This window comes from Cryptomeria japonica, chromosome 3 (genome assembly GCF_030272615.1).
Source record: "Cryptomeria japonica chromosome 3, Sugi_1.0, whole genome shotgun sequence".
NCBI lineage: Eukaryota > Viridiplantae > Streptophyta > Pinopsida > Cupressales > Cupressaceae > Cryptomeria > Cryptomeria japonica.
In genome coordinates, this window is record NC_081407.1 from 490,095,928 (window position 1) to 490,240,106 (window position 144,179).

The following is a 144,179-nucleotide window of genomic DNA, read 5'->3' on the forward strand; positions in this document are numbered from 1 at the left end:
GGTCTATACATTCAACAAAGTTCACATCAAAGGTGAAACCGATAAGACTCCTCATGAACTATGGTTTGGCATTACTCCTACTCTTAAATATTTTAGAATATTTGGAAGTAAATTCTATATTAGAAGGGATGAGTATATTGGAAAATTTGATCCTAGAAGTGATGAAGGAATATTTCTTGGTTATTCATCTAAAAGCAAGGCATATAGATTTTATAACAAAAGATTGCAGAAAATTGTTTTTAGTACAAATGTGAAGATTGATGAATAATTTAGAGGAACTTCAAGGTATATAGACTCTAAACCGGCAACAAAAATTCTAACAAATGAACCTACACTAAATCCACCGGTACAAAATGAAGATCTAGTTACACCGGTATCATCTGAAAATTCCACAATAACTAAGGAACTACAACAAAAAAAGACACCCCGGTATGTAAGACTGAATCATTCTGAAGATCAGATAATTGGAAATAAGTATAAAGGAGTTATGACAAGAGGAATATTGGCAAATGAAGAGGTATGTCTTATTTCTCAAATTGAACCATCATCTGTTAATGAGGCATGTGAAGATAAACATTGGACTAAAGCTATGGAAGAAGAATTAGAACAAATTGAGAAGAATAACACTTGGACATTAGTTCCCCGGCCTAAAGATAAAAATGTAATTAGAACCAAATGGGTATTCAGAAATAAACTTAATGAAGATGGTAAGGTAATCAGAAATAAAGAAAGACTAGTGTGTAAGGGATATTCTCAGAAAGAAGGAATTTATTATAATGAGACCTTTGCACTAGTAGCCAGAATTGAGGCAGTTAGACTATTTTTGGCTTTTGTAGCACATAAGAACTACAAAGTATATCAAATGGATATTAAATATGCATTTCTTAATGGAGATCTTGAAGAAGAAGTTTACATTGAACAACCCGATGGATTTTCTTTGACAGATAACAAAGATATGGTTTGCAAGTTAAGGAAAGCTTTGTATGGATTGCAACAAGCTCCAAGGGCTTGGTATGCAAGATTGGATAAGTATCTTTTGAAGATTGGTTTTTCTAAAGGTAATGCTAATAGCAACTTATATTATAAAGTGATTAATGATGAAATCTTGGTTATAGAAGTTTTTGTTGATGATATAATCTTTGAAGGACAAGATGGATTATGTAAAGAATTTTCTATTGAAATGCAACAAGAATTTGAAATGTCTATGATTGGAGAAATAAAATTCTTTTTAGGATTGCAGATTTTATAGACTGACAAAGGTATATTCTTGAGTCAATCCAAGTACTTAAAGGAGTTACTAAAGAAATTTGGGATGGAGAACTCTAAATTGGTAAGCACACCTATGACTACAAGTGACATACTATCACTAAGGGATGAATCTACACCTGTTAATCCAACTAGGTACAAATCTATGATAGGAGGTTTACTGTATTTGACACAAACCAAACCTAATATCATGAATGTAGTATGTATTGTTTCAAGATTTTAGAGTAATCCTAGAGAAAATCATGAATTGGCAGTAAAAAGGATTTTTTGGTACTTACAAGGCACTACAAATCTTGGATTATGGTATCCTAGAGATGAAAACTTTGAATTATGTGCATGCACAGATGCAAATTGGGCAGGAGATGTGAATGATATAAAAAGCACCACCGGAGGAGCATTTTTTCTTGGAAATAGACTAGTTTCTTGGTTGAGTAAGAAACAAAGTTGTACATCCTTATCAATAGTAGAATCAGAATATGTTGCAGCAACAACTAATTGTACACAGGTACTATGGCTTAAACAAATGTTGAAAGACATAAAGGTAAAATGCAAGGAACCTATTACTATCTATTGTGACAACACTGCAACAATAGATATATCTAAGAATCCGGTACTACATTCTAAAACCAAACATGTTTCTATCAAACTGAATTTTCTAAGGGAGAATGTTGAAGCAAAAGAAATAAAACTGGTTTATGTGAATACTAAAGAGTAGATTGCAGATATTTTCACTAAACCTCTGCCTAAGGAGACTTTTGAATATCTTAGAGATCAGCTTGGGGTCATACCCCCACTGGTAGATACATGGAGAGTTGATGTTTGTCATCAACTGACACAATTAATAGAGAAATCTTTTACTTCGGCTTTGATGAGGAAGCTACTTCTTAGGGGGAGTAGTTGGTATACTGAATTGGTTGGTATTTTGTATCTGAAAAATGTCTTTACTTTGGCATTTGAAGTCAAGGGGGGAGAGATTGGTATGGAAAAACAAAAGGAAACATATGTCACTCTCAGAGGGAGAGATTGTTACTTTGGGAGAGATTACTTATATTTTGGTAATTGTTGATATTTTGGTATTTGGCATTTCTATTTTGGTACTTTTATGGTTTTTCCATCTTGTGTTGCCATCAATGCCAAAGGGGGAGATAGTTGGTATTTTGGTATGGTTTTGTCATTGATGTCAACACTTACTAACACTTATCAACTCTGGCACTTTGGAGAATCAGCAACACTCGTCGGCAAGCAAATGACTCATGCACAGTCACCGGTATGTGGTACACCGACAGGATATAATGATCACTGACACTTGGAATGGCATGGAAAACACTTGGTTATGTTGAAGACATCATTTGGACACTTTGTCTTGGAGATTTGATTATTGGCATATTCGTATTTGCATATTTGCTATTATCGGCAAATAGGTCCAGGTTATACACCGGTAGGTTTATCTTTTCTAGATCAGCATGGCATGCTATGGAGATGATTTATTATTGTTGTAAATGCATTAAGTTGACATGTTGAATCGGTTATTGCATCGGGAATTAATTTATTTGTAAATTGATTTTATTGTAATATCCTTTAGAGCCAACCTACTAAAATTGGTCCTAGGTTATGATATAAACGTAAGATCTTATTTGTAAGATCGGGTGTGGAATGTGAAGAAGAATTGCGAGAAGGTATATGCGAGAATAAGCAGAGCTATACACGCAGACATCATTTGAAGGTAAAGCAAGGTTTATGTGAAAGTATATCATAACTACACCGGTACTGGATCCAGCATATGAAGATGCTATTTTGAGCAGTACATTCTTATTGGATTTAACCATCCAATTGTAGTCACTGTGACTCCTATTTTGTGTTTGTGCAGTGAGCTCTAGGCGCTTGGCCTTTTTGCATGTGCAGACCCCATTTATATACACTTAGTATCTGTAGTAGTATAATCTGATTGTGGGTAAGGTTTCCCACCGTGGTTTTTCCCCTTACAGGGTTTCCACATACAAATATTGGTGTCAAGTGTTGTGGATGACTTTGTTTTTGGTTTCATGCATTAATATTTACCAGTATTGCAATTAACTAATAAAACTATCTACCGGTATAAAAGATTGGTTTACCGGTATTAAGAAATAAGTTGGTTAAGTTGTTTTGGTTTGAATTTATTTGACAAATTATTCATCCCCCCCTCTCAGTTGCTTCCAGGACCTAACAATCTTCACGTGGGCTAGACCCCCCGCTGGACCCCTCCCCCGAAAACCCATAACCCACTTTCTTCTCTGGCAGGGTACCACCAGTCTGTGGAATGTCAACAGTCTTCGAAATGTCTGGAGGCTTGTTCTTATCTCCCATTGGACCAACTCCTTTGTTCTGGTTGCTCCCACCATTGGAACCAGAGTTCCCATCTTTCAGAGAATTTGAATTTTGAATTCTCCCATTGTCGCTTCCTACTCCTTGCAGCTGCGACCTAATTTTAGGTAGAATGTTAAAAAATTATTGGAAAAAGCATTGCTCACTACTAATGTCCCAAAAGATTTATATATTGATCAGTTTCAATCTATGGTGGGTCACCTAACTTCGCCTCATTATCTTACTTTCTCTAAAGAAGATGACAACTCGCTAAATCACCCACATAACCAGCCATTGCACATTGAGGCTATGATCCATAAACACCGAGTTAAACATGTTTTGATAGATGGACATGCTCGGTTGAATATTTGTACCTATAATCTGCTTAAACATCTAGGCTTTTCTAAAAATGTCATTGATCTAGCTAAGAAAATAACAATCAAAGCTTATGATGAAGAAGAAAGAACCTCTAAAGGCTTGGTACTATTACCAATTAGGGTAGGACCTATAGAAAGAGATGTTATTTTCCAGGTGCTTGATCTTCCTTTGTCATACAACATCTTACTAGGCAGGCCATGGATTCATGAAATGAAGGCAATTCCATCTACATATCATCAGTGCTTAAAATTTCCTTATAACGGAGTTGAAGTTAATATTCCTGCTGATACAAACTCCCTCTGTAATGCATTGAGAAAGAGTGCTGATTGTGCCTCATAATAGAGAAACCTCTATAGCTAAAAGTTTAGAAACCTTGATGAAGGACTTAGAAAAGAAATTGAAAATCACAAATACTGACATGGATGGATACAAGATAGAACCAGTCCTTTCACTAATCTCTCTTCCTCCATCACCAAGATAGTCAGGAAAACCATCAGAGGTTATGAAGCCATAGAATTCCACTCCAAATGTCATATATGATGGTCTCTTTGTATAATCCTCTACTTCCCTTGCAGATGAAATAGAAGAGGATGTTGTTCTCAAATGGCTTTTCAAAGAAGATAGTGAAAACAAAGTAAGACATTGTGAGATTTCTCCGACGCAATATGGTCTAGGATATAAAATGATTCAATGCATGGGATATTCAGGTACTGGTCCTCTGGGAAAAATTAAAGAAGGTACTATTGAACCTATTCATCTACAAACTAAGTCTACAAATGAAAAAGATGGACTGGGATACAATCCAGGAAAGACATTAGACCAGAAACATACTTCCCATCATCAATCTAAGTGGAGGAAAAAGATATTGCCTTCAACATCACAGGAAATAAACACTCAATAGACTCAAGAAGAGTATGAAAAAGAACAAGTAGAACTAGCAATTAAGAGAGAGGAAACAACTGATAATCAAGTTCCAATGGTATTATCTACAACATTACAAGGAGTAGAAATTCCAGAGGATATGAGATAAGAGCTAGAAAGAATCAAAGAATTGTTTGCACCACTGAAAATTCCAGTCACATACACTGGTAGACAATAAGTAGATGATTCAGAAACTGACTCGAATGAGTATGAATAGGGTTCAGATCATCTCTCAGATACATCTACTATAGAAACTCTAGAAGAGTCCAATGAGATCATAGATGACACACAAGAGCTGATACACTTAAAACTACAAACAAAGATAGAAGAAATCAGACTAAAAAGACAAGCAGACTATGAACAAAAACTGAAAAGAGAAAGGACACAAGAAAATTCTTCACCTACTATGTCTCCCTCTAATAGGACAAAACAAATCAGGTATGGAACTACATAAGAAGAATTGGAAGCTACAAAAATAGAACCAGTCATTAGTCCAGAGGAAGATGAATGGAGTAGAAGACAAAAATTCACAGAACCACCAAGGTTATGTCAACAGGTATTCAGATACAAGTGATAAATGAACCAAATCATGAAGGAACTTGCAGCATCAAAAATGTAGGTATTGACACTATACATACATTCACTCAATCACTTGAAGATGAGTCACACACTTCATCCTCTGACTCTAATGACTCCGACAATAGTCTTATTGATGATAATACATATTCAGCATCAACCTCTAACTCCTTTGTCATAGATGTTGTGAATCTGTCTACTAATCTTGTCACTATAAAACCACGATATGTAATCCAGTCTGGCATAGAAAATGGTGCTACGAGTAGGTCTATTAGATTTGGTCAACTTAATATTAATGTGCACTTCAATGATCATGTTGTGACTATTCCTGGTCTTGAGATATTTACGCAAGGTGGTCTTCTAGAAATTGACTTGTCGGCCCGAATTTATGATGCTAATACTGTGAACTCCCTCGAACTTGTTCAAACTTTATCCTTGGTACACCCTGAACTAATTGACTGTAGTCTCCAAAACTAACCTATGAATGTACCTATCTTTGCCAATGACTACACATTAGCCTACTACCTTAATACAATTGAACCAATGGACTCTTCTACTAGTGAACACAGTGAAAACATGACTGAAATAGATATCAAGTATCTCAGTCGCAAAATTAAAAAAAAAAGAAAAATAAAAGATCTGATGGCAAAAACCACATTGTCGTGGTGTCAGAATCAAAAATAGAAAAAATAAAGGACGTACCTAAGGGTGAAAACCTCTCTAAAGCACCTTAAGGTGAGATACTTGATATACAGCCAAGTCACTTCCAGGAAAGGTCTTCTATATTGATTGAATCAAATCAGCCAGTAAATATTGGGAGTCAAGAGACACCACATATCATCCACTTAGCTCAATCACTGTCAGCAGAAGAGTTAAAAGATTTTAGCAATCTCTTTTTAGAAAAGAAGATCAACTATTTGCATAGACATACTCTAATATGCTAGGCCTAGATCCTGATCTTATCATGCACCATCTTTCTATTACACCAGGAGTTAAACCAATCAAGCAAAAAATCCGCAAGATGCACCCTCATGTGGCACTGCTAGTCAAGGTTGGGCTAGAAAAATTTCTAAAAGCTTGATTTATCTGAGCAATAGACTATGCAAAATGGATTTCAAACATAGCACCTGTATGAAAGGTAGATAAATCGATTAGGGTTTGCATAGACTTCAGAGATCTCAACAAAGCATGTCCGAAAGATGATTTTCCAATGCCTAACATTGATATGATAGTGGATATGATTGTTGGATATGAGATGTACTCACTAATGGATGGATTCTCTAGTTATAATCAGATCAAAATAGCTCTTGGGGATCAAGAAAAGACAACTTTCACCTATGCATGGGAAACCTTTTGTTGGAACGACATGCCATTTGGGCTAAAGAATACAGGAGCAACTTACCAAAGAGCAGTAACTACTATCTTTCATGATATGATGCATAAAAACATGGAAGATTATTTTGACGACACTTTAGTAAAGACTATGAAGAGATCCACACATATTCAAGAGATAGGTCTCATACTAGATAGAATGGAAAAATTCAAGCTTCGGCTAAATCCTAAAAAGTGTGCATTTGCAGTGACATCTGGGAAATTACTTGGTTATATCATTTCAAAGAAAGGAATTGAGGTTGATTCTAAGAAGGTCCAAGCTATAATGGAAATGCCACCTCCAAAGAATATTAGTCAAATGAGAAGTTTGAAAGGAAGTCTCCAGTCAATCAGACGCTTTATTTCTCAGCTAGCAGATAAAGCTCAACCCTTCACAAAAGTATTAAAGAAAGGAGTAACATACAACTAGGATCAAGAATGTGAACACCACCTTTAGCAAATCAAAGAATATATGTCTAATCCACCAATACTGATGCCGCCTATTCAAGGTAAACCATTGATTCTATACATATTAGCTACTGATTCATCACTGGGGGCACTTCTGGCACAACAAAATGAAAATAAAAAAGAGAGAGCTATATATTATATCAGCAGAACATTGGTGTCTTATGAAATGAAATATACTATAATAGAAAAAGCATGTTTGGCATTAGTCTTTGCATCACAAAAATTGAGACAGTACATGTTAGCACATTCCATCAAGCTAGTAGCTAAGATTGATCCTCTCAAATATCTTCTCAGAAAAGAAACACTTACCAGAAGATTGGCTAAATGGGTCATGGTTCTTACAGAGTTTGATATTGAATATGTAGAACGTAAAGCTATCAAAGGACAGGTAATTGTAGATCAACTTGCTGATGCTACACTTGAAGACACTCAACCTCTGCATATAGAATTTCTAGATGAATCAATCATGCACCTTACTCAACAATCATGGAGGATGTTCTTTGATGGGTCTTTCACTCAACATGGTTTTGGTGCTGGAATACTTTTTATTACTCCTCAAAAATATTCAATCCTGAAGGCTTACAATATTTTTGTCCCTTGCACAAACAACATTGCAGAGTATGAAGCTTTGGTAAATGGGATCAAACTGGATATCAAATGGAAGGTTCTGGAATTACACATATATGGATATTCTTAGCTAATCATCAATCAAATCAATGATACATATCAGACTCAAGATGAGAAATTGATTCCTTATAAGAGAATAGTGGATGATCTCAAGAAATATTTTACTTTTTTATCATTCCAGTAGATTCCTAGATCTGCAAATAGAGTAGTAGATGCTACGGCCACCTTGGCATCCATACCAGAGTTACAAGAGTCTAATTTTCACTTGGAATTCCTGGTGGAAGAGTTAAATTACCCTACCTATAATACTCCTAAGGACCAGATGGTCTATTCTACTATTGGACATGACTCATCTCGCTACAACCACATTTACTCTTATTTATGAAACCAAATTGTCCCAAAAAATCTTACCCATAATTAGAAAAGGAACCTAATCTGAAATGCTTCATGGTACGCCATCGTCACTAATGATCTATTTAGATAAGGTTTGGATAGTACTTTTCTGAGGTGTCTAGAAACTGAAGAGTCCCAACGTACATTATCGAAAGTCCATGAAGGTATTTGTGGATCTCATTCAAATGGTCTAACTTTAGCTTGGAAACTACTAAGGGTTGGCTACTACTGGCCAAACATGGAGAAAGACTCTATAAAGTTTTCTAGAACTTGTGAGAAGTGTCAACTACATGGGAATCTCATACATTCTCCAGCAAGGGATCTCATACCCTTCATTACACATTGGCCTTTTCAGCAATGGTCCTTTGATCTCATTGTTCAAATATATCCTGCATCATCTAACGGGCACAAGTTTATCATAATTGCCATTGAGTACTTCACTAAGTGGGTAGAAGAGGTTCTGCTCATCAAAGAAACCAATTAACAAGTAGCTCTGTTCATGTTTAACTATATCATCTACAGGTATGGGATACCTTCATCCATTGTGACTGACAATGGAGGAAAATTCAAGAATAAAGATCTAGATGAACTCTGTGAAAAATTCAAAATCAAATAGCATTGGTCATTAGTATATTACCCTCAAGGAAATGGACAAGTTGAAGCATCTAACAAAAATCTGTTGACTATCTTACATAGAACATTAAACAAATCTGGGAGGGATTGGCATCTGTAGCTCAATCTTGCACTATGGGTTTATAGAACAAGTATTAGAACACCTACTGGGGCTACACATTTTTCTTTTGTGTTTGGATCTAGAGCGGTCTTACCTATTGAGGTGGAAATACTATCTTTGAGAGTTTCTTTGCATGGTCTTGTTACTGATGAAGACTACAAAATATCTAGATTGCAAGAACTCGAGTTGCTAGATGAACATCGACAAGTGGCATTTGATCATCTGAGAGTGTATCAAAAGAGAATGTCTAAAGGATATAACAAGAAGGTTCGACAATGAGAATTTCAGGTTGGTGACCTTGTTCTGAGAAATCCTAAAAATCAACATTTTTGAGACAACAAAGGGAATTTTCATCCCAGCTGGCTGGGTCCCTACATCATTACTGCAGTCTTTGGCTCTGGTGCCTATTAGCTCTCAAACAAAAGAAGGAGAACAACTACATGAACCGATCCACTTGAAGAAGTTATTCACTTAGTATTCTCTGCTCCAGCAACCTACATATAAAAAAGTCTTGAAAAAAAAAAAGAATCTTTGCCAAGTAGGTGAAAACCTGGCAAACAGGTGCCTCTTGTACTCAAGCACTCTATCTATCAATGCAATGTTGGCATTTACCGCTTTCCCGCATCTTTGATTTCACTTGTACATATATTTTAGTTACTTTTGTGACTTTAGAACCCTCATGGCTTGAAATTGATTAATGTCCTAGTCTTAGGGTAATCGACTGAGCAATTTACATGTCCTAAGAAGTATCAACTAAGTCATCATTCTGTCAGTAATACCCGATCATCCAATTTGAGTTAGTCATTTGTCTCCTAACTATTGAAGAGTTTTATCACTGAGTACACAAGCAAAATAATATTACTGAAAACAATCACTAAACAGTTTGAGATATGCATGAAATGTTTTTTGTGTGCTGTCTTTTATATTGGTTTTCAATTATTATTCCCTATGAGTAACTCAACGAAGTCTATCTTGACTAAGAGGAGCAAGGATTGGGGGCATGATATTTTCTTTGTTTTCTACTTGTAGGAATGATTCCGATGATCTGGAAACATCTAATCAGCTAGGTGTCTATGATAAGTTCCTTCACATCAAGGTGAAATCACCACACATACCTTGACTCCACTTATTTGTATGCTGTAGGGAGGTTGGCATCATTTCTTTTTCTATTTTGAGGAAATTTCTTTAAATGTGCAATCCGGATGCATGTGTACTCTATCCAAAGATATGAACAAAAAAAGGGTTATTGCGGACAAGATAATTAATATTGCACATGAAAAGGAAGGAACTTTCTTCTGCCTACTTTGTATGTAAATGCTCAGTGATGAAAATTAAGCATTTCAAATCTAGTGACTAGTTTTTAGTTTGCATTCATTCTGCATTTTGTGCATTTCGAGTGATTTCTGCATGATAACAATGATCTCTTTATCTTCTGAATGAGAGTTTGAAGTATCATCATTTCTAAGCTAAGTGGTCTCTCTTTTTCATTATTTCTCTGATTGAGTACTTGTGTATTGAGATGTTAGTTCCATCCATAAGCATCTTATATAGATCCATACATTTCATTATACACACTTATTTGCATTCATATTATTGCATAGAAAATAAAAAAAAATTCATTACTAGTTACTCATTTTCATCATTTATTTGCATATGAAAAGAAACAAAAACAAACATCCATATTCATCTGCATTACATACATCCATACTGAACAAATATGCATACATATAGGATAAAGAATATAGAAAAACATCTCATAATAAATCAACACAAGTATGATGAAATTAAACCAAGATCTCGTATATATCATCATAAATATCTTAAGAGTACAAATAAAAGTCTCAGGGTACAAATGATATCAACTGTCATCTACAATCTCCCATTGGAGTAAGAATCATATGGACTACAAAAATCTAGCTCTCTGCCTCTCCCTCATTGCTAGGTGGTGGAGGAGGTGGAACCTGCTAACCAACATCCTGCCTAGGTAATCGAGCTCCCTTAGATCAATCCATATACAAAGAATATGGGACAACCTACTACTCTATAGGAACTACTATGCTATATGCAGCAACATAATAAGATGCTCGACTTGTCTAGTGCAAAACCTCTCGCTGAAGAGCATCTTGCTCTGCCCTGATCTCCACTAGCTGTCAGTCCCACTCTGTGAGCTGTGTCTAAGCCACTATCAACTATGACTGTAGACCTGCTAATATCAATCTCATAGATTATGCTGCATCAACTGCCCCTTGCTCCCTCACAGGCTCTCCATCTCCACCTCCATCTCTACCACCATCTCCACCTTGCTCATCCCTCCACTATCGCACCTGTCTAGGAGCTTCTCGCTCCTCCTCTCCTCTACCCACTATCGTCCTAGCACCACTAACCCCCACACCAACAGCTCCAAGGGATCCACCCTCTCCTATCTACCTTTGTCTCCCACCAACTAGTACCCTATTGTTGCTTGCACTAGGATCACCACCTGCCTGCCTAAGAGCCTCTACTCTCCGTCCCTATCCCTGTGCCTGTACTTGTGCTTGTGCAAGGTCCTCATCCTCAGCCTCCTCTATGAGAGGTGCATGCTCAACTGGATATGTAAATCTAGGAAAGGGATGACTCTGAAACTAATACTCCCACATCTGCAATGTCATCCAGGTAGTCCCACTGAAGTCATTGTAACCCTACCAATGCCTGCATGCTCAATGCATATGACAACCTAGGGGCCCATCCTCATCTCTCCTCGTTTGCATAATGAGCATAGGTGATGAAATCCTATGAAATCCCCTGAGGCCTAACATATCGCCTCATGAACTGAGATACAACAAATCGCTCAATAATTGTCACCAATCTGCTGATAAGAGGACGAGTCATGAACATGTCACACCGCACAACTCTCTAGTTATCCCAAAGCTCAAGATCCTTGTATGGTCTCCATACAATAATGATTAGATCATCAAGCTGCCATCACCAATACTCTGTCTTGCCCAGATGGGGATGAGTAACGTATCCAGAATATCTACAAACTATCAGCTGTTGTGGATCTTTGGCATCATCCACAATAGGTTTGCAAACTGGGATATGCTCCCAGGCCCATATCTGTAAAACCAAGACACCTTCTGCCATGCTCTTCCCCTACTAAAATGATTTCAAAATTTGTAAAAGTAGCAATTCATAAGGGGTCTTACCGGTTTCACCTTTGATGTGAACTCTATTGAATGTGTAGATAGTTGTACTCACTACTTCTCTCCAGTAGATGTGAGGCAATTTGGCTTCCATCATCATAGATCTTGTTGCATCCAAGATGGTTCTATTCTTTCTTTCCACTACTCCATTCTGCTGAGGAGTCCAAGGTGAAGATAAATGTCTCCTAATTACATTTGTCTCACAATAATTGTTAAATTCATGAGAAGTGAACTCACCACCTTGATCTAATCTTAGAGATTTGATTTTCAATCTATTTTCTATTTCCACCTTTTCTTAAAAGATCTTGAATTTCTCAAAGGCTTTAGACTTATCCCTAAGAAAAGTCACCCACACCATTCTAGAATAGTCATCAATAATCAACATGAAATACCTATCACCTTGAAAGCTTCTAGTCCTTGCTGGACCACATAAGTCAGTGTGAATCAAATCAAGTACATCATTAGATTTATCATGTATGCTCTTAAAAGACATTTTAACTTGCTTTCCCAATTGACATTCCTTACATATCGGATTATGAGGCTTCATAATCTTAGGTATATCTCTAACTGCCTTAGTTGAACTGATCTTAACATTACAATCAAAATTAACATGACACAATCTCTTATGCCATAACCAACTCTCATCAATATGAGCAATCAAACATGTCTTATTACCAGTGTTCAATTGAAAGATGTTACCTCTAGTCTGAATACCGGTTGCAATCTCCAAATCAGTCTTGTTAATGATTTTCCATTTTCTATCTTTAAACTGAAGTTGGAACCCTTGTCCACCAATTGACCAACACTTAAAAGATTATTCTTTAAACCTTCTACATAATAGACATTTTCAGTATTATGCTTGTCATCTAGAGAAATAGTACCTCTACCTTTGATCATACATGCTTTGTCATCTCCAAATATAACTTGACCGCCATTGTATTCTTGCAGGGATAGAAATTTCCCTTTATCTCTAGTCATATGATGTGAGCATCCACTATCAATTAACCATTCATCCTTATCTTCAACTTTTGCTACCGAGGCTTTTTATTCATTCATGATAGCTGGTTCCAGTTCATCTTCCTTTAAAGCATAGAACACCCATTCCTTTCCATTGTCAAATCCACTAGCAGAGTCTTCTATCAGTTCTTCCCCAGAGTCATCACTTACTCCTTCCTCATCCGCTATGTAGCATTGTTTACTTTTCTTGAATCTATATCTATTCTGGTTAGGCTTAAATGATTTCTTAACTCTTTCCTCAAACCTTGTATTCCTTTCAGGACATCTAGATGCAAAATGACCAATCTTATTACATTCAAAACATTTAAAAGGTTCTTTTCCTTCATACTTACTTGTCAGTCATTTAGGTACTCTTCTAGCAAATAAGGCTTCAAGTTGCTCAAATTCTTCATCTTCTTTCCTCATATCTTCCAATTATTTTGCATATAGGACTTTCCAATCACTTTTGCTGGTAGATGATGATGATGATGCATGAAAAGCAGGGTCAAACTTTATAGCTCCAGAAGATCCAAATTCTTCAAGCTTAAAAGCGGATAATTTCTCAATCAAAATGTCTTTGTTAATTCAAGAGTTAGCCATTGTTCTCAACTCATTAATTGCAGTTGCCTTCATCTTGTAAGCCAGTGGAAGGGCTTTCAAGACTTTGGAAACTATTTCATCTTCACTCACAAATCCTCCACAACATTGAATTCCCATAACAATCTCATTTACTCTTTCCATAAACACAACAATTCTTTCATTATCTTCCATATTTAAGTTTTCATATCTTACCTGATAACCATCAAGTTTAGAAATTTTGACAATAGGGTCACCTTCATTTAGAGTTTACAATTTATCCCACATAACCTTAGCCAATAATTTAGCAGTCAATCCCATGATCTATTGATCAGTAAGTGCACACAAGAGGGCTTCTCTAGCTCTGCAATCATTTTCAATATTCTTGTCCAATTCTACAGGAGCAGGATTTCCGGATGTTGGACCATAAGGTGTGTATCCTTTCTTAGTGATCTCCCAAATATCCTTGGCAGTACATCTAAGATGAGTCTCCATTCGAATTTTCCATATCCTATAATTTGTTCCATCAAGCTTAGGGATTTCTCTTCTAAAAATAGTTGTCGATGGATTTGAAGTGTTAGCTGCCATAGGATCTACCTCAATTGGTTAATCTTTTGCAAACGAGGACCAAAGATCTGATACCAATTGTTAGGATTACCGGTGAACAACTAAGAGGGGGTTTTGAATCAATTGTTAACAGATTATATCAATTAATCCACTTAATAACCTTTAACCAGATTAAGTACCGGTAAACAATACAACTTAACAATTAAATAGATAATCAATGCAAAGCAACCATAGCACATAACACCATGATTTGTACGTGGAAAACCCGGAAAGGGAAAAACCACGGTGGGAAGCCTATGCACAGTCAGATGATACTTCTGTAGAAAGAATGTGATACAATAATGGGCCTGCACATGCAGGAAGGCACACTACCTAGAGCGCATTGCTCATTACAAAAGAGTCTCACTGACTATAGAGAGGTTATAACCACCTCAAGATAAATGAACAAGAATCCGGAGTAATGAACTGCTAGAGATAGCATCTACCATGCCTAATTACAGTCTCGGTTAAGCTCAATACCAGAGGCCTTTAACCTCTTCCTTAATCCCAATTTGATCACCTATGATCAACCAAATCTCCTTCGCATATGATATTGCATTTCAAGACCATGACACTTATTCCACATTCCCATACCATGATCTACAATGAGATCTTACATCATTTTATAACAACCCTAAGGCCTAAACCAATTAGGTCGGCCACCTAAAAGATATTACAATAAGACCATTACATAAATCCATATTACAATGATATCCCATGTCAGCTTAAGACCAAAAAAACAATAACCAATCCATAGAACATCCTGAAACATCCCGATAATGTGTAGAGTACACATTAACATGATACCGGTCCATAACCTAGATAGGTGATAGGGAGTTTGCTAGAAACTGCTCAACAAGGATGTTTAAGTCTAATGGATCAATTTGTTTTGAAAAGACTTGTTTGTGGCTGTTGTATATGTTTGCAAAATCATTCTTGAGGTCTTCATGCTAAGCAACTCATGCATCACTTCCCTAACAAACTCCCCTTTTTAGTGAGCTCATTCCCTTACTCATCCTCTTTTGGTTATGTCAAATGATTACATTTTTTCCAACACACTCCTCTGCCCTTTTGGGCATGTTTCTAACTGATCTCTATCACGACAAGCACCTCCAATTGGTTTAGGGAACTATATGAAGGTTTTGTTCAAAAAAGCTTGTTTGATTTTATTGTTTTGGCTCCCTAGATTCACTTGCTCAAACCAACTCCTTAGGTCTCAAACCCAAAAATGCTTCACAAGGATGTCATGGAGGTTTCTCAAGGTTCATTCACTATCTTGGATTGACTTTCAAAGATCTCTCCAAACTGAACGAGCTCAAGGTGATCGGGTTCCTTGTTTGGTGTGTATAAGGCCTAAAAGGCTAGTAGCCTATGGAGGGCTAATTGGCACCTTTTTACTCACCCCGTCCAACGATGGGAAAATCCTCCCACAAAATTGTCTTGGATGATGTTTTAGAGGTATAAGCTAATATATTTTCATGGTTTAAGCCACTGTCCATGCAAAATGAGGACTGTCCACTTTTTATGGCCCTTTTGGAGGGTTTCAAGAGGGTTTTCAAGTTTTCTTTGCTAGATACACATCTCCTTCACAAACCAAGGCCTAAACTGATTGAGGGAGTCTTCCACACCTTGGAAATCATAGTTCAACAATTACCACTTGTAATTTTGACAAACACTTATCATGCTAGCTGTAGGAAATGATAAAAACAGTCATTTTCACTGTTTTCACTGTCTTTCACAGTCTTTTCACTATCTTTGCTACAAAATGGAGGATTAAGACTACCAAATGCCTACACCATAACATGGATAGACCTTCAAAAAATCAAGTTAACACTGCATCGAACAAACAAGGTAAATTTTCCATGCATGAGAAGCTTCAAAGACATACTTGATACCAAAAACCATTTTATTTCCCCAAAACAGGTAATCCGCTGCCCCTCACAAATAGTGACACATAATGATGCAAAATGAGTACAATTTAGAGCTCTAGTTCCTTCAAAATGCCTTTAGGATAGACCTCTTTCCATGTTTTGTATCAACTTTTGATGCTTAGAATCCAAATTATGAGCCTTGAGGAAGAATACTAGCCAAGTTAGACAACTTGCCTAATAAGTGCTCAAATTCACCTTTCCAAGTATAACTATGGCATAAAATGAACATATATACACTATATACATGCATTCCAACTTGACCAAATCCATTTGGTGGGAGCCCAGGCCTAGATTGGTCAAGCTGCTACATTTTTAAACCCCAAACCCTTGATAGGGCAGTGAGCACACAAAATGAAAGAATTTTTATCTAATCTACTTGCAAATGGAAAACCAATGCAATGATCACTTGGAGAGAATTGGAAAATTAATAGGAACACTTCCAAGAAGGTACATTATGGACCAATATGCTACAGTATGGACTGTTACTCCAAGGAAGGAAAAAACAGTGAAAAAAACCAGAATTTCATGCTTTTCTATTAGGATTCTTTTGCTAATACAATCACCAACCATTTCCAAGGAAAAGGGAGGCATTTTATAGTTTTTCCTAGTTGGTTATCAATCCCTAGTATGGACATGTGGATTCCACAACTTCATTGTCCTAGAAAAGTCCAAAAATGACAACTTTGACAACTTTTACAAGCCCAAATGACAACATTTCTTGCTCCAAAAGACATTTTTGACAACCTAACCTCATCAAATTATCTAAAAACCTTAGACATTATTAAAAAAACTTAGCAAACATGTTGCAATTCTTTGGAAAGCATTTCTAGACCTTTCAGGCAATTTTTGACATTTTTGCTCTTTTTGGCCTAGAAACGCAAAATTGTCCACTCACATCCTGAAAAACAAAACTTGACCTCTTGAGCACAAAATGAGATCAAAAACATTTTAAAAGACACACAAAAACCTATAACAACATCATAAACCTAACACAAGACATTACAAACATGAAAGCATGGAAAACTCAGAAAGGAGAGTTTTTACTCAACTAGGTGCTCCTACACCAATAGGCATCGGACCTATTCTTGGTCCACCACGCCAAAGAAATGTCTTCAAGTTGTTTGAAGCATGATCAAAGAACATCTTCAACATCCTCAAATCCATGTAGAATCCACACCAACACCACTTATGCATCATGTCAAGATTCCTCAGTAAAAGATCTGTCGGTTAAACCTTAAACCAATGTCGCAAAGGGTTTACAAGAGTGTATGATAGCATTCGATCACCAAGTCAATACCAACTGACCAAAAAATGCTCCAAGAACATGTAACACATAAAATCAAGCATACTCCATTGATCCAATCATGTCGAAAGTACCCAACAGATAGTCTCTTATGTCGGTAACACTAGATCTTCTACCAGTAACCAAAACCTATCTGTCAGTAACCAACCATAACAACTAGTGTTGACATCAATGACAAAACATCAATGCAACACATAATAAATTCATCCATAATGCCAACAGTTATGATTTTTTAAATCCATTATTTTAATATTAGAATTATTACTTTGATCTGGTGTCAAAACTATACAAAAAAGATGTTGAGGTCCACGATAACGAAACATAAAATACTCCTTATTTAAATAAATAAACAAATTGGAAAGAGGAATAGAATATTTCTGGAGTTCAAAAACTCTATTAAAGAAGTAATTTTTTTTTCCATTGATATTGACTAATGTTAAATAGTAACAATATCTCTATTGGAAAGCTTATATTTCTCAAGCTATTAAATAAGTCCTCCCTATGATTTAGGGATGAATAGTTCTAACAAGAATGAAGTCTACTTGACATAGGTGTCGAACGTAAAGTATTTGACATGTTTCTTCTTGATTTAAATAAAGCATACTTTTCATGATTTGATTAGTCGGTTTTTTTTCGAGTGGTCTAGCTAAGAAAATATATCTCCCAAAAAATAATGAGTGATATAATTTAATTCGACCTAGTTTTCTTCCTCCTCTTCGGGCCCTTGATATGGCACTTTCGACACATTTTTTACACCCATATTACTTGTTATTTTTTTTTATCATTTTTAGGCACATGGATTATAGCCATATTAATTTCTTTTTCATTATCATGCTACAATTCACATTGTCTAACTTATAGCTCCCTTCTTCATGGACGAAGTCGATTTACGAATTATCCATCATCTATATAATATATTTCTTATAGAAAGATGTTTATCATTATCCTTTCATTTTGTTTACTAAATACTTACTTCCATCTCATGCAAGTTATTTATAGAATGAGCTATATATTATTTAGATATTATTCAGATATTGAATAATATTTTCATATTATATCCTTTTGATCCACCTTCGCTGAACTATATAACGATATGCAATTATAATATTTTATTGTGAAATATTTGATCCATGAAATAGAATTAGCTTCTTGGATGCCTTGATGGTGAAATGGTAGACACGCGACATTAAAAACGTCATGCTAAACAACATGGAGGTTCGAGTCCTCTTCAAGGAAGACATATTAGAATGTCTATTGAATGAGAAATTCAATTGCAATTATAATATCAACAAATCGAATTTATATTTTGATACGGGCTAAAATACTCAAAATTATTGTTTTCAAAGTCTTACAAAATCCAGACTGATCGAATTTGAACAAATAATAGGAATCTATAGAATCAAATGAAATATTATTTCTTTGGAATAAAAAAGAAAGAGTAAACATAGTAGAGAATATTTCATCAAGTTCAAGCGAACTGACTTGGTTCATATTTATTACTATGCTTACTCTTACATTATCGTAATATCAATTTATATTGAAATGAAAGATCTAGGATTTTTTATTCTTATTCAATCCTTTCATTAATAAGTAATCAATGGCATTCAAAGAAATCCATTTTGTTTTTAACAATGTATCAAGCATTTGTTTAAATAACATTCTATTAGAGAAGAATAAATTTGATAAATATTCGTAACTTTTGGATAGAGTTTTATAAATAGAGATTCATTAGATAATTAATCTCTATTTTCCCTTTCTCCCTTGAGAAAACGTTGTTTAAACTTATCATCCTATTTTTTTTCACATAACCAACGTTCACTTATCACCGATTGGGAATATGGTAATACGTGTCTCAATCGGATACAATTTCTTGAAAGCATTTGAAATTTTCAAAATTTTCTTTTTCTTCCATTTTAATGTTATGAGGTAAATCGTCATCATTAGTCTGAATTTTCATTCCTAAGGCTATTTTTCTCACCTTTTTATGCTTTAGAATAGCCTTTAATGCTTTTTAAATACTGAATTTTAGGTCCCTTGTTGAAGAATAAGTAAGATAAATACTCTTCACGAGTTCTTTAGGAACAAAAAGTTCTCTTCGTTCAAAAGCAGAGTACTTATTTAGAAAGCAAATACTCATGAGATCCCAAAGAAATCGACAAGCTAGATAGATTATTGGTGTAACTAAAGGTTTATACTCTATTGCACACTCTTCTATGTCAAATTGATATATTCCCATCCTTTGAAACTTATTGTATAAGAGTTTTGCTTCCTAGAAAGTAGTTGTCTTTCTTTCTAGAATATCGTCCTTCACAGCATAAAGAGGCTAGAAGTCGGGACCAGACATCAAAAAATTTCTTCCAATACAAACTAGAAAGATGGGTCGGTCTTTCTTGAAACCTTCCAAATAGATGAAGATAATCCAATAAAGGATTGTCTATTGTTATATCTTTGATATGCTCGAATCGATTGTTGTGAATAAAAATAAAACGCTAGGTCCTAGAATCACAAACTATAGGAGTTTCCTCTTCTTCATAGGAATTTCTTAATTCTTTAGATAAAATGATTTTATCTAGTATAGAAGATAATAATTTTTGCATTTTATCTCTTTTTAACTGAGGAGCAATTGTGATGTAATCAGAATTACACCGATATATTGCCAACAATGGAAACTCTTCCATAAGACCTTGTAAAAGACTCGAAGCTAGAATGAAATCATTCTCAATGAAAGGATCAAAAGGACTCCAATTCTTGTTATTTGATTCTAATAGAAACCAACAATCTTGAGCTACTGATCCAAACAAAGAAACCCAAAATATGATAGAATATGGTAAACTCTTTCGCAGCTATTCTGACAATTGAAGGTTCTAAATACCATTGATGAAAATAGTTTTCCCTTCGACCCTAGAAATCTAGAGTAAGCCTTAGGGAATTTTTTAAATACGTTAATTTATTTTGTATAATAGCTTTCCCTATCTTATAGGGAAGTCCTTTAAACAATTCACTAAATTTCAGATTATAATTGCAAGGACCCCAATTTGATCTATACAAAGCTACCCCAATTATATCATTGTATATAGATGAAGTATTTTGGCTCCTGCTAATTAGAAATATTTCATTAGCAAGTTTTGCTAGATCTTGCATAGTAAAGCCTTTGGTAGTTAATCCAAATTCATCATAGCAGTTCCACACTTTTTTCAAGTAGAGCCCTTTGTTACGTAAAAGAAAAGGAAATTATTTTTCTCGATGTGGGACATGCAACTTTTTAGTGTTAATAAATGTATCAAATCTTCATTTACTACGAGGAGGAGGAATTAGAACTGGATCAATTTATTTGGAGTATGAGTTGAAGCAATAAAAACAATATTTTGTTTGATGGTGGTTTCTTTTTCACCATCAATCGCATTATATGGATCCTTGAGGAGTTCTATCAATAATGCAATAAGGAAGAAGTAACCATTCAATTCATGAATGCTTGGAATCCATATGACACAAGGAGACATCAATTTTGCCAATTTGAGTGCAAACACGAATTGGATTACTCTTCTCACAAAATACTCAGGAGGGTTAGGATCCTCTACTCGGTCATACAAAAACTTATGAGGTTTTCTATCATAATGTGCTTTCTCATATACGTCTTTTGGCCTGCCTAACTAGCTGAGAGACCTAAGGATATTTTCATGCTCAAGGTATGATTTTTTAGCTGAAGATGTATACTTGGGTTCATAGTGAGACAAAAGTTTCTACTGCCTCAAAAAATTTTTAGGAGATATTCTTATTAAAGGTAAATAAAAATCTATTGCTAAACTTTTAGCCAATTACTATCGTCCAGTTTCCTTATGCCCTATCAACAAAATTTGATTCGAAATGGATGGTACTGGGTAGAGTGGGTAAAATATCACTTGGTCAGATAAAGATGAGTGAATTGGCATCGAAGTAATCTTCAGATAAAAAGTAGCGAAGATCAGCATTTCTCTTTAAAAAAATGAATTTAATTCGGAGTTCATTAGGCCTATTCTATGAGTTAGGCCTAACTGAATAAATTCAGCTAAATATTGAAAGTAAGAAGTCTCAGTTGTTCTCTTTTTTCAAAATATTCATGAAAGAAACGAATAGGGGGGAGTTAACTTAGATTCAAATTGAGAGATTTGTTCTTGTACTAAAAACAATCTATTTTGTCTCTGTTGGTGTAAATAAATATTCATCATGGATATTATTACACTTTACTTAAGTTAACTTAGGATAATGCATCTCTTCATAGTTTGGATATTAGACACTTAGGGAGGTGTACACATAGGGATATAGCTTGTAGGAGAAATTCCACCTTTTGTGGTCTTATTTTGCTGTTACACTCCACATTCGGTGGGTCATCCACCTCTTGTGGAATATTATATTATTTCTCCTACCTACCCCTAGTATTTCTTACCTACCCTTGTTTCTCATTGAGCCACATGTCATGATTGTGTGCTCATACATCCATATGGCCTTGCCTATATAAGCACACTCATATTCATTGTATTGGTTAATCTAGTTGATCATTTGTATATTGATGAGAATATAGTTTGTTCTTGTCATTTTGTTGTCCCTCTTTATGTTTTTCATTGTGCCCTTGATCTTGGAAAAATATCACATGGTATCAGAGCTATTGGGGCTTCATTGATTGGTTTTGGGAGACATCTTGGAAGACTTCTATTTTTGGATCTGAGGTATTGCGCGTTTTGGAGGCAGCCTAGAGCGTTTTTGACCTCACCATTGCGTCCGGGAGGTTGTTTCCATAAAAACCGATTATAAACTCGACCTATTTTGGTGAAAGTTGAATCTTGGGTGTTGGAGAATTTCTTTACCCAATTTTGGCAGTATGGTACAAAATTTTTGGATTTTTTCAAAAAAAATTCTGAAAAATAATTTTCCAGTTGAAAATCTTTTTTTTGAAAAAAAAAAAAAAAAAAATTGAAATCTTTTTTTGGGGGTCCATACCTTCTGCCCAGTCAATAGCACACAGTCAATGCCCAGTTAGCATTTTTTGAAAAAAAATTAGACCCCTTTCCATTGAGCAGTTTGGAATTTTGGGTCAATTTTGGAGGCTCATAACTTGCACAATTTTGCTCCTTTTTGGGTGCAATTTTTTTTTATTTGGGCTAATTTTCATTCTCTTCATAGTGGTGTGGTTATTTTTTGATTTTGGTGCACAAGTTTTTCAGAATTTTTGGATTCTCTCAATTGTACCTGTCCAATCCTCAATTTTGCAACTTCAAAGGCTTCATTTGAACTCATACGACCTCCTTTTCAGGTGCCATTTTTTTTGAAAGTGCATATTTTTTCATCTACTTTCATAATATATGATCAGTTTTTTAGCGATTTTGAGTGGATATTGTACTTTCAGATATTGGTCTTTTTTGGCCTACTTGGTACTTGTAATTTTCTTGGATCTTAATTTAGATCTCTTGCATTATTAGTTTGAGTCTCCGTTGGCCTTATTGAGGCAATTGTAAATTTGAAATCAGAAGTCCACATTGCCATTTTTTGCAAGTGGCCTATTGTACATGCACTAAGTATAAAGTGCCAAATCATCATTTTTTTAGGGGGGGGTTCTTTGATTGAGTGAATTTGGGGGGGTGTCTTGTGTGATTGTGCCTCTCTTTCCTTGTGCTCTTTAATTTTTGTTGCAATGATTCCTCATAAATTTCCACCTTTAACTCCACATTATTATGCATCTTGGAAAATTAAAGTATGAAGCAAATTAATGGAAAAAGGTCTCATGGATTACATAGATGGAACAATAGCAACACCACCTGATCATAAGGCTGATCCTAATTCTCAGTTAGAATGGCTTGCTAATAATTGCATGGATCTTGGAACTTTGTGTATGTATCAAATGACCTCATTTTACAAATTGAGAAGTGTACTACAATCAAAGAGGCTTGGGATATGTTTCAGAAATTGTATGGTCAAGTTGATGAAATCAAAGGTTACAAGACTAACAATGAGCTCACCAACTTGGATCCCAATAATTTTGATACAATCCAAGATTATGTCACCAAAGAAAATGAGCTAAGAGCAAAGCTTAAGGATTGTGGAATTGAAAAAAAGGATGCTCAGTTGATATTCAACTTGTTGGACAAGATTGCACTAGAATATGCAGCATTTGTTTAAAGCTTCCAAAATCATCGTTTGACAGTGGGGAGTTCCTACATTATGCCTTCATTTGATGCTTTCATAGAAATGTTAATATTGGAACAATCTAAGTTGTTGAACATGGGGCTTCTCAAGTCTTCAAAATTCAAGGCTTTGGTGGCTAATCAAGGAAGTCAAGGAAGTCAAGGCAAAGATTCCAACAACAACAACAAGCAATCTAATTCAAAGCCACAATAGGAAAAAGGGCAATCATCCTCTCCATCAAAAGGTGATTTTTCATCCTCTTCCAAGAAGGGGACTCCACCTAAGAAGGATAAACCAACCTGTGCTTATTGCAAGAAGTATGGTCACAATGAGCATCGATGCCACACTAAGCAAGTTGATGAGTTGACAAATCTTCTTAAGAAAAACAACATCAACTTGCCATCTACCTACACAAAGAAGGATTCATCTCCTTCCTCTTCCTCATAGTCTAAGGGAAAAGGGAAAGCATTTGTGGCAATAACAAATTCTTCACAATAGTGGATACTTGACTCGGGTGCTTGTTATCACATGGGTTCTAGAAAGGAGTAGTTTTCTTCATTGGAGCCATCAAAGGTACCTCACATTTACATAGGTGATGATACACAAGTTGAGGTTGAAGGGAAAGGTTCAGTTGACATGGATGATGGAACATTTGAGAATGTTCTCTATGTTCCTAACTTGTCTACCAACCTTCTCTCTGTCTACCAAATCACTCACTATGGGAATGGGAAAAAGGTTGAGTTTACACTTGATTCAGTTGTGGTAAAGGAACTTGATGATGATGCCTTGGTAGCAGTGGGACAAGTCAATGACAACTCAATGCTTTATTCATTCTCCCACTTTGTGCCAAGTTCTCCTTCTACGACCTTGCTTACTCATTCAAATTTAGAAACTAAGCTATGGCATGAGCAGTTTGTTCACCTCAACTACCGCTATCTTCAATAGCTCAACACTAAAGACATGGCCATAGGTCTACCTTGAATCAGTTTTTTAGAGGGTGCATGTTTAGGTTGTTCCATAAGCAAGCATCCCGAGGAGAAGTTTGATAAGGGGAAAGCTTGGAGAGCTTTGGAAGTTTCTCAACTTGTTCACAACGATGTAGCAGGTCCATTTCCAATACCTTCATCTAATAAGGCCTGCTATGTCCTCACCTTCATTGATGACTACTCCTGCTTCACTTGGGTCTACTTTCTTATTCATAAGAGTGAAATATTTGATAGATTTTAGGACTTCAAGACTCGTGTGGAGAAGAAATCCGAGAAAGTGGTCAAGATTCTTCATATAGATAATGGAAGGGAATATGTGAACAAAAGACTTGAGGATTTTTGTACATTTGAGGGGATTGATCTTCAACATTCTATTGCATACACTCCACAATAGGATGGAGTTGCAGAGCAAAAGAATAGAACTCTCAAAGAAATGGCTAGTTGTATGATACATGCATGTTCTCTTGATCCCGTCTTTTGGGAAGAGGCTATCAATTGTGCCACACACATCCAGAATTGGGTTCCTCACAAAACTTTACAAGGTATTACTCCTTTTGAGGCTTGGGCTGGTAGGAAACTGATTGTGAGACATTTCAGAGTCTTTGGGTGTCCAGCATGGGCTCGCATACCTCTGCAGAAATGCAAGGCATTGGAACCTTCAGAGTCGGCCTTGCATATTTGTTGGATATCCTGAGGGTGTTAAGGCATATAGATTGATGGATTCTGAGACACATGAGGTGTTTATTGAGAGGAGTGTTCACTTTTGAGGAAAGCTCTCCTAGCTTAGCCACTATACCTCCTCCACCTTCCTCCATTGTGGATAGTGATGCTAGTGATTCAGATGATGGGACTCCTTCAACTCCGACTTGTAGGGTTACACCTCCGCAGGGCCCACTTGCAGTTGAGGAGCCTCATTCTCCACCTCCACCTAGACCTCATTGGGCTCGATAGACACTTGAGTTAGTGGGTTCTCTTGTTGGGGATCCTTCAAATACACAAAGGACTCGATCATAGCATCAAGACCTTCCACATGCATTCATTTCTATCACTTCTGATCCACAAACATTTCAGGAAGCATCAAGGGTTCTTGAGTGGGACCAAGCTATGGAGGAAGAGTATAGTTCCTTGATGAGGAACAACACATGGGATTTAGTCCCTCTCCCTAAGGGGAGAAAGATGGTTCGATGTAAGTGGATCTATCAGACCAAGTTTGCAATAGATGGTAGTGTGGATAAGTATAAGGCTTGGCTTGTTGCGAAAGGTTTCTCTCAGGTTCCAGGTGTTGACTATACTAAGACCTTTGCGCCCATAGCCAAGATGAACTCCATTCGCTTGACACTTGCTATTCCCATAGCTCATGGTTGGGTTGTATATTAGATGGATGTGAAGAGTGCTTTTCTTCATGGGGATCTTGATGAGGAGATTTATATGGAGCAGCCACAGGGTTTCATCCAGGATTCTTCCTTGGTTTGCAGACTAAGAAAATCTCTTTATGGCCTTAAGCAGGCCCCCAGGGCTTGGTACACCAAGATGGATTCCTTTCTTCTCTCAGTAGGGTTCACCAAGTGTCATTCTGATCCAAATGTCTACATTTTGTGACAGGATGACTCTCACTTGATACTTGTGCTCTATTTGATGATTTGATCATTATAGGGAGCACCACATCCATCATTAGCAAGGTCAAATCTGCTTTGCATGACAGATTTGCTATGATTGACTTGGGTCTTTTGCACTACTTTCTCGGGATAGAGATTTCATAGTCACCTTCCGAGATTACACTATCACAGCCCAAGTATGCTCTTGATCTTCTTGCATGCTTTCATATGGCTGATTGTAAGCCTGCCCCGACTCCCTTTCTTTCAGGAGTCAAGCTTGAAGCTCAATGCTCTTCTCCACTAGTTGATGCCACATTGTATCATCAGCTTGTGGGTAGTCTCATTTACTTGACTCACACATGCCCTGATATTTCATTTGTGGTTGGCATAGTTTTCCACTTCATGTAGGAACCACATGAGATTCATTGGAAATCTTCCAAATGCATCCTTCATTACATCTAGGGTACACATCACTATGGGATTCACTATGCAACAGGCACGAGACATTTCTTGGTTGGTTACACAAACTTCGATTGGGCTGGCGATCTTGATAATTGTAAGTCTACTTCAGGTTATAGTTTTCACCTTGGTTTAGGCCCCATTTGTTGGCAAAGAAAGAAGCAACATGCTATTTCTCTCTCTTCGACTAAGGCTGAGTATCGAGGAGTTGTTAACGCAACAACTGAGACCATTTGGATTTAGCAGATTCTCACAGAGTTTGGGTTCACCATTCCACGACTGATAGTTCTACATTGCAACAATCAGAGTGTTATTGCAATCTTGAAGAACCCAGTCCAACATCAGTGGACCAAACACATCGAGATCCATATGCACCATATCTGAGAGCTGATTTAGGAGCAGGTCATTGATTTGGAGTATTGTCCTACAATGGAGAAGGTTGCAGACATATTCACCAAAACTTTTACTGAGAGTAAGTTCCAATAGTTGTGAGCTCTCTTTTGGGTGCAAGATGTCTCATTATGGGGGGTCAGCTGAATTCTCCTTCCTCTCTTATGGGGGGACTTTTTCCCCATTGAGTTTTTGTCCTTCTTCTTGAGAGTCTTTTGTACATTCATCTCTCTTTTGGGGGAGAGTTTTTTCCCACTGGGTTTTCTCCCTTTCTCCGTTTGTGAGAGATTGCATTGCATAGTTTTCCTTGCATTTGCATATTGTACTTGGGTACCTATCATGGCCTAGTAGTCAGGACCCATCTTGCATTGTTGACTTGAGTCTTCATTCCTCTAAGTTTCACTTAAGGAGGGGTGTTGGTGTAAATAAATATTCATTATGGATATTATTACACTTTACTTAAGTTAACTTAGGATAATGCATCTCTTCATAGTTTGGATATGAGACATTTATGGAAGTTTGCACATAGGGATATAGCTTGTAGGAGAAATTTTGACTTTTGTGGTCTTATTTTTCTGTTACACTCCACATTTGGTGGGTCATCCACCTCTTGTGGAATGTTATATTATTTTTCCTACCTACCCCTAGTATTTCTTACCTACCCTTGTTTCTCATTGAGCCACATGTCATGATTATGTGCTCGTACATCCAAATGGCCTTGCCTATATAAGCACGCTCATATTCATTGTATTGGTTAATCGAGTTGATCATTTGTATATTGATGAGAATACAGTTTGTTCTTGTCATTCTATTGTCTCTCTTTATGCTTTTCATTGTGCCCTTGATCTTGGCAAAATCTCACATTCTCAAAAGGAAATCATTCACTTCAAATTTGTACAAAATTGTTTTTACAATTGAGTGAAATTGACTAGAGTCTTTTAAATGCCATTTAATATTTTTAACATACCAAATATTCAATAGTAGCAATAATCCTATATCACCAAGATCTGATTCCATCTCGATATAGTCCAGAAATGTAAGCCAAGAACCATACCAATTTAAATTAGAAAAAATTCTAAGCATTCTAAAAGATCTAATCATTTCTCCTACTCTATTAAAGTGGGAGTAATTATACTGCAAAAAATTGATGAGATAGAAGCTCCTATAAAACTGAACCAACAATAAGGGAATTATGCAATAAATATAAAAGAAAAATCCAGTAAAGATACAAAGAAAAATATCATATTCCCGAATATTGAGTATATATTTCCATGTATCAAATGATATTGAGGTATCCTTTCCCTCAACTACTATTTTATTTATTGATTTCAATAAATTAGATACATCCAAATGGGATATCAAAATATTCAATTTCAAGAGAATTTTCTCTTTAAATTCCCACTTTAAAAGTCTCCAAAATTGATGATAAAGTGCCCACAAAATATTCAAATTGTGATCTGAATTTTGCATAATATTGTGCAAGATTGATACCAACTGATCACTACTATTTATTGGTATTTCCGAAAAAGTAGCTAAAAACATATTTTTAGTATATTTCCAACCCGTGGAAATAAAAAGCCATAACCATGCCCTATATGTTTGAAACAAACCCCATTTCTCAAAAAGAATATTTATTTGAAGGGTCTTAAAAGAAACTAAAAACTTTAGTTCTAAAAAGAAAAACTTTAGTTTTTCTTTACTGAAAAAGTTACCTATGGTTTTGTCTTCCATTATGTGGTTCAAACTTTTTGTTGAACTATATTTTTCTTTTTCTGCAAATTGATTCATTCGCAAAGATATTTTAGACAGTGGATCATCTTGGTAAGAAGTTTGAATAAGATCTATGTTGGAACTAAAACTATTTTTAAAATACTCGTTACAAGTGTTTTCTTTTGAATCTGAAGTATTTAAAAAGGGATAGCAAGAGTTTTTGTCAAAATTGACAATTTGTGGGCTTATTAGAGGAGTTTTATAAATATCTTCAATCGAGAAAAAATATATATTACTATGAATAATAGAGTTCAATTTATTAAGTAAATTAGTCGATTTATGCAAATCATGGATTAGCGCTTGGTCACGTAAATATTGATCCAATAATCTATTTACTTCTAACTTTATGAGTGAGATAGTTTCTTTCTCTGAGTACACGGCTCACATCTCACCAATACACAAATAAAACAGATTGTTATGAATCAGAACTAAATTGGGAACTAAATTTAATAATTGTCCATATGTTACATTCTTATGAATCCTCTCCATGTAAGAAGCTAATCTTTTTTTATAATTTAAATGAGGACGGTGTTCATTGATCAAGGATTCAAGATTAGGAATTGATCTAGATTTTTTTTCATTTTCAATCGGATTGATATTAATCTCATTCGAGATAATCTTATAAATTTTATTATCAAAATTTTTATTGGGATATCCAAACCAACCCCAATGTTGAGTAGTCCATAATTCAATTGGATCGAACACTCTATTTTTTAAATTGTTTTGTTTTGAAATGGACAAAAGCATTCAAATTCCAATTTTTGTTTTCAACAGTTTGAAAAATAGAGCGATTGAACCATTATTTTTGACATTTTGTCCAACTTGATGAATGTTGGGTAATTGTATCTTGCGTTACATTATTCAATTTTATCCAATTTGTTTGAATTGGATCTTTTAAATTGCGACTTAATGTTTTGATTAAATAGATTCTATTTAATATTTTTTCATAATTCAAAATTGAATTCCAAATAGTATTTATTCCATACTTTTTATAATTTCAAATAGTATTTGTTCCATACTTTTTGTAATTTCAAATAGTATATATTCCATACTTTTGTCAATTGTAAAGAATATCTATTGAATATTTTTACAAATTCAATATAGAATATTTTCAATACTTTTTTCCATTCCAAATAATACTTCTGGAACGATTTTGAAAAAGCATACTCATCCAGTATAGTTTCAGATTCTAAATCGTCCAATACAGAATTTGATTTTAAAGAATACTTAGAGTATTCATTAAATACTTTTGATAAAAAGACGTTCTTCAACAAATGGAATCTCTTAAATATTTTTTCAAAATGCTCGTCATTTTGAATCTTGAATTTATTCAATATTAGTTGAATGAAAATTTTGATGTTATCATCCTTTTCTATTTGATTTGTATATTTATTATCTTTATCAAGAATATTGAGTAGCATAAAGAAAGAATGATGCTTTAATTTATCGCTATAATTGAAGATCTTGTTCAATAATATATTCTTGTTAAGTTCATATAATTCTTTCACACGATAATCCACATCCAGGACAATTTCATTATAGTAACCCTAATTAGGCTTAGTTATTGATAGAGTAAATTGATCTGTTATTTTAAGAACAATTTTTTTCAATTGAAAAACATCATTTAATGTTAATTCTTCTTTATTTTGATCACAGGATGAAGAAGATCTTGAAGATAAATTCTGATTCAGAAATCGAATACAATTTAATTGGTTTATCAATTTTCTAAGATTCCATCCAGGATCTGATAAAATATCATAATTTACAGAAGGATTTTTAAGAAATGTTTTTACCTTCCATAAATCAACTATTCTATTCTTTTCTAATCCCCTAAAATATTGAAAAGTGTCTTGTCGCCCTTTCAACAATTTGAATTTTTCACTGGGTTTCTTAGTATAATTAATACTTATACATGATTCGTCTATTGACAAATCATCAAAGAACCCTTTTAAAAATTCTGATTCTAAAAAGGAATAAGATTCTCTTATTCGATCTTATTCTTCTTGTTCCATTTTTTCTTGGAACATTTCTTCCAATATTTTCTTACATTTATCCCTTATTTCCTTGATTTTTTGCAGCTGCTCTTTGTAGTTTTCGATTTCTTCAACTCTTTCTTCCCTTTCTGAAATTATGGAATCTTTTGATCTTGAAGAGAAATCAAATTTTTCTGTTTGAACTAATTTCTTTTCTAGTTGCTCAATTTCATTTTTTAGTCCCTCAATAATTTTGTTTTTATGAATTATTGATTCCCTCCATTCATAAAGGTTTTCAGGTTCCCAATATTCATTTGGAATTAAATTAAAAGATGAATCAATCTCCCATTCGATGCCATTTGATTCCTTCTCCAAAGCACTTTCCCAACTTATTGTTTCTTGCTTCTTAGATATTATATCATCTATCTAATTCAGATTTCTGTTAGGACTTGATAAAATCCAAACATGTTATTTTGAATTGAGCAAGAAACGTTGATATCGCCTTTTGCCTTTTGGCAAAGACATAAAAAATGCGAAATAAGCAAAAAAAAATTCTTTCTAGCTCCAAAATGTTGTACAGATGGAAATATCTTCATCAAATTATATGATGATTTGTCTCTTTCAATTAAAGCTCGAGTAATTAAAAAATAGAAAAGTAATGGTAATGCTATTATCATTATAACTTTTATTGCTTGCCCTTTCAAAATAAATATACGTATATCCCGTATAAGTAATGTACTAAGAATCTGAAAGTCAAAAAACTTAACAACACTTTCTCAACCAGAAAATATTTGACCTAGCAATCTCACCAAATTGGATTCGTTCCATGGAATGAATATTTCCATCATGTTATCTTTAAATTTTGACTGAATGCTAAAGAACCAAACTATTTCTCGGTTCTTTTCAATAGGGTCCGTAGACCACGGGTTCTCATGTTTTTTCATAGAGTTTTTTTGTATTGTAAATAGTAGAATGTAATTTTGTAAACGATAGAATGTGATTATTACTAATCAAATTGAATTATAATAAGAAATACGCAGTTAATGCAATGTATTCAACTAACTTTGTACAATTAATTTGTACAAAAAAAGTTCTTGTTATTTATAGAATAGATAGAGGCAAAGACAATTTGTCTCCCCTGTTTACACAGAGAGAGAGAGTTTAATTAGTAAACAATGCAATATTTAGACATTATTAATAATACCTACATAAGAGAGGAAGATTTTTTGTGGATACTTTTTTTAAAAGGGCAAAAAATAGATAGGTATTTATTATACGAAACCAAACATACCAAAAATAAAATAGGATTTTTAGACCCTATTTAGAACGATACTTCTTTTATTCAATTTTCATTAATTTAAGAATCTCTATTTGTACCCCCCAATTAGATCTTATCTATTTATATTGTTCCATTAATTAGCATTTTATCCTATAGAAATTGCTAACAATCCCAAATCTATTTCTTATTGAAAATTAGAAATAAAAATTAGAATTCAATAGATTACCATACTTATTATAATAAAATCAGCTTTTTTTATTTCTTCTTTACGATGGCATCCATGGTTGAATGGTTAAAGCACCCAACTCATAATTGGGAAGTCGCGGGTTCAATTCCTACTGGATGTACTACAATAAAAATTTATTGTACTTTTCTCACAATAACTTTTAGATAAAAGAGCAAGGTTATCTCTATTCAATTAAGTGTCGAGATTAGATTATCTACGTCCATGTTTTTCTAATTTTGTTCTATTTATAATAGAACAGAAATACAAAAATTTTATTTACGCACGTTTGAACGACTTTTTCTCATAATGAAAATGTATATTTATGGTACAAAATGAAATTCTAATTTAATTATCAAGTTGATTTTGTAATTAGAATTTCATCTGATAATTTAAGCCTATTCCCTACAATTTTAAGAATATAAGGGCAATTCTTAATTTTTTCAGTAAGTAGAAGATTTATATATAAATAAATTTCTAAAATAATGTATCCTAGGCAATTGCAACAATTGGATTCATTACTATTCCCAGTAAAGTAGATGCCATTACATATACAATCATACTAAATTCGATAGAATTTTTTGAGATTAAAGAAGATAATCTATAATTTTGCACGTAGGGAGTTATTTCTTTGTTTCTTTCAATCATTAATAACTTAATTATTTTTAGATAATAATATATTGAAATAGCACTCATAAAGAGCCCTATCAAAACTAATAAATAGGAACCTGCTTGCCATCCACACCAATATAGATAATTTTTTCCAAAAAAAACCTGCTAATGGAGGAATACCTCCTAGAGATAGCAGACATAAAGATAAAGACAAAGCTAAAAAAGGGTCTTTCATATATAATCTTGCATAATCCTGAATGTTATATGTTCCTGTACATAGACTAAATAATACAATACAAGCAAAAGTTCCTAAATTCATAAAAATATAGAGCAACATATAAGTTATCATACTTGCATATCCATTATTTGAGTCTCTATCAATTATTCCAATAAGGATATTTCCAATTTGACCTATCAATGAATATGCAAGCATACGTTTTATGTTTGTTTGAGTAATAGCAATTAAATTTCCTAATATCGTGCTAAGAATAGCTAATATTTCCAAAAGAAGATGTCATTCGTTCAATGAGAAATAAAAAATAATATCAAAAATTCTAGTGGCTAAAGCTGAAGCAGCTACTTTTGAAATAACAGAAATAAAAGAAACGACTAGAGTGGGGGAGTTAGATTCGAAAAGAGGAATTCCCCCTCCTTTCTCTCATTTAGAACCATGCATGAGACTTTCTTCTCGCACAACTTCTAAGTGATAAAAAGGATTAGTGGATTCTCTCTTGTTTATTACCTTATGTATGTATAAGATTGAATCTATTCAATTGATAGAAAGTATCTCTAATCCTTAACTTTTCGAGGAATCCTTACTCAATGGTTATTACGGTTTATTCTTTTTTTTTAAGTTCAACAGTTATGAAATAATTAAAAAGAAAAAAGAAAACCATCTGATTTAAATTGCTCTGAATAGTCATGCGATGCTCATCTTAGGGTAATCTTTTTGTTGATGGATGCCTTCTTTTTTACACTCATAGTTTTTGAAGAATGAAAACTTACTATGTAGCATCTATGTAAAGAATAAAAATATTGTACACGTCATTTATCTAATCCTTTGTAAAAACTACCCGTAATAACTAACTTGTAAAAGCTATTTGTTGATTCAATCAAACAATTTAGTTTGCTTCTTACTTTCCTTTACCTTAATTGAATTAAAATGAATTTTTGGTAAAAGTGATGTCTTAGCCCAGCTGGGAATAACAGTCTTTTTTCCACATGCCTATAGAGTTTTTATAAATAGAAACATCTCTAAAAAAGAGATTTAGAAATGTCATAATTTTTAAAATGAATTCCACTCCCTCATATACATCGGGGGTCCATTGATGAAAAGGAACTAGAGAAATCTTGAATGCAATTCGTACCATTATAGATAGAAGCGCAATCCAAATTCCCAAATAGTTATATATTTGTGTATTTATAAGACCATTGGCTATTTCTTGAAGTTCAATCTCTCCTCCAGATAGACCATATAGCCAAGAAAGACCATAATCAAGAATGGAAGAACTTGTTCCACCCATAAGTAAATATTTCATAATAGCCTCATTAGACCATACATCTGTTTTGGTATATCTAGATAATAGATAAGAACATAGACTTAAACACTCTAAAGATACAAAGATAGTTGTTAAATCATTAGTACCACATAAAACGTTCCTCCTAGAGTAGGTGTTAATATGAATAACAAAAACTCGATTACAACCATTTCTATACATTGAATGTATTGCACAGATAGAGGAATACATAAAGTGGAACATAATAAAATGAGAAACTAAAATATTTTATTAAAATTGTTTGTTTGGAAATTACCAAAAAAAATGATTGTAGGTTCTTCTCTCCATTGAAATAACAAAAAGGTTGTGCTTAGCACTAAACTTGTTAAAGAGATGAAATAAAACCAAGTTGTCTTTTTTTTATCAAAAATGAAGTCGATCACTAGAAGAAGGAATAAGCTGAAAATCAGGATACATTATGGAAAAATGTAACTTCCATAGAAGAGAAGCAAATGAAATTCTTTCATAAAAATGATTTAAAAGTATTAATTAAAATATAATTTTTCATTTTGTCTGGATCATAATATAGTAACTTCAATGAATCTTTGAGCAACATTTTCTTTCATTTACATTTCTATAAACCTGATGAATAAGATTGAATATTCATTCATAATCTCCTTATTATCATTTATCTACGATTTATTTTTCATTCTTCTTTTCCTTTCGTTTTCATTCCAATAAAAGAAAATTTGGATAAATTTTGACAAAGTAAGTTTTCTTTAACTGGCTAGAATGCAACAAATCTGTGGATCTATTTCAAAATATGTTTATATACATTTGAATAGAGAGATTCATATTTTTATTTGACTGATACAATGAAGTATTATTTTGATAGTCAATAAGTTAAGGACAAAATTTCCATGTTAAAAAAGAAAAGACAAAAAAATAACATGGAAAAAGAAGAATATATATATATATATATATATATATATGTTCTTTTTTATTTTGAAATGCTTATATGTATATGGCAAGTTTATTAATATAGCCAATTTATGAGAATGACTTCGGGGTGGGAGTCAAAATTTGTTCAATCCCTCAAATTAAATAGGACATAATTTGTTACGAATCGCCAATCCAAATGGCTCTGGATACAACCCATAATAGAGACTCGAAAAATAAACAATTTTTTTTTGCTTGTCCCCTCTTTTTGGGTTCACTAGGATTTTTTGTGGTCGGAATTTCAAGTTACCTTGGTAGGAACCTTAATAATAATTCCTACAGAAGAGAGGAATATTTTTTTGTGGATACTTTTTTTAAAAGGGCAAAAACTAGATAGGTATCTATTATACAAAACCAAACATACCAAAAATAAAATAGGATTTTTAGACCCTATTTAGAATGATACTTCTTTCATTCAATTTTCATTAATTTAAGAATCTCTATTTGTACCCCCCAATTAGATCTCACAAATAAGGTGTAAATATTTGTCAAAGAATAAAAGACAAACAATATAGGAATGCAATTTAGGACTGCACTGAAATGTTTGATTCCTTCTTTGTCAATTGGGTAGAAAGATCTAAGAATATGACAACAGATTTTCTTGCCAATATAGCATTAAGACAAGATGACCTTACTATAGCTAACATATCATAAATTGAAATCAAAACTAGGCCATCTATCTCGGATAATATTTATAGTTGGCAGGTGTTTGAAGATGACGATGATCTAGTAAAATTCTTATAATGCATTGATAAATATGAACCCCAAGAGATAGACTTAAATGCTTTTGTTGAGAACATTGATGGAAAGGATATGATCTTTGGGAAAGAAGTGGTGCAGCTGAATATAAATAAAATCCCAAGAGGACTGGTTTCCTTGGAAGGATTTTTTCTATGGAAATGATGCCCCAGTAAAAACTACGACAATTGAGAGTGTAAACTTGGAAGAAATAAATTTGGGAACAAAACATTCCCCAAAGAAGGTGTACATAATGGGAAAAAGATAACTCCCAAGGTTAGAGATATGTTGATAGATTTGTTAAGGAAATATAGGCATGTGTTAGTATGGTCCTATGAAGATTTGAAGGCCTATAGGGAGGACCTTTTCCAACATGAGATCCCACTAAATCTTGATGCCAAACCTTTTAGATAGAAGCAAAGGCCCATAAACCCAACTTTGGCACCCAAGATGCAGGAGGAACTCATGAAGTTAAGAGATAGGGGTGTAGACACTTAAAAATAATTATTTTAATTATTTTTAATTTCTCACATAATTAATTAATTAATTATGTTAATTAAAATTCTTCTCAATATTAATTAAATATAATTAATAGTGTCACTATAGCATATGATTGATTTATTTAATAAATCAATCCCTTTCTTTATTCTTCTAAAAAATCAAATCCTCACAAATCTTCCTCTTAGCTAATTAATTTCAATTAATTAGTTAACCTACATGATTCCTACAAATCATCTTCTTAATTCATCATTAACCTAATAAATTCTTCTAGAAACTCCCTAAACTCACTTAACATTATTCTTCTAATTTTTTATTCCCTCCACTCATTCTCTCTCCTAGTCAAATTCTCCTACAAATATAAATCCCACCTAACATTTCCTCTAATCCCCCTCCTAATAAGTCGTTAATGGCTAATCATCATGATTAGCCACAAAGTCAACTCTTTGTCCTTTCATCTAGCCACTAGCTTTAAATGCTCTTTTTCTAGATGAATGTAAGATTTTCGAAATCTCACATTCCTCTAGGCATTTCCCTCTCCCAAGGAATTTTTAATTCCTTTTTATTCTTCTAATCCCCATAGTATCCATTTTTGGAGAATTTTTAATTCCTCCAATGCATCTTGCAGAGTGTGGAGATACGAAATGCCTTTAAGGCATATTTCTTGGTCTCCACACCCTCTCTTGGACCTTGTGTGAGCTCACAGGTATATCTTAGCCCTTCATCTCAAATTCATCCTAGCCATCCGTTTTCCTCTCCTCTTCCTATAAAATAGGGCTCCATCCCTTCATTCAAAACATCTTGAAATCCAGTAAGCTTATGCTGCCCTTTTGAGCCCAGGAAATCATCTTGGCAACTTGATCATCTCATCCTTATCATTCGTGCACAATATTGGAGATTCGTCCACATCTAGCAATCAAAGGAGCACATCAAGTGGAGCATTATCAAGGGGCACCTTCACTTCATTAAGCTCAATCCGAAGGAGAAGGTAAAATAGCAAGGTGAAATGGACTTTTAATGATATTTTAGCATTCTACATGTTTATTTCGTTATGTTTTTATCAGTTTACCTTTCAAATCTATTTTCCCCTCTTCATTTTGGCACGCCCAGTGGGACTCACATCCCTAAGAACTAATGTTTTTTTTAGGTTTTTGTGAGTTGTGAGACGCAGGTTCCAGAAAAGCGCGACTGCAAAAAAAAAAAATTCGCAGGTTCCAGAAAAGCGGCTCTGCATTTCTGCACGACAGCTTCTCCTTATTCTTTTACTTTTCTATTTTCTATTTATTTGTTGTTTTTGTTTCAGCATGACAACTCTATTATCTATTCTATTTATTTATAATCTATTTATAATCTGTGTGAAAGTAGAAGAGTATGCGCTTGTCTATATAGACAATTAGAAATCTGGACCTTTGGCACTTTTCTATTCTGTTTAGCGCGACTGTATGCTCTGACCGCAAGAAAGTGTGAAAATAGGAGAGTATGATCTTGTCTATCTAGACAATCAGAAATCCAGATTTTTGGCATTTTTCTATCTGTTTAGTGTGACTGTCTGCTCTGTTAATATGTATGAAATTTGTTAGGTGCTAACAATAGTCTATATTTTCTTTTCATTTCGTGTCATCTACTCTGTTTAATCATAATCTGTTTGACCACAGGAAAGTGTGAAAGTAGGAGAGTATGCTCTTGTCTATCTAGACAATCAGAAATCTAGACCTTTGGCATTTTTTTTAATTCTATTTAGTGAGGCTGTCTGTTCTGTTAATTCTAGGGTTTATGTTTGCTTAATTAAATCCAGGGTTTCTGTCTGTTCTGTTAAATCTAGGGTTTTTGTTTGCTCTGTTAAATCCAGGGTGTCTGCTCTATTAAAAATTTTCTATTTTTTTGCCATATCTTCTTTATCTCGACTCCATTTTCCTCCAACCTTCACTAGATTCTCTGCATTGCCATTTTCCACATTTCCTTCCTTGGAGGCCTTATCCCAAAAATCCACTTTTTGAAGCCCAAAATCCCATATTTCTCTATTTTTAGGGTTTGTCATAACTCCTTCCCCTTTTATCCAATCACCTCCAAATTTTTCTCATATTATCCATCTCCAACTTTTTTTTCTTTGTCCCTCTTGGACAAATTTTCCCATTCCTTCATCTCTCCTCCAAAATCCCCATTTTTCGCTTGCCTATCCCTTGGAAAATGGCAAAAACCTAGTCAAATCCCATTTACCCATCAAAGCTTTCTTCAAATCCACATTTGTCATTAGTAAAAAAGTTTTTATTAATGTTTTTCTATTCATTACCAAAAAATTAAAAAAAATATATATTTTTATCATTTTATTGTTTTTTGCAGGACGCTTGTTGAAGACTTTGTTTTTCCAAACTACTAATCAAGTTGTTTTGTGGGACGCTTTTTGAAGACTCCATTTTTCAAACTACTAATCAAGTGGTTTTGCAGGTTGCCTAGCTAATTCAACCAAATATTGTGCATTTATTTAAATTAGGCACCTAGATATTAATTAAAATGGAATGAACCATTGTCTTATGTGTCTTTAAGAAAAGCGTAAAGGTAGGAAAGTATGCTCTCATCTTATTAGACGATCAGAAATCTAGACCCTTCAACCTTTTCTTGGTTGATTGTGTGTTTACCTCTAGCGGGCCTGCCCTCCCAACTTTCTCTTTGAGAAGGTAAGAGGGGAACGACCCAAGTGAGTACACCCAGACCTGGGGTTCCCAACTCACTATAATAAATAGGCCATTGACTATGAAAGGGTTAATGGTTGGGGCTATATGAGAGTTCACTCTCACATTGGGTGCTTAGTAGGATCCTAGAGATCTCAATCATGCTTGCGTGACTACTAAGTTCTTGGTGCTTCATTGGGCTATAGGCCTCAATTGCGCTTGCACAACTTCAAAGGGTAGCTCCTAATGGGAAGACTTACTAAACACCTTGTTCATAGTGGCCAAAAACTTTCTAGTCATTGGTGCAGGAGGTCGGACCTCTGAAGTGGCCCATATTCTTATGGCCCTTAGTAGATACACAAAGTTTGCCATGAGGAGTTTTCATGGGAATTGATGCTTGGCTACCCCGAGAAGTGAGTTCCATGGAGGGGAGCCAATGGGGTCAAGCATCTAAGTGTCCGTTCTAGGTAAGCGTAGATGGAAAACCAATTGGGATTCAATGACTATTGTCCTTGCCAGCCTTAAGAATGTTGTATATGAGCATGAGTGTCTTTGAGATAATATGCATTTAATCATTGTGTTTGCTTTGTTTGATACATACTTGCCAAGAGTAGACTAAAAACACATCACTATCCCCAAACACTTTGCAAAAATATTTGCAAGACACAAACAAATTGTCCAAGTCATTACCCACACCAAGTCCAAAATTGCGTCAAAACTTTGTCCGTCCTAGCATTTTTCATAAGCCTAAGAGAGAAGCTAAGAGTTTATCCTCTACATCAACATTCAAGTTTGTTCTTTGAAACACCTACTATCATCCAAATCAAGGTGGTCATATCCCTTCATACAACTTGCCATTTAAATAGATCCTTCATGTTCATGCCAAAGACAACCTAGTCATCAAGTTTTCTTCTAAACCATCACTACCATACCTTCTTCATCAATCATCCTTAAATTTCTTAAGTCCTTTCATCTTCAAATTTCTTAAATCCTTTCATCACAAATTTCTTAAGTACTTTCATCCTCAAATTTCTTAAATCCTTTCATCACAAATTTCTTAAATCCTTTCTTTCATCACAAATTTCTTAAATCCTTTCATCCTCAAATTTCTTAAGTCCTTTCATCACAAATTTTTTAAGTCCTTTCATCCTCAAATTTCTTAAGTTCTTTCATCACAAATTTCTTAAGTCCTTTCATCCTCAAATTTTTCTATTTTTTTGCCATATCTTCTTTATCTCGACTCCATTTTCCTCCAACCTTCACTAGATTCTCTGCATTGCCATTTTCCACATTTCCTTCCTTGGAGGCCTTATCCCAAAAATCCACTTTTTGAAGCCCAAAATCCCATATTTCTCTATTTTTAGGGTTTGTCATAACTCCTTCCCCTTTTATCCAATCACCTCCAAATTTTTCTCATATTATCCATCTCCAACTTTTTTTTCTTTGTCCCTCTTGGACAAATTTTCCCATTCCTTCATCTCTCCTCCAAAATCCCCATTTTTCGCTTGCCTATCCCTTGGAAAATGGCAAAAACCTAGTCAAATCCCATTTACCCATCAAAGCTTTCTTCAAATCCACATTTGTCATTAGTAAAAAAGTTTTTATTAATGTTTTTCTATTCATTACCAAAAAATTAAAAAAAATATATATTTTTATCATTTTGTTGTTTTTTGCAGGACGCTTGTTGAAGACTTTGTTTTTCCAAACTACTAATCAAGTTGTTTTGTGGGACGCTTTTTGAAGACTCCATTTTTCAAACTACTAATCAAGTGGTTTTGCAGGTTGCCTAGCTAATTCAACCAAATATTGTGCATTTATTTAAATTAGGCACCTAGATATTAATTAAAATGGAATGAACCATTGTCTTATGTGTCTTTAAGAAAAGCGTAAAGGTAGGAAAGTATGCTCTCATCTTATTAGACGATCAGAAATCTAGACCCTTCAACCTTTTCTTGGTTGATTGTGTGTTTACCTCTAGCGGGCCTGCCCTCCCAACTTGCTCTTTGAGAAGGTAAGAGGGGAACGACCCAAGTGAGTACACCCAGACCTGGGGTTCCCAACTCACTATAATAAATAGGCCATTGACTATGAAAGGGTTAATGGTTGGGGCTATATGAGAGTTCACTCTCACATTGGGTGCTTAGTAGGATCCTAGAGATCTCAATCATGCTTGCGTGACTACTAAGTTCTTGGTGCTTCATTGGGCTATAGGCCTCAATTGCGCTTGCACAACTTCAAAGGGTAGCTCCTAATGGGAAGACTTACTAAACACCTTGTTCATAGTGGCCAAAAACTTTCTAGTCATTGGTGCAGGAGGTCGGACCTCTGAAGTGGCCCATATTCTTATGGCCCTTAGTAGATACACAAAGTTTGCCATGAGGAGTTTTCATGGGAATTGATGCTTGGCTACCCCGAGAAGTGAGTTCCATGGAGGGGAGCCAATGGGGTCAAGCATCTAAGTGTCCGTTCTAGGTAAGCGTAGATGGAAAACCAATTGGGATTCAATGACTATTGTCCTTGCCAGCCTTAAGAATGTTGTATATGAGCATGAGTGTCTTTGAGATAATATGCATTTAATCATTGTGTTTGCTTTGTTTGATACATACTTGCCAAGAGTAGACTAAAAACACATCACTATCCCCAAACACTTTGCAAAAATATTTGTCAAGACACAAACAAATTGTCCAAGTCATTACCCACACCAAGTCCAAAATTGCGTCAAAACTTTGTCCGTCCTAGCATTTTTCATAAGCCTAAGAGAGAAGCTAAGAGTTTATCCTCTACATCAACATTCAAGTTTGTTCTTTGAAACACCTACTATCATCCAAATCAAGGTGGTCATATCCCTTCATACAACTTGCCATTTAAATAGATCCTTCATGTTCATGCCAAAGACAACCTAGTCATCAAGTTTTCTTCTAAACCATCACTACCATACCTTCTTCATCAATCATCCTTAAATTTCTTAAGTCCTTTCATCTTCAAATTTCTTAAGTCCTTTCATCACAAATTTCTTAAGTCCTTTCATCCTCAAATTTCTTAAATCCTTTCATCACAAATTTCTTAAATCCTTTCATCCTCCCTCAAATTTCTTAAGTCCTTTCATCACAAATTTTTTAAGTCCTTTCATCCTCAAATTTCTTAAGTTCTTTCATCACAAATTTCTTAAGTCCTTTCATCCTCAAATTTTTCTATTTTTTTGCCATATCTTCTTTATCTCGACTCCATTTTCCTCCAACCTTCACTAGATTCTCTGCATTGCCATTTTCCACATTTCCTTCCTTGGAGGCCTTATCCCAAAAATCCACTTTTTGAAGCCCAAAATCCCATATTTCTCTATTTTTAGGGTTTGTCATAACTCCTTCCCCTTTTATCCAATCACCTCCAAATTTTTCTCATATTATCCATCTCCAACTTTTTTTTCTTTGTCCCTCTTGGACAAATTTTCCCATTCCTTCATCTCTCCTCCAAAATCCCCATTTTTCGCTTGCCTATCCCTTGGAAAATGGCAAAAACCTAGTCAAATCCCATTTACCCATCAAAGCTTTCTTCAAATCCACATTTGTCATTAGTAAAAAAGTTTTTATTAATGTTTTTCTATTCATTACCAAAAAATTAAAAAAAATATATATTTTTATCATTTTGTTGTTTTTTGCAGGACGCTTGTTGAAGACTTTGTTTTTCCAAACTACTAATCAAGTTGTTTTGTGGGACGCTTTTTGAAGACTCCATTTTTCAAACTACTAATCAAGTGGTTTTGCAGGTTGCCTAGCTAATTCAACCAAATATTGTGCATTTATTTAAATTAGGCACCTAGATATTAATTAAAATGGAATGAACCATTGTCTTATGTGTCTTTAAGAAAAGCGTAAAGGTAGGAAAGTATGCTCTCATCTTATTAGACGATCAGAAATCTAGACCCTTCAACCTTTTCTTGGTTGATTGTGTGTTTACCTCTAGCGGGCCTGCCCTCCCAACTTGCTCTTTGAGAAGGTAAGAGGGGAACGACCCAAGTGAGTACACCCAGACCTGGGGTTCCCAACTCACTATAATAAATAGGCCATTGACTATGAAAGGGTTAATGGTTGGGGCTATATGAGAGTTCACTCTCACATTGGGTGCTTAGTAGGATCCTAGAGATCTCAATCATGCTTGCGTGACTACTAAGTTCTTGGTGCTTCATTGGGCTATAGGCCTCAATTGCGCTTGCACAACTTCAAAGGGTAGCTCCTAATGGGAAGACTTACTAAACACCTTGTTCATAGTGGCCAAAAACTTTCTAGTCATTGGTGCAGGAGGTCGGACCTCTGAAGTGGCCCATATTCTTATGGCCCTTAGTAGATACACAAAGTTTGCCATGAGGAGTTTTCATGGGAATTGATGCTTGGCTACCCCGAGAAGTGAGTTCCATGGAGGGGAGCCAATGGGGTCAAGCATCTAAGTGTCCGTTCTAGGTAAGCGTAGATGGAAAACCAATTGGGATTCAATGACTATTGTCCTTGCCAGCCTTAAGAATGTTGTATATGAGCATGAGTGTCTTTGAGATAATATGCATTTAATCATTGTGTTTGCTTTGTTTGATACATACTTGCCAAGAGTAGACTAAAAACACATCACTATCCCCAAACACTTTGCAAAAATATTTGTCAAGACACAAACAAATTGTCCAAGTCATTACCCACACCAAGTCCAAAATTGCGTCAAAACTTTGTCCGTCCTAGCATTTTTCATAAGCCTAAGAGAGAAGCTAAGAGTTTATCCTCTACATCAACATTCAAGTTTGTTCTTTGAAACACCTACTATCATCCAAATCAAGGTGGTCATATCCCTTCATACAACTTGCCATTTAAATAGATCCTTCATGTTCATGCCAAAGACAACCTAGTCATCAAGTTTTCTTCTAAACCATCACTACCATACCTTCTTCATCAATCATCCTTAAATTTCTTAAGTCCTTTCATCTTCAAATTTCTTAAGTCCTTTCATCACAAATTTCTTAAGTCCTTTCATCCTCAAATTTCTTAAATCCTTTCATCACAAATTTCTTAAATCCTTTCATCCTCCCTCAAATTTCTTAAGTCCTTTCATCACAAATTTTTTAAGTCCTTTCATCCTCAAATTTCTTAAGTTCTTTCATCACAAATTTCTTAAGTCCTTTCATCCTCAAATTTTTCTATTTTTTTGCCATATCTTCTTTATCTCGACTCCATTTTCCTCCAACCTTCACTAGATTCTCTGCATTGCCATTTTCCACATTTCCTTCCTTGGAGGCCTTATCCCAAAAATCCACTTTTTGAAGCCCAAAATCCCATATTTCTCTATTTTTAGGGTTTGTCATAACTCCTTCCCCTTTTATCCAATCACCTCCAAATTTTTCTCATATTATCCATCTCCAACTTTTTTTTCTTTGTCCCTCTTGGACAAATTTTCCCATTCCTTCATCTCTCCTCCAAAATCCCCATTTTTCGCTTGCCTATCCCTTGGAAAATGGCAAAAACCTAGTCAAATCCCATTTACCCATCAAAGCTTTCTTCAAATCCACATTTGTCATTAGTAAAAAAGTTTTTATTAATGTTTTTCTATTCATTACCAAAAAATTAAAAAAAATATATATTTTTATCATTTTGTTGTTTTTTGCAGGACGCTTGTTGAAGACTTTGTTTTTCCAAACTACTAATCAAGTTGTTTTGTGGGACGCTTTTTGAAGACTCCATTTTTCAAACTACTAATCAAGTGGTTTTGCAGGTTGCCTAGCTAATTCAACCAAATATTGTGCATTTATTTAAATTAGGCACCTAGATATTAATTAAAATGGAATGAACCATTGTCTTATGTGTCTTTAAGAAAAGCGTAAAGGTAGGAAAGTATGCTCTCATCTTATTAGACGATCAGAAATCTAGACCCTTCAACCTTTTCTTGGTTGATTGTGTGTTTACCTCTAGCGGGCCTGCCCTCCCAACTTGCTCTTTGAGAAGGTAAGAGGGGAACGACCCAAGTGAGTACACCCAGACCTGGGGTTCCCAACTCACTATAATAAATAGGCCATTGACTATGAAAGGGTTAATGGTTGGGGCTATATGAGAGTTCACTCTCACATTGGGTGCTTAGTAGGATCCTAGAGATCTCAATCATGCTTGCGTGACTACTAAGTTCTTGGTGCTTCATTGGGCTATAGGCCTCAATTGCGCTTGCACAACTTCAAAGGGTAGCTCCTAATGGGAAGACTTACTAAACACCTTGTTCATAGTGGCCAAAAACTTTCTAGTCATTGGTGCAGGAGGTCGGACCTCTGAAGTGGCCCATATTCTTATGGCCCTTAGTAGATACACAAAGTTTGCCATGAGGAGTTTTCATGGGAATTGATGCTTGGCTACCCCAAGAAGTGAGTTCCATGGAGGGGAGCCAATGGGGTCAAGCATCTAAGTGTCCGTTCTAGGTAAGCGTAGATGGAAAACCAATTGGGATTCAATGACTATTGTCCTTGCCAGCCTTAAGAATGTTGTATATGAGCATGAGTGTCTTTGAGATAATATGCATTTAATCATTGTGTTTGCTTTGTTTGATACATACTTGCCAAGAGTAGACTAAAAACACATCACTATCCCCAAACACTTTGCAAAAATATTTGTCAAGACACAAACAAATTGTCCAAGTCATTACCCACACCAAGTCCAAAATTGCGTCAAAACTTTGTCCGTCCTAGCATTTTTCATAAGCCTAAGAGAGAAGCTAAGAGTTTATCCTCTACATCAACATTCAAGTTTGTTCTTTGAAACACCTACTATCATCCAAATCAAGGTGGTCATATCCCTTCATACAACTTGCCATTTAGATAGATCCTTCATGTTCATGCCAAAGACAACCTAGTCATCAAGTTTTCTTCTAAACCATCACTACCATACCTTCTTCATCAATCATCCTTAAATTTCTTAAGTCCTTTCATCTTCAAATTTCTTAAGTCCTTTCATCACAAATTTCTTAAGTCCTTTCATCCTCAAATTTCTTAAATCCTTTCATCACAAATTTCTTAAATCCTTTCTTTCATCACAAATTTCTTAAATCCTTTCATCCTCAAATTTCTTAAGTCCTTTCATCACAAATTTTTTAAGTCCTTTCATCCTCAAATTTCTTAAGTTCTTTCATCACAAATTTCTTAAGTCCTTTCATCCTCAAATTTTTCTATTTTTTTGCCATATCTTCTTTATCTCGACTCCATTTTCCTCCAACCTTCACTAGATTCTCTGCATTGCCATTTTCCACATTTCCTTCCTTGGAGGCCTTATCCCAAAAATCCACTTTTTGAAGCCCAAAATCCCATATTTCTCTATTTTTAGGGTTTGTCATAACTCCTTCCCCTTTTATCCAATCACCTCCAAATTTTTCTCATATTATCCATCTCCAACTTTTTTTTCTTTGTCCCTCTTGGACAAATTTTCCCATTCCTTCATCTCTCCTCCAAAATCCCCATTTTTCGCTTGCCTATCCCTTGGAAAATGGCAAAAACCTAGTCAAATCCCATTTACCCATCAAAGCTTTCTTCAAATCCACATTTGTCATTAGTAAAAAAGTTTTTATTAATGTTTTTCTATTCATTACCAAAAAATTAAAAAAAATATATATTTTTATCATTTTGTTGTTTTTTGCAGGACGCTTGTTGAAGACTTTGTTTTTCCAAACTACTAATCAAGTTGTTTTGTGGGACGCTTTTTGAAGACTCCATTTTTCAAACTACTAATCAAGTGGTTTTGCAGGTTGCCTAGCTAATTCAACCAAATATTGTGCATTTATTTAAATTAGGCACCTAGATATTAATTAAAATGGAATGAACCATTGTCTTATGTGTCTTTAAGAAAAGCGTAAAGGTAGGAAAGTATGCTCTCATCTTATTAGACGATCAGAAATCTAGACCCTTCAACCTTTTCTTGGTTGATTGTGTGTTTACCTCTAGCGGGCCTGCCCTCCCAACTTGCTCTTTGAGAAGGTAAGAGGGGAACGACCCAAGTGAGTACACCCAGACCTGGGGTTCCCAACTCACTATAATAAATAGGCCATTGACTATGAAAGGGTTAATGGTTGGGGCTATATGAGAGTTCACTCTCACATTGGGTGCTTAGTAGGATCCTAGAGATCTCAATCATGCTTGCGTGACTACTAAGTTCTTGGTGCTTCATTGGGCTATAGGCCTCAATTGCGCTTGCACAACTTCAAAGGGTAGCTCCTAATGGGAAGACTTACTAAACACCTTGTTCATAGTGGCCAAAAACTTTCTAGTCATTGGTGCAGGAGGTCGGACCTCTGAAGTGGCCCATATTCTTATGGCCCTTAGTAGATACACAAAGTTTGCCATGAGGAGTTTTCATGGGAATTGATGCTTGGCTACCCCGAGAAGTGAGTTCCATGGAGGGGAGCCAATGGGGTCAAGCATCTAAGTGTCCGTTCTAGGTAAGCGTAGATGGAAAACCAATTGGGATTCAATGACTATTGTCCTTGCCAGCCTTAAGAATGTTGTATATGAGCATGAGTGTCTTTGAGATAATATGCATTTAATCATTGTGTTTGCTTTGTTTGATACATACTTGCCAAGAGTAGACTAAAAACACATCACTATCCCCAAACACTTTGCAAAAATATTTGTCAAGACACAAACAAATTGTCCAAGTCATTACCCACACCAAGTCCAAAATTGCGTCAAAACTTTGTCCGTCCTAGCATTTTTCATAAGCCTAAGAGAGAAGCTAAGAGTTTATCCTCTACATCAACATTCAAGTTTGTTCTTTGAAACACCTACTATCATCCAAATCAAGGTGGTCATATCCCTTCATACAACTTGCCATTTAGATAGATCCTTCATGTTCATGCCAAAGACAACCTAGTCATCAAGTTTTCTTCTAAACCATCACTACCATACCTTCTTCATCAATCATCCTTAAATTTCTTAAGTCCTTTCATCTTCAAATTTCTTAAGTCCTTTCATCACAAATTTCTTAAGTCCTTTCATCCTCAAATTTCTTAAATCCTTTCATCACAAATTTCTTAAATCCTTTCTTTCATCACAAATTTCTTAAATCCTTTCATCCTCAAATTTCTTAAGTCCTTTCATCACAAATTTTTTAAGTCCTTTCATCCTCAAATTTCTTAAGTTCTTTCATCACAAATTTCTTAAGTCCTTTCATCCTCAAATTTTTCTATTTTTTTGCCATATCTTCTTTATCTCGACTCCATTTTCCTCCAACCTTCACTAGATTCTCTGCATTGCCATTTTCCACATTTCCTTCCTTGGAGGCCTTATCCCAAAAATCCACTTTTTGAAGCCCAAAATCCCATATTTCTCTATTTTTAGGGTTTGTCATAACTCCTTCCCCTTTTATCCAATCACCTCCAAATTTTTCTCATATTATCCATCTCCAACTTTTTTTTCTTTGTCCCTCTTGGACAAATTTTCCCATTCCTTCATCTCTCCTCCAAAATCCCCATTTTTCGCTTGCCTATCCCTTGGAAAATGGCAAAAACCTAGTCAAATCCCATTTACCCATCAAAGCTTTCTTCAAATCCACATTTGTCATTAGTAAAAAAGTTTTTATTAATTTTTTTCTATTCATTACCAAAAAATTAAAAAAAATATATATTTTTATCATTTTGTTGTTTTTTGCAGGACGCTTGTTGAAGACTTTGTTTTTCCAAACTACTAATCAAGTTGTTTTGTGGGACGCTTTTTGAAGACTCCATTTTTCAAACTACTAATCAAGTGGTTTTGCAGGTTGCCTAGCTAATTCAACCAAATATTGTGCATTTATTTAAATTAGGCACCTAGATATTAATTAAAATGGAATGAACCATTGTCTTATGTGTCTTTAAGAAAAGCGTAAAGGTAGGAAAGTATGCTCTCATCTTATTAGACGATCAGAAATCTAGACCCTTCAACCTTTTCTTGGTTGATTGTGTGTTTACCTCTAGCGGGCCTGCCCTCCCAACTTGCTCTTTGAGAAGGTAAGAGGGGAACGACCCAAGTGAGTACACCCAGACCTGGGGTTCCCAACTCACTATAATAAATAGGCCATTGACTATGAAAGGGTTAATGGTTGGGGCTATATGAGAGTTCACTCTCACATTGGGTGCTTAGTAGGATCCTAGAGATCTCAATCATGCTTGCGTGACTACTAAGTTCTTGGTGCTTCATTGGGCTATAGGCCTCAATTGCGCTTGCACAACTTCAAAGGGTAGCTCCTAATGGGAAGACTTACTAAACACCTTGTTCATAGTGGCCAAAAACTTTCTAGTCATTGGTGCAGGAGGTCGGACCTCTGAAGTGGCCCATATTCTTATGGCCCTTAGTAGATACACAAAGTTTGCCATGAGGAGTTTTCATGGGAATTGATGCTTGGCTACCCCGAGAAGTGAGTTCCATGGAGGGGAGCCAATGGGGTCAAGCATCTAAGTGTCCGTTCTAGGTAAGCGTAGATGGAAAACCAATTGGGATTCAATGACTATTGTCCTTGCCAGCCTTAAGAATGTTGTATATGAGCATGAGTGTCTTTGAGATAATATCCATTTAATCATTGTGTTTGCTTTGTTTGATACATACTTGCCAAGAGTAGACTAAAAACACATCACTATCCCCAAACACTTTGCAAAAATATTTGTCAAGACACAAACAAATTGTCCAAGTCATTACCCACACCAAGTCCAAAATTGCGTCAAAACTTTGTCCGTCCTAGCATTTTTCATAAGCCTAAGAGAGAAGCTAAGAGTTTATCCTCTACATCAACATTCAAGTTTGTTCTTTGAAACACCTACTATCATCCAAATCAAGGTGGTCATATCCCTTCATACAACTTGCCATTTAGATAGATCCTTCATGTTCATGCCAAAGACAACCTAGTCATCAAGTTTTCTTCTAAACCATCACTACCATACCTTCTTCATCAATCATCCTTAAATTTCTTAAGTCCTTTCATCTTCAAATTTCTTAAGTCCTTTCATCACAAATTTCTTAAGTCCTTTCATCCTCAAATTTCTTAAATCCTTTCAGCACAAATTTCTTAAATCCTTTCTTTCATCACAAATTTCTTAAATCCTTTCATCCTCAAATTTCTTAAGTCCTTTCATCACAAATTTTTTAAGTCCTTTCATCCTCAAATTTCTTAAGTTCTTTCATCACAAATTTCTTAAGTCCTTTCATCCTCAAATTTTTCTATTTTTTTGCCATATCTTCTTTATCTCGACTCCATTTTCCTCCAACCTTCACTAGATTCTCTGCATTGCCATTTTCCACATTTCCTTCCTTGGAGGCCTTTCCCAAAAATCCACTTTTTGAAGCCCAAAATCCCATATTTCTCTATTTTTAGGGTTTGTCATAACTCCTTCCCCTTTTATCCAATCACCTCCAAATTTTTCTCATATTATCCATCTCCAACTTTTTTTTCTTTGTCCCTCTTGGACAAATTTTCCCATTCCTTCATCTCTCCTCCAAAATCCCCATTTTTCGCTTGCCTATCCCTTGGAAAATGGCAAAAACCTAGTCAAATCCCATTTACCCATCAAAGCTTTCTTCAAATCCACATTTGTCATCAGTAAAAAAGTTTTTATTAATGTTTTTCTATTCATTACCAAAAAATTAAAAAAAATATATATTTTTATCATTTTGTTGTTTTTTGCAGGACGCTTGTTGAAGACTTTGTTTTTCCAAACTACTAATCAAGTTGTTTTGTGGGACGCTTTTTGAAGACTCCATTTTTCAAACTACTAATCAAGTGGTTTTGCAGGTTGCCTAGCTAATTCAACCAAATATTGTGCATTTATTTAAATTAGGCGCCTAGATATTAATTAAAATGGAATGAACCATTGTCTTATGTGTCTTTAAGAAAAGCGTAAAGGTAGGAAAGTATGCTCTCATCTTATTAGACGATCAGAAATCTAGACCCTTCAACCTTTTCTTGGTTGATTGTGTGTTTACCTCTAGCGGGCCTGCCCTCCCAACTTGCTCTTTGAGAAGGTAAGAGGGGAACGACCCAAGTGAGTACACCCAGACCTGGGGTTCCCAACTCACTATAATAAATAGGCCATTGACTATGAAAGGGTTAATGGTTGGGGCTATATGAGAGTTCACTCTCACATTGGGTGCTTAGTAGGATCCTAGAGATCTCAATCATGCTTGCGTGACTACTAAGTTCTTGGTGCTTCATTGGGCTATAGGCCTCAATTGCGCTTGCACAACTTCAAAGGGTAGCTCCTAATGGGAAGACTTACTAAACACCTTGTTCATAGTGGCCAAAAACTTTCTAGTCATTGGTGCAGGAGGTCGGACCTCTGAAGTGGCCCATATTCTTATGGCCCTTAGTAGATACACAAAGTTTGCCATGAGGAGTTTTCATGGGAATTGATGCTTGGCTACCCCGAGAAGTGAGTTCCATGGAGGGGAGCCAATGGGGTCAAGCATCTAAGTGTCCGTTCTAGGTAAGCGTAGATGGAAAACCAATTGGGATTCAATGACTATTGTCCTTGCCAGCCTTAAGAATGTTGTATATGAGCATGAGTGTCTTTGAGATAATATGCATTTAATCATTGTGTTTGCTTTGTTTGATACATACTTGCCAAGAGTAGACTAAAAACACATCACTATCCCCAAACACTTTGCAAAAATATTTGTCAAGACACAAACAAATTGTCCAAGTCATTACCCACACCAAGTCCAAAATTGTGTCAAAACTTTGTCCGTCCTAGCATTTTTCATAAGCCTAAGAGAGAAGCTAAGAGTTTATCCTCTACATCAACATTCAAGTTTGTTCTTTGAAACACCTACTATCATCCAAATCAAGGTGGTCATATCCCTTCATACAACTTGCCATTTAAATAGATCCTTCATGTTCATGCCAAAGACAACCTAGTCATCAAGTTTTCTTCTAAACCATCACTACCATACCTTCTTCATCAATCATCCTTAAATTTCATAAGTCCTTTCATCTTCAAATTTCTTAAGTCCTTTCATCACAAATTTCTTAAGTCCTTTCATCCTCAAATTTCTTAAATCCTTTCATCACAAATTTCTTAAATCCTTTCTTTCATCACAAATTTCTTAAATCCTTTCATCCTCAAATTTCTTAAGTCCTTTCATCACAAATTTTTTAAGTCCTTTCATCCTCAAATTTCTTAAGTTCTTTCATCACAAATTTCTTAAGTCCTTTCATCCTCAAATTTTTCTATTTTTTTGCCATATCTTCTTTATCTCGACTCCATTTTCCTCCAACCTTCACTAGATTCTCTGCATTGCCATTTTCCACATTTCCTTCCTTGGAGGCCTTATCCCAAAAATCCACTTTTTGAAGCCCAAAATCCCATATTTCTCTATTTTTAGGGTTTGTCATAACTCCTTCCCCTTTTATCCAATCACCTCCAAATTTTTCTCATATTATCCATCTCCAACTTTTTCTTCTTTGTCCCTCTTGGACAAATTTTCCCATTCCTTCATCTCTCCTCCAAAATCCCCATTTTTCGCTTGCCTATCCCTTGGAAAATGGCAAAAACCTAGTCAAATCCCATTTACCCATCAAAGCTTTCTTCAAATCCACATTTGTCGTTAGTAAAAAAGTTTTTATTAATGTTTTTCTATTCATTACCAAAAAATTTAAAAAAATATATATTTTTATCATTTTGTTGTTTTTTGCAGGACGCTTGTTGAAGACTTTGTTTTTCCAAACTACTAATCAAGTTGTTTTGTGGGACGCTTTTTGAAGACTCCATTTTTCAAACTACTAATCAAGTGGTTTTGCAGGTTGCCTAGCTAATTCAACCAAATATTGTGCATTTATTTAAATTAGGCGCCTAGATATTAATTAAAATGGAATGAACCATTGTCTTATGTGTCTTTAAGAAAAGCGTAAAGGTAGGAAAGTATGCTCTCATCTTATTAGACGATCAGAAATCTAGACCCTTCAACCTTTTCTTGGTTGATTGTGTGTTTACCTCTAGCGGGCCTGCCCTCCCAACTTGCTCTTTGAGAAGGTAAGAGGGGAACGACCCAAGTGAGTACACCCAGACCTGGGGTTCCCAACTCACTATAATAAATAGGCCATTGACTATGAAAGGGTTAATGGTTGGGGCTATATGAGAGTTCACTCTCACATTGGGTGCTTAGTAGGATCCTAGAGATCTCAATCATGCTTGCGTGACTACTAAGTTCTTGGTGCTTCATTGGGCTATAGGCCTCAATTGCGCTTGCACAACTTCAAAGGGTAGCTCCTAATGGGAAGACTTACTAAACACCTTGTTCATAGTGGCCAAAAACTTTCTAGTCATTGGTGCAGGAGGTCGGACCTCTGAAGTGGCCCATATTCTTATGGCCCTTAGTAGATACACAAAGTTTGCCATGAGGAGTTTTCATGGGAATTGATGCTTGGCTACCCCGAGAAGTGAGTTCCATCGAGGGGAGCCAATGGGGTCAAGCATCTAAGTGTCTGTTCTAGGTAAGCGTAGATGGAAAACCAATTGGGATTCAATGACTATTGTCCTTGCCAGCCTTAAGAATGTTGTATATGAGCATGAGTGTCTTTGAGATAATATGCATTTAATCATTGTGTTTGCTTTGTTTGATACATACTTGCCAAGAGTAGACTAAAAACACATCACTATCCCCAAACACTTTGCAAAAATATTTGTCAAGACACAAACAAATTGTCCAAGTCATTACCCACACCAAGTCCAAAATTGCGTCAAAACTTTGTCCGTCCTAGCATTTTTCATAAGCCTAAGAGAGAAGCTAAGAGTTTATCCTCTACATCAACATTCAAGTTTGTTCTTTGAAACACCTACTATCATCCAAATCAAGGTGGTCATATCCCTTCATACAACTTGCCATTTAAATAGATCCTTCATGTTCATGCCAAAGACAACCTAGTCATCAAGTTTTCTTCTAAACCATCACTACCATACCTTCTTCATCAATCATCCTTAAATTTCTTAAGTCCTTTCATCTTCAAATTTCTTAAGTCCTTTCATCACAAATTTCTTAAGTCCTTTCATCCTCAAATTTCTTAAATCCTTTCATCACAAATTTCTTAAATCCTTTCTTTCATCACAAATTTCTTAAATCCTTTCATCCTCAAATTTCTTAAGTCCTTTCATCACAAATTTTTTAAGTCCTTTCATCCTCAAATTTCTTAAGTTCTTTCATCACAAATTTCTTAAGTCCTTTCATCCTCAAATTTTTCTATTTTTTTGCCATATCTTCTTTATCTCGACTCCATTTTCCTCCAACCTTCACTAGATTCTCTGCATTGCCATTTTCCACATTTCCTTCCTTGGAGGCCTTATCCCAAAAATCCACTTTTTGAAGCCCAAAATCCCATATTTCTCTATTTTTAGGGTTTGTCATAACTCCTTCCCCTTTTATCCAATCACCTCCAAATTTTTCTCATATTATCCATCTCCAACTTTTTTTTCTTTGTCCCTCTTGGACAAATTTTCCCATTCCTTCATCTCTCCTCCAAAATCCCCATTTTTAGCTTGCCTATCCCTTGGAAAATGGCAAAAACCTAGTCAAATCCCATTTACCCATCAAAGCTTTCTTCAAATCCACATTTGTCATTAGTAAAAAAGTTTTTATTAATGTTTTTCTATTCATTACCAAAAAATTAAAAAAAATATATATTTTTATCATTTTGTTGTTTTTTGCAGGACGCTTGTTGAAGACTTTGTTTTTCCAAACTACTAATCAAGTTGTTTTGTGGGACGCTTTTTGAAGACTCCATTTTTCAAACTACTAATCAAGTGGTTTTGCAGGTTGCCTAGCTAATTCAACCAAATATTGTGCATTTATTTAAATTAGGCGCCTAGATATTAATTAAAATGGAATGAACCATTGTCTTATGTGTCTTTAAGAAAAGCGTAAAGGTAGGAAAGTATGCTCTCATCTTATTAGACGATCAGAAATCTAGACCCTTCAACCTTTTCTTGGTTGATTGTGTGTTTACCTCTAGCGGGCCTGCCCTCCCAACTTGCTCTTTGAGAAGGTAAGAGGGGAACGACCCAAGTGAGTACACCCAGACCTGGGGTTCCCAACTCACTATAATAAATAGGACATTGACTATGAAAGGGTTAATGGTTGGGGCTATATGAGAGTTCACTCTCACATTGGGTGCTTAGTAGGATCCTAGAGATCTCAATCATGCTTGCGTGACTACTAAGTTCTTGGTGCTTCATTGGGCTATAGGCCTCAATTGCGCTTGCACAACTTCAAAGGGTAGCTCCTAATGGGAAGACTTACTAAACACCTTGTTCATAGTGGCCAAAAACTTTCTAGTCATTGGTGCAGGAGGTCGGACCTCTGAAGTGGCCCATATTCTTATGGCCCTTAGTAGATACACAAAGTTTGCCATGAGGAGTTTTCATGGGAATTGATGCTTGGCTACCCCGAGAAGTGAGTTCCATGGAGGGGAGCCAATGGGGTCAAGCATCTAAGTGTCCGTTCTAGGTAAGCGTAGATGGAAAACCAATTGGGATTCAATGACTATTGTCCTTGCCAGCCTTAAGAATGTTGTATATGAGCATGAGTGTCTTTGAGATAATATGCATTTAATCATTGTGTTTGCTTTGTTTGATACATACTTGCCAAGAGTAGACTAAAAACACATCACTATCCCCAAACACTTTGCAAAAATATTTGTCAAGACACAAACAAATTGTCCAAGTCATTACCCACACCAAGTCCAAAATTGCGTCAAAACTTTGTCCGTCCTAGCATTTTTCATAAGCCTAAGAGAGAAGCTAAGAGTTTATCCTCTACATCAACATTCAAGTTTGTTCTTTGAAACACCTACTATCATCCAAATCAAGGTGGTCATATCCCTTCATACAACATGCCATTTAGATAGATCCTTCATGTTCATGCCAAAGACAACCTAGTCATCAAGTTTTCTTCTAAACCAGCACTACCATACCTTCTTCATCAATCATCCTTAAATTTCTTAAGTTCTTTCATCTTCAAATTTCTTAAGTCCTTTCATCACAAATTTCTTAAGTCCTTTCATCCTCAAATTTCTTAAATCCTTTCATCACAAATTTCTTAAATCCTTTCTTTCATCACAAATTTCTTAAATCCTTTCATCCTCAAATTTCTTAAGTCCTTTCATCACAAATTTTTTAAGTCCTTTCATCCTCAAATTTCTTAAGTTCTTTCATCACAAATTTCTTAAGTCCTTTCATCCTCAAATTTTTCTATTTTTTTGCCATATCTTCTTTATCTCGACTCCATTTTCCTCCAACCTTCACTAGATTCTCTGCATTGCCATTTTCCACATTTCCTTCCTTGGAGGCCTTATCCCAAAAATCCACTTTTTGAAGCCCAAAATCCCATATTTCTCTATTTTTAGGGTTTGTCATAACTCCTTCCCCTTTTATCCAATCACCTCCAAATTTTTCTCATATTATCCATCTCCAACTTTTTTTTCTTTGTCCCTCTTGGACAAATTTTCCCATTCCTTCATCTCTCCTCCAAAATCCCCATTTTTCGCTTGCCTATCCCTTGGAAAATGGCAAAAACCTAGTCAAATCCCATTTACCCATCAAAGCTTTCTTCAAATCCACATTTGTCATTAGTAAAAAAGTTTTTATTAATTTTTTTCTATTCATTACCAAAAAATTAAAAAAAATATATATTTTTATCATTTTGTTGTTTTTTGCAGGACGCTTGTTGAAGACTTTGTTTTTCCAAACTACTAATCAAGTTGTTTTGTGGGACGCTTTTTGAAGACTCCATTTTTCAAACTACTAATCAAGTGGTTTTGCAGGTTGCCTAGCTAATTCAACCAAATATTGTGCATTTATTTAAATTAGGCACCTAGATATTAATTAAAATGGAATGAACCATTGTCTTATGTGTCTTTAAGAAAAGCGTAAAGGTAGGAAAGTATGCTCTCATCTTATTAGACGATCAGAAATCTAGACCCTTCAACCTTTTCTTGGTTGATTGTGTGTTTACCTCTAGCGGGCCTGCCCTCCCAACTTGCTCTTTGAGAAGGTAAGAGGGGAACGACCCAAGTGAGTACACCCAGACCTGGGGTTCCCAACTCACTATAATAAATAGGCCATTGACTATGAAAGGGTTAATGGTTGGGGCTATATGAGAGTTCACTCTCACATTGGGTGCTTAGTAGGATCCTAGAGATCTCAATCATGCTTGCGTGACTACTAAGTTCTTGGTGCTTCATTGGGCTATAGGCCTCAATTGCGCTTGCACAACTTCAAAGGGTAGCTCCTAATGGGAAGACTTACTAAACACCTTGTTCATAGTGGCCAAAAACTTTCTAGTCATTGGTGCAGGAGGTCGGACCTCTGAAGTGGCCCATATTCTTATGGCCCTTAGTAGATACACAAAGTTTGCCATGAGGAGTTTTCATGGGAATTGATGCTTGGCTACCCCGAGAAGTGAGTTCCATGGAGGGGAGCCAATGGGGTCAAGCATCTAAGTGTCCGTTCTAGGTAAGCGTAGATGGAAAACCAATTGGGATTCAATGACTATTGTCCTTGCCAGCCTTAAGAATGTTGTATATGAGCATGAGTGTCTTTGAGATAATATGCATTTAATCATTGTGTTTGCTTTGTTTGATACATACTTGCCAAGAGTAGACTAAAAACACATCACTATCCCCAAACACTTTGCAAAAATATTTGTCAAGACACAAACAAATTGTCCAAGTCATTACCCACACCAAGTCCAAAATTGCGTCAAAACTTTGTCCGTCCTAGCATTTTTCATAAGCCTAAGAGAGAAGCTAAGAGTTTATCCTCTACATCAACATTCAAGTTTGTTCTTTGAAACACCTACTATCATCCAAATCAAGGTGGTCATATCCCTTCATACAACTTGCCATTTAAATAGATCCTTCATGTTCATGCCAAAGACAACCTAGTCATCAAGTTTTCTTCTAAACCATCACTACCATACCTTCTTCATCAATCATCCTTAAATTTCTTAAGTCCTTTCATCTTCAAATTTCTTAAGTCCTTTCATCACAAATTTCTTAAGTCCTTTCATCCTCAAATTTCTTAAATCCTTTCATCACAAATTTCTTAAATCCTTTCTTTCATCACAAATTTCTTAAATCCTTTCATCCTCAAATTTCTTAAGTCCTTTCATCACAAATTTTTTAAGTCCTTTCATCCTCAAATTTCTTAAGTTCTTTCATCACAAATTTCTTAAGTCCTTTCATCCTCAAATTTCTTAAATCCTTTCATCACAAATTTCTTAAATCCTTTCTTTCATCACAAATTTCTCAAGTCCTTTCATCCACAAATTTCTTAAATCCTTTCATCACACAAATTTCTTAAATCCTTTCATCACACAAATTTCTTAAGTCTTTTCATCCTCAAATTTCTTAAATCCTTTCATCACAAATTTCTTAAGTCCTTTCATCACAAAGTCCTTTCATCCTCAAATTTCTTAAGTCCTTTCATCACAAAGTCCTTTCATCCTCAAATTTATTAAGTCCTTTCATCCTCAAATTTCTTAAATCCTTTCATCACAAATTTCTTCAGTCCTTTCATCCTCAAATTTCTTAAATCCTTTCATCACAAATTTCTTAAATCCTTTCTTTCATCACAAATTTCTCAAGTCCTTTCATCCTCAAATTTCTTAAATCCTTTCATCACTCAAATTTCTTAAATCCTTTCATCCTCAAATTTCTTAAGTCCTTTCATCACAAATTTCTTAAATCCTTTCATCACAAATTTCTTAAATACTTTCATCCCAAATTTCTTAAGTCCTTTCATCCTCAAATTTCTTGAGTCCTTTCATCCTCAAATTTCTTAAAATCCTTTCATCACAAATTTCTTAGGTCCTTTCACCACAAATTTCTAAAATCCTTCCATCACAAATTTTCTAAGTCATTTCATCACAATTTTCCTAAGTCTTTTCATCACAAATATCGTGTATGGTCGCAACTTGATCCCAAAAGAAAAAGATGGCTGGACAACATTATGGCATGCTGGACATTAATGTCCTATATGAATATCCCATGCAAGATCATACACAAAGTGGGCAACCAAGCGATCAAGATCAAAGCCAAAATCTTGACATGGTTAACCAAGATGAACTTTGTCTGGAAGTGCAAACTTTCCTAGCGGATTCTTATAACCAAGAGATGATGGAAAAGTTTATTAAACACAATCCTACTGCACTTCTGAAAACTCTTCTTGAACATGGAGCTCAACTTCCACTTGAATTTAATAGATCCACTCTCGTCCAACAACCACAAGGAGACCTTGCTCCCACACAAAGTGCTGCACCTACTATTCAAACTTAATCAATTGCAGCCCCATCAATCATCCAAGCCCAATCAATGCCACCCACCTCCCACCACGATCTCCATCCCACCTTCTTCCTCCTTACCATCCATACCACTATCAAATCCAATCTCATCCATTCTCCAACAAAATTATATACCACCTCCTTCTATTCAACCACATATTTCTATTCCACAAACTTCCCTTTCTCCCAGCAATGTCACAAATTTTATCTGGATCACATTCAATCCTGTCACAATAGTTGGCGGGCTGCAACCAACTATCACACAAACCCCAGCGACATCGGTCATCATATCTCACATTCCCACCTCCTCATCATATCAATATATTGGTGGTGGTGCACCTTCTTTGGTTCATCCAATTCTTGGGGTAAATACAATCCATCAATATTAAAGTCCACAACAAGACCTCATCAAGGAAATTCAAGACATGAAGAATATCATCAAAAACATGAAAGAAAAGACTAATAAAAGGAAAGCTTACTCATTTGAAGAGTTTTTCCGTTGTCCTTACGACCCATCTATATCAGTTGCACCATATCCCCCAGGATTTGAGATCCCTAAATTCACCAAGAATGAAGGCAAAGGAGACCCCCACAACCATGTCCAAGAATTCCACATCTTATGTCAAGAAGTCTCCTATAGTGACCTTTATCTTCATAGACTCTTTCCCAAGAGTCTCACGGGAGATGCCCTGACATGGTTCTCATCTTTACCATGAGGTTCCATTGTCTCTTTTCTAGACTTGGCAGAAAAATGTGTGGCCCACTGTGCATACAACATGGGTAATGATGTTTCTATGATGGACCTATGTAATACAAAACAAAGGCCCGGAGAAACCTTCACCAATTTCCTACAAAGATGGCGACATCTTATCAAGAAATTCCAGTGGGACATGCCAAAACAACATCAAATTGAGCTATTCCAAAAGAACTTGGTGCCTGAACTTTCAAGACCTTTAATATCTCAATGTATCAAATCCTTCCAAAAATTGACAGATAAGGGCCTTGCCCTCGAATGTGTCTTGTTGGAGGAAGGAACCTTGAAACATTACCAGAAATCGACACAAATTTCTTCCTCTTATTATAATGACAAGCCAAAATTCTGGTCCAAAAACAAAAATGTGGTCAATGATGGTATAACTGATGCAAAGCAGGTCCAAACCGTGGCCACTCCCCCAAAATTCACCACCAACAATCATCAATTCAACAACCAAAATCAATACCAAAAACTTCAGAACAATGTCTCAATCCAGGGACAACCACCCCGATCAAATAATAGGACTCCAAGAGATTTCACTCCTCTGGCTGAGCCTATTGAAGTGGTGTTTCAAAAACTTGTCCAAGTAGGTGTAGTGGTTTTCCCAATCACTCGCCCATTTGACCCCAATCAACCTAAACCAAGATGATATAATGAAAATGAGTATTGTGAATACCATCGTATCAAGGGACATGATACACGCAAGTGTATGATACTGAAGATCTACATACAAGATCTCATTGATAGAGATGAGATTGAAGTAGCAAATGCAAAACCTGGTAATAACAATGACAAAATCAAAATGTACTAGGAACCCTTCCCAAAGCATGATAAAGGAAAAGGCTCATCATCTAATGCAATGGGTTATGACTACGCTAATCACGTAACCGGTTTTGATTTTTTAGTAAGTCACATTGAACTTGTAGACAATCATGTCAATGTCATAACCATCTAAGGAGTTAATCCTCCTTCTTCCCAAAGTAGACCAAATCTGGCTAGAATAGTCATTCAAGGTGCCATGCCTTCCACCTCCCATTTCCAGAATGATTGCAATGCAACTACATGCTGAGGAAGAGTCACCATCCAAGGAGTTCCTCCCCCACCAAACCCCCCACCGATATGACCTTCTTGATCAACTTGGGAAGACACCCGCACAGATCTCCATTTTGGAACTTCTCAAGACCTCCCTGGTCCATAAAGAAATTTTGGAACAAGCCCTTCTCCAATCACGCATTCTAGATAACATCAACGCCACCCAATTCCAAGCCCTCATTGGAAACCTTGTTGCCCAGCAACACATTGTATTTAACTCCAAATATGCTCCTGCAGATGAAGACCATAACAAACCTTTGCACATCGAAGCTCTCATCCACAAGCACAAGGTCAAACATATCCTGATAGATGGTGGATCTAGGCTTAATTTGTGTACATACAAATTAATAAAACAATTGAGACTTTCTGAGGATCTGATAGACACATCAGGAAGGATCACAATAAAGGCATATGATGATGCAGTAAGAATTTCAAAGGGCATGATCACCTTACCTCTTCAAGTGGGCCCCATTACAATTGAAGCCCCTTGCCAAGTACTAGATCTTGATCTCCCCTACAACATTCTCCTCGGGAGGCCATGGATTCATTCCTTGCAGGCCGTACCCTCCACCTATCACCAATGCATCAAATTCCCCTATAATGGAAGAGTGGTCACTATCAAAGGTGATCCCCAACCTTTTCAATATTGCAAACTATTAGAGGGGAAGCATCCATATTATTGCCCACTAAATAGACCCTTGCCAATGCCTCCATCTAACACATCAAATGTTTCCTCCACATCATCCCAACCAAATAATCAAATCAAGATCTTGGACAATGGCTGTGGAGAATACAAATTGGAGGACGTCTTAGTAATAGGCAACCTCCCTCTCTCTCCTAAGTCATTTGGAAAACCAAAAGAGATAAAAAAGGACCCAAAACCAGTCATGCAATGCCAAAACACCACCTTCCAACAATGGGGCCCACTTGATAATGAGAACCTCGAAGCAGATATCTCTTCATGGTTGTACCGGGAAGAGGATGATGATCCAACAAGAATATCCAAAGAAATGTACCCAAAAGCATTTGCCATAGTTGAAAAAATGGGTTACAAAGGACATGGTCTGGGACCAGAGGAGAAAGGAAGAAAAGAACCCATAAATCCTATCTCCTACAGATACAATAGAGGCTTGGGGTACACTTTGGTGCCTAAGATTACTATCGTCAGCGCCCCTTCTAGTCCTTCTTCGGATATCGAAAGTGCTGACGAAGAGGAATTCCATGAAATGCCTTATGAATATGAGAAAGATACCTTCTTCAATGCTTACATCAATACCATCACCCTCATAACCCCTCCCACTTCACATGAGCTACATCTTGTCCATCTTGAACTCATTGACTGGGGCCAATGAGACAAACCCACTTTAGATATCTGCACTGACGATAATGCTCTCATTGCTCTCCTAACAACGCAAAATATGGAAGATTGTAATAGAATTGAGGGTATTCAACTACATGAAAAGGGATACTTTGGTAGTCAAGTCAATGCCCTTATCCACAAAAAAGATAATAAAAGAAAATGATATGATTTCCTAGGTGAAAACCTCCCTAAGGCACCTTTGGATGAATAAGAAATAAAAACAAAGGGCGTATCTGAAAGTAAAAACCTGGAAAAGGCACTTGATGATGAGGGATTTGACCTCCCTACCATTGGTTACCTTCCACAGGACAAATCAAATTTGTTGATAGAAGAAACAGACAACATCAACATGGGCACTGAAGTCATTCCAAAAAATGTGCTCATTGCCAAATCCCTCACCAAAATCGAGAAACAAGACTTCATCAACTTCCTTACAGAGGTAAAAATCAATTTTGCATGGTCCTATTCCAATATGCCAGGGTTGGACCCTACCTTGGTGGTTCACAATCTCATCATCCACCCAGATGCAAAACCTATAAAATAGAAATTACGCAAAATGCACCCACATATTGCACTCCTAGTCAAGGTGGAACTTCAAAAGTTGTTAGACGCAGAATTTATCAAACCAATAGATTATGCTGAATGGGTCTCCAACATTGTACCTATCGGAAAACCTGCTGGGGGCATCTGCATCTGCATAGATTTCTGAGATCTAAATATAGCTTGTCCTAAAGATGATTTCCCGGTCCCAAACATAGATATGATTGTGGATCTTACAGTAGAACATGAAATGCTATCGCTAATGGATGGGTTTTCTGGATACAACCAAATCAGGATAGCAGATGAGGATCAACATAAAACTGCATTCACAACACCATGGGGTACTATCTGTTATCGGGCCATGTCTTTTGGCCTTAAAAATGCTGGAGCTACATATCAACGGGCAATGACAACAATTTTTCATGACCACTTGCACAAAATTATGGAGGACTACGTGGATGATCTGCTAGGAAAATCCAAGACAAGACAAGAGCACATCCCTATTCTAAAATAGATCTTCGAAAGATTGGAAAAATACAAGCTGCGCCTAAATCCCAAAAAGTGTGTGTTTGGCATCACATCGAGAAAACTACTAGGATTCATTGTTTCCCATAGAGGCATCGAGGTTGATCTCGCAAAGGTAAAAGCTATTATGGAAATGCCTCCACCAAAAACTCTCAGACAACTATGCAATCTCCAGGGAAAACTCCAGTCTGTCAGGCATTTCATTTCATAGCTAGCCGACAAGTGCCATCCATTTGCACATCTGTTACGTAAAGACACAAAATTCAAATGGGATTGCCTCTGTCAAAAGGCCTTTGAAAAATTAAAAGAATAGATAGCATCACCTCCAGTTTTGATGCCACCTACCCCTAGAAAACCCCTCATTTTGTACATATGTGCTACTACAGTGGCATTGGGGGCGTTACTGGCGTAAATAGATGATCAAGGGAAGGAACACACCATTTACTACATCAGTCGGACATTGGTAGGATATGAACTCATCTACACCCCCATTGAAAGAGAATGTTTGGCATTAGTGTTCAACACACAGAAACTACGACACTATATGCTAAACAACAAGACAAAATTAATTGCTAAAATTGATCCACTTAAATATCTCCTGTCAAAAGCTGCTCTCACTGGCAGAACGGCTAAATGGGTCATGCTCCTAAGTGAGTTTGACATCAAATATGTGGACAGAAAGGCAATCAAGGGACAAGTTATTGCAGATCAGTTGGCTGAAGCTCCACTTCCAGGTGGTCACCCTCTTCTCACAGAATTACCAGATGAGTTCATTATGACTATTACCACATCCTCCACATGGCAATTGTATTTTGATGGCTCCTACACTCAAAATGGATTTGGGGTAGGAATATTATTGGTCACACCTCAAGGAGATGGGATCCCCAAATCATACAAGATAGCCTTTGCATGCACCAACAACATAGTATAATATGAGGCCCTCATCACAGGTTTACACTTAGCTATCCACTGGAAAATAAAGGAGTTACAAGTTTATGGTGATTCTCAGCTCATTATAAAACAAGTCAATGATGAATACCAGACAAAAGATGATAAACTCCTTCCCTACCCTACCATGGTTGAAGATCTTAAACAACATTTCATGGCAATCAAGTTTGATCAAATCCCATGAACAAACAACAGGGCTACAGATGCAATGGCCACCATTGGCTCCCTTCTTCAAATGCCAGCACACAGTCAGAAGTGTGAGTTATTGGTCGAGCAATTGTTTATATCGGCATATGACCTACCAGAATCTAAAATGGTGTATGTTCTCGTTGGTCCAGATTCCCCTTGGTACTAAGAAACCTTCGCTTTCCTCAAAGACAACACCATTCCCCCACATCTCACCAAAACCCAACAACAAACTTTCATCTGCCGATGTGCCCATTACACCATCCTTGCAGACACCTTGTTCAGAAGGCATTTTGATGGTTCCCTCCTAAGGTGTTTAGATAAACAAGAAGCCGAATGGGCATTACATGAAGTACACAAGGGCATCTATGGGGCACACTCAAGTGGACTCACATTGGCTAAAAAACTTTTGAGAATAAGATACTATTGGCCTAAAATAGAAGAAGATGCATACAACTATGTGAAGAAATGCATCCCTTGCCAGCAACATGGCGACAAGATTCATGCACCGTCACAAGAATTACAGCCATTCATTACACCATGGCCCTTCTCGCACTGGGGGCTCGATCTCGTTGGGAAAATCCACCCTTCATCTTCCAATGGACATAAATTCATTATCACCACCACCGAATACTTCAACAAGTGGGTAGAGGCTATCCCTCTTACTTTCACCACCGGCAAGCAAATATCCAAATTCATCTTGAACTACCTAATCTACCGATATGGCATCCCAAAAGTTATCATCACAGATAATGGTAAACAATTTAAAAACCAAGATGTCAAAGAACTCTGCCAAAAATTCAACATCCAACATCGCTTCTTCACTCCATATTATCCCCAAGGCAATGGCCAAGCTGAGGCTTCTAATAAAACCCTAATAAAAATCCTCAAAAAGATAGTCAATGAAGCGGGCCGTGATTGGCACCTCCAAATCCATCCTACATTGTGGGCCTACTGCACCTCCATCCGCACCCCCATAGGTGCCACTCCTTATTGCCTAGTATTTGGTTCTGAAGCTATCCTTCCCCTTGAGATCGAGATCCCCTCTCTAAGGGTATCGCTGCAAAACATCCTACCAGAGGAAGAATATAGAATTGCCCGCTTACAAGAGCTAGAATTGTTAGATGAAAGGTGCCTCAAGGCCTTGAATCATCTCCAAGTATATCAAAACTGTCTGCGCATAAGTTATCATAAAAAGGTCAGAACTCGAGAATTCCAAGTTGGTGATCTTGTCCTCATGGAGAATCAGAAAAATCTACAAGAAAGAGAAAAGAAAGGAAAGTTCAAGCCTAATTGGCTTGGACCATATGTAATCACAACGAAATATGGATCAGGAGCTTAACAGATGGCTACTCCTGAAGGTGATCCTTTGGATGATCCAATGAATATCATGCACCTCAAAAGGTTTTATGCTTAGTCCTCAGAAAGTCTTAAATTTGTCAAAAAAAAAAAGAAATTTTTTTTAAAAAAATGAGAAAAAGATCCTGAAAAAATTGTCACTTTGGTGAAAACCTGGCAAACAAGCACCTTATGACACAAAAAAATTAAAAAATCAGAAAAAGAAAGAAAAAATAATTCGTCCATTAGTGAAAACCACTTGGTGGCGCTATGGACAAGTACCTTGGTGAAAACCTCTGTGCAGACGCCAAGGTAAATAACCGGATCCATTGTCTATCATGTCGATACTACAAATCATCTGCCATCTAGCCCACCCATGCACAACATTCCTTCTTTTCTGCCTCCCAATAAAACATGCGTATGATGATGAAGTCTTTGCCTGAGTCATGAACAAGGAATGTCCCATTGAAACTAAGATTTTATGCCTTTGTGTTTAAGCTTCAAGAAGTCTTGAGAAACAATCCCAAGTCCATCCTAGTTCTACTCTTGGCAAGAGATATCAAGTGGTCACAAGGAAGAGACTCGTTAGATTTTGTTAGATCTTTTCATATAGGCTTGCATCTTTTGCCCTATGACTGCCACTATTTACGACTGCCTGGGTTCTTCCATATCCAGGTACATTATGATAGGTGCATACTAGGGCATATTTCATAGTATGGCATGTTTTGGATCCTTCTTGTATTAATCGGTGACCTGGTACTAGTGTTTATCAACACTTACCTTCTCGTGTACAAGAGGTATCGGTGTGTTTGAGGGTTTCCTTGCACGAACCCACAATTTTGTATTAGTGTTTCTTAACACTTGCATTGTTGTGTGCAAGAAATTCCCATTTGTCTACAGAGTCAGTCCATGCCCTACATTTCTCATGGCATCCTGATTTCTATAATCAATGGTGCAAGTCACTCAGGGCAACATCAAACTAGGTTGGCTCTCCACATTTGTTGTGCACAAAATCTCACCATCATTCCATCAAATCCTAAACTCAATAATCCCATGGAGTTCTCAATTGCCCCCATTTTCCTCCGCGGTCTCACATCTTGTATTCTTCTATCCAAATACCTCACGACTGCTTCATATTTCTTCCTCTATTTATTTTTTCCTCACATAATCAATTCCTCATTTATCCCTTCCACCAATCAGACACTCTACTCAGGTTTCAAACCTGGTATCGGTAAGGAATAAAAATGGAGATATAAGGCTTTACGTGGATTTTAGGAATTAAAATATTTCATCCCTTAAAGACAACGACCCATTGCCCAATATGGATGCACCATTGCAGAGGGTTACTGGTTGTGAGTTATTATCTATTATGGATGTCTTTTCAAGTTATAATCAAGTCAAAGTCAAAGAATCAGAACATTATAAGACTGCCTTCACAACTTCGTGGGGCACATATGTTTATGTCATGATGCCATTTGGATTGACAAATACAAGATAAACCTTTCAGTGGGCCATGGACATGGCATTTGCAGAATTGATTAATACTATCATGGTGGTTTACCAAGATGATATAACTGCCTATTTGAAAAAGGAGGAAGAGTATTGCTTGCACCTGGAGAAGATATTCATCAGAGCACTAGAATATGGAATATCTCTGAATCCTAAGAAGTGTCAATTTGTAGTTGTATACATATAAAAATAGTTTGAAGATAATTAATTAAATAAGCAATTATTTAATTAATCCCCCTTCCTAATTTAATTGAATTCATTAGAAATTTGATTAAATTCCCTCATTCATCTACTTATTAATAAATCTAAGGATTTATTTAATAGGTTCATTTCAATAGTCCCTTTTGATTAATTAATTCTCCCCCCATTTAATTCATTCCTTCTAATCCCCTAATTAATTAAAACAAATCAATTTATGAGTTGTTGAAAGTTAATTATCCTTTTCCTATTAATTGAATTTTTAAATTCAAATTACCTACATGCCTCCTAACTCCTAACCTCCTTCTAGCCTAACCCATTCCACCTAACCCTGGGTTTAACTAATCTTATCCTATCTTGCACATCCTAACCTCCTTATCCTAACTTCCTATGGGTTGTATATCCTCTCCTTGAGACACATGGCACTTTGGCCACATGTCTCCTCTCTTGGACACTTGCCCTCTTATGAGCAAGGCTCCTTGACACTTGTCACCATAGAGATGACAAGTGTCCCTCCCTCCAACCTCTTCTCCAACCTCCTCCAATTCAACCCTTGATATATTCAGACTCAATCTTGACCATTGATTCCTGCCACCTCACCCCTGGCCTTGGAAATCCTATAAATATCCCCCATTTTGGAGCACAAATCATCCCATCTCATTAGCATTTCATACATTGTTACTATAGGCATATCCCTTCTAGCGTATCATTTAAGCATTGTTATTATAGGCAATTACATCTTAGATCTAGTTTAATTTAATCATTTCTCAACATAATTGTTAAACCATGTAGCTTAATCAATCTCTTTTCTAGCTTAACTACATCATCATCATATCTTAATCATGCATATCATTAGCTTAATTAGCCTCTTGGATCAATCTAGCATAATCAATCTCATCTAGCTTGCATATCATATCATTTTAAATCATTTACCTAGGTGTAGTCAAGTCACTGGGATTGTTTATCCAGATATGAGAGCAAATCCACACTCACATCTCTTAGGAGGTGATAGGTCACTTTGTCATGGTTTATCTTTCATTTTATTTCAATTTTCTAACCATGCTTGTAATGATCCATTGAGTGTTTGTGTTGCAGCTGTAGGTACCCTACTTCACACACACGACAACAACCACAAAGGGAAAGCTCTTAGGACACGTAGTATCCAAGGAAGGAGTAAGGATAGATCCCAACTAAGTAGTAGCTATTGATAAGATTCCTATCCCAAAATAGGTTAAAGTTGTTCAGACATTCTTTGGGCAAATCAGTTTTGTTAGGAGGTTCATTTCAAATTTTATAGAAATTGTTAAACCAATATCTAAGATATTAAAGAAGGGGCAAAAATCGATTGGACTTCAGAAGTTATATATGCATTTGTAGCTATTAAAAGGGAGATCAAGGAGGCTCTAGTTTTCAAATCACTGGATTTTAGTAAGCCATTCCAATTGTTTTCCTTTACATCTTTTCATTCTATTGATGTTGTTATGTTACAAAATAATGATGAGGTACATGAGCAGCCAATAGCCTTCTTTATTAAGTCACTTCAGGCAGCTGAGTTAAAATACAACATCAATGAGAAGCAGGCCTATGCTCTAGTCAAAGCTGTAAAAAAATTCAGACCATATTTAGTTGGTGCAGAAGTGGTGGCCTATGTTTATAATGCAGTAGTGAAATATAATTTTAGACAAACAAAGGTAACTGAAAGGAGGTGCAGATGGATAAATTAGATCCAAAAGTTCAACATATACATTTAGATCACTAAGTTAGCTAGGGGACAAGATCTGGCTAAACTAATGGCAAATTCAAATCTGGAAGCAGTGCAAGTGAATAATGTGGAATGGGAGAATGCTTCTCTTAGCCTTGAAAACACCTCATGGTATACTAACATAATATATTACCTAAAACATATGAAGTGCCTCAATGAGATGAATGAAAACCAAAAAAAGGACATTAAAATTAATTGAATCTAAATATGTCATACTATAGGGGGATTTGTATTAGAAAAATAGGGATGGAATGTTATTGCTTTGCTTGGATGAATGCCAATATAAGAAGGTCCTAGAGGAGTTGCATTCAGGTGTATGTGGGGGACATTTCTCAGCAAAGACCATTGCTCATAAAATACTTAGATCAGGATACTATTGGCCTAGCATTTTTAATGATGCCCATGATTATGTAAGGAGATGTGAGCCCTGTCAAAAAATTTAAGGAAAACTAAAATACCAGGGAGCTTTATCTTTAAGGCCAGTACATACAAAAGCACCTTTCAACTAATGGGGTATAGACTTTATAGGAGAGATATCAGAAAAATCAAGTCGAGGACACATTTGGATCTTGGTTGCCACCAATTATTTCACTAAATGGGTTGAAGCAATCCCCACTAATCAAGCTAATAGTAAGGTGGTGATAAAATTATTAGAAGATAACATCATAATGATATTTGGAGTACCCACAAGGATCACTATTGATAATAGTATGTGTTTCCATTCTGATGAGTTTACTTCATTTAGTGGTAGTTATGGCATCACAATTTTATATTCTTCACTATACCACCCTCAAGCAAATGGGTAGGTTGAATCTAGCAACAAAAATCTTCTGAAAATAATAAAGAAGATCTTAGGAAGAAACAAAAGAGCATGGGATGCAAAATTGAGGCTTGCACCTTGGGTAGATAGGATCACAATCATGAAGGCTACATGCAAGTCTCCATTTGAATTAGTTTATGGAACACAAGCAAGGATTCCCATGCATAATCTCTTGCCTATAAATAAATTTATAGTCAAGGAAGGCTTAGATGTCCTTGAGCCAATGAAATAAATAATGGAACAACTTGCAGAACTCGATGAAGTAAGACTATAAGCACAAAACTTGAATATTAAAGAACAACAAAAGGAAAAATATCTATTTGATAAAAGAGCCAAGGATAGGAAGTTCCAAGAGGGTGAATTAGTTCTCATGTGGAATGTGAGGGCTTAGTACAAAGGGAAACATGGAAAATTTGAGGCATTGTGGATTGGTCCTTTTGTCGTCATTGAAAGAAATGGAGTAGATTCATATTTTTTGCAAAATATGGATGGAGAAAATATGGAACTGCCAGCACATTGACAGTTCCTAAAGATATTTTTATTCTAATCATTTTCCATGTGCAATACTTTAGGTTTCATTCCCATGTATTATACCATTCCTTTTAAAAACTTTAGTCCCTATCCTAGAGAAAATTGGATTCTTGCTATGCCCACAAGGGTAATACATCCCTAGACAGAGCGACTGTTGGAACCTTAAAATTTTGACAAAATTTAGTGTTTCCTAGAATGTAAATCCTTCAAATAGTCACTTTGCGAGACTTTGTGCATGTTTCATCACCAAGTTTTTGTATTTGATTAACTAGGGAGAAAAGTTCTTTATTGAAACTTTCTTTTCTAACACTAAACTTTTCCAATCTATGGATTCTGGTTTGAGAAGAATGGTTTATTTAGTCACCAGATAAGGTTATTATTGTTACAAGTTCATTAATGAAATACATAAATAGAAAGAAATTTAGAATCACTGATAGTAATTTTTTGGATTAAACCAAGAGATGCTTAGAAACGAGCAATTGTTGATAAAAACCCTAAAATTTCATCAACTGTAAAGGCATGTTTTCATATAGAGGTGAATGCTATATGTGGGGTAAATGTGGCTCCCATAAGGGTAGAGCCCAACATATAGTTTTAAAAGAGCACTAAAATATTCTTTGCAGGGAAATCTTCTTTTTGGCACTACATGTTATGTCTTTCAACGATCGAGTGATCATATCAGGATAACAAGAAAAGCTGACAAAGTAAAATTAGATCTCCCTGAAAAGCCATGTTACACTGATAAACTTCTGCACTGGTGTAGCTCTCTTCAAAGTCTTACCAAAATATATGTATCGGCATAACATCGTAAGTCTACCAAGCTAGAAAGAGTCTTGCCGAAAGTTGGGGTTACACCGAAAAGGGGCATGTCAGAGAAATATGTTTGGAGTTTCACTGAAGCTTTATTTTGGTATGGTCGTGGATGCCTAACAATGATGAAAATAAAAACAAGGTATCAATAGAGCATTTCATCCATGTTACCAAAAGAGTTAGTTTCAGTATAGTAATGAAAGTCTATTAAGATCAAATGATGTCATTCCGAAATAGGATGTTATACCAAAATAAGAAATATTGGAGAAGATTGAAAATAGTTATATCAACATTATGGATTTTTGTTACACTTATGAACAATGAGGAAGAACAGAAAGGGTCTCATCGAAAGAATAACCTACATCAAAAAGAATAAATGGCGATGAAATAATCTGTGAAGTCCCCCGACATTAATATTGTGCCAAATTTGTATCATGTCACATGATTTTTAAATTCAAGAATTAATGACCATTCTATAACCATTTCTAAAATGACGCAAACTCTTTGGCATAGATTTAAAAACATAATCTTGTAGGAACTCGACCACTGTAATAAGATCTCAAAGGTTATTAAGGTGAAGGCAACAATAATCAAGGCCTAAAAGAAGAACAATAATTCAGAATCGGTGTTGAAACTCCAAGTAAGTACCGAATTTAGTGAAGCACTCTATCAATTTGATTACTTTCCTTCTCCTGCAAGCAATGAAGGGATCTTCCAAGAAACCTAGACCTAGGAAATAAAAGGAAAAAGCCACAAAAGTAGAAAAACCTCAAGAAATAAATGAAAAAAGAAGAAAAAGATGGGAGACACTTAAATCAAGATCTAATGGACTAATTCCCAGACTCCAGGCCAAAATCCAAAAGGTCCTCCTAGTTAGAATTTGGCATGGATAAATTAGAGGACAAATTCGAAGACTTGGGAGACGTATGGACACCTATAAGAGAATATGAGTTGTTGTTATAGCACTATAGGAAAAGAAACATGGCAGAGCCTATATGCAATCCATGGATACACAACATAGGGAAGCTAGTGGTGCCAAATATTTTTGTAAATGTTGATTTGATGATCAGGTATTGGTTACAATTATACATTCAAAATTGGAACAACTATTTGTTTTCTATTATTGAAGTAGGAGTAGGAATAGAGAAAAAAGGTCATTTTAACTTTCATGCCAAGTAAAAAGTGATCTAAGGAAGGAACATTGTAAAATAATCTGCCTAAACATCACTGGATGACTACAATATATATATATATATATATATATATATATATGTATGTATGTATGTATGTATGTATATATATATATATATATTTATATATATATGTATATATGTATATGTATATGTATATGTATATGTATATGTATATGTATATGTATATGTATATGTATATGTATATGCATATGTATATGTATATGTATATGTATATGTATATGTATATGTATATGTATATGTATATGTTAATGCTGCAATAGTTACGGAAGAGATTTGGTTCAGTCTAACAAAATATGGGTAGGGGGATTCGAACCCCTAACCTCTCCTCTCCTATTTTCACCCTCCATCGCTAGGCTATGTGGATTCTTCAGATATGTTTTCATGTCGCTTCTATTTAAAGTGTTAAATGCCCTATAAAATATTATGGAGGGTCGGTGGTTTGAACTAATGCCCCCATAGTTATGGGCCACCACTCCCTACCACTATACCATGCGAGTATCTCGGGATACATGTTGGCAATTTTTGGTTTATGTTAAGGATAAGCTAAGATTTTAGGGCTCAGGGCAAACTCGAACCCTCTTTCATTTGCAACTATGAACTAAATCAAACAAACCCAATTGTAATAAATTTATACCAACCCAAAATAAATTAATTTGTAAGGCTCAAAATTAAAAGAGCCAATAATTTTAAGGGTTGAGTATAATTTTAAAATATTAAGTGTTGAAATTGGGAGATATGAGTGATTTGTAAAATCTGATGTTTTACACCATATTTGGAAAAATATGTGTATAAAAAATGGGGGTATGTTGTGAGTTTGGAGGAGTGTAATAACCCACTCTACATAACCCAAGAATTTTTGACTATTTTTTAAAAAAAATTATTTGATTGCGTTTGATTCAATCACATACTCTGGGCAACTATCCAATTGGATTAGGCATTCATCCATCTGAGATGAGCATCTAATAGTATGGGTTAGGCATCTATCCATATGGGACAGGAGGTTTCATCTATCCAATATGGGATAGGCATCTACCCAAACGAGGTAGGCATCTATCCAACTTGGGATAGGAGGTGCTCTGGCCAAAGACTTAGACTCATCGGGACCATCCGGATCCTAAGTCACTCACTAAGTACTACACTCTTCTAATAGGAGTGAACTGAGGTCATCATCCTTAGGAGCAAATAAAATGGCATAATGCAAGCTTGAATTCTGCCTCAAAATTTGGCCTAAAGGCTCGAGAAGTCAAGCGAATCCATACGGGATTCCTTCCGAGTATGCATTGAATTACTTTTTCCTTTATTTCCCTTATCCTTCAAATATGAGACTTTGCAATCCATCTACTTGCCTTAACCAAAATTCTAGACCCCATCCCTGAATGCCTGAGTACTAGGGACAACTCCGTCCCTAGACTGCCTACATACCCGTTTCGGCACGGGATCAATGCGTAAAGTATGTAGTTCTATTTTCTAATCTATGGTTTATTGTTAACTATTTTGGTGGGTACACAACCCTTTCTAGGGTCAATGTCCTAGACAATTTCTCTGTGGTTGCTACCCACGATGGTAGCTCTAAGAAAAGGCTCAAGGTGGCCTATTACTTGTGGCCTAAAACAACTAGATCTTATTTCCTATCATAAGCGTCACCCTTGACCCATTTATCATCTGTTGAAAAACATTAAGATAAATAAAATCCAAATCATACGCAATCAATCCCTAATGGGATTTCCTAAGGTTAAACTAAGCGGATGTAAAATTCACTTAAAAATTATCTTTTTTAGATTATCGATCCAAGGGGAATTACCCACCCATTGGACTTTAACTTCCATATGACCCTTATTACTCCCCGACAATTTATAGGGATGATACCATAGACGTCGTTGTTGTAGCTTTCTTAGGCATTAAGTGCAGTAGTTCAACACGATGGCATTACCCGTAAGTGTGACCCAAAGGCACCATATATACCAAACGCTACTAAGGTTTTTGTTTCCAGCTCCTCTTTCTTAGTTTTCTATCACGAAATTCAACTGTTATACTCTTGAAAATATTAAAATAACATTACTCTAATGTAGTTGAAGTCGCGACCATTATTGCAAGAATTAAATAATTGAAAATTAACCCATGAAATTAATTCTATATATCAAGAAAGAGAATCACTTGAAAGTATCAACCTACTACTGCTAAGTGATCAAAGTTCAAAGGAGAGAACTATCATCTAGTTTTTTGACATGCAACATCATTTACGCAACTAGTGAGATAATAAATATGTAAAAGGTGTAACTTGCATGATAATAGTAATGAGTAACTTGCATAATAATAATAAAGTAACTTGCATGGTAATATTAAATATAACCTACATGAAAAATAAAGAATAGGAAATTAAAGTTCATTTTCCAAACATGATTACTTGGAAGAGAAAAGTTCCTTGGACAAATTGAACAATGAATTAACTTAATTTCCTGATTATATCCATTTAAATTAATAATTGAAATAAAATGAACCAACTAATTAACTAAAGGAAACTATTTAGGCGAGTCTAAACCATGAGTCTATTTGCAATTCCATTCTACAATTTAGATCCTCCCGATTTGTCTCGGCAAGGTTGTGATATCCTTAGCACAATTAATTATTCCATCTAAAGTTTGCCCGAATCACTTGGCAAAGTAAATTCCCAATTTTGTTCCCTTTAATTAAAAATTTTAAAATTTAGTTCATAAACTAATCAACTCATTTGTAAAATAGACTTTAATTATAAAGCACCCCATACCAATAAATTGTTTTAAATTAATACAAATCAAAAAATTCATATTAGTATTAAAAAAAGATTTCATCTTAATAAATCTATCATTCCACTAATAAATAAAAAGCAAAATTTACATTAAAGAATTTTTTTTCTTTAAGAGAAAAAAAAACAGCAAATAATAAATAAATAAATAAAAGAAATAAACTAAAACATTTATTAATTCTTTCTTGATAAGGATTAAGGGAGGTGGGGAGTGGGGTCCCACGGGCCCCTCCCCACTACCTACATCCAAGGAGTTAGACGCCAAAAAAAGATTTATTCCCTTTTTGAATAAAAATGAATGATATTAATATATTTATTTTTATATATAGATATTCATATATTCAAACACACACACAAAGATATATAAGTTTTAATAAAACTTCAGAGAGGGGTTTAATAAATCTGAAAAGATAATTGTAAATTTTCAGAGAGATAGAATTTTACTAACAGGTGCAACGTAGATGATAAGAGTTAAAAATTTGTTGTAGGTGCATTCACAAAGAAAATTAAAAAATAGATGAATAGAGAATAAAATTTATCATAGATGCATACACAGATGAACAGGTTTATGCTCGCAGAGAGATATAATATTCAAAGAAATGATAAATAAGTAAAATAAGATTTATACACAGATGAACAAATATATGTTCGGAGAGAGATAAATTTATTCACAGAGAAAAGTAAATAAGTATAAAAAGATTTATACACAGAGGAACAAATTTATGTTCATGGGGAGATAAATTTATTCACAGAGAAATAATAAATAAGTATAAAAGATTCATTTACAGAGAAATAATTAAATTTCATCCACGGGGAAAGTAAAATTTATTTACAAGGAAAGATTTTTTTTATTTTTTTTTAGACAGATGAACAAATATATGTTTGCAGAGAGATGAATTTATTTCATAGATAAACAATAAATAAGTATAAAATAAATTATACACAGATGAACAAATGTATGTTCACATAGAGAGAGAAATTTATTCACATAGAATTAATAAGTAAGTATAAAAGATTCATTTACAGAGAAATAATAAAATTTTATCCACGGTGAAATTAAAATTTATTTGCAGGGAAATAAAAATATATACACAGATGAACAAAAATATGTTCACAGTGAGATAAATTTATTCATAGAGAAATAATAAAATGCTCACATAGAGATGGATTTATTCACAGAGGAATAATAAATAAGTATAAAATAATCTTTCACAGAGATATAAGTATACAAAAGAATTAAATTTCTCAGGAGATTATTATAAAAAGTACAAGAGGATTCATTCACAAAGAAATGATAAATAAGCATAAAAGATTTATGCCGAAATAAACATTACAAGATTTTTGCAGGAGCATCAAAGGGAGAAATTTTATTGGAAAGAAGATATTTTTATTCACAAATTGTTTAAGATTAAAATCCAATAAAGCAAAAAGTAAAAATCAGATTTTCTTTCTTTCCTTCTAAACAGATTTAGTAAATAAAAAGGAAATCTACATATTCATATTTGAACGAATTATATATATATATTTTTAAAAACAATAGAATTTCCTTTGATTAACCTTTCTAAAAATCTAAGATGATGGTTTCTCAAGCATAGATCTTTTATATGAAATAAATTCTGAGAGAGGCATAAAACTATTTCCTTTTGCAAAATACAAAGTTTTACATATGTAAATAAAAGAATGCGAAGAGAGGAGAACCTGGATTATTGAAGCTTGATGTAGAATCCTCTCTAAATTTTCTAGCTATCCTTGTTAGATCCTTCCTTGCAACTTGGTGATAATCCTTCAAGGGTAACTTAACAAATCTACAAAATAAATGTGACTACTAGAAAGATCCTATTACTATTAGCAAGAAACTTGAGAAAATTTTCTTCCCATCCAAAAACAATCAACCTCCCTTTTCGAAAGCTTGCATACACTATATAGAAAAGAGTCTTCAATTCTACTATCCAGAGAGTTAATTGAAAATAAGATTCTTTTTCCTAAATTATCCTCATGCAAAATTGATTGATCACTTAATGGAGGAGTTACATGCAAGAAAATAGAAATTGAAGATTCACTCTAGAAGCTTCCAATTTCTCCTACGACATGTGCTCAATTGAATTTGAGTAATTAAATAATTTTCCATTTAAATTATATTTTCAAGTGTGTGTATGTGTGTTCCCACTATTTAATCCTCTTTTATTATAATAGCTTTTTTCAACCTTATTCAATAAATCATTTCTAACAAAACCACAAAATGATAATAATAATAATAACAACAATAGTAGTAGCAAGTTTTTATCAAAAATGGAGAAAGAGGGTTATGACATCCTTCCCCCCTTAAATTGTGCATCGTCTCGATGCACTTATTTAATATAAACATATAAGAGTTTGTAGTTCATGATAAGTCTAAAAATAAATAAAAAATAAAAATAAAAATAAAGAAACAACTGCTATTCCTTCCTTTGATATGGTATGTCGAAGGTAGTGGATCTTTTCTTCAAAGAAGGCACATTTTGATAGCTTCCCATATAACTTATGTTCCCTTAACCTTTGAAAAACCAATTGTAGGTGCACTAAATGTTCCTCCTCATTTCTAGAGTAAATCAAGATGTCATCCAAAAATACCAAGACAAATTTGTCCAAAAGTCATGAAGCACACTATTCATTAGGTTCATAAATGCAGCCGGGGCATTGGTTACACCAAAAGGTACTACTGTGAATTCATAATACCCATATCTAGTCCTAAAAGTTGTCTTTGGATTATCTTCTTCCTTAATTCTGAGTTGATGATATCCTGATCGAAGGTCTATCTTTGAAAATACTGCCACTCCTTTCATTTGGTCAAATAGATCCTCTATTCGAGGTAAGGGATACCTATTCTTTATGGTGACATTGTTCAACATCCTATAGTCAATGCATAGTCTTAAAGTCCCATCCTTCTTCTTAACAAATAAGACTGACGCTCCCCATGGTGATACACTTGGCCTTATTAACCCCTTAGCTAAGAGTTCATCCAATTACATTTTGAGTTCTTGTAATTCAGTTGTGTTCATTCGGTAAGGTGCCCTTGATACCGGTTCAACTCCTAGTAGTATGTCAATAGAAAAATCAAACTTCCTTTTAGGGGGTAAGCCTGGTAATTCTTCTCGAAATACATCCTTGAATTCTCATAAGAAGGGGGTATTTTCAAAGGTTGGGGTACTTTCCTCTTCTCCTTCATCAATTCCAACCATATAGATTAGGCCCCCTCTTCTTCTTTCCTTCTTTAATTGCATGGCTGATATGGTTTCCATGTTAATGGGTTTAAACTTTCCTTGGATTTTGACCCTTTTCTCCCCATCATCCAAACACTCAACCACTTTGTTATAGCAATCTACACTAGCTTGATGATTTGTTAGCCAACTCATTCCAATAATTACATCATATAACCCTAAGGGTGCCACATAGAGATCTACCCTTGATTCAAACTCAGGAAATTGTACCCTTGCTTTTGACAAACACTTAGTTACTTCCCTAGTTGCCTTATCCCCATATTGAACCATCCATGATGACTCTATTTGTTTAACTTTTAATGCAAATTTGCTTACTAATTCAAGTGAAATGAAACATCCAGATGACCCAGTGTCAATTAGAATTGAAATTGGTTGTTCAAATAGTGTACTTGTAGTTTCCACGGGGACATTCTGAAATCTTGTTTTTTGGTTTCTAACTGCTGCATGAATCTTTTGTTGAGGCCCTTGTTGTAGTTGATTGGCCCTAATCTGACCTTGCATTCTTGGGAATTCTCTAGCAAAATGGTTCCCTCCACACATAAAACACCCACGTGGTGGTCCTCGCCTGACTTGATTCCTAGGGGGATCATTCCTTGTTTCATTGGTCCTGGGTGGATAAGTTACCCTATTGTGCTGGTCATTCCCATTATAATTTCCCCTGTTATTATTATTACTTTCATTCCTCTGATATTGGTTAGGGGATGCCCTTCTTTTGGAAGAGTTATTCCTTTGACTTTTGTTGAAGTTGGGGTTTCCCTTGAATTCCTGCTTCCTTTTAAATGAATGATTCCCATTAAAGTTCTGCCTTGTTGCTAGGGCTTGAATATTTCTTTCCTACTTCCAAGACATCTCAAGTACATCATTCATGTTTTCAGGTCCATGCATGTCAACTTCTACCCCTATTTCGGTATTCAGTCCCAAAATGAACTTCCTAGTTTGACCTTCTTCATCCTTCTGGTACATAGCTACGTACTTAAGCAATTTAGAAAACTTATCCCAATATTGTTGGACTACAAAGGACCCTTGTCAAATATTTTGGAATTATTCCACCTTCTCATCAAAGAACAATTGCAGTAACCATCTTTTTATAGAAATAGTGAACAAATTGATCCCATGTGATCGTATCCCTGTTATACCCATTTTGTTGCTTTGTGCTGGTCCACCAACTAGCTGCCTCCCCTATGAGTTGATAGGAACCCCATAAGGCCTTGGTTGTTTCTCTAAATTCCCTTAGTTCAAAGTAATTTTCCATTTCATTCAGCCAATTTTCAGCTCCTTCACCAATTTGCTTTCCATCGAACTTAGGTGGGGTGATTTTCTTCAAATCCTTAGAAATCTCCAACATGTTGTTTTTCCTCCTATTGTCTATCTCATTCCCTTGATTGTTGCCAAGGTTCCCATTTTAAATTCCACTTCTATTTTCGATGTCATTCTACCTTGTCCTAAGGTCATGCATTGATTGCTCCAAGAAGTTGATCTTATCCCTTTGTTCAGTTAGCAAGTTGATTATAGCTTCAACCCCATATTCATTATTCCCTTGGTTTTGTTGATTCCTTCATGGTTTCCTTCATGGTTTCCTTCATGGTTTCCTTCATGGTCTCCTTCATGGTTCATTTCATAATTAGGTTCTCTTTGTCTCCTAGTGGTAGCACATCTTCCATTTCCCCTTTCTCTTCCTCTTCCTCCTCCCCTTCCTCTAGCCATCTAGGGTTTACCTATAATTTAAATTATATAGTTAGTTCTTGATTTAATATTTTATAATTTAATCTCTACCATTGCAAGACACTCCCTTAGTTGCGTAAGTTGAAGTGATCACAAGGCCTAGATTTGAACCTTCGCTCTAATACCACATGTAATAACCCACTCTACATAACCCAAGAATTTTTGACTATTTTTTTTTTTAAATTTATTTGATTGTGTTTGATTCAATTGCATACTCTGGGCATCTATCCAATTGGATTAGGCATTCATCCATCCAAGATGAGCATCTAATTGTATGGGTTAGGCATCTATCCATACGGGACAAGAGGTTTCATCTATCCAATATGGGATAGGCATCTACCCAAATGAGGTAGGCATCTATCCAACTTGGGATAGGAGGTGCTCTGGCCAGAGACTTAGACTCATCAGGACCATCTGGGTCCTGAGTCACTCACTAAGTACTACACTCTTCTAATAGGAGTGCACCGAGGTCACCGTCCTTAGGAGCAAATAAAATGGCATAATGCAAGCTTGAATTCCGCCTTGGAATTTGGCCTAAAGGCTCGAGAAGTCAAGTGAATCCATACGGGATTCCTTCTGAGTATGCGTTAAATTACTTTTTCCTTTATTTTCCTTATCCTTCAATTATGAGACTTTGCAATCCACCTACTTGCCTTAACCAAAATCCTAGACCCCATCCCCGAATGCCTGAGTACTAGGGACAACTCCATCCCTAGACTGCCTACATACCTGTTTCGGCACGAGATCAAGGCGTAAAGTATGTAGTTCTATTTTCTAATCTATGGTTTATTGTAAACTATTTTGGTGGGTACGCAACCCTTTCTAGGGTCAATGTCCCAAATAGTTTCTCTGCGGTTGCTACCCACAATGGTAGCTCTAAGCAAAGGCTCAAGGTGGCCTATTGCTTGTGGCCTAAAACAACTAGATCATATTTCCTATCATAAGCGTCACCCTTGACCCATTTATCATCTGTTGAAAAACATTAAGATAAATAAAATCCGAATCATACACAACCAATCCCTAATGGTATTTCCTAAGGTTAAACTAAGCTGATGTAAAATTCATTTAAAAATGATCTTATTTAGATTATTGATCCAAGGGGAATTACCCACCCCTTAGACTTTAACTTCCATATGACCCTTATTACCCCCGACGATTTATAGGGACGATGCCACAGACATCGTTGTTGTAGCTTTCTTAGGCGTTAAGTGCAGTAGTTCAACACAACGATATCACCCGTAAGCATGACCCAGAGGCACCATATATACCGAATGCTACTAAGGTTTTTGTTTCCATCTCCTCTTTCTTAGTTTTCTATCAAGAAATTCAACTGTTATAGTCTTGAAAAGATTAAAATAACATTATTCCAATGTAGTTGAAGTCACGACCATTATTGCAAGAATTAAATAATTGAAAATTAACCCATGAAATTAATTCTATATATCAAGAAAGAGAATCACTTGAAAGTATCAACCTGCGACCGCTAAGTGATCAAAGTTCAAAGGAGAGAACTATCATCTAGTTTTTTGACATGCAACATCATTTACGCAACTAGTGAGATAATAAATATGTAAAAGGTGTAACTTGCATGATAATAGTAATGAGTAACTTGCATAATAATAATAAAGTAACTTGCATGGTAATATTAAATATAACTTGCATGAAAAATAAAGAATAGGAAATTAAAGTTCGATTTCCAAACATGATTACTTGGAAGAGAAAAGTTCCTTGGACAACTTGAACAATGAATTAACTTAATTTGCTGATTATATCCATTTAAATTAATAATTGAAATAAAATGAACCAACTAATTAACTAAAGGAAACTATTTAGGTGAGTCTAAACCATGAGTCTATTTGCAAGTCCATTCTACAATTTAGATCCTCTCAATTTGTCTTGGCAAGGTTGCGATATCCTTAGCACAATTAATTATTCCATCTAAAGTTTGCCCCAATCACTTAGCAAAGTAAATTCCCAATTTTGTTCCCTTTAATTAAAATTTTAAAATTTAGTTCATAAACTAACCAACTCCATTTGTAAAATAGACTTTAATTATAAAGCACCCCATACCAATAAATTGTTTTAAATTAATACAAATCAAAAATTTCATATTAGTATTAAAAAATGATTTCATCTTAATAAATCTATCATTCCACTAATAAATAAAAAGCAAAATTTACATTAAAGAATTTTTTTTCTTTAAGAGAAAAAAAACAGCAAATAATAAATAAATAAATAAAAGAAATAAACTAAAACATTTATTAATTCTTTCTGATAAGGATTAAGGGAGGTGGGGAGTGGGGTCTCGCGGGCCCCTCCCCACTACCTACATGCAAGGAGTTAGATGCCAAAAAAAGATTTATTCCTTTTTTGAATAAAGTTGAATGATATTAATATATTTATTTTTATATATACATATTCATATATTCACACACACACACAAAGATATATAAGTTTTAATAAAACTTCAGAGAGGGGTTTAATAAATCTGAAAAGATAATTGTAAATTTTCAGAGAGATAGAATCTAACAGGTGCAACGTAGATGATAAGAGTTAAAAATTTGTTGTAGGTGCATTCACAGAGAAAATAAAAAAATAGATGAAAAGAGAATAAAATTTATCACAGATGCATACACAGATGACCAGGTTTATGCTCATGGAGAGATATAATATTCAGATAAATGATAAATAGGTTAAATAAGATTTATACACAGATGACCAAATATATGTTCGGAGAGAGATAAATTTATTCACAGAGAAAAGTAAATAAGTATAAAAAGATTTATACATAGAGGAACAAATTTATGTTCACGGGGAGATAAATATATTCACAGAGAAATAATAAATAAGTATAAAAGATTCATTTATAGAGAAATAATTAAATTTTATCCATAGGGAAAGTAAAATTTATTTACAGGGAAAGATTTTTTTAAATTTTTTTTATACACAGATGAACAAACATATGTTTGCAAAGAGATGAATTTATTTCATAGAGAAACAATAAATAAGTATAAAATAAATTATACATAGATGAACAAATATATGTTCACATAGAGAGAGAAATTTATTCACAGAGAAAAAATAAATAAGTATAAAAGATTCATTTACAGAGAAATAATAAAATTTTATCCACAAGGAAATTAAAATTTACTTGCAGGGAAAGAAAAATATATACACAGATGAACAAATATATGTTCACAGTGAGATAAATTTATTCACAGAGAAATAATAAAATGCTCACATAAGGATAAATTTATTCATAAAGGAATAATAAATAAGTATAAACTAATCTTTCACAGAGATATAAGTATACAAAAGAATTAAATTTCTTAGGAGATTATTATAAAAAACCAAAGGGAGAAATTTTATTGGAAAGAAGATATTTTTTTTCACAAATTATTTAAGATTAAAATCTAATAAAGCAAAAAGTAAAAATCAGATTTTCTTTCTTTCCTTCTAAACAGATTTAGTAAATAAAAAGGAAATTTGCATATTCATATTCGAACGAATTATATATATATATATATATATATTTAAAAGCAATAGAATTTCCTTTGATTAACCTTTCTAAAAAACTAAGATGATGGTTTCTCAAGCATAGATATTTTATATGAAATAAAATATGAGAGAGGCATAAAACTATTTCCTTTTGCAAAATACAAAGTTTTACATATGTAAATAAAAGAATGTGAAGAGAGGAGAACTTGGATTATCGAAGCTTGATATAGAATCCTCTCCAAATTTTCTAGCTATCCTTGTTAGATCCTTCCTTGCAACTTGGTGATAATCCTTCAAGGGTAACTTAACAAATCTACAAAATAAATGTGACTACTAGAAAGATCCTATTACTATTAGCAAGAAACTTGAGAAAAAAAAATTTCCCATCCAAAAACAATCAACCTCCCTTTTCGAAAGCTTGCATACACTATATAGAAAATAGTCTTCAATTCCACTATCCAGAGAGTTAATTGAAAATAAGATTCTTTTTCCTAAATTATCCTCATGCAAAATTGATTGATCACTTAATGGAGGAGTTACATGCAAGAAAATGGAAATTGAAGATTCCCTCTAGAAGCTTCCAATTTCTCCTACGACATGTGCTCAATTGAATTTGAGTAATTAAATAATTTTCCATTTAAATTATATTTTCAAGTGTGTGTATGTGTTTTCCCACTATTTAATCCTCTTTTATTATAATAGCTTTTTTCAACCTTATTCAATAAATCATTTCTAACAAAACCACAAAACGATAATAATAATAATAACAACAATAGTAGTAGCAAGTTCTTATCAAAAATGGAGAAAGAGGGTTATGACAAGGAGGAAATTTGGTAGTGAATTGAGACTGGAGAAGTGTGAGAGAAATTCTTTTGGAGAGTTTGATACTAAATGGTTCATCTCTATGCATTGTGAGCTTGAATTTGAGCTTGTTGTACGTGGGAGAAGGACTTTTGTAATTCATTATTGTCTGAGGAGACATAAGGAGTCTTTGTAACCATTTTCTAAAATTGAAACAAGGATCGACCACTCCATTGGAGAGACCTGGAGACGTATCCAAATGGCGAACTCCGTTATCAACTTGTGTTTTGTCTTCTCTCTTCTTTCTCTCTTCTATTCAATCTATCGTTATTTGATTATTATGTTTATTTAAGCAATTTGATTGTAATTTTAAGACCTTCATTTAATTGTTGCAAAAGTTAACATCTCATGTGTAATAGTCATAGATCCTAACATCAGATCAAGTGGTATCAGAGCTTGTTTGACTAGTGTTTGTAGAGGTGGATGTTAACGCAATCTAAGAGCCAATGTGGTGAAGGCACATTTGCAGAGTATAATCCTGAGATCGGTAAAAAAAGGACCTTTCCATCGAAGATGTTAGAAATTGTAACTGAATAAGAATACCCTTAGCTTAGTGAAAGAGACGTTCGGAAAGCTTTTTTTGAAATGAAGGCTATGGTGGAAGTACTCTACAAAGAGAGGAAAGATCGGATGAAGCATGAAAAAGGAAAGTCATCAAAGGACAATGGAGATCGAGAGGATAAAGGAAAATGATCGGGAGGTGGTGATTCACCACCAAAAACTCCTCCATCTCCTTCTCCTCCTTCTTTCCCTTCTTCTTCTTCTTCTTCTTCTTCTTCTTCTTCTTCTTCTTTTTCTTCTTCTTCTTCTTCTTCTTCTATTAATCCTTTCAAGAGCACATCTAAGCCTATAATTAAATTGGATGTAAAATTTGAAATACCTAAGTATTATGGGGAGTTAGATGCTGAAAAGTTAGATGATTGGGTCCAATAGGTAGAGGTGTATTGTAGGATACAAGGCCTAGTAGAAGATGCCTCTAGGATCCAGTTAGCCACTCTCTGATTGGGAGAAACAATTCTCACTTGGTGGGAGAGTAGGAATCGAGTAGAAATTGCTTGCTATAGTAATGTTGGTATGGCTTGGATGGAATTTGTTGCTGCTCTCAAGAAGCAGTTCTACCCTTTGGGTCATATGCAAAAATTGACAATGAATTGGCAAACCTTTAGGTAATCTAAGGGTCAATCTATCCAAGAGTACACCCACGAGTTTAAAAAAATGGGTTATTGCTTTGAATGTGCCATTGTATACTCAAGATACACTGCTTAAGTACATAGGTGGTTTGTATTCTTACCTAAGACATTCTATTTTGATGTTGAATCCTAGTAATTTAGATGAAGTCAGTGTTCAAGCCACACATCTAGAGTCCAGGGGTAAGAATATTGACAATGATAATTTTGTACAAAATTCATCTAAGGTTGCAGAAACAAGAAGAGAAAAGAAGACAACCACTGTTAAGAAGGAGTTCACATGTTCTCATTGTGACAAGAAGGGTCATGATGAAGAACATTGCTAGCGGTTGCATCCAGAATTGAAACCTAAGTGGGCTAAAAAATATAAAGGTAAGGAGAAGGTCGTAAATGTTGTTATGGATCTTGGTTCAGAGTCTGAGGATGAAAATAAGATAACAACAATGGGTTTAAAAGGCAAGGCTCTTATTTCCAATGTTTCCTTTGATTGTTGTGCTTCTACTTCTCAAGTTAATGATATCCCTGAAGATAAGAAAAGAAGTGAGCAATTTCATGTAAGGGTTGTTTCTAAGAACACTAAAGTTGATGCACTCATAAATAGTGGATCCCAAACTAACTTAATTTCAGAAGATGTTGTAAGGAATTTGGGGTTGAAAACTACACCACATAAGAGACCTTATCCACTAGGTTGGGTTTGCAAAAACAATAAATTGCAAGTGACAAGGCAATGCACTTTAAGATTCACAATCACAAGTATGTTGATGAGGTACAGTTTTATGTGGTTCTGCTAGATGTTTGCAGGATAGTGTTGGGTAGCCCTTATTTATATCATCGAAAGGCTATTTTCTACAAGTAATTTAATCAGTATCATTTGTTCAAAGATGGCATCAAGTATATTGTACACTCTCACAAGGTTAAAACTAATCAGTCTTTTGCAAACATATGGCAATTGAAGAAGGTGATTAATGCAAGTAAATATTTGTCTCTTATGTCTGTCAAATCAAGTCATCCTAGGCATGAACTTGAAGCAATCAAGTCCAATCAAGATCAGATGTCATGGGATATGCCAACGGTACAACATGAGGAGACAACAAATGAAAGCATTGATGATCCAAGTCCATAGCTTATGGTTGAGTTTGGAGGTTCCCTTGGGCAAAAATGTTCCTATTGTGAAAGATAGACATGTTGTTGATTCATTCACTTTTGTATCTACATTGTTAGTCAACTTGATATAGTTAGTGGTTATTGGTTAATGGCTATAACAATTGATGTAGATTCTTAAGAAAGTGATAAAATGATGTGCATATTCAAAAATATTGTTGGAGTCTTGATTGTGATAATGAGCCAGGTGTACATATGGATAGATGATATAGGACAAGTGGGGAGGCCATGCCCTCACTTAATTTCTGAATAAATGCAACTTTTGGAGGTCCAAAAGTTCTCTAGTGGGGAGGATTGAGTCGGGTGGATAATTTTTTCCACAAAAATTGTTAATGTTGCAATAGTTACGGAAGATATTTGGTTCATTATAACAAAATATGGGTAGGGGGATTCAAAACCCTAACCTCTCCTCTCCTATTTTCACTCTCCACCGCTAGGCTATGCAGATTCTTCAGATATGCAGATTCTTCAGATATTTGGTTCATTATAACAAAATATGGGTAGGGGGATTCGAAACCCTAACCTCTCCTCTCCTATTTTCACTCTCCACTGCTAGGCTTGGCAAAATATGTCTATAAAAAAGTGGGGTATGTTGTGAGTTTGGAGGAGGAAATTTGGTAGTGAATTAAGACTGGAGAAGTGTGAGAGAAATTCATTTGGAGAGTTTGATACTGAATGGTTTGTCTCTATGCATTGGGAGCTTGAATTTGAGCTTGTTGAACATGGGAGAAGGACTTTTGTAATTCATTATTCTCTGAGGAGACATAAGGAGACATACATACATACATACATGTATATATATATGTTTGTATGTATGTATATGTATATGTATATGTATGTGTGTGTGTGTGTGTATATATGTGTATATATATGTACATATACGTATATATATATATATATATATATATATAGATATATACACATATATATACATATATATATAAACATATATATGTATATATCGATATGTATATGTATATATATATATGTTTATATACATATATATATGTATATACATAATATACATATACATATATATATATGTGTGTATGTATGTATATATGTATATATATATATATGTATGTATATATATATATGTATATATGTATGTATGTATGTATATATATATGTATGTATATATATATGTGTATATATGTATATGTATGTATATATGTATATATATATGGATATGTATGTATATATGTATATATGTATATATATACATATATACATGTATATGTATATATGTATATATATACATATATACATATACATGTATATATGCATATATATTTATATATATATATGTATATATACATGTATATGTATATATGTATATATATATATAAATATATACATATATACATATGCATATATATATATGTATATATGTATATATATACATATATGTATATATGTATATATATATGTATATATGTATATATTTACATATATACATATGTATATATATAAATATATACATATATACATATGTATACATATATATATACACATATATATACATATATACATATATACATATATGTATATATATATATGTATATATATGTATATATATATACATATATGTATATATGTATATATACATTTATACATATATGTATATATGTATATATGTATATATGTATATGTATATATGTATATGTATGTATATATGTGTGTATATATATATATATATATATATATATATATATATATATATATATATATATAAGTTGGTGATAAGCTATACCCACCTTGGTTTGGCAGAGCTAGAAGAGAAGGGAATTAAAATCAATTTGATCAATCCATTAGTTGGCCAAAATATATTTCCCAACTTGATTATGGAGCTTGGCATCCTCTTAGAGTTTAGCAACTTGAAATTTTGAGCTCCAACAGAGAGAAAATGCAATATTTAAGACATTAAAAGATACTTGAATTTTGGTAGCTTCAACATTAACAATTCATGGTGCCATGTTAATTAGGGCAACCACACAATATTTACAAGAGGACTCTAAAAATTTGAAGAAGTATCAAGTTTATGTCCATGATATCTACAATGATTTATATATGAAAAATGTAATTTTGAAACAAGCTTTAGTATCTGGGAGTTCCCCTACAATAACTATTGAAATGTTTATCTCCCAACCATCTGTTAGTATTGTCCCATCTAGTGAAGTTGATAAAGTAAAAGAGAATTATGCAAGAAGAATTGAAGTGTTAGAGGAAGCTTTGGTTAGAGAAAGGACAAAAACTAAGGAGAAAATCCTAGAGACATTGGAGAAAATCCTTCAACAAAGGTTGAAGAATATAATTAATAAATTGGAAGAAATCTAAAATAGTTACCAAGATTTATTGCAGGCTTTACAACAATGCAAGGAAAATTATCCTATTCTTAATCCTATATTTGATAGATGGGGTCCAAACCATCATACATTGAGGACAATATGTTAGGTCACACAATTCAATACAGATGCTCCACCAACATTGATGCCAATAGAGAAAATAAAAAAAATGTTATTAATTAATTTCAGTGCATACCACTAGTAGAAAAACAAATAAGATCTAGAATTGAATTCTTTCATGTACTCTACAAGATTGATCTATTGCAAATATATTAAATGAGAAAAGGTAGATGAAAATTTTGATTAATTGGAAGGAAGAGTTTGACTTGGTATTTCTAGCGATTCTCTTATTGTTAGATGATGGTAAAAAAGTAAATGTCCAGATCTTTAACATCACTTTGGATAGGGTGATTACAGTGGAGAATGGGTTCCTTAAGTTTCTTATGGATAGTAGAGCCACACTAGACAACAGATGGAGAGAACATTTGGCTCATGTACAAAAATTATAATCTTATTAGTGGCCACATGAATTTAACTATCTACAATGGATAGAGAAATATTGTGCTCCAATTGATTAACTAGTCAATTGTCTTTCTGGTCAATTTTGTGATAAGAGCTTCGACACAATTGAGTAGAGTAAAGAGAAATGCAACTTGAGTTATACTTTACACTATGTATAATCTTGCTAGATCAACAAATCATGGGTGCCCACAATTATGAAATGAAAAAGAAGTGTACTCAATTTGTATTTCAAATTGTCATCAGAATTTAGTGTCTTGGTCATTATAATATTGTATTGTTATTTGTCAATTTCCTATGTCTTCTTCTCAACCAATTTTATTTTGGAGGATGCAAAGTTTACATCAAAGATTGCACCCATTTTGTAGTTGCAATATTTTCTCATTTTATTTCAACCAGTGCAACTTACTTTTTGTCTTATGTGCCATCCAAGATGCCTTTTGGCATATTCCTTCATTCTAAGTGCTTGTCAAATGAAAAATGACATGTACATGGCCCAATTCTTATTGCTCCCTTGCTTTATAAAAGGGATTTAAAGGACATTGAAAAGGGTACTTGTTTTTGTCTTGGGTAGGTAGCATAGAATAATACCATAGAAGAATTTTGCATAGTACAATTGTATTATCTAGAATATCAATATCAAATCAAATTCTGAAATGAGAATATAATTTTTACAAAATTATCTCCATGAATGTACAATTTTTTTTATATGAATATAAATAAATATCAAGGATGTTTATTGCTTCATCTATACATTGTTAATGTGATGTGTGTTCTACTTATTGATTTCTTTCAAGGAGAGAACTAAATACTTTAAGCATTTCACAATGGATTTATGTGTATGTTATAGATTTGAAGTAGACTTCTGTGAAATTAACATAGGGGAATCCTAAATGTAAGGAATTAATGTTTTATTTCCATTGATTTGAAATATATTGGTAAGATAATCTTTTCTCTTTGCATCTGAACTCTATACCCTAGGATAGGCATTGATATGGTGAAGTGTCTAAATTTGATTCGGAAACAATAACAAATAATGAAATCGATTCATTTTTATGTTGTTATAAGTAGTATAGGTTAGAAATTTTTTTCTCAATTATGAAATAAATGTTTCATAACTAGGAATGGAGTCAATTCAAGGTTTAATCATGCTTTGTTTGTTATATTTTCATTTAGAACCATTTGCTATTGTACAATATATTGATATAATTTTAAATAGATTATAAGATATTGTAAAGGGGAACCCACCTTGGTCTTACAGAGCCTAAAGTGCAGAAGTAATCAATCTTTGATTGAGTCTTATTCGTTGGCCACTAACCCATGATTCTAAATATTAAACCTGGCTAGCTTGTAACAACCCAAACTAGACTAAAGATAAATAATAAATAATTCTAAGTAAATCTTAACAAATAACTTCAAGTAACTTGACCGATTCAATTAAAAATGAAAAGAAACCAAATAAATAACTAATACTTCCATTTGAATAATAAATCTAACTAATTAAGTTGAGAGTTAATAGATAACTAAAACTCTTGTTTTTTTTTAAAGTAACAAATATCTTTTGCTTTCACTAAGAAATGAATATTAACTAGGATATCTCTATAGTAAGAAGAGATTAGGTTTAGAGATTATATTTAGTAAGCTTGCAATTGACAAACATCTAATACAAGTCTCAAGACAATTTAGGAGAGGGATAGCATAATGAAGGGCTTTTCCATCCAGCCATAGACTTGGTGGCTCGACCTTGCATGAGGGTGCAAACTAAGGAAGAGACCTACTTTCCATCTAGTCATATGAACCTAGTGTTTAGAACCTACATAAACTAGTCAATCACACACTATAAGTACCCCTTAACTAGTATGACTCTTTTGATTAGTAGTACTTTTGGTTAATGTGAGCTGAGAGTCACATGCTTAAGTAGCACCAGCTTGGCCAAGGTTTCATATAGCATAAACAATTAAGTGTTGTCAAATTTCACCACACTTACTTGACTTGTACTCAATAGGATTCAACTGAATCCCAAACAAACGGGTTTTAAGGTACCACAAAACTTAACCAAAAGAAAAATCTCTTGTCACCTAACCAAAGATTATAACAATCTTTAACAACCTTCATGAGTTATAACTTGATCCATCTCAACTTACCACTGATAACTGACTCATTCCTATCGACTGCCACTATGTTTAATCATAACAACTAACTATCTACACAAGGAATCATTTAATATTTTCTCAGATAGGGATGTACTGACAATCAAATTAAAACGATTGCAAATGTAATTCAAGACATAAGAAATTTTAAACAACATTATTTTCCTAAGATTTGACCAACATTATCAACTGATTGATCATGATGATCCTTTTTGATAATTCAAAAATATAAGTTGTTATGAAAGCATGCAAGAATACAACCTTCCAGATATCCTTCATTTACATTTGAAATTAATTAAATTATATATACCATACACTATGTTGGGGAATGATTGATAAATCCGTTTGGGAATAGAGTTAAAGATAATATGATTTATATTTAGATATTGTATGAAGGCGAATATTCTATAAAGAAATCAAAAAAGGAAGAAGTAATTACCTAAAGGGGTAGAAAATCTAATTATATTGCAATCTCAAATACACCAAGAAATTAGGAACCTAATTTAAACCTTGAATATTTGGTCAAAGGTCATTACATAAAGACTGACAAGTGAATCATGTAGAGTTGGGTCCAAAAAAGAATAACAAAAGGAAAGACAAAAATCCTATGCTGCAAGAAAGGATCATATTGAAATGAATCCCCAAAGGATAAGGACAGAGGGTATTATACCTAGTATATAAATCCACTTGAAAATGAGGAATATATCATATAGAAGTTGAAAGAAATATACAAAATCAATATGATGCCATGATACTTAATCATGCACAAAGGGCCTTAACACAACATGGGCCTTTTAGCACTCCTCTAGGATTTTTAACACCCAGGAATACTAGTAACATATCATCCTCTTCAAACAGCTAGACACAAGTAGCCTTGGAAAATATTTGCAAGATGAAATCCACCTTTTAGAATAAGAGAAAATAATATTGATGTTGATCCAAAGGAGAGACAAGATAGCCCAAGAAGTGGCCAGCATGACCACACAATGTGCTTCCCACACATATACCTAGTTGAAAAGCATGCCCATGACTAGTATCATGCCTATTTTGTATACCACCATGACTATCTGTCACAACCCTCCTTTATCACTTTTGGATTTAAATTACAATTTTATTTTATCTTTGGATAAGCTATTTAAATGATTGAATAAATGTTATAAAAAGAATGAAAAATAAAACACACACACACACATGGAAAATATACATTATTTTTATTTATTTATTTTCCACATCTAATTATGGCACATGTTGTAGGAAGAACAAGAAGCTTCTAGAGGATTCTCCACCATCTTGCATGTAACTCCTCCACTAAGCCTAATCAATTTGCATGAAGTCCAAAATTGGGAAAGAATCTCTTTTATAATTAAATTTTCTAGATAGTGGAATGGAGGGAATTTTCTTATAAATTATATGCAAGTTTCAAAGAAGGGGGTTGATCATGTTTTGAAGAAAATTTCCCAAGTCTTCGAAGTAGATCTTTTTGGTAGTCTTATTTTCATTGCAGGAATTTTAAGTTGTGATTGGAAGGACTTCCCTCAAGTTGCAAGGAAGGATCATAAGGGTAGCTAGTGGATTCAACATCAAGCTCGATTAACTAGGTTCTCTCCTTGTTGTTTATCTTACATTTACTTGTGAGGAATTCGTAATATCAAAAATAGTTATAGATCTTCCTTTATATAAAGAAATTCTTTTATTAGATTTTAAATCTTTTATTTGGAGACAAATAATAATGATGATGCTTTCATATAGTGCATGCAAAGGATAATTATTTATTTATTTTATTTTCCTTAAGAAGATATGCACATGATCTTGTCTTTTTTGTTTTTTTTAAGATTTTAGCAAAAGGAAAAATCACATTCTTTTATTTGTTTAAAATCTCTCTTTCTGAGATTTAAAATTTCTTCCCTGTGTGATTTGAATCTTTTTCAATCATCTGGTTCTTCGAATGAAAATCTGAATCTCGTTCTTTAATCTTTCTGAGATTATTAGTTAAACAATTCTTTTCTATGATTATTAGTTAAACAAATCTCTCTATGAATAATGATTAAAATAAAATCTCTGTGAAATGAGTTGAATAAAATCTCTATGAAATGAGTTGAATAAAATCTCTGTGAAATGAGCTGAATAAAATCTCTGTGAAATGAGCTGAATAAAATCTCTGTGAAATGAGTTGAATAAAATCTCTGTGAAATGAGTTGAATAAAATCTCTCTGTGAATATTGGTTGAACCTCTATGATTATCAATTGAATAAAATCCTCCTGTGAATACTAGAAATGAATTCTGGAAATAAACAATCCCCCTATGAAATCTGGAAATAAACCTCCCTGTGAGTTGAAATAAGATCTCCCTGCAAATATTAGTTGATTAAACAATCCTCCTATGAATACTGGAAAATATTAACCTTCTGGTTACTAAAAACCAATCTAAAACAATTGGTTGTTTATCTATCTTATTCATGTTCTTATTTTCATAAGTAAATACTCCTTTGTCATATATATATATATATATATATATATATATATATATATATATTTCGAATGTTAAAAGAGAATATATATATATATATATATATATATATATTAATGTCAGAGATTAATGGCACGGTCAAAGAAAATGATTATAAATTTTGCATGGCGTATGGGGAGGGGAGCGGTTATTGTAACCGCAGGGGAGTGGGGGGGGCCTGCGGTGTCCCCTCAACCCTACGGCCCTACACATGCAAGACTGCAGGGGGTGATGGGACCCGTGGTCCCCACCCACCCCCCCTATTTGCTATTAAACAAAACAATTTCTCTTTTTTATTTATTATACAAATTGGAAATTTTAATAATTGTTTTAATTAAATTTTAAGTTAATTAATTTTTTTATATAATCATTTTTAATTAAATTTTTAAGTTAATTTTTTTATAATTGTTTTAGTTAAATTTTAAGTTAATTATCAATGATTGTTTTAATTACTTTTTTGTTATTTGCTAACAATTGTTTAGTTAAATTTTAAGTTAATAAATTAGCAAAGGATTGAAATAAAAAATTATTGTCTCAATCCCTTTAGGGATTTATTGGACTACTTGATCAGTGATTTTGGCTCACTTAAAAACAAATAAGTCTTATTATTACGATTTGATCTGAAATTTCCAAAAGTATAAGCTAATCACTCATTTGGAACTAGTAACTCTATAATTTAAATATTCTCACGATCTAAGTATACATTACTTAATCTCGTATGTAAATGTCATGATTTTTACATCATGCGCATTACTTATATGTTAAATTGCATTCATTGATGAGCAAGTTACCTTCCCATTATCTTCATACAAGTTACATGTTTTAATATATGAGTTCATAATTGCCTTTATCATACCATTATATATTAATTAGTTGAGTTGTAGAAGAATGGTATTTCTTTTATCAAATGGTACTTGGTTGCCATCAAAGTAGTTATTCAAATAATCAACTTCGAAAGGTCTAATTATGTACATTCTTTTCATGATTATTTTCAAGCATGATGTTTTCATAGCTCTTAGTTAGAAAACTAAAGAAAGATGGAAACCAAAACCTAGTAGCATTCGGTATATACGGTGCCTCTGGGTCATGCTTACAGGTAATGCCATCGTGTTGAACTACTGCACTTAACGCCTAATAAAGCTACATCAACAACGTCTGTGGCATCATCCCTATAAATCGTCGGGGAGTAATAAGGGACACTTGGAAGCTAAAATCCAAGGGGCAGGTAATCCCCCTTGGATCGATAATCTAATAAGATAATTTTCAAATGATTTTACATCCGTTGAGTTAAATCATAGTAAAACCCCCTTTAGGATTGGTTAAGTAAAAATGCTTTTATGGAATTAATTTTTGAAGAGATATTGTTGTTGATTGGCAATTGGTCAAGGGTGATGCTTATGATAAGAATTAGGATCTAGTTATTTTAGGCCACAAGCAATAGGCCATCTTGAGCCTTTTCTTAAGCGCTACCATCGTGGGTAGCAACCGTAGAGAAATTGTCTAGGACATTGATCCTAGAAAGGGTGGCATACCCACAAATCAGTTTACATCAAACCATAGAGTAGAAAATAGAACTACATACTTTACGCATTGATCCCATGCCGAAGTGGGTATGTAGGTAGTCTTGAGATGGAGTTGTCCCTCATACTTAGGCATTTGTGGGTGGGGTCTAGGCTTGGTAAGAAGAAAGATTGAGTAAGAATCCTATTTTGAAAGATAAGATAATTAAAATTGGAAAAAGTAATTCAACGCATACTCGGAAGGAATCCCGTATGGATTCGCTTGACTTCCCGAGGCTTTAAGCCAAATTCCGAGGTGAAATTCAAGCTTGTATTATGTTATTCAATTACTCCTAAGGACAGTGACCTCGGTGCACTTCTGTTAGAAGAGTGTAGTACTTAGTGAGTGGCTCAAGACCCAAATGGTCCCGATGAGTCTAAGTCTCTAGCCAGAGCACCTCCTATCCCAATTGGATAGATGCATACCCTACATGGGTAGATGCCTATCTCGATTTGGATAGATGCCTACCCCATATGGGTAGATACCTATCCCATATTGGATAGATTAAATCTTATGTCCTGTGTGGATAAGTGCCTAACCCGTATGGTTAGATGCTCATCCCGAATGGAATAATGCCTAATCCAAATGGATGGATGCCCAGAGTATGTGATTGAATCAAACACAAATGATTAAATTTAATAGAAAAAAAGAGAATGGTCAAATTTTGTTGGGTTAAATATGGTGGGTTATTACACTATCCACCCTTCAACCCAAACAAGGACTCATGCCACTCATTCATCTAGTTGCAACACCCATACAATTACAATATCAAGAACCACTCAAATTAGTGCTCCCCAGATAATTGTTAGTACATCTGGAGCTAGTAATTCTCATGCTGGAGGATGGGGTCATTTCAATTATGGTTATAACCCTTATGGATATCAAATCCCTTAGTACAACAATACTAGCCTGAACCAAATCTTTCAACAATACCAACAATACATCCAAAATTTTGCCCATCAACAAAACATGCAGTACCAATACCAACAGGGTCCTCAAATGCAAAATTATTAAGCACAACATCAGAGACAAAATTTATTTGCACAAAGACCTATGAATATAAATAGGTTCAGACAGTTGGATTTCTTTGGAATCCTAGGATACCCAAACCCAATTGATAATGAAGTGACAAATGTAGTACCAATGTTTTCAAGGAATTATGCCATTTCAGCAGAAGACCATATCATGGCATTTGAAATAGTAATGGATAATTTTGATATCCGGAATGAGGATGTGTATATAAAAATATTCATGAAATCCCTTATTGAAGATGCAAGAGATTGGTTTAAAAATTTATCAGATGCAACGATAAGTTCGTGGAATGAATTTAGAAGGATTTTTAAGGACCGGTATGGTGATCATTTAGACCCAAATTTTTACTACATGAAATAACTAATATCCAAAATAATCTCAATGAGTTGGTTGTAGAGTTCAATCTAAGGTTCATGAAGTCACTAAATAAGATCCCTCCGCATTCGAAACCTCCTGATCTTATGAGCCTTAAAAATAGAAAATATCAAAAAAGCTTCTAGAAAGATGGTAAAAAGAGAAGGAATCAAAATATTACAGAACCCTAAAAAAAATTGAATAGAGAGGCAAAAGAAGAAGATAACTTGGAAAAGGTTTGGAATTCCATAAACGATCTTTCCAACAAAGTGGCAAGAGGTGATAGGGCTGCAACATATGAAAGACCTAATTTTCACAGGCCTAGGTTACATGATATGCCTTATAGGACCAACTGGAAAGATGGTAAACCTATTGAAGAGAAGCAAAATGCAAACAAAGAGACCCCTGACCCTTTAAAGAAGCCTGGAGAAAATATGGTAGAAGATAACCCTTGATGTGTAGCATGTAATATACCTCATGAGCTGAATTCAGTGTGATAGCCCAATCAATGGAGAACAAAATAACTCATGAGCAAGATATGGGGGATCATATGGTGAATATGTTGTCATTTGGACCACATGGGATAAGTATGGATTATTCCTTCTTAGAAGATGGTGGACCGGAATATGATGTAGATAGACAGAGGTATAATATGCATATTGATTAGCAGATATTTTTCTAATCAAGAAGAGAAAAATAAAGAGGATAGAAATGTATGTATGGAAGGATATCAAGAGGATCAAACATATTTGAGAAGATCGACTAATGAAGAAATTAAAGAATTGACAGTTGTAGCAGTAGCTCAGGCAAGGAGCAATTACAATCTTGGGAATGGAAATGTTAACCCTGACCAAGGGACGCCAGCCAAAATGTTTGTAAAAGATAAAGTTGTCAGATCAAATACTTAGACTACCAAACAAAATGAAGTAAGCAAGTACATCTAAATGTTTCTCAGAAATATATCCCAAAGGAAGAAACAACGTATAAAAGTAAAATGCCACAAAATCACCAGCACAAGTAGTAAAGTATCGAAAAGTAGAAGCCAATTGAGCGTAAGTCAAGGTAATCAAAATGTAAACTTGTCTTCATTTGATATAAAACAAGCTCTGTCACAAATTAATATTTCAGTCCCACTTTTGGAAATGATGAAGATTGAAAAATATAGAAATAGTGTTGTCAAGTTGATCTCAGGTATGTCTCACAAATCTGAAGCCTTTGTGGATGGGACAGATGGTGGAGAAGGAAGCAAGGGTAAAGATAGGAGTGAAAGGGGGATGATGAAAACCCCTAAAGTATATTTAGGGGATACCCTTATCAAGAACCCTTCACAAATTAATCATTTTAATACCACCTTGTTGATCAATAACAAGTTGGTAAAAAATTGTATGATAGATTTAGGAGCTGCAATAAACATTATGCCATTTGTAGTAATGAAAGAATTAGGATGATAGGTTGATACCAACTATGGGAAATTTTATGCAATGGATAACCAGTTTGTGCTAGTCATTGGAGTTATGTAGGATGTGGAACTCAGACTATCCTCATACCTTAAAGATTCATATAAAATAGATGTTACAATAGTGGGTACTCCTCCATACTTTGGAATGCTCCTCTCTAGACAATGGACAACAATAGTAGGGAGAAATGCCTAATTAGATCTCTCGTATGCAACAATACCTATGCATGGGAAAGACGTAAAGTTGTACAGAGAACCAAGAGTTGAACATCTGATTGAAAATGTTGACCCTAATCAGATGAACGTTTTTTGTGATGTTGATTTAGGAAGTTTCAAGATTGAGCCTTCACACCCACAAATTAAAAACACTCGTCCAAATTGATAGGGAGTTATAGTTAGATGAAGAGGGTGTGTGGCATATGTATTTTGATGGAGCCTACAATAAGGAAGGGAATGGGGCAAGTGTGGTCTTTATCTCTCCAAGTGGAAAGACATTCAAGTACTCATTTTTACTATCATCTGAATGCACAAATAATGTAGTTGGGTATGAAGCACTATTGTTAGGATTCAACCTAGTTATAAAGCATGGTATAAAATTATTTTCTTTGGAGATTTAGAACTTATAGTATCACAAGTCAGATCTAAATACTCTTGCAAAAATATAATATTGAAGCAATACAAACATGTAGTATGGGACTCAGTAGAAATGCTAGACGCATTTTCAATTGATTGGGTCGATAGATAAAAAAAATAATGGCAGATTTTTTGGCAAATATTGGTCTGAGGAAAAATGAATTGACTCTTGTCAGCATAACAAAGGTAGAAATCAAGGCTTGTCATTTGATACCAGACAATGTGTATCATTGACAAGTGTTTAATGATGATGATGACTTATTAAATTTTTTACAATGCACAGATCAATATGAGGCCCAAGAGATAGATTGTAATGCTTTCATCCAAGTAGTGGATGGGAAGGAAACCATTTTTGGGGAATGAAATAGTGCAATTAAAAATAAACAAAATAACCAAGGGACTGGTAGCTTTGGAAAGGGTTTTTGATGGGAATGATAGGATGAATGCCAAAGTTACCTCGATTAACAATGGAAACCTAGAAGAAGTAAACTTGGGAACTAGATAATGCTCCCAAAAAGGTATATATTGGCAAAAAAAATAGCTCAAAAGTTAGGCAGATGATTATAGACCTTCTAAGAAAATACAAGAATATATTTTCTTGGTCATATGATGATTTAAAAGCATATAGAGAAGATCTCTTTTAGGATGAGATACCTCTGAAACCTGATGCTAAACCATTCAGACAAAAGAAAAGGCCTATCAATCTCACACTAAATCCCAAGATGTAGGAGGAGTTACAAAAGCTTAGAGATGGTGGCATAATAAAACCAATAAGACATTCATCTTAGGTGTCAAATTTAGTTCCCGTAAGAAAAAAGAATGGAGATATAAGGCTATGTGTTGATTTTAGAAATTTAAAAATATCATCTTTAAAAGATAATTACCTTCTTCCAAACATGGAAGCCTTATTCCATAGAGTGACTCGATGTGAAATATTATCTATGATGGATGGATTTTTTAGGCTACAACCAAGTAAAGGTCAAGGAGTCTAAACAATATAAAACAACATTCACAACTCCTTGGGGACATACGTCTATGTCAAGATGCCTTTTGGATTAACAAATACTGGTGCAACATTCCAAACAGAAATGGATGTGGCCTTTGTTGATTTGATTAATATTATCATGGTGATATACCAAGATGACCTGACTGCGTATTCAAAAAGGGTTGAGGACCATTGCATGCACTTTTAGAAAATATTCATTAGAGAACTAGAATATGGCATTTCATTAAATCCTAAGAAATTTCACTTTGTAGTTACAGAAGGCAAGCTTCTCAGGCATATAATATCTAAAGGAGTTAAGATTGATCCTGAGAGATTTGAAGCCATAGATAAATTCCCATTCCCAAAATAATAAAATCCCTCCAGTCTTTCTTTGGATAGATTAACTTTGTCAGAAGATTCATTTCTAATTTTGTAGAGATCGTCAAACTGATAGATAAAATGCTAAAGAAGGGAGCCAAGCTTGACTGGACATCTAAGGCAATAGAGGCATTTGCAGGCATAAAAGAGCTATTAAAGAAGCACATGTGCTTAAATCACCAATTTAAGAAAACCTTTCCAAATATTTTCATTTGCATCCTTCCACACCATTGTAACTATCATGTTATAGAAAAATAATGAAGGATATGAACAACTAATATCATTCTTCAGTAAATCATTGCAGGCAGCTGAGTAAAAATATGGAATTATTGAGAAACAAGCTTATGCTTTAGTCAAGGTAGTAAAGAATTTTAGTTCATATCCAGTTGGAGCACAAATTATGGCATATGTTCCAAATACAACAGTTACAGATGTGTTTTCTCAAACATAAGAAAAAAATAGGAGAATATAGCATAAGTTTTGTACCTCATTATAGTATTGAAATATAATACAAGGAACTAAAATTTATAGCCCAATTGTTTGTTAATTATTGAAGATGGAATAATGTGTGATTGTCTCCAATGTGCCTTCTTTTCTTACATGTATGAATCAAAATACTAAGGGTAATTCTTATTTATCAAAGCAGCCATTACTATTTTGTGTGATCTGATTGATTGGATTCTCTCAAGGAGAATTAAAACTCCTTTTTGTTAAATCATAGTAGTTTGAAGAAATCAATTGGATTAACAAGAAGAATCACATAGTATCATATTTCTACATGTTTATACAAGATATAAACACTGTAAATTCCAAATAATTAGGATAGTGCACAAAAATTGGATTAATTGACTTTGCAACCCTGAATGAGGCATTGGTCATAATTATTTAATATAATTATTGTTAAAGATCAGATTTTCTTTATTTGTTTAAGGAGATAGAGTAGGAGTATAAGTAATAAAGCATAAAATATTCACTCAAAACATGCTACATTGGTTGAATATGAAGAAAGAGATTAAAAAAAATTAATAATAAATTGTGTGCAAGGTATACCCACACAGGTTTTGTAAAGCCTAAAGAGAAGAAGACATCCCTCATTTGGGGAATCTTGTTCATTGGCCAAATCAGTTGGTAAACCTAATTATAAAACTTAGCACACTCTTAGGGTTTTCCAATCTGTTGATTTGGGAACCAACACACCGCTTTGTCATACCATAGATAGGGTATGCAAGTGAAATGCAATGATTCTAGAACTTAATAACAACTCACAAAATTCATTATGTGTAGCCAAAAATTAAAATACATGCTCTGATTTAAATGTTGAGATTCCAACAAAACAATAAACAATAAAATAAACATAATGATCAAAGAAGTTAACATATCTAGATTGATAATGCAAAACAAGTATGAGCTTCAGGAAGGCACAACAACAATTATTCACTAAGAGTAACCCTCTAATCACAAAGATATAACTTCAAAATGACAAGCCACAACATAATCAATCTCTAAGACTATCTAAAATTCAATGTTGAGCAAAGAAGAAAAATACAAAATGTATTTTGTTTAAATATTTAGCTTATACAGAATACAATGATGAATAGAAATGAGCTTCACTCTCTTCCTTAAACTATTGCACAAGAAATGAAACTAGCACAATAACTTGGATTTAGCAATGTCTAGCAAGAGGTGGTCAACGTTGTCATCCTTTCCATTGATCCTATGAATAATGAAAGAAATACTTATGGCTTCAAGCCATTTTTAGAATATTAGGTTAAATGAGATAAAACTTTGAAATATAAATAGATAACCATAATAATGTTATGTTAGCAACAACCAAGAGGGAAGACTAAGAGGGGGGGTGAATTAGTCTTCACTAGAATAACAAACTTCAACACAAAACACAGATCTGATAAATTGCAACAATAGGACAGATAAGAAAATTAACAACACAACACACAACAACAAGATTTTGATGTGGAAAACCCACTTAAGGGAAAAGCCATGGTGGGAACCTACCCACAGTAAGATGATACTCTATAGTAGCATGTAAAAATATTACAATGGGGAATGCACATGCATTAAGGCACACTACTCAAATATAATGGCTCAGAAGGCTACAACCCTCAAGGAAGTCTCACTGACTTACAATAAGAATCAGATTACAATCTAGAAGAAATGAATTGAAAGAATAACATCTCCAAATGCCTGATTATAGTTTCAGTTAAGCACAAATGTCTGTCTTGCAACACCACTCTCACCACAAACTCAACACCGAAGGATAAATCACTTGTTCACACACAAACCTCTCTCTAATAATACGGACACAACATTGACACCCAGACTACATGACTATATCACCTATATATACAATTCATCAACCTTGACAACAAGGTCAGCTAAACCCTCAACCCTCAATTACAAAATTACATCACATGCTACAAAGATTGACCACCAGATCAACATAATGGTTTACATAGAATAGAATGGTCCTAAATCAAATTCCCAAATGCACAACTCCACTAGAAATCATGCCAAGATCAACCACAACATGCTACAATATCGCATAACACACAAATCATCACCGGTTGATAGAAACCACCAAAAACTTGCACAATGATCAATGAAAATTGATAAGACAAATAGGACATTAATAAGAAATACTAGCAAGCACATTAGAATCATCCAAAATAGTTTCACCAACACCACTTTTCAAATCTTCATCGGTCAACATCTGAAAGCTCAAGAACACAACCAATCATCAACTGTCATGAAGAAAGATAACTTGGGGAGCACCAAATCACAATCCAACTAAAATAAAGATACACAAGATCATCCAAAACAATATCTCAAAAGATCAACACTAGCTCTGGTCACACCAGAATATACCAGAGGATATATCAAACTCTACAAAATAGTGATTAGCAAACCAACACTACAAACCAAATCCGAAAATCTTCGCAATCTATAGTCACTGTAACAAATCATAGGAGTATGTTGACATCAATGACAACAACATATCCTAGTGGTAGGAATGACCAACAATATCCAACAATCTCCCCCTTTGGCATTGATGGCAACATATGAATGTGAAAAACAATCAATGCAAAGAAAAGAAGATATTGTAATGGAGGGAATTTTCCACCTCAAGGATGATGGATCCTTGAGTACAAATTATCCTTCCAATTACCTCTGCGAACTGGAGCTAAGATGAGCTAGGGGATAATATATTTATGTAGGAAGTATCAGACACCCAAGAAGCATCTCTGGATGACTCTGCAAAGCCTTTGTCCTCGGGACGAGCGCGCAGATCTAGGAAACTTGTGTGGCACACTATCATCCTATGCGGATGAGATACAGAGTCCATAAAGGAAGATCTAAGTGTGATTATGATACAATAAAAGTACAGAAAGCAATGAAACTAAACTAGTAAATACGATATGCAAAATAACCAAAATAGAACGAAAGGAGAAAAAGGAAGTATCAGCCAGTATCAACTAGTATGTGCTAAGATGAGCTAGGAGATAATAGATTTAGGCAAGAAGTATCAGACACCCGAGAAGCATATATGGATGACTCTGCAGAGCCTCTACCCTCGGGATGAGCGCATAGATCTAGGAAACTAGTGCGGCGCACTATCATCCTATGCGGATGAGGTACAAAGTTCATAAAGGAAGATCTAATTGTGATTCCGATACAATAAAAGTACATAAAGCAATGAAACTAAACTAATAAATGCAATATGTGAAATAACCAAAATAGAATGGAAGGAGAAAAAGGAAAGAAATAAACAAACAAAAGGTCCACGCTATGAAGCCTCTTGCAAGTCAATCTCCTCTTCACGGTAGTGTACCTACACACATAAAAGAAAGGAAAATGTTGGGGGTTGTGTTTTGGAGCCTGCCTAAGTCATACCCCCGTTTTGGTGTTTCCACCTCCATGGACAACCCATGAAAGCCATGAGAAAGATAAATGATAAAGAGAATAACAATGTAACGTGAAATTGGAAATAAAGTTGATAAATATGCAAGAGAAAGGATATTAATCTTCCCTATCACGAAAAAAGATTGGAATGGTGTGCTTGGAGTACTTGGTAATGTTACAACAATGGTGGTGTTGATAGTATGTTGTCCAAAATGGTCTCCAAGAGCTCAACCTATAAGAAGATTGCTAAACTTGCCAAAGAATCCCTTTCAAATGCCTCCAAAGTGAAAGATAAAGGCCTAGGAAGGAATTTGAACATTGGTTGGTGCATGCATAGGCATTATGATTCCTTCCAAGTGTAGGCATAATGCTCAAACAGCCACCTGTGGACTATCAAATTCGTGGGATGCTAGGGCATCATGCGTGTGTCCTGAAAGGTGACAGGTTGACAGATTGGACAATGCTTTGGCCAGAGATGACATGGATGATGTAAGTGGACAAAAGTACATGATGGTGGATCTTGACCTCCAATGACATGGAGGAAAAGTACCATTTGTCACATTAATTACAAGGGATGATATTTTTTATATTACATTTTTCCCCCACTTTAGTGAGCATGCCTTTTCCGCGAGGTATGCAAAGCTAAAGTAGAGGAAGATACAAAGAAATAATAGTTGTGATAGGGAGGTATATTTTCATTGATTATATGAGGTTGCCCCCAGCGAGAAGATGCTAATATTTGGAATACATATTGGTACATGGTACATCGCAAACACACTAGCTGCAAACCATCTTGATAGATGGTAAGATAAAGAAATGGAAAAGATAACGCAATATAAACAAACCTCGCTCTAGAGGAATGCCCCTAGCTATGGAAAGATATGAGATAAGCGGCCACCATTGTATGAGATATGCCAGTATGGATAGAAAGATGCATTATGATAGATGTCTATATGATAGGGCGAGATGATATCCTGGTATGGATAACCATACGATAGGGAAATGAGATAGATAGATTTTTTCGGCATGGGTAGTGACACGCTAGATAGCCATGTGATTGGGAAAATAAAGATAAATTTGCCAGCATGGGTAGCAACGTGCTAGATAGCCATGTGATAGGGAAAATAAATTTGGTAAATAGTAGATCAGCCTCTATCATGGTAAACAAGAGAGATATAAGTCAAGAATGGTTTGGCCCCCATGTAGGCAATCTTTGGAAAAGATCAAGTAGCCTTGCCCACACCTAGGCGATCTTGGAAAAGAAAAAGATCAAAAGGTTTGGCCCCCACCAAGGAAAACATAAAAAAGAAACTTGGCAAAGGAAATTGATACAAGAGCTAAAAGATAAAATGTAGATATGATGCCCCCCCTTAAAATGATATGTATGGAAGGCATGCCATTCTAAGGAGAAGAAGAGTTGTAGCACATCAACATAACGAGATGTTTCCATGGAATGCCACCCATAAATAGTGACACATAAATATCCTCAACATCAAAAGATGTAATGCAAGATGATACTCTACAATAGTATGTGAAAATATTTTGACGTGGAAAACCTGGTTAATGGAAAAAACACGGTGGGAACGTACCCACAGTAAGATGATACTCTATAGTAGTATGTGAAAATATTATAATGGGGAATGCACATGTATTTAGGCACATTGCTCAAATATAATAGCCCAGAAGGCTAAAACCCTCAAGGAAGTCTCACTGACTTACAATAAGATTCGGACAACAATCCAAAATAAATGAACTAAAAGAATAACATCTCCAAATGCTTGATTTTAGCTCCGGTTAAGCATAGATGTATGCCCTGCAACACCAATCTCACCACAAACTCAAGACTGAAGGATAAATCACTTGTTCACACACAAACCTCTCTCTGATAATGCATACACAACATCAACACCCAAAGTACATGATTATATCACCTATATATACAATTCATCAACCTTGACAACAAGGTCAGGTAAACCTTCAAACCTCAATTACAAAATTACATCACAGGATACAAAGATTGACCACCAAATCAATATAATGGTTTACATAGCATAGCATGGTCCTAAATCAAATTCCCAAATGTACAACTCCACTAGATATCATGCCAAGATAAACTGCAACATGCTACAATATTGCATAACATGCAAATCATCACCGGTTGATAGAAACCACCAAAAACTCATACAACGATCAATGCAGATGATGAAGACAAATAAGACATGATTAAGAAACATTGGCAAGCACATTAGAATCATCCAGAATAGTTTCACCAACACCACTTTTAAAATCTTCATCTATCAACATCTGAAAGCTCAAGAACACAACCAATCAACAACTGTCATGAAGAAAGATAACTTGAAGAGCACCAAATCAATGTCCAACTAAAATGAAGATACACAAGATCATCCAAAACAATATCCCAAAAGCTTAGCACTAGATCTTATCACACCATAATATACCAAAGGATATATCAGACTCTACAAAATAGTGATCAACAAACCAACACTACAAACCAAATCAGAAAATCTTCCCAATCTTCAGTCACTGGAGAAAATCATAGGAGTATGTTGACATCAATGAAAACAACATATCCTAGTAGTAGCAATGACCAACAATATCCAACAATCTCCCCCTTTGGCATTGATGAAAACATATGAATCTGAAAAACAATCAATGCCAAGAAAAGAAGATATTGTAATGGAGGGAATTTTCCACCTCAAGGATGATGGATCCTTGAGTACAAATTATCCTTCTAATTACCTCTACGAATTGGCGCTAAGATGAGCCAAGGGATAATAGATTTATGCAGGAAGTGTCAAACACCCGAGAAGTGTCTTTGGATGACTCTGCAGAGCCTCTATCCTCGCGATGAGTGCACGGATCTAGGAGAGTAGTGCAGTGTGCTATCATCTTATGCGGATGAGGTACAAAGTTCATACAAGAAGATCTAAGTGTGATTACGATACAATAAAAGTACAAAAAGAAATGAAACTAAACTACTAAATGCGATATGCGAAATAACTAAAATAGAATGGAAGAAAAAAAAGGAAAGATATAAACAAACAAAAGGTCCATGCTATGAAGCCTCCTGCAAGTCAATTTCCTCTTCATAGAAGTGTACCTACACACAAGCAAGAAAGGAAAATGTTGGGGGTTGTGTTTTGGATCTTGCCTAAGTCATACCCCCATTTTAGTGTTTCAACCTCCATGAACAACCCAAGAAAGCCATAGGAAAGATAAATGATAAAAATAATAACAATGTAATGTGAAATTGGAAATAAAGTTGATAAATATACAAGAGAAAGGATTAAGATAAGTCCCCTATCATGAACATAGATTGAAATGCTTGGAAGTTCTTGGAATGGTGTGCTTGGAGTACTTGGTAATGTTACAACAATGGTACTGTTAATAGTATGCTATCCAAAATGTTCTCCAAGAGCTCAACCTGCAAGAAGATTGCTAAACTTGCCAAAGAATCCCTTTCAAATGCCTCCAAAGTGAAAGATAAAGGCCCAAGAAGGAATTCGAATGTCGGTGGGTGCATGCAGAGGCGTTATGATTCCTTTTGAGCATAGGCATAATGCTCAAATGGATACCTATGGATTGCCAAATTCATGAGACACTAGTGCGTCGCGCCTGTGTCCCCAAAGGTGACAGGTCGACAGAGTTGACAATGCTTTGGCTAGAGCTAACATGGATGGTCTAAGTAGATAAAAGGACATGATGGCAGATCTTGACCTCTGAAGACATGGAGGAAAAGCACCATTTATCACAATAATTACAAGGGATGATATTTTTGATATTACATTTTTCCCCCACTTTAGTGAGAATGCCTTTGTCGCGAGGTATGTGAAGCTAAAGTAGAGGAAGATACCAAAAAAGAAAAGTTGTGATAGGGAGGATATTTTCATTGATTAGACAAGGTTGCCCCCAGTGAGATGATACTAAGATTTGGAATACATATTCATACTTGGTACATTGCAAACATGCTAGCCACAGACTAGCCTGATGGATGGTAAGGTAAAGAAATGGAAAAGATAGCACAACAGAAACATACCTTGCTCTGGAGGAAAGCCCCTGGCTACAGAAAGATATGAGATAAGTAGCCACCATTAGTATGAGATACGTCTGTATGGATAGGAAGATGCATTATGCTAGATGTCCATATGATAGGGTGAGATGATATGTTGATATGGACAACCATACGATAGGGCGATGAGATAGATTTTTCTAGCATGGGTGGCGACATGCTAGATAGCCATGCGATTGGGCAGATAAAGATAAATTTTCCAGCATGGGTAGCGACGCACTAGATAGCCATGCGATAGGGAAAATAATTTTGGGAAATAGTAGATTGGCCCCTACCAAGGCAAACAAGAGAGACATAAGTCAAGAATGGTTTGGCCCCCATGTAGGCAATGTTTGGAAAAGATCAAGTGGCTTTGCCCCCACCTAGGTGATCTTGGAAAAGAAAAAGATCAAGTGGTTTGACCCCCACCTAGGAAAACATGAAAAATAAACATGGCAAAGGAAACTGATACAAGAGCTGAAAGATAAAATGCAGATATGATGGACCCCCCTTAGAATAATATATATGGAAGGAATGTCATTCTAAGGAGAAGAAGAGTTGTAGCACATCAACATAATGAGATGTTTACATGGAATGCCACCCATAGATAGTGACACATAAATGTACACAACATCAAAAGATGCAATGTAAGATGATACTCTATAGTAGTATGTGAAAATATTTTGACGTGGAAAACCCGGTTAAGGGAAAAACCACAATGGGAACCTACCCACGATAAGATGGCAGTCTATAGTAGTATGTGAAAATATTACAATGGGGAATGCATATTCATTCAAGCACACTGCTCAAATATAATGTCTTGGAAGGCTACAACCCTTAGGGAAGTCTCACTGACTTACAATAAGTTTCAGACTACAATCCAAAAGAAATAGGCAAACCAACAGGAACTAAGACAAGAAAAGGAAGGGATGAAGAAAATACCTACGAATACTTGTGCCATCGAAACTCCAAAATAGGGCCTTGCTCAAACTTGCATTTACACAGGATAGGAGTGTTAGGCCTCCTATCAACCATAGCAGGCTGAAGGACCCCTAGAAAACTTAGATGATGGAGCAATGGCAAAGTAGGTAGGGTAGACAAAGGTGCACTAGGCACCACCTTCGTATGTGCCATGTTAAGGGGTCAGGACAAGGGAGGTATGTTCAACAAAGAAGTGATAAAAGGTGGCTCCAAATAAGGAGCAATGAAACCTGCACCCATTTGGAGAAAGGTTGATAAAAAGCCCCTAAATTAGTGGGGAGTGAGATCAAAATAGGTGTAGAGATGAGAGAAATTGAGGGAATATGCTCCAAAACAACAGTGTTGGGTGTCAGATTGACACTAGAGGACTATAAGGTAGTATTGCACTCTCGATCTCAGGCCTATTGAAAGAGTCTATGCTCACATATACACTTATTCTGATGAAGGTGAGGACCACCAACTGGATCTGAAGAAGATACAAGAGCATCGTGCTCCATAGGAGAGGCCTTCAGAATTGTTTCAAGTATCAGAGAAGGCCCAACCGATGAGATAGGAGGTGCATCCTAGAGAGGCACCATATCCACAACAACAGGCGCTCAACCTTGTTTCGCTCAAGGAACAGTAGGAGGAATAGAGTCTTTCAACATGGGATGTGATGAAGGGACACAAGAAAATCACTCCCTTTTCTCATAATGAGAGAATTGATGAATATTGGCCATGATCTAGAGCTCTAAGGGAGGGCGGGCTATGGACTTTGACAACATGGGTGCCTTTCCCTTGGTTGCACTGGGCGCAGTCATAAGAACAACAAAAACCTTTGAAAGTTGTATGATCATAGGTGGATGCAGAGATCTATTTGAGGGAGAAGGCTCATCATCGGCCCTTGATGATGAGGAGACATGAGGCACTACCCGCTCTAAGACCGAAATCAATGGAGTAGAGGTCAATGCAGGAGGTGGCAATGAAACATTAGGCTGGATAGATGTAGGGGTCGACTCCCCCATTTTATATTGATAACAAGCGCAGTACATTAAATCACCATGGGGAAGCATCGGTCCCACTAGAGCAGGCCAAAACTAGTCCAACAAAAATCCCCATGGGTAATCAGGGGTCGGTATCCAGTGTCCTAAATGACATACAATGTGCCCTCATGGGGAAACTTGAGATATTTGTGCACAGCCAAGGGGATTGCTTCCATAGAAACTAGCCAAGGAATGCCAATCTTAACTCAAAAGAGGTCTGATTTGGGAATGATGATAAATATAGAGGACACCGCCTTAGGTCCCACCAGGACCGTCAAGGTGATACTACCCAAGTGGAGGATAGAGAATCCATCATGAGTCCTCAAAGTTGTACAACATTCATCATATGCCAATCTATGCCATTCATTCACAAAGGGAGTCTCCTCTGTGATAACATTGACTCTGATAGATGGGTCAACCATCACACCTGTGACAATTTGACCATTCAACTTGGCAGTGATGTATAATGGAGAAGGCTCTCCACAATACGGGCCATCTAGAGGGGTAAATAATAAGGACAATTTAGATACTTTCCCCTTCTCGGCCAAAGGTGAGCTAATGGGAGTGATGGTGACCTTGTTCACATATGGAGCATCATTCGAAGAAGGATCTAATGCAAAAATAAAGTTTGCCAAAATGTGGAGGGAAAGGATCGATATAGATCTGCAAGTCATTGTTGGTGTAGTCACATAAATCTGTCCACTTAATTAAATGAATACTTAGTATTTATTTGATTATTTACCCATCAATTAATGAATTAATTAAATTAATATTTAATTAATTCATCTTAACCCTCTTCTCCTATTAATTAAATAAATTATTCAATTTATTTGATTTAATTCACTTAACCAAATTCAGACCATTAATTAAATAAATAAATCATATTTGTTTAATTAAATCTTCTCTCACATTTAAATAAATTAATATTTATTTAAATCCCCCAAAATCCCAACTCTCACATTTAAATAAATTAACATTGATTTAAATCACCTTTATCCTCTACCCACTTGTATTTTCCTACAAAAGCAAGTTGCACAATTATTTTAAATAAATAATTTATTTAAATCACCTTTATCCTCCACCCACTTGTATTTTCCTACAAAAGCAAGTTGCACAACTATTTTAAATAAATTATTTATTTAAAATCCTATTTATCCTCACCCACTTGAAACCTTTAATGGTTTCCCTTAAAGTATTCAAACTTGATGGCTTTAAAGTCTTCAAACTTGATGGCTTCCTTCTATAGTCTTCTTAAGACTTTAATGGTTTTCCTTAAAGTCTTCAAGCCTTTAATGGTTTCCCTCAAAGTCTTCAAGCATTTTAATGCTTTATCTTCATTTTTCTCATTTAAATAAATTAATATTTATTTGAATATTTATCCAAATGCAAATTACACCATTTAATTGAAATAAATGATTTTATTTTAATTGAAAATACCAAAATTTCTCCCACTTGCATTTTCCTACAAAATCCACTTGCATGCCTAAACCCCTTCTAGAATTTTCTAATCACTTCTAAATAACCTAACCCCTTCTCTAAACTTTGTCACATTCCTAAGCAAAAGGGAAGTCACTTCTCAAACCCTCAAAGTCTTTGATAACCATTAAAGGCTTTCAACCTTCAACCACTAAATGGCTCAAAGTCTTTGATAACCATTGAAGGCTTTCAACCTTCAACCACTTAATCCCCAAAGTCTCCAATAACCATTAATGGTTACCTCAAACCCTCCCACATGGTTAAAACATTTGTTTTGACTCAACCTCTACCCAACCCAAAGGTCTCATCAGGCCATTAATGCTTTGACCATGATTATCTCTTAAACATTTGCACAAAGGTTTATCCTTGGATTAACTCTTAATCCAGTGGGTAATATTAATTTGGACTTGACCCTTAGCCTCTAGATAACCATGAGGTCTTCTCAAGCCTTTAATGCCTCCAACCTCTTCTCTCAACCCAATCCTATGTTGACACTTGTCACCATTTTATTGGTGCCAATTGTGCACATGGATCCCCAACTTTCAAACTTGGCCCTTGATTAAACCATTCAATCTTAACCCTTCATTTCCCCATTTCTTCTATAAATAGAACCCTTCTCCTCAAGCAAAAAAGAGGAAGCATTAGAGTATTGTTGTTATACTGGTATTAGCATAGAGATTTCTCATAGCATCACTATCTACACTTGCATAGCATTTGCTTATCATATTCAACTATCTTGAATCTCCATATGGCATCCATGGCTAGTGCTAAAAGCTGAGAGCTACACTCATTTGGGACTTGGAGAGGAGAGGAACAAGGGAGGAGCAACTATGAGCATCTTGATTAGCTATTTTATTCTATGTTTATATGTTTTCTATTTCATGCTTAATATCTCTCTTGATATGCCTGTTTAGGATAATCTTTTGTTGCTAACACTAATGTTTGTTTCTTGTGCTCTTGTGTGTGTTGCCATCAAACAGATTTTCTAGTCCTTTTTGCAGAGCATCATTTGGTGAACCTGACGTGAATCCAAACACCACAAAGATCAACTTTTTTTTAACCAATAACATGTTTGAATGTTGAAAATGTCACACAGGTTGCACTTTTGACATTGTTTTGGCGCGTTTGACATTGTTTTGGTGCTATTCACCTTGTTTCAGCACTTTTCCCTTCTCTGTCTTTCCCTTTCTTTTAGTGCGTTTGTGTTAAATAGCGCCTCTATTCAAACGCAGACTAGCGCTATTGTAACAGAACATTGTACAAATCACCTTGTAACCAAAAAAAATAAAAATTAGGCTTGTAGAAGCCCACCAAAACATGCGGATTTTTCTAACTAATTGTCTTTTATGTAGGTTCTAATCTTTTTGTGCAGGGGAAGGAGTTAGTTTAAATGCTTTAAAAGTTTCTTTTTTACTTTCTTTCAACAAAAGTTGGTTAAAAAGAATCCATTTTTCCTTCTTGCACAAGTTAAAATAAACCTCACATTTTATTTTAGAGTGCATAAAATGAACCTCAAACTTGTTTTTGGTGCTTAAAAAGAAAATTCATCTTTCTTTATTGCAAAGTAAAAAAAACAACAAACTTCAAAATTTTGCTTTCATTGCAAGTTAGGGATACATTTTGTTTTGGTGCTTAAAATCAACAAAACAAAATTTCTTTCTTACATCAAACTTAAAAATCACAAGCCACACTTCAATTTTTGGGCAAATAAAAAGAACAATCCACTTGTTTTGATTTTTGCAAAAACAAATTTTACTTCAAGCAAACATGTTTTTCTTTAAGTTGACCAGGATTTCCGAATTCTAGGTTACAAAACACATTGCCTTTGAAGTTAAAAAGAACACCATGGTTGTTGGAGCAACATCTCCAAATAGTTAGATCACATTTGTAATGGTGGATTAAAAAGAACAAGTGTCTTTCGTACTTGGCACACTTGTGCAAAAAGTCAGTCGAGTGGTCCTACCTCTAACACACACTATCCTCTCCCTTGGCTTTCGTGGTCCTAGGTGCAAGAGAAAAGTGTTAGTAACACTCAAAATTTTATCTTTTTAAGAGAGGCCTGCCAAGGGATCGATACTCTTGGGAATGACCTCGAGCGGTAAATCCTTCGAGCCGCTATAGAAATCAGGTGAGAGCGAAAGCTGTAGCCTTGGGTATAGTTGTTCCTACAGTGTAACTGGCCGAAAGGACAAATGGGCCCCACCACCAGTTACAAGGCTCTTAAGTGAGTCACTGCAGAATGAACTTATGTCCAAAAACATCGAACATGACTAAACACCTTTTAGTAGTAGCCCACCCGTTCTATTGATTGAGGATATTTGTGATATAATTTAGTGCAAGAGCATAGATGGTTTTTCTCCCAAGATACTCACCATACATATTTCCTTGAGTAAAAAAATAGCTTTTTGAAAAGTCACTTGTGGCTTGATAAAAGTGGTGACTCCCCCCATCATAGGGATCATCTATTTGTTATGCTCATGCAAGACTTAGTATATCACATCCTTACCTGCCACGACGGGATTCATAAGGTATGTAGTACCAAAGTCGAAGAAATATCAAGATGTGGGCTAAATTTATCACAACTGGCCATTTGACCTTAGGGATAAAAAGTGTTTGAAATGTGTTCGTTTTAAAGACCAAGTGCAAATTGAGCCGACTTCAGGCTTTGGAAATACACCTTAAAATACATCTAAAGGAAGGGTCATATACAAGTCCAAAGATTGGGTTGATCTTGACCCATACTCATTTGTGCCTTTGAGGCAACATTTTGGTGTTTGTGTGCTTGCTTTGTTTTCTTGTCAAAGAAAAATCAGAAAATCACTTCCCAAAAACAAAGTATTTATCCAACCAAACATCTGTCAAAACAACCAAAAACATAAAAAACAAGGTACAAACAACAAAGAGTCAAATTTTATGACCATTCTTCACATCTTGCGAAAGAAGAAGTGTCATCAAAAAATCAACTTGAAAAGAAGACCATTAAGCTCAAAGGCTTTGATCAAAAGGAGGAAATTCTTCTATATCAATCGACAAATCTTTGTCTCTCATAGAGTCTTTCTACATCGCATGCGTCTATGCCTTCAAGGTAAAACAAACGAATTTGATTCAGAATCATTGAACCGCAGAGCTTTTATGCAATATAGAGCTCTGAGTTATCACAAAAATCAAGGAGGAAAGATTAATCCCAACTTCTTCCCAAACGTCTGCATCACCTACAACACAGCTCGAGAAATACCTCCAACACCTGAAAGGGAAGAGGTAGAGTTTGTCCCATTTGTGACGCAAAGTTTTTATTGAAGCTGAAAACATTTTCATCCATCATCTCACTCATACATCATCACTTCATCATCAATCCGTCCCAACTCTCAAAACATTAAGAGGTTATTGTTCCAAGTTCTCTTTTAGATATTGCTTAAAATCAAACACTTCACATCACTTTTTAGATTGTTTCTACATCTAGGATAAGCTCATCCTAAGAGACACATCTACGTAGGTTAAAACTAGTTCATGAGTGAATCCTCTCATTACTAGGTAGTTAAATCTGTAACACATCTCAGATTTCTCTACACCTTATCACATCAAAACTTATCAAACAAACAAGCAATTCAAAGAAGGAATTTCGGTTACATCCACCTTAAAGGTGCTAGAGATCCATGTGTAATACAATTCACCAACCATCAATCTCTCATTTCAACAAAAACTCATCATCATTTTCACACAACTTCAACAAAAAGCTTATAAACAAAATGGCTCAAACCCGATCACAGTCAAGGCAACAAGAAATAGAAAGGGAAGAAGAAGAAGAGGAAAATCTCAATGAATTTCAAGAAGCACTTGGAGGAAATTCAGATGATGAAAACCCAAGTACTCCCACTCCTGCAACAATAGAAAGGGCTCAGCATAACCCTCTCTTTAACAGACTTTTTGACGAAATACTCAGGAGCAATGCAAATGCTCACTTCTTAAGACTCGCTCAAGAAGGAGCAAAACTCCCCTCTGACTTTGATCTTGCCCAATTAAGACAAGCATCAGAAAGATAAAGTCGCCATGAAGAGGAAAGAGGTAGAGATCCCATTAGATATAACATTCCTCGATGTAACCCACCACCTCCTCCTCCAAATGAAATGGAGATGTTGCGGCAACAAGTTGAGAATCTCTCCCAACAGCTTCATAGTGGTATCAAGACTAACCAATTCTCACTCAATGACATTTTTCCCTATCCTTTTGATAGGAATCTTTACATGCCACCATTTCCACGAGGATTCGAAACACCCAAATTCAAAAAATATAGAGGAAAGGGAGATCCTCATGATCATGTCAGAGAATTTCATTCCGCTTGTCTTGAAGTGGCATATGAAGACACCTACCTAATGCGCCTTTTTCCCCAAAGCTTGGGAGGAACAACCACATCATGGTTTTCCTGACTACCAGGTGGCATTAGAACATTTGAGGAACTCATCCAGAAGTTCCTAGCTCATTACTCTCATAACATTGAACGCGACATCACCATGGCTGATTTGTGCAACACCAAACAAAAACCAGGTGAACAATTCTCAGTATTCCTGCAATGATGGCGTCAAATGTCTAGCAGACGTTCTCTTCAGTTACCTGAACGAGAACTAGTGGAAATATTCATTTCCAACTTAAACGAAGAAATGGAATTTCACCTGGATGTCAAAGACATAGACTCTTTTAATGATATGATCACCAAGGGTTTGAAATGTGAAAGGGCACTTATCAAGAAAGGACTCATCAAAATCTTTAATGAACCAAAAGATGGTCCTCGCCCATGCTTCAATAGTGATAAACCAAGCTTCTGGAATAAAAACAAGAATATCGTCAATGATGGGGTTGTGGATGCTAGGACTATACAAACTGCACAACCTGTGGTTCAGTTTGCAGGACAGAATCCTCCACCTCAGAACAACACAAATGGTCCTACAAATCAAGGTCGCATCACATCTCATGTTGAACCAAGACCTCGTCAGCAAAAACAAAAACGCACATACACTCCCTTAGGGGAACCCATTGAAACAGTATTGCGACAACTCATTTCTCAAAATTTGGTCACTCTGCCTAAGCTATCAAACTATGAGCCTCAGGTCAAACCAGCATGGTGGAGAGATACTGAACACTGTGAATTCCATCAAGGGAGAGGACACAAGACAAGTAATTGTCACCGATTGAAAGATCTCATTCAGGATCTTATTGATCGAGGAGAAATTGAAATTAAAGGACATGACCCAAAAATAACAAATAATGATCATCTGATGTTCAAAAATCCACTTCCATCACAAGATCAAAGGGGTCCTTCCACTTCTAGGCAAGGCACTGATACCACTGATTATACACAGGCTGCGTATAATTACACTGTAAATCATCTGTATGATGCCAATGAACAAGTTGCAACTATAACCTTCAAAAATCCCAACTCAAATTGCAATGTTGTTACGTGTCGCGGCAAAGTTACCATAAAGGCAGCTCCACAAGGCACCACCTCCATCCCAAAGTAGTACAATCTTGTGGAACAATTAGACAAAACCCCTGCACTTATATCCATTTTAGAGCTTTTGCGTCTATCACCATCTCATAAAACTATCTTGGATCAAGCACTCCAAGAGGCGTCAGTCCCTGCAAATCTGAATACAGACCAATTTCAAGCCATGGTTGGAAATCTAAAGTCCTCACCTTGTCTCACTTTTTCCAAAAGTGACAACTCTTCCTTCCAGCAACCTCATAATGCCTCATTCCACATCGAAGGATTTATTAACCAGCATAGGATCAAGTGAGTCTTGATAGATAATGGAGCAGTCCTAAACATTTGTACACTACAGTTGGTCACAGCATTGGGCTATGCAGTAGAATCAGTGGATCCTCGTAAGAAGATCACAATCAAAGCCTATGACGATGCAGAGCATTCATCCAAAGGAGCTGTGGTACTACCAATCTAAGTGGGCCCCGTGGTGAAGTACATCATCTGTCAAGTTCTAGACCTTCCTCTACCATACAATCTACTATTAGGGAGACCTTGGATACATGCCATGCAAGCCATTCCATCTACCTACCATCAATGTATCAAGTTCCCACATAACGGTGTAGAGATCACAATTTTGGGCGATGCAAACCCCTTTGCATTTTGCCATAATATCAGCCATCAACTAGAGATTACTGTTCCTAATAATAGAGAAGCCATTTCCTCCACATCATATATAAGTCCAGCCTCTCTTTCTAGTTCGAACACCACTATACTAAAGCAAGAAAAGCTTAAGATGAAGATCGCAGAGGAAGGTCCTGGGGAATACAACCTGAGTCAACTCTTTTGTGTGGGACAAATGCCCACTTCTCCTAGAACACATGGTAAACCACAATAGGTACTCTAGCAACCACTAATCACGCCAGCATGTGCTTTGATGCCTTTCATCCTTGGAAAGAGTCAAGAAGAAGAAACCCAAGATGAGGACTTGGCAGATTGGATCTATAAAGATCCCATCACCACTGATATACCACAAGTTAAGCTGCCTACAGATCAGTATGGCAAAGGTCTCCTCATTATGCAAAGAATGGGGTATGATGGTCAGAGTGATTTAGGATATTGCAAACAAGGATGACATGAACCTCTACTGCCAGAATTAAAGCCCAAAGGTAATACAGGCATAGGCTTTGAAAAAGAGATCTTTCCTAAACTCAAATTCAAAGGAAAACCCAGCAAACCATTATGTCAGCCTACTGCAAAAAGGACACCTTTCATTATCAAAGCAGCATCAAGCACCATCACAACTGCCCCATCGAGGCTCAGAATCCCAACACAACCATCACCAATGTCACTCATCCCACCAAACAAACCAATAATCCCATCAGCAACACCATTAGTAGTAGCAGCTGTATCAGAACCCGCAGCAGCATCTATGGCACCAGCAGTTCCAGCAGAAGCAACTGAGTCAACACTACCGATACTCCCCGTATTGGATTCCTTAATCCCCATCGACCTTCCTACAACACCAATCACTACAAAGGTACATCAACCAATCACACCTGCAGTATTTAACTCCAAAGACATCCCAGTATGGTATAGTAATCGGATGCTAGAAAGTGACTCAGAGACCGACTCACATGAGTGGGAATTTGATTTTGTACAGCTTAACACTTCAGATGAGGAAGACACATCACCACCTCCACCATGCAAAGATATCCCTATTTACGGAGAAGCACAGATAAAGACCACTTGGGTTCCTGAACTGGAAACATCTTCCACAGACCCTACATCTCATCCTACGCCTGATTCTGACAGGGAGAGTACCATTAATGACCTTCACCATAACATCTTAACCCTCACTGATACTTCTAACGAACTTAACCTAGTCGATGACGTAATGCCCATTGTCCACCCTGAACTCATTGAATGGAACCACCCAAATCCCCCATGTCTTGACTTCTTCCAAAACGATGAGGCTATCATTGACTTTTTGGAATTAAGGGATAACCTACCAAGCGGGGATCACAAAGCTGGATTCGCCATTGAACTTAATAGCGCAGCATACTTCGGGGCAGATGCCAAACCTTTCAGCTGCAAAAATATAACACTAAAACATGGATCTTCCAGTGAAAACCACACTGTGGCACTGTTTGATCTGACAAAAGTAAAAAGAAAGAGCGTATCCAATGGTGAAAACCTCTCTGAGGCGCCTGAGGATGAAGGGTTTGACATTCTCCCTGATAATACACAACAAGAACGATCAACGATTCTCATCGAGGAAACCAAAGAATACAATGTGGGGACTCCTGAAAATCCTCATCTCATACATCTAGCATCTCTTCTCACTCCAGAGGAATAGCCTAAATTTATAGAGTTCTTCCAGAAGCGTCAAATCAACTTCGCATGGTCATATGCAGACATGCCTGGGCTTGATCCTGATTTAGTCATGCATCACCTCACTGTAGTAGAACGAGCCAAACCTGTCAAGCAGAAGCTTCGTAAGATGCATCCTCAGATTGCAGTGCTAGTCAAAACAGAACTCAAGAAACTCCTAGATGTTGGTTTCATTAGACCAATTGATTATGCAGAATGGATCTCCAATATTGTGCCTGTCGGCAAACCAAAAGGGGGCATCCGCATTTGTACTGACTTCAGAGATCTGAATAAGGCCTGTCCTAAGGATGACTTCCCCCTACCAAATATCGACATCATAGTGGATCTAACAGCTGGACATGCCATGCTTTCACTCATGGATGGCTTTTCAGGATACAATCAGATAAAGATCGCACCAGAAGATCAACATAAGACAACCTTCACCTATCCATGGGGCACATATTGCTGGAATGTGATGCCTTTCAGTCTAAAGAATGCAGGAGCAACCTATCAAAGGGAAATGACCACCATCTTCCATGACATGATGCATACTATGATGGAAGATTATGTGGATGACCTACTAGCAAAATCACTCACCAGAGAAGGACATCTCCACATCTTAGATAAAATATTTGATAGACTGGAACAATACCATGTTTGACTCAACCCAAAGAAATGTGTCTTTGGAGTAACCTCTGGGAAGCTTCTAGGATACATTGTCTCAAGCAAAGGTATTGAGGTCGATCCAGCAAAGGTTAAGGCAATCATGGACATGCCACCTCCAAAGAATATCAGTCAGCTAAGGACATTACAAGGGCGACTTCAATCCATTCGAAGATTCATTGCACAACTGGCTGATAAGTGTCACCCATTTACACATCTGCTACACAAGAACATCCGCTTTCAGTGGGATGCCCGATGCCAGCAAGCATTTAAGACGCTTAAAGACTATCTCATGAATCCACCATTGTTGATGCCACCAGATCCAAGTAGACCATTGTTACTCTATATCTCAGCAACAAGTACAGCATTAGGTGTATTACTGGCACAACATAATGCAGAAGGCAAAGAGTGTGTTGTATACTACATCTCTCGCACACTAGTTGGCTATGAACTCAATTACACACCTATTGAGTGAGCTTGCCTAGCAGTGATCTTAGCAGCCACAAAATTGAGGCACTATCTGTTGACACACAAGGTACAACTCATTGCAAAGATTGATCCACTCAAGTATTTACTCAGCAAAGCAGCATTGACAGGTCACTTGGCCAAATGGGTGATGATTCTAAGTGAATTTGACATTGAGTATGTGGACCGAAAGGCTATCAAAGGTCAAGTTATTGCAGATCAGTTGGCCGATGCACCCCTCACAGGTGATCATCCTCTTATTTCCAATTTTCTAGATGAAGAGATATTCATGATCACAACAACACATCCATGGAAACTATATTTTGATGGGTCATACACTAGGCATGGCTCGGGGGCAGGCATTCTGTTTATCACACCTCAAGGTGACAGCATCCCGAAGTCTTACAGGCTCACATTTCCATGCATCAACAACATAGCAGAGTATGAGGCCTTGATCACAGGACTCAGGCTAGCCGTACAATGGAAATTACAAGAACTGCAAGTATATGGCGATTCCCAACTGGTCATTCGACAAGCAACAGATGAATATCAGACCAAGGATGATAAACTCATGCCATATAAGCAAATGGTGGACACTCTAAAGACATCATTTACTACTATCACTTTTGAGCAGATACCAAGAGATCAGAACTGAGCTGCTGACGCTATGGCTACCATCGCATCTCTCCTAGATCTTCCACAGAATTCAACACATTATGAGTTCTTGGTCGAACAACTTTGGATCCCCGCTTATGATATCCCTAAATCCGAGATGATATGTTGCCTTGTCGGTCCTGAATCCCCATGGTATGGTGAGTTCTACACCTATCTTCGCGATCATACCCTTCCTCCCAACCAATCGAATAACCAACGAAAAACCTTCATTCGCCAAACTGCTCGATATACCATTATTGCCGAAACCCTATACCGACATGGTCTTGATGGTACTCTCCTTCGATGTCTGGAACAAGGTGAGATAACAAAGGCTTTGGAAGAGGTACATGAAGGAATTTGTGGGACTCATTCAAGTGGTCCATCACTCGCCAAGAAACTCCTGTGAGTTGGATATTATTGGCCATCTATGGAAAAGGATTCCTACTACTTTGTCAGAAAATGCAAGAAATGTCAAGTTCATGGCGACCTGATACACGCACCAGCCCAGGAACTACAACCAATCACAACACCATGGCCTTTTTGTCAATGGGGTCTTGACCTTGTGGGTAAAATCCATCCATCTTCATCCAATGGCCATAAATTCATTATTACCGCCACCGAATATTTCACAAAGTGGATCGAAGCTGTTCCACTTACCCAAGTCACCAGCAAGTAGATCGCCTCATTCATCCTCAACTACATCATTTGCCGGTATGGTGTACCATGTCCATCATCACAGATAACGGTCTTCCTTTCAAAAATCAGGATGTCCGCGAACTTTGTGAGAAATTTCATATCCAACACCGCTTTTCCACTCCCTATTACCCACAAGGCAATGGTCAGGCCGAAGCATCCAATAAAAACATATTAAGAATCCTCAAAAAGACAGTCAATGATGCCGGCCGTGATTGGCATGTTCAACTAAATCCAACACTATGGGCATATCGAACTAGCATTCGAACCCCTACAGGTGCAACTCCTTATTCATTGGTCTATGGTGCAGAAGCTATCTTGCCTATTGAGGTCGAGATACCGTCACTATGGGTTTCCTTGCACAATCTCATTGATGATGAAGCTTACAGAGTCTCACATCTTCAGGACTTAGAGTTACTTGATGAGAAGCGACAAGCTGCATACAACCATCTCAAAGCCTATCAGCAGCGCATGAGCAGAAGCTACAATCACCGAGTTAGACCTCGTACATTTGAGGTAGGTGATCTTGTTCTACGAGAGAATCCTCGCAACCAACCAAACCGAGAACATCAGGGCAAGTTTGAATCAAACTGGCTGGGCCCATATGTTGTCATTGCTGTGTTCAGGTCCGGGGCATATCAGTTGGCTACTTCAGAAGGAGAACCGCTCGCAGATCCAATTAACAGCATGCACCTCAAATGGTTTTATACCTAAGTTGTACAGAGCATCAGGCTCCCCTACATACCAGAAAATGCCAAAAACATTCAGAAAAATGTCCTGAAGAAAATACAAAAACATTCAAAAAAAGTAAAGAAAAATCATGCATCCAAATGGTGAACAACCATTCCGGTGGCACCTTGGGTAAGTACGATGGTGAAAACCTGGCAAATAGGCACCACTCGTAAAGGCTATGGCTCCATTGTCTTTCAGACTTGTTGCGATCACATCTACTTCATACATACATCCATCCATCCATCAACCATGGCTTTTTATTCCTCTGCAATTATGATAGTACTCCATACATCTTGCATCCCACTTTTTCATAGTCATGTCTAAAACTGGGGGCAATGCCTTTAACCTATTAATGGAAGTGGATTCTACATTGTCTTATGATTCATTAAGTTCTTCATTCAAAGCAATCGTCAAAAATCCAAAAACATTCAAAAAAAAATATCTCGCAAAAATCCAAAAACATTCAAAAATGTCTCAACAAAAATACCCAAAACATTCAAAACAATTCAAAATCCAAAAACATCGACAAAACCATTGAAAAATCACACAAAAACATGGCAACACCTTGTACATACTCATCCATGCAGATACCAAAACAAACATTGACACAGTACTCACATAATGACCACTTATCAATTGACCACACAATCAACATCAACAATCAAACTATCTTCAACAAGGATGCATCCTTCCTTACCAAAACAAAGACAAAAGTGACGTTTTCTTTGACAAGAAAATTATGTTAAGCTATCAAATACTTGGTTGATTTGTGAGTACAATCGTTCATTTATCTGTATCAGGATCTTGCAGCATTGTTTTGTATCGTTTGTGCATTATTTCCGATGAAGTTCTACGGCATGTACTAATGGTGTCTACGTGGGAAGTTCACCAACCTACGTGATCTTATGCCAAATGCAGTCATAGATCATTACGGCTTGCTGACTACAGCGTATACCTCGACCATATGGGCATGCACCATTACCAAGGATCCTTATTCTTTATTCTTTATGTATATACTGTTTGTTTGCAGGTACAAGGCTCTTCCTTTGGTTCTTCCTACCTCATCCAAACTGGATAAATGTTTTTATCTCTTAGTATGGTATGCACTTGTCTTAGGATATGATCAGCCTAAGATCAAGGAGGACGATCCAAGTCATGCATGAACAGAGATAATCCTTGTCTGTTCCGCAAGCAATACTCTGGTCAACTTGATCCATTATATCAAGTTGCTTGTATTAACTTGCTATATCAAAATCCATGTAAGAAATACTCTGGTCATCTTGAATCTTTATGTCAAGTTGCTTGTATTTTCTTACAACATTTTAAAGCTCAATGATGAAAAATAAAGCACCATGGATCATCATTCCATCTCATTTGTATATATTGCATTCCATTGCATTCCATCCATCCATACATTCATAAATAGCTGCATATCATTCATACATAGTAATGACAATGGATACTCTATTTTCCTCTTCTTCCATAGGAATGTAATGGGTCCTCCATTTCTTCTATCTAACATTGAACCCCTCCCCACCCTCCCCATCTCAATAATCACCATCACATACCCTACATCGTGTCCCAATCAACCTAATCAAGCCACGTTCATCACCATCCATCTCTAAATAGGAGGGATTGTGTTTCCTATCCTAAGTCATCCAATAAGTCAAGAAAGTTACTCTATCTGCACAGATACATCGACTCACACACACCTAGACTATCAACAGATACTCTGATCAAGTATCTTTGGGTCTCAACAGGTAATCGATTATGGTAATCCTAGACTACATCAGGCATTTATCATAATGACCTAGTCTCAATGGGGCTGCCATGATTCCCCACAACCATCCATCACACGCACACACTATCAATTGATCAACCAATCAAACACAATCCAATGGACAATTACATCAATTGTCTAAGTCTCAACGAGTATTTCGCTTCATATACCTTGACTTCATCGGGCAATTACATCAATTGTCTAAGTCACCATCAGGTCACTTTGATTCACTTACTCAGACTTTATCTTGTCCAAGCGACCAACTGACATCAACTGTCATGCTTTGACTTGACCGGGGCAATTAAACCGATTGCACCAGATTGTCCAACCAATTTTGATCAATTGTACAGCATCAATCCAAACCCCACACTACATCTGCTATGTATCTCTTGCATGACCTCAGGGTACCCACTGGCTTGTTGTTTCTTCATATTCACTCCATTTTCTCCCATTCTTTCATCATTAGTTCTAATTTCTTCTATTCTACCTCCCCTCCACTTTTCTTTCTTTTTCGAGAGATCGCACGATTTTTCAAAAAAAAATTCGGCCCATCTCTCGAGGGGGCATACCACCCATTAAATTTGCATTTTATGGGGCATTTCTTCACACCTATTTTTCTTTCTTTGAAACGATGCGATAAACCGCACCGTCTCAAAGAGGGGCAAATGTAGTCACATAAATATGTCCACTTAATTAAATGAATACTTAGTATTTATTTGATTATTTAACCATCAATTAATGAATTAATTAAATTAATATTTAATTAATTCATCTTAACCCTCTTCTCCTATTAATTAAATAAATTATTCAATTTATTTGATTTAATTCACTTAACCAAATTCAGACCATTAATTAAATAAATAAATCATATTTGTTTAATTAAATCTTCTCTCACATTTAAATAAATTAATATTTATTTAAATCCCCCAAAATCCCACCTCTCACATTTAAATAAATTAACATTTATTTAAATCACCTTTATCCTCTACCCACTTGTATTTTCCTACAAAAGCAAGTTGCACAATTATTTTAAATAAATAATTTATTTAAATCACCTTTATCCTCCACCCACTTGTATTTTCCTACAAAAACAAGTTGCACAACTATTTTAAATAAATTATTTATTTAAAATCCTATTTATCCTCACCCACTTGAAACCTTTAATGGTTTCCCTTAAAGTATTCAGACTTGATGGCTTTAAAGTCTTCAAACTTGATGGCTTCCTTCTATAGTCTTCTTAAGACTTTAATGGTTTTCCTTAAAGTCTTCAAGCCTTTAATGGTTTCCCTCAAAGTCTTCAAGCATTTTAATGCTTTATCTTCATTTTTCTCATTTAAATAAATTAATATTTATTTGAATATTTATCCAAATGCAAATTACACCATTTAATTGAAATAAATGATTTTATTTTAATTGAAAATACCAAAATTTCTCCCACTTGCATTTTCCTACAAAATCCACTTGCATGCCTAAACCCCTTCTAGAATTTTCTAATCACTTCTAAATAACCTAACCCCTTCTCTAAACTTTGTCACATTCCTAAGCAAAAGGGAAGTCACTTCTCAAACCCTCAAAGTCTTTGATAACCATTAAAGGCTTTCAACCTTCAACCACTAAATGGCTCAAAGTCTTTGATAACCATTGAAGGCTTTCAACCTTCAACCACTTAATCCCCAAAGTCTCCAATAACCATTAATGGTTACCTCAAACCCTCCCACATGGTTAAAACATTTGTTTTGACTCAACCTCTACCCAACCCAAAGGTCTCATCAGGCCATTAATGCTTTGACCATGATTATCTCTTAAACATTTGCACAAAGGTTTATCCTTGGATTAACTCTTATTCCAGTGGGTAATCTTAATTTGGACTTGACCCTTAGCCTCTAGATAACCATGAGGTCTTCTCAGGCCTTTAATGCCTCCAACCTCTTCTCTCAACCCAATCCTATGTTGACACTTGTCACCATTTTATTGGTGCCAATTGTGCACATGGATCCCCAACTTTCAAACTTGGGCCCTTGATTAAACCATTCAATCTTAACCCTTCATTTCCCCATTTCTTCTATAAATAGAACCCTTCTCCTCAAGCAAAAAAGAGGAAGCATTAGAGTATTGTTGTTATACTGGTATTAGCATAGAGCTTTCTCATAGCATCACTATCTACACTTGCATAGCATTTGCTTATCATATTCAACTATCTTGAATCTCCATATGGCATCCATGGCTAGTGCTAAAAGCTGAGAGCTACACTCATTTGGGACTTGGAGAGGAGAGGAACAAGGGAGGAGCAACTATGAGCATCTTGATTAGCTATTTTATTCTATGTTTATATGCTTTCTATTTCATGCTTAATATCTCTCTTGATATGCCTGTTTAGGATAATCTTTTGTTGCTAACACTAACGTTTGTTTCTTGTGCTCTTGTGTGTGTTGCCATCAAACAGATTTTCTAATCCTTTTTGCAGAGCATCAGTTGGTTTTATCAATGAACTTGTTTGATTTGTACTTCCATGCATCCATCTTGATTGCACCACTGTCGATGTGGTCTTGGATAGCATGTCGAAGATGATAACATTGCTCAATGTTGTGACCAGGCACATGATGATAATGACAAAACTTTGAACTATCGTACCAATGCGAGTAGGGCCGACTATTAGACAACAATTTTATTTTTAGAAGGGTAATAAGGTTGTCTTTTAGCAACCATTGCAGTATGCTTAAGTAGGAGTCATTTAACTTAGTGGAGACTATATTCTATTGCGGGGTTGGCACAATAGCCATCGGAGGGATAGCTACAATATTAGCGACAACCTTATTCTTTCGGAACCCATCTGTGGTCGTGTTTGCAAAGGACCCATTGCAAGGGTTTGAAGAAGTATCTCTAAACTGTGACACAGTGTGTTGGTAATCAGTGAGAGTAGAGCACATGTTAGAAAAGTTCTGATATTGGTTAAGAGATAGTTTCTCCCTCAATGCCTTCTGTAGATTGTCGATAAACATCCTCTGCAGATCACTATCTGGCAGGGCAAAGGGGATCTTGGTTGAGATAGCTTGATATCTTGAAATGAAATCAGTGATATTTTCATTAGGCTTTTGTTTATAATGAACAAGGTCAGCAATAGTAACCCTGCTACCAATGTTCACCTGAAACCGCTTGAGGAAAAGATCCATAAGTTGATCAAAGGTACGAATAGAGTGGTTAGGTAAGGAGCTGTACCATTCTAACATTTTGCACTTGAGGGAACGTGAGAACAATTTTAGTAAGATGAAATCTAGACTATGATAGTCACTACACAGTCATGAAGGAATATATATGCATGTTCAGGTTCCAATCACCATTGAACCTATTGAAATTCAAGGATTCAACAACAGTTGGAAGGATAGTATTCAGGATGGTAATGTCAAGGGGACTCTTCCTATAATACGTAGGCACAGATGATTGACCAGAGGCAGAGGCTAAGTTCGTCAGCTACAACTACAACTTCCCCATGTTTTGAAAGATTGTATTCAGGATAGGATTATAAGGCAAAGGAGGTGGAGATGGGCCAGATCCACAACCACCTCCACCGAAACCTCCAGAAGGACCGTTTCTACTAACAGTGTCATCCGCTTGGTTTTGAGCATCATGCCTATGTACTGCTAGCACTGATTACTAAAACCTAAGCATCAATGGAGGTCGAACTACTAGCCATGCCTGTGTAGCCCAAAGGAGTGAGTGAAGAAATAATACTAGGTATGGTGAAGTCCACCATATGCACACCCAGGCCCGAAATGCTAACACTAATTTGGGAACTAAAAGGATCATATTGATTATCCACAAGGAGTGCATCCGCTAGGGGAACATGGATTTTAACAATCATGGACAAATCCCTTGACATCTCCAAGCCTTTCTTGTAAAAGATTAACATGTATCTCAAGGTATTTATGACATTCTTGGCCTGGGGAGGACATTCTCTCTATTCAAGAAACCCTCAAAATATCTTAGATTTTTGTCCAACATAATGATCTTTTTTAAGTCTACAATGACTGCAAAATCATGATTGATCACAGGAGGAAAAGATGGGGTAGAACTCCTAGGAGAGTTGGGTTATGAATTAGAAGAAGAAAACCCCAAAGTCCAAATAGATTTAAAATAGTGAGAGGTCAGGAAATCATTAGGATCGGATGACTGCCCACCCTGCATGGTGCCGGGTAGAGGAGGATTGTAATGATCAGGGGGAAAACTCTTCCTAAATGACCTCCTAACTATGGTTCCTATTGCAACCTAAGTCATAAAGCTCATAGACAAGCCACACAATGTTCAGGACCATGCTACAGGGACATCAAATGATAACGTTGGTTTTAAATGATAAATAGAAAAATGTAGAAATTTAAACTAAATGCAGATGAAAATTTTTGTTGTTTTTTTAATTTTCCTCTTTTTTTTTTAATTTAGTTTTCAAATTTTTGAACTTTTGAAAGTTTACAAGATTAAATGCACCTAAGTGAAGTGAAAAGAAAGTAATGGAAAGATAAGCCTGGTTCATGTCATGTTCACCAAAATGTAATGGAGAGAATTTGCCACCTCAACGATGATGGATCCTTGAGGACCAATTATCCTTCCAATTACCTGTGTGAACTGGCGCTAAGATGAGCTAGGGGACAACTGATTTATGCAGGAAGTGTCAAACACCCAAGAAGCATCTCTGGATGACTCTACAGAGAATCTATCCTCAAGACGAGCGCATGAATTTGGGACACCAGTTCAAAATGCTATCATCCTATACGGACAGGGTACAGAGTTCATACAGGAAGCTCTAAGTGTGATTACGATGCAATAAAAGTACGAAAAGCAATGAAATTAAACTAGTAAATGTGATATATGAAATAACCAAAATAGAATGGAAGGAGATAAAGGAAATAAATAAACAAGCAAAAGGTCCATGCTATGAAGCCTCCTGCAAGTCAATCTCCTCTTCACGACAGTGTACCTACACACATACAAGAAAGGAAAATGTTGGGGGTTGTGATTTGGAGCCTACCTAAGTTAGACCCCTGTTTTAGTGTTTCCACCTCCACGGACAACCCAAGAAAGCCACAGGAAACATAAATGATAAAGAGAATAACAATATAACATGAAATTGGAAATAAGGTTGATAAATATACAAGAGAAAGAATTAATATAACTCCCCTATCATGAACGAAGATTAGAATGCTTGGAAGTGCTTGGAATGGTGTGCTTGGAGTGCTTGGTAATGTTACAACAATGGTGGTGTTGATAGTATGGTGTCCAGAATGGTCTCCAAGAGCTCAACTTGCAACTAGATTGCTAAACTTGCCAAATAATCCATTTCAAATTCCTCCAAAGTGAAAGATAAAGGTCTAGGAAGGAATTCAGACATCGGTGGGTGCATGTAGAGGCGTTATAGTTTCTTTCATGCGTAGGCGTAATGCTCAAATGACCACCTGCGGACTGCCATATTTGTGGGATGCTAGCATGCCGTGTGGATAGAGTTTACAATGCTTCGGCTAGAGCTAACATGGATGGTCTAAGTGGACAAAAGGACATGATGGCAGATCCTAACCTCTGATGACATGGAGGAAAAGCAAACTCTCCCAAAGATCAAGACTTAGAAAGAAGTTTTTCACATGACCTCTGTCCCCCTTTGACAACAATACCAAAGCTCACAAATCAAAAAACTAAACTCTCCAAAACATAAACATTAATCTCTCTCCCCAAGACATAGACTACTCGAGCAAAGAAGCAACACCAACTCACCAATCTAGATAAAAAGATAAGACTCTTAAAATCACCGGATTGATGCAACTTCATGAATATAGTTCTCATCAAGAGGGGTGAATACCCCTAACTTGTCTTTCAAGTAGCTATTTGTTCCTTTATAGATACATACTCCAACTTCACCTTCTCTTCACTAACATGTTGTCACAAGTAATGATATTTTATTAATACACATCTTTGAATGTTGCACCACATTCTTTGACATGTTGATAGCACTGGAATTATCACAATATATAACTGTGGTGGCGGGAAAAGCGAGATTGAGTGACTAGGACCTAATCCCACTTTTGCCAATACATTGGGATTATGAAAGAGCCTAGGGAGATAGATCACTTTGGCTACTTCTTGTGAGAAAGAGAGAGCCAAAGATTACCTCTTAGGGTTTCTTTTCCTCTTGTTGTACATGATGAGAAAAACTAGGGTTTGAATGATCAAGTAGGCTAGGAGATAAAGAATGAAGCATAAATGAACTCAAAATTGAACAAACCTACAGATCTGAAACTGAGATACTGAAAGAATCAAAGGGAGAGGATTTTGGATGTGTACCTGATGTTTCAAATTGAACAAAACTAACCTAGACCAAGGTACTATTAAGACCCAGAGGCAACTGAGAGGGGGGGGGGTGAATCAGTTGTATATTAATTTCAACCCAAATAAAACTTAACCAAACATAGTGCATAATACCGGTAAACCAAACTTTAATGCTGGTAGATAGTTTAGTAGTTAATAATAGTACCGGTAAAGTTTAATGCATGAAACAGAAAGATAAATAACATACACAACACATAACACACTTATTTGTACGTGGAAACCCTATAAGGGGAAAAACCACAGTGTGAACCTTACCCACAATCAGATGATACTACTACAGATAGTATGTGTGTACAAATGGGGTCTGCACATGCAGAAAGGCCAATTGCCTAGAGCTCACTGCTCAATCACAAAATGGGAGTCACACTGACTACAATTGGATGGTTAAATGATAATGTAATCCTCAAAATAGCATCTTCATATGTTGGATTCGGTACCAGTTAAGCTCTGATTGTCTTCCTCATACCTTCCTTGAATATTTAAATGATGTCTGTGTGTATAGCTCTGCTTATATTCACATATACCTTATTACAATCCTTTTTCACACTCCTCTACTACATAATCTCACAAATGAGATCTTACATATATACCAAAACCTAAGACCAAATGTGTAGGTCAGCTCACTAAGATATTATAATAAAATCAATTATAAATGAATCAATATGTGATGCATGATGTCGGCTCAATGCATTTACAACAATAACAAATCATCTCCATAATGTGTCATGTTGATCTAGAATAGATAATGCTTGTTGGTCCATAACCTAGACCTATTTGCTGGTAACAGCAAATATGCAAACTCGATTGTACCAATAATGAAATCACCAAAACCAAGAGTCCAAAAAATTTCTTTGACACAACCAAGTAATATCCAGATGATAACAGATCATCCTCAGTGTTGTGAACAATATAACCTGTCGATGAACCAGATACCGGTGATTGTGCATAAGTCACTGAACATGCCGGTGAACATAACCTAAGATCTCCACAAGGATAAGTGTTGACAAGTGTTGACATCAATGACAAAACCAATGCAACACATCCATAATACAAAAAATCTCCCCCTTTGGCATTGATGGAAACACAAGATGGAAAAATCATCTAAGTGCCAAAGCAGAAATGCCAAAAACCAAAAACCAACAATCTCCCAAAGAGATCATTAAAATACAGATACAAAGAGTAACAATCTCTCCCTAATGAATAATCTCTCCCCAAAAGATAATGTGTTTTTTCATTGATATCTCTCCCCCTTTGACATCAATTGCCAAAGCAATACAAAACCAAATACAATCAGTTCATAGAACTTGTTACAAATACCAATTGTTATAACCAAATTTATTCAATCTACTCTCCCTGAGAAGTAGCTCTCCTTCATCAAAGTCAGAAAAAGGTTTCTCTGTTAATTCTGTCAGTTTGATGCCATGCTCCAACTATCTAAGTTTCTATCGGTGAGGGTATAACTCCAAGCTGTTCTCTTAGATATTCAAAAGTTTCCTTAGGAAAAGGCTTAGTAAAGATATCTGCAATCTGCTCTTTAGTATTCACATAAAGCAATTTCACTTCTTTTGCTTCAACATTCTCTTTTAGAAAATTGAATTTGATAGAAACATGTTAGTTTTAGAGTGAAATACTAGATTCTTTGATATATCAATTGCTGCCATATTATCACAGTAAATGATTATAGGTTCTTTGCATTTTACCTTTATGTCCTTCAACATTTTCTTAATCCATAATCCCTGTGTACAAATAGTTGCTGCTGCAACATATTCTGATTCTGCTGTTGATAGTGATGTACAACTTTGTTTCTTACTCAACCATGAAATTAGTCTTTTGTCAAGAAAAAATGCTCTGTCAGTGGTTCTTTTTCTATCATCTACATCTCCTACCCAATTTGCATCTGTGTATCCACATAAATCAAAATTTTCATCTTTAGGATACCATAAGCCAAGATTTGTTGTGCCTTGTAGGTACCAGAAAATCCTTTTCAGTGTTGATTCATGATTTTCCTTAGGATTACTCTAAAATCTTGAAACAATACATATTGCATTCATAATATTAGGTCTTGTTTGTGTCAAATACAGTAAACCTCCTATCATAGATTTGTATCTTGTTAAATTAATAGGTGTTGATTCATCCTTCAATGATAGTTTGTCAGTTGTAGTCATAGGTGTGCTTACCGGTTTAGAGTTTTCCAAGCCAAATTTCTTAAGTAATTCCTTCAAGTACTTTGATTGATTTATGAATATACCTTTATCAGTCTGTGAAATCTACAATCCTAAAAAGAATTTTATCTCTCCAATCATAGACATTTTAAATTCTTCCTGCATCTTATTAGAAAAGTCTTTACACAATCCATCTTCTCCTCCAAAAATGATATCATCAACAAAAACTTCAATAACCAATATGTCATCATTAGTCACTTTGTAATATAAGTTGGTGTCAACATTACCTTTAGTGTAGAAAAGCTTCCAAATATATTTGTCCAATCTAGCATACTAGGCTCTAGGAGCTTGCTTCAATCCATATAAAGCTTTCCTTAACCTGCAAACCATATCTTCGTTTATGAATGACTCTTGGTGATGTAAACTTCCTCTTCAAGATCACCATTCAGAAATGCACATTTAACATCCATTTGATATACTTTATAGTTCTTGTGTGCTACAAAAGCTAAGAATAATCTGACTACCTCAATTCTAGCTATCGGTGCAAACGTTTCATTGTAATCAATTCCTTCTTTTTGTGAATATCCCTTACACACTAATCTTTCTTTGTTTCTAATTAACTTACCATCTTCATTAAGTTTATTTCTGAATACCCATTTAGTTCCAATTACATTTTTGTTTTTAGGCCGAGGAACCAATGTCCATGTGTTATTCTTTTCAATTTGTTCCAATTCATCTTCCATAGCCTTAATCCAATGTTTATCTTCACATGCCTCATTAATAGTTGTTGGTTCAATTTAAGGAACTAAACATACCTCTCCATTTTCCAGTCTTCCTCTAGTCATAACACCTTAGTACTTATTCCCAATTATCTGACTTTCAGAGTGATTCAATCTTACATACCTAGGTGTATTCACTTGCTGCTGTTCTTCAATCACTGTGGAATTCTCACATGATGCTGGTGTGACTGGATCAACATTCTGTATTGGTGTACTCATTGTAGGTTCATTTGTGATTATCTCAACTATCCGTTCAAAGTCTATAGACCTTCTAAATGGTTCATCAATCTTCACATTTGCACTTTCAATGATTTTCTGTAATCTCTTATTAAAACATCTATATACCTTGCTCTTAGATGAATAACCAATAAATATTCCTTCATCACTTCTAGGATCAAATTTGCCAATATAATCATCTCTCCTAATATAACATTTGTTTCCAAATATTCTGAAATATTTAAGAGTAGGAGTATTACCAAACCATAGTTCATGAGGGGTCTTACCGGTTTCACCTTTGATGTGAACTTTGTTGAATGTATAAATAGCTATATTGGCTGCTTCTCTCCAATACACATGAGGTAGGTTTGCTTATGATATCATGCTTCTAGCTGCATCCAAAATAGTTTTGTTCTTTCTTTCTACAACTCCATTTTGCTAGGGTGTCTGAGGTGTTGATAATTGTCTTCTAATTCCATTCACTTCACAGAATGTATTAAATTCCTTAGATGTGAATTCACCTCCTTGATCTGATCTCAAACATTTGATTTTCTTATCGATTTCATTCTCTACCATGGCCTTGAATAGTTTGAATTTCCCAAAAGATTATGATTTCTCCCTTAGAAAAGTAACCCAACACATTCTAGAATAATCATCAATGATTAACATAAAATATCTATCTCCTTGTAAACTTTTATTTCTTGCTAGACTACATAAATCAGTATGAATTAATTCAAGAACATTATTGGATTTTTCTCGAATACTCTTAAAAGTTGCTCTAACTTGCTTTCCAAATTGACATTCCTTACATACCGGATTGTCAGTTTTAACAATCTTAGGTAAATCCCTTACTGCCTTAGTTGTACTGATTTTTACAATGCAATCAAAATTTACATGACACAGTCTCCTATGCCATAACCAACTTTCATCAATATGTACAATCAAGCATGTCTTCTCATTGTTATTCAAATGAAAGATATTACCTCTAGTCTGATTACCGGTTGAAATTTCCAAACCAGTTCTATCCATGATTTTGCATTTACCATTCTTGAATTGTAATTGAAATCCCTTTTCAACTAATTTACCAACACTCAAAAGATTATGCTTCAAACCTTCAACATAGTAAACATTATCAGTATTGTGCTTACCATCAAAAGATATAGTGCCTTTTCCTCTGATCAAACAAGCTTTGTCATCTCCAAAACTTACTAGAACTCCATTGTATTCCTGAAAGGTTAAGAATTTACTCTTATCACCAGTCATATGATGTGAACATCCGGAATCAATGATCCATTCATCCTTTTCTTCAATTTTAGCTGCCAGGGCCTGCTCTACCAGTTTGAACAGCAGGTGTCGATTGATCTTTTGTTATTGCAACAAAGCCCATCTATTGTCTATCAGTTCTTCATCAGAATCATCAATAACTCCTTCATCAACATAGTAACATGATTTGTCTCTATTCTTCTTAAATCTGTACCTTTGATATTCAGGGTTAGGCTTATATGTTCTTTTAACTTCTTCTTTCAATCTTGCATGTCTATCAGGACACCTAGATACCATATGACCAATTTTATTGCAGTTAAAACATTTAAATGGTGCTTTACCTTCATACTTACTTCCAACTGGACCTTTAGGTATTTTCCTTGCAAATAATGCTTCAAGCTCTTCAAGTTCTTCATTCTCTCTTCTGATTTCTTCAATTTCTCTAGCATAGAGTGTTTTCCAATCAGATTTTTTAAATGATGATGATGATGCTGCAGATGAGGAAGCTTTGAAAGCCAAATCTGTCTTAATTGTAGCAATAGGACCAAATTCCTCAACTTCAAAAGCTGAATGTTTTCCAACCAAAGTATCTCTAGATACAAATGCATTAGGCATTGTTCTTAATTCATTAATAGCAGTTACTTTCATTTTGTATGCCGGTGGCAAAGCTCTTAAAACTTTAGAAACAATTTCATCTTCACTTAAGGATCCTCCACAATATTGTATACCCAAAATAATCTCATTAACTCTTTCCATAAAAGCATAAATCCTTCCATCTTCTTCCATTTTCAGATTTTCATACCTGACCTGGAAGCATTCCATTTTTGCAATTTTGACAGTGGTATCACCTTCATTCAATGTCTCCAATTTATCCCAAATAGCTTTAGCAATAGATCGGTCTGAGAATCCCATGATTTGTTGATCTAACAATGCGCTCAAAAGTGCTTCTCTTGCTTTGCAATCATTCTCTTGATCTTTAGCCAAGGTTGGTGGATTAGGTTGACTTTGTGTAGGACCAACATAGCCATTCTTTGTAATATCCCATATGTCTTTTCCAATGCAATTCAGATGAGTCTCCATTCTGATCTTCCATATACCATAGTTAGTTCCATCAAGCTTCAGACTATCCTTCCTGAAATAGTTTGTTGCCATAGAATCTCCTCAAGTTGTTAAAATTTTGCAAAAAGAGGACTAGGCTCTGATACCAATTGTTAGGACCCAGAGGCAACTGAGAGGGGGGGGGTGAATAAGTTGTCTATTAATTTCAACCCAAATATAACTTAACCAAACTTAGTGCATAATACCGGTAAACCAAACTTTAATTCCGGTAGACAGTTTAGCAGTTAATAACATTACTGGTAAAGTTTAATGCATGAAATAGAAAGACAAATAACATACACAACACATAACACACTTATTTGTATGTGGAAACCTTGTAAGGGGAAAAACCATGGTGGGAAACCTTACCTACAATTAGATGATACTACTATAGATAGTATGTGTTTACAAATGGGGTCTGCACGTGCAAAAAGGCCAACTTCCTAGAGCTCACTACTCAATCACAAAATGGGAGTCACACTAACTACAATTGGATGGTTAAATCCAATGATAATGTACTGCTCAAAATAGCATATTCATATGTTGGATTCAGTACCGATTAAGCTTTGATTGTCTTCCTCATACCTTCCTTGAATCTTAAAATGATGTCTGCATGTATAGCTCTGCTTATATTCACATATACCTTATTACAATCCTTTTTCACACTCCTCTACTACATAATCTCATAAATGAGATCTTACATATATACCAAAACCTAAGACCAAATGGGTAGGTTGGCTCACTAAGATATTACAATAAAATCAATTACAAATGAATCAATATGCGATGCATGATGTTGGCTCAATGCATTTACAACAATAACAAATCATCTCCATTACATGTTGTGCTAATCTGGAATAAATAATGCTTTCTAGTCCATAACCTAGACCTATTTGCTGGTAACAACAAATATGCAAACTCAATTGTACCAATAATCAAATCACCAAAACCAAGAGTCCAAACAATTTCTTTGACATAACCAAGTAATCTCCAAATGATAACAGATCATCCTCAGTGTCGGTGAACAATATAACCTGTCGGTGAACCAGATACCAGTGACTATGCATAAGTCATTGAACATGCTGGTGAACATAAACAAAGATCTCCACAAGGATAAGTGTTGACAAGTGTTTACATCAATGACAAAACCAATGCAACACATCCATAATACCAATAGGTATCATGCCACTATCCTATTTCTGCAGACAAGAGGCTGCAATTGAGACATTGCAAATTGGAGGTCCTGAGTCTGCAACCTGCTGAATTTCACTACAAAGTGGAGGGAATAGGGTGCCACGCCACTGTCCTGGGTAGGACCAAGGATCCACGCCCCTATCCTAGACAAATTTCTGCACTTCTGAGACTTGTAAGTGGTGTTGATGCCTTTTCCAAATCTGAAACTACTTTCGGGTACCTGTTTCTGCACCTGCAACTGAAAAGGGAAGGTTTGGGTCGCTATATGGGATTTTTCCTTAGTCAAACCCCTATGTTGGTGATTTCCACCTCCACAAATAATTGATAATGTACTGAAAATGTGTGTGCTAGAACCTTGTGTGTATGCAAGATCGTAAAATGAAAGTAAACAATCTAGAGCAACGCTAAATAGTAAACCCTAATTCCTTGTAATTGACAAAGTAAATGCTCTAAATCAATGATGCAAAGTGATATAAAGAATGAATGTAAATATGCAAATTTATGTAAATAAGCTCATACAAAGACATGAAAATAGCATGAAATCGTGCCAATTCCCAAGGGAGAGATATTGCCACTAGATCTCCTATTATCCTTCAATGTCTTCAAGGCTCCTAATTGATGGTAAATTCTTGATGAAATGTTGTTGAATGTTGTTGAAGATTCCACATAGGCTTCTCTTTCACTACATAGATGGCTCCTTGTGCTTGCTCCAATAGCCTTTTTCTACTATATTTTATGAGATGCCTTCAAATGAAGAAAGAGAGCTCTTATGTATGAAACCCTCGATCTTAATTTTAAATTAATTCCACCTTTAGGACAACCTAGGAATTGAATTTCCTGCCAATCTTTTGGGGTAAAGCTTTATAATATCTTATAATTATGCTCCCAAAATTTTGGGAAAAAATTCAAGGACCATGGCAGGAATAGACATGGTCCAACCAACTTTTCACTAAATTTTTAAGGTCATTAGATATGATGACATTTGAGTGAATCCTAAAAGTTACAGCTGATTTAGAGGTGTTTTGATATGTAAAATTGGGCCTTAAAGGTCAAAATAGGACATAATTAGGGTTTATGATTAAATGATTTATTCAAGGAATAAAATAAAAAGGGGGACACTTAGGGTAAAGTGCCCAATTTAATGATGTATGAAGTGATGAAATATGAATTTAGATTTAATTAAATCAATTAATTAAATTTTTTAATGGAAATAATAATGCAAGATGCAAACACACTAAGGTGGGTGCTAGCCTAAGTGTGAAATTGTACCACCCTAACAAGGGTGTACAATTTACGACACTACATTTATCCCCCACTTTAGCGGTCATATGACACTACATGCATATGCAAGATAAAGTAAATAAAAGTAAACATTCATGAAAAAGGATATATCCACAAGTTGTCGGACGAAGCCCCCCGTAGTATCTATAGTACATAGTTAGGATCCATACCCTGCAAAAACACATGTTAGATAAAATCAGAAAATCACCTAAATGCTTACTAAGGAAGGTGATGAAAATTTGAGGGTAGCTATATGCCCCCACTATTTCAGCTTGCTAATTTTAGTGAGTTGAAACAGGGTATCACATTTACCACTTCGAATTGTGAAAGAAGATTGATGACAAATGCTCACAAGAAGATTTGATACAAGATCAAAAATTAATGGAGAATCAGTTGGTAAGAAAGAGAAATAAGCCTCAATTCCAACACAACAAAGAGTGTGAGGATTTGAGAGCTCTCTAATACAATATGAAAGATTTAAATGGAAACAAATGCAGAGAGAAGGAAGAAGAGACAAAAAGCATGAATACACACTTTGGTGATCCATGAGAAGAGAAAAGGAACCATGGACATCTCGCCCCTAAAACTAGGCGATCCATGGAGACAAGGACATGAAAAAACTAGCCCCTAGAGCCTGTCTGGGTGATCCATGTAAGGGAGGAGAGTTAGAACAACATTAGTTCCACTCAACCTTGTTTATGTGTGTGCAAGGAGAACAAGGATACCTACCTTCAACACCAATAAGATATCCATCATGCAACAATGTCATAAATCCAAGCAAGAGAGGAAATACTCTTCAAGTGAGGATAAGATAGTTGAAGAGAGATCTTTGTTCAAAAGACATCTACCTTTAAGAGGAGTTGTCTTATACAAATACAACATCTTCTAGAATGAATGAATGAAAGAAATTTGAAAAGAGTAGAGGATTGAGATGACATCAAAGAGAGATTATTTATAACGACACTCTTCTAAAAGAAGGCAAGATATCCTCATCAAGGATATGCATGTGCACAAAATAGAAGGGTGTATTATAAAAGATACTAATCAATGAAAAAAAAAAGTTGATGAATGATCAAAGACTTCCAATCACCAAGGAGGAGGTCACAATTAAGGATATGTACTTAAGATCCCCATTAGGGATGCTTGTTCCAATATGAGAGAAGGAATTCAAATATGAATACACCTCTACAATCAATAAGAAATCCTTATAGAAGACACTACTTCACAAAGGGGAAATTTTAATCTTGAGAAGGAGAGATGTTGGAAATCACTCTTGCCCCCTATATATAGGAAGAAGAGATCAGATAGAAATCCCCAATCATCATTTGCGAGAACTTCTTTGAGAGAAAAGAGATCCTTGGGAGGAGATTCTGATTGAGTAGAAGAATTAGGAGTACTAGAAGAAATAACATCATTAAAGGAAATAGATGTATTTGAAGAAGAAGAAGGATTGGAAGAAGACTGGGAAGTAGTTGAACAAGAAGATCCAGATTTTAATTATTTTTGAAGTTTGATATCAACTAATAAGGTGTATGTCATATTTTTATAAATGGATTTGACTCTCCTATGCGAAGTTGAGGGGACAACTTGCATGGTATTAATCTAAGGTTTCCCTAATAGAAGGTTGTATGTCAAATTACTAGGCATAACATGAATAGGTGTAGGTAACACAATAGGACCTACCCTAACAGGGAAGGTTATGACACCTAGATATTGTTTAGAAACATTATCAAAGCCTTAAATAGTAAGAGAAGAAGATTCAATGAGAGAACAATCCATATTAATCTTATCTAATAAGTTCACACCACAAACATTAAGGCCAAATCCATTGTCCACAAGGGTTCATCTTATAGCACTATCATGGATAATAACCATAATCATAAGAGGGTCATATTTATTTTGGATTTTAGGAGAAGGTAACTCATCTTGTGTGAATACAATTTGAGCTTTGGATTTGTTTGTAGGATCAATCAAAGAGGACATGTTATTAGGTGTCACTGCAGGTGGGACATCTAAGTTTTTCAAAGCATCTTGTAACATCCCATGATAAGAAGGTGAAGTTTGAACCAAATCCCAAATAGAAATATTAGCAGGAGTGGCCTTAAGTTGTTCAATGAGATCATACTACTTGCTAAGATTTGATATATGAGGTGCTTGTGGAAGGATAGGTTGGGAAGGAGAAAGTGAAGATGGGATAACTGGAGGAGGACTAGGTTTCCTATTGTTTCTTGTGTTGTAGATATGAGAAATCACATGATAACTCTCTCTAGTGATTTTCTTATCATACTCATAAGGGCTCTTAGTAGGATAACCTCCTTGCATAGTAATAATAGGTTTCTTAGGCGTGTAAAAAGAATCATTAGCATAACCACCTTGAACCATTAAGAGAGGATTACATGGGGAATTTTGAGAAGGACAAGCACCTTGAACTGTGAAGAGGGGCTTATTAGGTGTTTCAGTCATATGTATCAAATTGATTGAACATGGTTTAGGAATATCAAAAGTGTCCTTAGAAGAAGAATGAACAAGATTGTTGGAAGAATTGTTGATAGGATCTTCTTGCACTAAAACGTTATCATGGATAAGACCAATTTTAGGAGGGAGACTAGAAGTAGGCATTGATGTTTTAGAAGAAATAATATTAGTAGGAAAGGTCATATCAACCTCTACCACCAAAGGATCTACATGGGGAATAAACTCTCTAGGAGAAGGATCAAAATTACTCTTTAAAGTCTCACCTTTGAAAGGGGATCTTTGAAAGAGATGTCAACAATCTTATCTTGAACTAGGGTATCCTTATGAGTAGAACCAATTTGAGGAGTGAGAGATGCCTTATTTTTAGAGGGAGAATGAATGAGATTTATGGAAGGTGAGATGCTATCAAGGGAGTTATCAATCATGATGTTATCCCCTTTGGCTAGGATTCTCTCATGGGGTAGATAATAATCAACACCTTCTTCTAATAGATCATCCCAAATAGTGAGGTTTTTAGAAAAAGTAGTAGAAATATCTTGCACAAAGATGTCCTTATTGATATTGCCAATTTTGGGAGAAGGGATAACATTGTTCATTAATTCTTCATCCTTAGGAAGGAGAGCATCAATACGTGTGTCTACATCATCTTCTTTCTTCAAAATGTGTTCAATAGGATCTGTAGGGGAGGGATCATTAAGGAAATTGGTCATGGTTTCCTTCTCTAAGACATCTTTAGGGGTAAGACAAACTTGAGGAGAAGGGAAAGCATTTCTCATTAATGCATCATCTCTTTGGGAATTTTGTTAAAATCAAAAGATGAAATGCCATCACTAGGAAAAGTAGGGACAATACCATCTTCTTGCACAAAATGAGCCTCATGAGGGGAGTATTCTTTAGGAGGGAGATGAACTTATTTCTCCAAATATTCATGATTAGGAAGGAGATATTTGGAAGAAGTGCTCATAACCTCTTGTTGTACTAACATGCCCCCATTGGTAAGACCAAATTTAGGAGAAGATAAGTCAATTTCCATCAATACCTTTTCACTTAGAGAGGCATCATGTAAGGAAGGTAAGGTAACATTAAGAAAAGTGTTTATAATATCATTCTCTTCCTCTAAGATAGCTAGATGGGAAGAGCACATTTCAAGAGAATTGTCAAGATCACTCTTCAAATCTTCATCCTTAGAGCATGGGAGAGTTTTGAAGGGATTGTTAACAACTCTTTTAGGAACTAAAGTGTTTTCATAGATAGGAGGAGGTTC

The 144,179-nt window shown here is 35.5% G+C and overlaps 1 pseudogene; it reads right to left on the bottom strand.

Moving 5' to 3' along the window:
- Nucleotides 1-32,987: 32,987 nt before the first annotated feature.
- On the bottom strand, nucleotides 32,988-35,130 carry LOC131045969 (NAD(P)H-quinone oxidoreductase subunit 2 A, chloroplastic-like; annotated as a pseudogene).
- Nucleotides 35,131-144,179: the final 109,049 nt, after the last annotated feature.